The 144,179-nt window shown below is 44.1% G+C and overlaps 3 protein-coding genes, 2 long non-coding RNA genes and 1 pseudogene across 10 annotated transcripts in view; 4 read left to right on the plus strand and 2 right to left on the minus strand.

Moving 5' to 3' along the window:
* Nucleotides 1-8,787: 8,787 nt before the first annotated feature.
* LOC135970019 (uncharacterized) lies at nt 8,788-16,749 on the plus strand. Its single transcript, XR_010585396.1, has 3 exons — nt 8,788-8,859; nt 14,374-14,410; nt 16,184-16,749. It is a non-coding gene; the product is annotated as an uncharacterized lncRNA (long non-coding RNA).
* An 8,985-nt stretch (nt 16,750-25,734) lies between these two features.
* Nucleotides 25,735-79,476, plus strand: ATF3 (activating transcription factor 3). 3 transcript variants are annotated; one of them, XM_045396779.2, is made up of 4 exons: nt 25,735-25,811; nt 73,735-73,978; nt 76,831-76,938; nt 78,057-79,476. In XM_045396779.2, exons 2-4 carry the CDS (start codon nt 73,739-73,741, stop codon nt 78,252-78,254), a joined length of 546 nt encoding a protein of 181 aa, XP_045252714.1. In that variant the 5' UTR covers nt 25,735-25,811; nt 73,735-73,738; the 3' UTR covers nt 78,255-79,476. The 3 variants fall into 3 exon arrangements, with proteins under 3 accessions (XP_045252714.1, XP_005540840.1, XP_005540841.1); XM_005540783.3 differs by lacking the exon at nt 25,735-25,811 and adding an exon at nt 67,561-67,748; XM_005540784.4 differs by lacking the exon at nt 25,735-25,811 and adding an exon at nt 67,788-72,782.
* On the minus strand, nt 64,440-67,333 carry LOC141409932 (uncharacterized). Its single transcript, XR_012432878.1, has 2 exons — nt 67,244-67,333; nt 64,440-65,163 (listed from the first exon to the last, which is right to left on the minus strand). It is a non-coding gene; the product is annotated as an uncharacterized lncRNA (long non-coding RNA).
* A 1,577-nt stretch (nt 79,477-81,053) lies between the features above and the next one.
* GARIN4 (golgi associated RAB2 interactor family member 4) lies at nt 81,054-85,457 on the plus strand. Its single transcript, XM_005540786.5, has one exon. It carries the CDS (start codon nt 83,562-83,564, stop codon nt 85,344-85,346), a length of 1,785 nt encoding a protein of 594 aa, XP_005540843.2. The 5' UTR covers nt 81,054-83,561; the 3' UTR covers nt 85,347-85,457.
* Nucleotides 85,458-104,602: 19,145 nt separating this feature from the next.
* LOC123574613 (riboflavin kinase pseudogene) lies at nt 104,603-108,480 on the plus strand (annotated as a pseudogene).
* A 32,450-nt stretch (nt 108,481-140,930) lies between these two features.
* The window catches only part of BATF3 (basic leucine zipper ATF-like transcription factor 3), a 14,401-nt gene continuing 11,152 nt past the window's right edge, over nt 140,931-144,179 (minus strand). For 2 of the 4 annotated variants that reach the window (XM_005540788.5, XM_005540790.5), the window contains exons 3-4: nt 141,921-141,962; nt 140,931-141,443 (exon numbers count right to left, since the gene is read on the minus strand). In XM_005540788.5, coding sequence (XP_005540845.1) covers nt 141,255-141,443; nt 141,921-141,962 — 231 coding nt within the window. In that variant the 3' untranslated portion in view covers nt 140,931-141,254. The remainder of the gene's footprint in view (nt 141,444-141,920; nt 141,963-144,179) is intronic. The other 2 variants (XM_005540789.5, XM_005540791.5) reach the window with 1 other exon arrangement.

Genomic DNA, 144,179 nt, shown 5'->3' on the forward strand with positions numbered 1-144,179 from the left:
TCTTAGGAAAAGAAAAACCTATAGCTGGTATATTAACATCCACAAATTTCTTTTTTTTTTTTTTTTTGAGATGGAGTCATGCTGTGTTGCCTAAGCTGGAGTGCAGTGGTACAATCTCAGCTCACTGCAACCTCTGCCTCCCAGGTTCAGGAGATTCTCTTGCCTCAGCCTCCTGAGTAGCTGGGATTACAGACGCACACCACCACGCCTGGCTAATTTTTGTATTTTTAGTAGAGACAGGGCTTCACCATGTTGACCAGACCGGTCTCGAACTCCTGACCTCAAGTGATCTGCCTGCCTTGGCCTCCCAAAGTGTTGGGATTACAGGCATGAGCCACTGTGCCCAGCCTCCATAAAATTCGTTAGCTATTTTTTGGCCTTTGTAGTTTCATAAGCAACTATTGCTGCTCTACAAGCTATCACTTTTTATTGGCTTATTTTTTAACTCTATCTTGTTAAATTCCATTCTTGGTCCATTAAAAAAGTTATCTTGTGGCCAGGCATGGTGGCTCACACCTGTAATCCCAGCACTTTGGGAGGCCGAGGCGGGCGGATCACAAGGTCAGGAGATCGAGACCATCCTGGCTAACATGGTGAAACCCTGTCTCTACTAAAAATACAAAAAATCAGCCGGGCATGGTGGTGGGCACCTGTAGTCCCAGCTAGTCGGGAGGCTGAGGCAGGAGAATGGCGTGAACCTGGGAGGCAGAGCTTGCAGTGAGCCGAGATCGTGCCACTGCACTCCAGCCTAGGCGACAGAGCAAGACTCTGTCTCAAAAAAAAAAAAAAGTTATCTTGAGTTTTCCTGATAGATTATCATTATCTATAAAGATAATTTTGTCTCTACTTTAAAATAGTTGTATCATTTCTTTTTCTTATCTTATTGCATTGGTTAGAACTTCCAGATCAATATTTAAAAAATGAGAATAATAAGCCTTTTGCCTTAGTGGGTTTTTCTTTTTATTTTCCTACTAGCAATTATTATGTTAGCTGTTGGTTTGAAATAAACCCTTTTGAAAAGCATCTGTCTATTCTAAATCATGAAATCGCATCTAATTGTTTCTTTTTATATTAAAACTTTATTTGCACACTTATTAAATTGCTCTGTCAAACTGAACTACATAACTTAAGTGAAGTGGAGATTGGCAACTATTTGGTGATGGGATCAGTTATAGAGTGCCAAGCCAGATAACTTAAATCATGAGTCATTTGGTCTATCTTTACTGATAAAATTATCAAGAGAATTGGTGAACCTACATTAGCCTTTGTGCCATTTAGACACAAAATCTCTGGGAAAAGGTGACAAAATATGAAAATGCTCATGAATTCGCCTATCCTTTCATTCATCATCTATTCATTCATTTGATAAATATTTATTGAGTACTGCTATGTGCCAAACACTATTCCAGCATTGAGCTATAAGAATAAACAAGATGGCCGGGTGCAGTGACTCAGGCCTGTAATCCCAGCACTTTGGGAGGCGGAGGCGGGTGGATCATGGGGTCTGGAGATTGAGACCGCCCTGGCTAACACAGTGAGACCCTGTCTCTACTAAAAATACAAAAAAATAGCTGGGTGTGGTGGCGGATGCCTGTCATCCCAGCTACTCGGGAAGCTGAGGCAGGAGAATCGCTTGAACCCAGGAGGCAGAGGTTGCAGAGACTCTGTCTCAAAAGAAAAAAAAAAAAGGCACCAGGCACGGTGGCTCACGCCTGTAATCCCAGCACTTTGGGAGGCTGAGGTGGGCGGATCATGAGGTCAGGAGTTCAGGACCAGCTTGGCCAACATGGTGAAACCTCGTCTCTACTAAAAATACAAAAATTAGCTGGGAAAGGTGGCGTGTGCCTGTAATACCAGCTACTCTGGAGGCTGAGGCAAGAGAATTACTTGAACTGTGACCTGGGAGGTGGAGGTTACAGTGAGCCGAGATAGCGCCACTGCACTCCAGCCTGGGCTATAGAGCGAGACTCTGTCTCAAAAAAAAAAAAAAAAAAAGAATAAACAAGACAAAGTCCCTACTCTTGTGGAGCTTTCTGTCTAGAGAGGGCAAACAAATAGCAAGTTAACAAATAAGCGAACAAGATTTTTAAAAATAGATATTCATGGCCGGGCACGGTAGCTCACGCCTGTAATCCCAGCACTTTGGGAAGCCGAGGTGGGAGGATCACCTGAGGTCAGGAGTTTGAGACCAGACTGGCCAACATAGTGAAACCCTGTCTCAAAAATTAGTCTGGTGTGGTGGCAGGCCCCTGTAACCCCAACTACTTGGGAGGCTGAAGCAGGAGAATGGCTTGAACCCAGGAGGTGGAGGTTGTAGTGAACCAAGATTGTGCCACCGCACTCCAGCCTGGGCAACAAGAGTGAAATTCCATCTCAAAAAAAGAGAAAAAAGATATTCGTAAATGCTATAAAGATAACAAAATAAAATGATATGTTAGAGAGTGACTTATGGAGATGGGATATTTCAGCAAAAGCGGTCAGAGAAGGCTTCTCCAAGGAATGATATTTGAACAGAGACCTAAGTGACAAGAAGAAACCAGCTGTGTAAAGATCACAGAGACACTGCAGGCAGAGGAAATAGCAAATGCAAAGACACTAAGGCGAAAACGATCTTGGCATTTTACAAGAACAAAGAGAATGATGAGGAGCAGTGAATGGAAGGAGAACAATAAAATACAAGGTTGGAGTGGCAGGAGGACCAGATGATGGTGAATAATTTGGATTACATGTATTCATGAAAAGAATTTTTAAGGATGATAGTAATACATTTGATAAGATGAAATACATTTAGAAAATTTACAGTGCAAATTATAAACACATAAAATTAATGGAATATCTTAAATAGACAGGAAAAATGCCCAAATAAGGCAAATAAGCTCTTTATTCCATTCTATTCCACAGCCAACTCTCATATACTTGTGTTTTGTCACTTTGAATGGCAACAAAGATTTGAAATGATAACATGCATACATTCCTGGGGGTAAAATTGCTTATGCAACAGATTGTGAGCCAAGATCTTTTTGACAGTTTAGTACGTTAGGGAGACATACTGTCCTAAACAATTAGCATGGGCTTTCCAAAGCTGAGGAATCATATCATCCATACTAGTTGCAGTCTTCATGGTAAGTCAAACAGAACCACATGACTTAGTTCCTTTCTTTGTACTTTTATTGGAGAGAACCAGCAAATGAAACACTTTGTGCCCACTAAAGCTACCCCAAAATAAAATGTGTAACAATTGAACTTGGGTGACTCAGGGTGGTCATTCTCTGCGTCTTGATTTAGAAGATGGGGCTATTTTGGGTTTGTCCTAACTGGTTGGTTGTTGTGGTCTCAGACCAGGCCCAGCACAATGGTCAAAGCAGTGCTTTGTCACACGGCACAGAAGCTTGTGCCCACAAACCTGGCAACCTTCTGTCCCTTTGTGAAAGAACATCGAATCCCAGTGTGGTTAGATTCTGCTGTGGCAGCCTCCAAAACGCTGCTCATGGCTTTGTTACATTGGAGTTTTAAAATTTCACATAGTGATCATGTTTTTGGAAAGAGCAACTCACCAGTGAGTTTTTCTGGGTTGTGGTGGTGATCAGAACCAGACAAAGGCAGGAGCAGACTCCTCTACTCACATACGACGGGGAGCTCATCCCTCCTCAGGCAAGCAAGGCACTGGGCACAGGGCCTGGAATTAGAGCAACCCCTCAATGAAGGTCATCTGCTTGATTTTGGATTTCACATTTACCTAGCCCCCAAATGGATTAGTTAGCAGTCTGTAGAGCAGCTCCCAAACAGCATTCCACAGAACTAGGCCAGCCCATTTTTACTGGTCTCCAGCAAAAAGAGAAGAAACTATTTTTTGAAATAATTGAGTAAACATTCATGCATACATGTGAGATGGTTTAAAGTGATCATTGGTCACTTCTTGTGAACTGCCTTGACTCTGATATTTTTGTCCTGCCTACCAGGTTTTTCTTAAAGTTGACACACTCTGGCTTTTAATAAAGAATGTTGTCAGTGTATGGTAGCAATTGTTGGTTTAAATATCCTTATGTGGCAAAATTTAAGGGTAAAATATGGAAGAAAGTTTTTCTAATTATCTCTACGCCAATCTTCCCCCAATATTTTAAAATTTTACAGAGCCCAGCACTCTGAATCTGGAAACCCCTATCTGAATGGCTTCAGTCTCTAGTTTTCTGGTCTTACTGGTCCCTACTGTAGTATATGGGATGGGTAAATGCTTACTCTGTAGTCTCTTTACCAATTTACACCCTTTTCTGATGTGGTATCTTACAACTGAAAGCTGGAGACCGAAAGAGAGAGAAGGGGCATGCCAGGGAAGCAGGAATAAATAATGACTATTATTTATTTATTTATTTATTTTATTAATTTTTTTTTTTTTTTTTTTTGAGACGGAGTCTCACTCTGTCGCCAGACTGGAGTGTAGTGGTGCAAGCTCTGCTCACTGCAACCTCCGTCTCCTGGGTTCAAGTGATTCTCCTGCCTCAGCCTCCCAAGTAGCTGATATTACAGGCATGCACCACCACGCCTGGCTAATTTTTGTATTTTTAGTAGAGACAGGGTTTCGCCATGTTGGTCAGGCTTGTCTTAAACTCTTGACCTCAGGTGATCTGCCTGCCTCGGCCTCCGAAAGTGCTGGGATTACAGGTGTGAGCCTCCACGCCTGGCCGACTATTAATATTAATATCACTAGTATTTATGTTGGTATTACAGAGGGGCAGAAAATAAAGCCAAATAAAATATACAGTTTTTTAGAATGATAAATATAGAAGGAAGTTTTTCTAATGAGTATATCAACTTGTGAGTGATTTGTTTTGTGATAATATGAACAATTTTTAAAATTGCATGCTTCTGTCCTTTCAACTTTTGCTGCCCTTAGTTTGCAAACATAAGTGGTACTTTAGACATTCCTTTCAAAAAATATTTAATGCCATAGGGCAAATGTAGATTTTCTATAATTAAATCAGTCTAAGTCACTGCTTACATGATACAGATGATAAATAAGAATGTAAAATAACAAAGTGGCTATTTTTGTCTTAGCAGGACTTCCTGGCCACAGTACAGGACTCTGAGGTGCAGGTCTTGCATTCAGCTAAGCCACTGCTTTGCTGTATCTCACTGAGAAATGGCTTAAGCCACATCTGTTCCCTGTTTATGAATTTGAGATAGTAAAATTTGTCACTAATGGTTCATCATCAGGTTGTTGATTAAAACAGATTATTAGAAACAATGGCCTTATATACTGGGAAGGCAGTTACTTGTGTCTTTATAGGTCTTATAGCTACAATACCATGTCTATAATAAATAATAGCATGAGGAAGACTGGGTCCGGTGGCTTACCCCTGTGAAGCTGAGGTTTGAGCTCATAAGTTTGAGACCAGCATAAGAAACATAGTGAAACCCTGCCTCTACCAAAAATACAAAAATTACCCTGGCATGGTGGCATGCATCTGTAGTCCCAGCTATCTGGAAGGCTGAGGTAGGAGGATCACTTGAGCCTGGGAGTTGGAGGTTGCAGTGAGCCATGATCACGCTACTGCACTCCAGCCTGTGTGACACAGAGAGGCCCTGTCTCAAAAAAAAAAAAAGTAAAAATAAATAAATAATAACATAAGGAAAAATTAAAAATTTGGATTAATAAATTTGTAATGTTATTAATAACAGTTTTTATTTACCCTGCATTTATTATGTGCCAAGCATTTTGATAAGTGCTTTTTAAATGTTGTATGATTGGCCCTTTAGAATAACCTTGTAGGAAGGCACAATTACTACCTTCAACTTAAAGTTCAGGAAACTGGGGCTTTTTGAAATAATTCCGCAAGAGTAACAAATGGCAGGCTGAAAGTCCTCTTGGGAGACAGGCAGCCCACCTGTTCCCATAGAGCAGTGTGACTCCCTCTGAATCTCTCTGTGTTGACCAGGCTAGTGAGTATGTATGTCCTCCTCCAACACCTAATAAGGCAATATTTTCCTTTTTCTTCCTCTAGCTCCTTATGTAAAGAATGTTTAATTTCCCTTTGTCTTTTGTCATTTGACTTTCATTTCCTATTTTGGGATTTCTGCTTCTCTCACACGGAGCCTTCTGTTCTGCCCTGCTTCATTTCTCTTCTTGGTGGATTTGACCTAAGTTCCAGTTTTTGTGCCTTTTCCTTTATGTTTCAGTTCCTTATATAGTCTGCACGAAGCCAAGTGAAGTTACCTTCTATGGCTGACATCCCTTTTCTGTTCACTGGAAGTTTTCTAGTTTTCCTGTGTTCTTTTGATACGTATATACTTATCTAAAAGGGGTTTCCTTTGGAGTGCTCTAGGTTAGACTTCAAAAAGAAGTTTCTGATTTAAGTGCTGTAGTGTATTAGAATATTTTACTGAGAAGGATTATAAAGTGCTTACAGGTTTTTTGTTTTTATAAAGAAAGAATAAACAATGACAGAAGGAAGACGGATGGAGGGGTTGGAATATTATCTTGCTGAGATGCAGAGGAAGGGAGAGAGAGAAAGAGAGAGAAAAATTGGTGGCTCCCACTGATGGCATTCTAGTTGAATTCTGGACTATTTGTACTATTTCAGAACACAGAATAATAGAACTCAGAAATGATCATTGTCACAATATTGGATATTTTGTTAGGTTTTGTTTGGTTTGGAAGTAAGGATGTTCCTCTACTCAGTGTGTTTTAGGTCCTTATCAGAAATTCAGGTTCTAAATGGTTCAATAAAGTGGCCATGGCAGCAGAGCACATGGAAACAAATACTGGGTTCAGGGCCAGAGACCTAGACCAAGTACTGGTTTTCCTGGTAATCAGCTGTGTGATCTCTAGCAAGTTATCTATCTTATCTCTGAGTTATCTCTGAGTCTGTTTTCTTCCTAGTATAATGAGTGGAAAGGATTAGATAACCTACTGCTAAACTTTTCATACACTATAGTTCTCAGTGTAACACATTTTCCCTCTTTCTTGTAAAAACTTGGAAAATTCTCATTACTAAAAGAAAGTTATCTGTGGTGTGGAAGACCATCAGTAACTGCAGCCTTGCCCTAGTTAGATCTTGGCAACTAATACTTCCAAGTTCCCTACATATGTGCGTATCAGCTATTTTCTAGAGAATGGTAAAATTCTGTTGTAATGTCCCTTCACAATTGTGATTATATCTGAATCAAATACCTTGTTTAGAGGTTATCTAAACTCCTTTTCAGAAGACATACAGCAACATGTCATGCAGGTTTGTAGACTAGAAGCAATAAGCTATACCATATAGCCTAGGTGTGTAGTAAGCTATACCATCTAGGTTTGTGTAAATACACTCTAGGATACTTCATGACAAAGTTGCCTAATGATGCATTTCTCAGAACATAACCCTGTCATTAAGCGAAGTATGATTGTAATTGCATCACATCCTACACACAAGTCTTTATTTCATCCACTTTCATTTATCTCTGAGCTACATTAACCAAAAAATTGAACATTACATTCCAAAGACAGCGCAAAGACAACTTAGTATCTCCCCACTTATTCCTGTAAAAGAAAACTTTATGAGTTTATCTACAGTTAGGCAAATGTATTTTCTTATACTTTAATATCATTCTCATCACAGATGAAGAAAACAATAAAATAAGTTACACTACGAATACTGATTTTCTTAGATCTTCAAAGCCTCCTCTTCTTTCCTTTCTCCTAAAGCAGATATAAGAACAAGGTTAGTGCCTGCCCTGGGTTTTTCTAAAAAGTGCAAAAGAATATAAAATGAAAAAGTAAAAATCTTCTTTTTATTCCTAACCCCCAATAATATTTATCAGAGCTAACTACTATTAATATTTTCTTGTGTAGCTTTCCAGAATTTTCTAGGCATATGCAAGACCTAATTTTTTTTTTCATTAATGAGATTATGTCATGGATGCTTATATGTATCTTACCATTTTTAAAAACAATTCATCTTGAAGATATTTGTATGTCATCACACAGGGAACAGGCTTATCTGCTAAAGTTCTTTAAAAAAAAAAACTAATGAGGCCAGGTGCAGAGGCTCATGTCTGTAATCTCAGCACTTTGGGAGACCGAGGAGGGCAGATCACTTGAGGTCAGGAGTTCAAGACCAGCCTGACCAACACGGTGAAACCTCATCTCGACCAAACATACAAAAATTAGCTGGGCATGGTGGCATGTACCTGTAATTCCAGCTACACGGGAGGCTAAGGCAGGAGAATTGCTTGAACCCAGGAGGTAGGGGTTGCAGTGAGCCAAGATCATGCCACTGCACTCCAAGCTGGGGGACGTCTCAAAAAACAAGACAAAACAAACACCTAAATGAGATAATTCTGTATCATGATCAACACCAGATATGGGGTGCATTCTGCTCTCAAAAATATTAGTTTCCTTCCTCCCTTTCTTTAACAGAAGAGTCACCTGGATATGTATCGTGATTCTGGAGGATTCTATCATTCATGCATAGACACAGACGTAGAAAGTCACAGAATCACAGACTTTCTGAGGGGATGGCTCTTACAGATTGCTTGGTTCAAGTGGCAGAGCCTGTACCAAAACCAAATCTTTGCTTTCAATTTGGTACTCTTTTAATCCTTTTTGTTTCTAATGTAATTCTGACTTGTATTTATTGTTTATCTTAAAAATTAAAGTATGGTATGTAATGGTGTTAGATGATGGTTATAAATCAGGTAGTATATGCTGCTCAAAGGAGTCAAGTTTTAAATTTTCATTTAGAGAAGAAAGTTTTACAAGTATCTTTGTCATTTTGCAATGTTTGGTGTCCTTGTGTTTTACCTAGGGGTGTCTGTACCTCAAAGCCTTTAAAATGCTGATGGAAGGAGTGGAGATCCAGTGTTCAGGATAGAAAAGAGGTGGGTAAACATCAAGAATCCAGGAGAATGCTCTAATGTTGGAAAGGGAACAAAAGTTGGGAGCCACTTGAGGAGAATAAAAGGAATTATGGAAGGAGTTTGGAATACCAGAAAGCGTGAACAGTGATTTTTACATTGCATTTGTTCCAAAAAAACATTGGTTTGTTTGAATATAAGACAGGCAGGAGGAAAATCTGAAAAGTGAAATTACTCAATTTGATCTAAAAAAATTAGTGAATAACAGATTGAGCAGCATTGCAGTGATGTAGAATAAGCTCTTTTGTCCTGAGGAGTCTAGCTTGTTTTCCTCCTCCAAGGGAGCTAACTGCCTTAGATGAGGTTAGGCAATCTATCACATGACTCAAAGTCAGGCGGCTCAGACTCCCATCTGAAAAATGGAAATTCTGAAAAACTCACGTTTGCATCATAATGATTTACTGAAGGCACAATAGAGCAGAGAAAAAAAAAAAGACTTAAGGCCTAAATTTTGGCAATTCAAGTGGTCTGTTATTTAAAAGTCATTCAAAGCATAGAACTATAGAAGTGGAAGGAATCTTAAAGGTCATGAAGCATCTTCATTTTACAGATGAAGAAACAAACACGCACCCAGAGGCTAGTCTAGCTCTCACAGCAAGTCAGAGGAGCATGGGATTAGAATCCAGATCTCCCCAATCAGTGCCTGGGTTGTACTACTGAACTTCCCCGCACAGAGCATTTATTTCCAGTCATCTGATGTTTACTCCATCCCATGGCAACACTCTCTTTAAAACAATGACTTTATGTTCATCTTTTCTCTCTTCTAATTGTATGAAATTACACATCTAACACAAAGGAATCAGAATCACATATCTTTACGTGAGAAAAGTGTTTAACGTACATCTAAATTATGTGAAAACACTTATTTTAGAAGTGGGAAAATCATGGCTGTCCCTTAAATCTTTCTGATCCAAGACTGTAAGGGTGGCATTGAAACATTCACATCACACACACACACACACACACACACACACACACGCACACCATATAGACAGAAACAGACCATGCCTATTGGGTATAAAATAGAGAGTGTAGGAGAAAGGATAAGAGTAGAGAGTCTTATTTGATTCATTTCAAAGTACTGCTGATTATAATTCACCTTTTGTAGTGATTTGCCAGTCAAATCCACTCAACAAGAATTTACTGAGTGCTTTCTGCTTCTTAAGCACAAAGTATTCAAATATGAAAAGACATAATTTCCCATTCAGGATGCTCACAGTCTAGAGGAAGATATAAGTAAGTCAGGCAACAAGCAGATTTGGTGTCATATGCTAAAAGTACAGCTAACTGGACAGTTGATTTTTAGAAAGCAAAACCTTTTTAAACATTGTACTTAGCAATTCTTCAAATTTCCAGTTTCTAAAATGTTTTAGAATATTTTGTTTCTATTCCATCCACAAAATGAATTTAACACTGAGAAACTAAGTCAGTCAAACAAGGAGTAATATTGGTTCTCCCCATAATTAGATGACATAAATATATACAAGAGTCTTTAGCCAGTTAAATTGAAGCATTAGTATATACTTTTAAATATTGATGGAATTGTGGAAGGCAATGAGTCCGTTTTTTTGCTATTAATATCCTATGGCTATAGATTTACATACAAGTTAACTAATTGCTCTATTAGGTGGTATTTTTTACATAGCACAGAATTTGAGAGATTCTGGATGCTGAAAATATAAGGTTCAAACAAATGAAAATTATATATATATATATATATATATATATATTTTTTTTTTTTTTTTTTGAGATGGAGTCTCGCTCTGTTCCCCAGGCTGGAGTGCAGTGGCGCAATCTCGGCTCACTGCAAGCTCTGCCTCCTGGGTTCACGCCATTCTCCTGCCTCAGCCTCCCGAGTAGCTGGGACTACAGGCGCCCGCCACCTCGCCTGGCTAAATTTTTGTATTTTTTTTAGTAGAGACAGGGTTTCACCGTGGTCTCCATCTCCTGACCTCGTGATCCACCCGTCTCGGCCTCCCAAAGTGCTGGGATTACAGGCATGAGCCATCTCGCCCAGCCTCTTTTTTTTTTTTTTTGTAGAAACAGGGTCTTGCTATTTTGCCCAGGCTGGCCTTGAACTCCTAGCCTTAAGAGAGTCTCTCACCACAGCCTCCCAAAATGCTGGGATTACAGGTGTGAGCCACTACACCTGTCCCTTTTCTCTTTTTATTATGAGTGACATATGACAAAATGGCATATATTGTAGGTTGTAGGATGATGTTACTATTTTTTGGTGTTTTGCCCTCACAATTTACTCATTCATTCATCATTGGTTCAAAAAACAATTTTCTTGCTCAATTTCTCCATCTTGTTTCATTTTTCTTCATTGTCACTCTTTCTTTTCTCACTCTGAGAAAATCCAATATATGAAAACCTGTATTTACCCAAAAGAAAAATCAGAGAGTGATTATTCCCCTTGAGCCCACAGGCCAGTTTCAGTAACCTGCATCTCCATTCCAAAAGGCAATTCTTCTCTCCTCTACCAGGGGCAGCTGTGGTATTCTATTTAAAGGTAATTCCTGAAGATTTTGAGGGTAAAAAGATAAAGAACTAGCATTTCAGAGTGATGAGAGCAAGGTACAGTTAAATCATTTAATTAACACTCCAAAGCCTGGGTGCTTCTGTCTTGGGGTTATTGTTATCCCCTTTCCTCTCTCTTTACCTTTATGGAAGTGTCACTTTCCCCTTCATATTTGCTTTGTCTCTTTTCTCTCTTCCCCACTTTCATGGCCACAGTAAGGACTTGAAGTATTCTCTTTTTTCATAGTTGCTACATTTTATACTTTTTACTTTTAGTTTCCTCGAATTTGCTCATCCTTCTCTGTATTGTTCCAATTTTACTATACGTGCTGCCAAAGCGAGCACTACTTTTAGCTTTTCAACTAGTGAATTTAGACATTTATTATTAGGTAGGTGCAAAAGTAATTGCGGTTTTTGCCATTACTCTCAATGGCAAAATTACTGTTGCAATTACTTTTGTACCAACCTAATAGTTTTAAAATCAAACCAAACCAAACATAAAAGTGCTTTTTATTGCTCCATGGTCCCTAATGAAACTTTTTCTGTGGAATGATAGACATGGACGGGAAAAGAGTGCTTTAGGCCCTGCTTACAAGAGCAAACTCCTCAAGTGTGATTTAAATGATTCAATTAAGTGACTGTTTACAAACGTGAGGCTAGGGCTAAGGAAAACCGACTATATATGGTGGAACAGCCAGGGAGTCCTTAGAACAAGAAGCCTTTCCACCCCCAGGTCTGAAAAGGCCAGGAGAAAGAGCTCTTCTCAGAAGCCAGAGCGAGCTATAGTTGTGTGGGTAGCGTGACCTTAGGTAGAGGAAGACAGTCACTGCCAAACCAAGGTTGGCAGAGAGGGAGCCCCAAACTCAGTCTGCTCTGTTTGCCACAGTGTGGAGAAATTTTATTATAAAAGGCAAAGACGGAGATTGCAATGAGCAGCCTAGCTAATAATCGCGTAGGGCAATAATCAGGCAGGCCAATCAAGAAAAGGGCCAATCAAGAAGGGCCAGGCCCTGGTGGCTCATGCCTATAATCTCAGTACTTTGGGAGGTGGAGATGGGTGGATTGCTTGAGTTCAGGAGTTCAAGACCAGCCTGGCCAACAAGATGAAACCCCGTCTCTACTAAAAAATACAAAAAACTAGCCGGGCGAGGTGGCGGGCGCCTGTAGTCCCAGCTACTGGGGAGGCTGAGGCAGGAGAATGGCGTGAACCCAGGAGGTGGAGCTTGCAGTGAGCTGAGATCCGGCCACTGCACTCCAGCCCGGGCGACAGAGCGAGATTCCGTCTCAAAAAAAAAAAAAAAATACAAAAATACAAAAAATAGCCAGGCATGAGGGCAGGCGCCTGTAATCCCAGCTATGTGGGAGGCTGAGGCAGGAGAATCCCTTGAACCTGGGTGGCGGAGGTTGCAGTGAGCCCAAATCACACCATTGCACTCCAGCCTAGGTGACAAGAGCAAAACTGTTTGGAACAAACGAAAGAAAGAGAAAGAGAGAGAGAAAGAAAGAAAAAGAAAGAAAGAGAGAGAGAAAGAAAAGAAAGAAAGAAAGAAAGAAAGAAAAGAAAGAAAGAAAAGAAAAGAAAAAAGAAAAGAAAAGAAAAGAAAAGAAAAGAAAGAAAAGGGCAAGGGTCCCTTGACTCATCTCCGCTACTGGAATGGGTAAAATGACCAGCGGGTAAAGAAAAGAAAGATCTTCAGAGTCACTGGTTTTGGGGAAAGATGAATGAGTCCTTAGATGAATAGACGATGGTTTGTGACAGGGTCTGGGTGTGGTGGACTTCTGGCCTCCTCTTCTGTGATAAGAGTTAATCTTCAGAGATTTGGTGACAACTGACTTCATCTTGTAGCATGTGTCTTTAGGCAGATGGAGGGAAACTCAGAGAACCTCTCTGTTTTGCAGTTTTTCAAGTGCCTTTAGCTAAAAGTAATCAATATACCAAAAAAAAAAATATATATATATATATATATACCAATATACATATTTTGGGATGGCATTTCCTGAACTCCTTCAATGGTGCTGGGGTTCAGAAACCAACATCCTAAAGTATGGCACTTTAACATGCTGAACTTCAGATGAAGCCTCTCAGGGTCTCTCTGACATGCCCCCAACCCTCTCTGCACTCGCTCTCCCAGAGCACAGGGCGAATCTGTTCTCTGAAGTTCCCTGATTGGCCTAAAGTCTGGACCCACCAAAGAAGAAAACAATTACCTGTGGTCCCTTCCCTGAGTTTTCAGTAACCGAACTCATATCACAGGAAGAAAAACTGAAGTTTGTCAACAAATCTGGACAGACTTTTGTCACAAACCATTGTCTGCTCTGCAGGCCCAACAGACTTTGTCTCAGGCCATTGTATGTTCTTCATGCCTATTGAATTCCCCAAAATTCATAATTCATTTACTGCTACCCTAAAATCATCCACACTTCCCCTACCTCCCTTTCTCCTAAGAAGAAGGGTATATACAAGCATCTGTGCCCCATTGCGTGGTGGCATAATCACTCTGTGATAGTTCCCCTATGCATGCTAATAAGTTTGTATGCTTTTTCTCCCGTTAATCTGCCCTTTGTAAGTTGATTTTCTCCTTATGAAAAGAGAAATATTGAGCTAATTGGGCTTACTTGGTGTATTAAATTATATGGGAAGCATTACCAAATAATAAGTAATGCTAACCTTCTTTGGATTATATTTGTGTGAATGTGTTATTAATATGTTTCAGAAATTATATGAAATTCATAGAAATTTGATAGGCTGGTATAACATTATCAGTCATAATTCTGGTTGCATGCAACAGAAATAACCAAATTTTCTTCTCAATTGTGTTATCATCATAATGAACTCTCATCAGATCTTTAACCATGAACATTTGAAGTCTTGTTATTCTCAGCTGGCAATTGTTTACTGTGATCTTTTTCCTTTCTCCCCTGTTTCCTTATGTCCTAACTACTTCCTTTTCCTTACAGGAAAATCCATGGAACCGTAATCTATGGATGGCTTTAGGTAAGGCTTATGCTCTAGCAAAAAACCAGAGCAACTCTTAGGCTTATGAAGATAAGCTAGTTTCCACTGAGGAATGATTTCAGTGGGGTTCCTGAGGGCCCACTCTTGGCAGTAGTAGCGCATCAGTCATATGGAATTTGAAACTAATCCATAAATTGGGGGAAAATCCTGGACTTTGTGGTTAACCAGAACTCCCAGAGGTTCAAATGGGCAGAAGTCATCCTTTGAAAGGTGGATGATAGCACACATATATGTTTTTTGTTTTTTGTTTTTTTTCTTTTTCTGAGATGGAGTCACCCAGGCTGCAGTACAGTGGTGCCATCTTGGCTCACTGCAACCTCTGCCTCCAGGGTTTAAGCAGTTCTCTGCCTCAGCCTCCCCAGTAGCTGGGATTACAGGTGCGTGCCATCACGCCTGGCTAATTTTTGTATTTCTAGTAGAGACGGGGTTCACCATCTTGGCCAGGCTGGTCTTGAAGTCCTGACCTTGTGATCCATCCGCCTTAGCCTCCCAAAGTGCTGGGATTACAGGTGTGAGCCACTGCGCCCGGCCAGCATATATGTTTTAAGAAAAAATATTTACTGGAACATCATGTGGCTTTAGAGCTCCTTTTTGCTCAACTTGGAGGCTTGTATATAGCATTGACAAAACTGAATATTGTGCCTATCTCTCCCCTAATTTTGTTAGTAGAGGAAGCTTAACTAAAAACAAAGCTGACTGAAACTGCTGTTTCTTCAGACACTACCATCAAATACATGAAGGAAATTTCTTAAGGGAAAGGAACAAATGCTGTGTCCAGGGCAGCAGCTAACAGTTGGTTTGCAGGAATCCTGAGTGGTGGATGGCAAGCTTGGCTTAAACCCGGGAGGCAGAGGTTGCAGGTTTCTAATCTTTATGTTCTTCTAGTGGGTCTCCAGGTTACTATGGCTTGTGTTATTAAATTAATGACAAAACTGGATACTTATTTAAATCAGATCATTCTATAGCAAGCTGTGGTCCTTAATTTCCATCACACTTTGTTGTTTTTTTTTTAAATTTTTTAATTTTTTTGAGACGGAGTCTCGCTCTGTCCCCCAGGCTGGAGTGCAGTGGCGCGATCTCGGCTCACTGCAAGCTCCGCCTCCCCAGTTCACGCCATTCTCCTGCCTCAGCCTCCGGAGTAACTGGGACTACAGGTGCCCGCCACCACGCCGGGCTAATTTTTTGTATTTTTAGTAGAGACGGGGTTTCACCGTGTTCGCCAGGATGGTCTGGATCTTCTGACCTCGTGATGCGCCCACCTCGGCCTCCCAAAGTGCTGGGATTACAGGCGTGAGCCACCGCGCCCGGCCACCATCACACTTTGAATAAGGATTATGGCCAACTGGATTCAAATACTGTTGAACTGCCAATATTACTTACCTAAGCTTTGACTTGTTTGATTTGAATCAATTTGGTCCCTTGGAGCTCCTGTTAAGGAACACGCTGCAGTTTTTTGGTATTATTCTAAATACCAAATCCTATCTAATAGTCATCATGATAGTCCCCCCGGTGTGCTGTATCCTCTCAAGTCTTAAACGTTTCTATGCAGCCATCCATTGAGCATTGAATGATCTCACTTTGACTAGATCAGCAAGAATATAAAGAATTATTCAACTGATGTGATGCTATGACTTGTGAATTCCATATGGAGAACAAATAAGTCAATTTATGATGGTGACAGAGAGTGGCATGAACCAGATATGTTTTTTAGAAAGTTTTATTTATTAATTTTATTTAAAATTTTATTTTCAGGAATGGGATTGACTGCAAGGAAGCACGAGTGAACTTCCTGGGGTGATGGAAATGTTTTGTCTTGATTGTGGTAATGATTACATTACTATGTTTGTCAAAATTCCAGAACTTTAAACCTAAAAGGGTGAATTTTACTGCATGTAAATTATACCTGACTAAACATGACTTTTTAAAAAGGCCTGAAATCTTAACTACTCAGCTAAAAATAAAATAAAATAAAATATACAATTTAGGTGCAAAACAAGTTTTGTTTTCAGGACTGACAGAGGTCCAATGATTGTATTTATTTATAAAGCTAATAATCCAATCCAATATATCAATATAAATACTTTTAAATAGGATATAAAAAGTTATGAGATTTTTAAAAATAAGGATTTAGACTGCAAAATATTTATTATGACTACAATGTTGCTGAAGCAATGCTATCTTTAAAAATATCTCAAACACAAAATAACACTCTAATGCTGTTAATCATTGCAATGATTTAAACTTCCAGAATATTACCATAATGCTGCTTATATTATATACCGAAAGCCCTATATTTAATAGTTAAAAACAAAGAATTATTTAATACCAGCTAGCTTCATTACTTGATAGATTAACTTGCTTGATAGATCAACATTACTTGATAGATTACTTGATGGATCAACCAGCTTCCTAAAACATAATTGTAGCTCAGCTTCTAAAAAAGGTGAAAGAAATTATTACATTCAACTGAACTAGATTTTAAAAATAAAGACTATCAAGAACATAGGAAGAGGTAATTAAATGATGGGTCCTCTTAAGGTTTCAATAGAAGCAAATAACATCCAAGAAACCATTTACGAAAAACTCACCCTCATAATTGCCTTAGAGACCAAAGTCACAATTTTACAGCCAAGATCTTTGGAAATCAGACAGGTCAGTGTGACGGTTAATTCTGTGTCCAACTTGACTGGATTATGGGGTGCCCAGATATTTTGGTCAAACATTATTCTGGGGTATCTTCGTAAGGGTGTTTTGGGATGAGATTAACATTTCAATTGATAGAATAAAGCAGAGTGCCTTCTATAACGTAGGTGGGCTTTATCCAACCATTTAAAGGCCTGAATAGAATGAAAAGGTTGGCCCTCCCCAGAGTGAGAGAATTTTTCCTACTTTTTAACTGTGACACGGGATTTTTTTCTGCCTTTGGACTTGGACTAGAACTACACCGTCAGCTCTCCTAGGTCTCAAGCTTGCTTACCTTGCAGATCTTGGGACTTGCCCGCCTCCATCATTGCTTAAGTCAATTCCTTATAATAAATCATATAAATACACACACAGGTGTGCCTCAGAGATACTGCAGGTTTGGTTCAAGACTACTGCAGTAAAGTAAATATCACAATAAAGGGATCCACACAAATATTTTGGTTTCTCAGTACATATATGTTGTTTATACTACACTGTAGTCTTAAGTGCGCAATAGCATTATGTCTTTAAAAAGTACATACCTTCATTTAAATATATTTTCTTGCTAAAAACATGCCGACAGGGACATAAAGTGAGCACACGCTGCTGGAAAAAACGGTACCAACGGTACCCATTTGTAAATAACACATTATCTGCAAAGTGCAATAAAGTGAGACACAATAAAATAAGTCATGCCTGTATATCCTGTTGGTACTGTTTCTCTGGAAAACCCTAATACAACCTGCTTTCAAATCAATTTAAGACCCTCCTCCTATAAGCATTACATTGAGGCAAATGTGGTTGCAACTTTGTCCTAAAAATTAGGACAAAGAGACCTTTGTTGCTATATAACAATATAAAAAAACCAGTATGCCTACCTCTGGACGTATTTGTTACAAATACCAGTATTAGATTGTAACTGCCAATCCTTTAAAACCAGTTTTAAGATGGATATAAAGCCCTAAAAATCTTGCAGGTTCCACACTGACACCTGAAAAACTTCCAATTTACAAAGCCCAATGTGATATTTTTGGAAAACAAAGGAAAATGACACATACCAATTTCTGTCATTTATTCATGTCATAAATAAAGCCACCTTTATTCCACAACTCTTTCCACCATTTTTCTACGGTCAGCTTTTTTTTAAGGTTATAGCCTTCAAAAACTTGAAATAGAAAATTTTAAGGATGCAACCATTAGAAAATGTTCCCATACTAACATTTAACATTCCCCGTTTATCATTATGTTTACTATCATGTAATTTCCAACATAATCTTATGAGGAGGTCAAAGGCTCTACGAAGAACGCCGTTTTACAGTCTACCTAGGGAGGCAGTGACTGTGAAACACACCACACCAATGACAGGAATGCGGGTCACTGTGACACGGCGGATCCCTCTGCAAAGTCAAAACTGCAGTTCACTTTACGCTGACAGAGCTTCTTTCCAGGACCCCCACCCCCACTCGAGGACAGGAGAGTGTCGATTTCCCAAGGTGTCTGGCACTGCTTCTTGAATATGCAGCTCTCATCTGGTTCCTGGAAGGTCATCCTGGTTCGCGCAGGACTCGGGACGGGGCGCTTGGCTTCTGCGGCACCCACGCTGGCTCCTCACCCGGTGACCTTCAGGCCTCTGAGCTTGGCCTGACCCTTGAAGGGCCACCGCCCTTCACAGCGGGCGGGCATGGTCCCTCCCACGGCCCCACCAACTGACGCGGTGGCCCCAAGGGTCCAGGCCCGCCCTTGCCCCACTCCCGCGGCGGGGTCCCCCACAATTGGTCCCCGAGGGCCGCGCCCCGCTCCTGCTCGGATTTCAGCCCGCACCGCACCCTAGCCGCCAGGGAACCTTCCAGAACCCTGCCCCTCTGGCTTTCTTCCAAAAGCCCAGGGTCGCTGTCCAGGAAGAAACTTCGATTCATTTATTGAGCGCCGACTGTGTCCAGGGCCGAGGGAGGGGAGGGGTTTCCACGCGGGGAGACCCCTCGGTTCTCGCCTCGGTAAGCGCCCGCTTTCCAGCACCTCGAGTCGCCCGTGGGCCCCCACCCCTCGGGCTGGACCCGGTCCTCAAGGAAGACCCACGGCGGAGCAGGAATGGACGAGGAAAGCCGCGGTCCTTGCCCGCCTCGTCCCCTCTATCCGCCTTCACCTCACTGGACCCCAGGGAAGCCGCTGGAGCTAAAATTAGCAACCCGCGCGGCGCGCGCTCACGTGCCCGCGGCCGGGCGGGGGCGGGGAGCAAGGGGCGCGGTCCGGGTGACTCACCGGCCCCGCCCCAGTCGCCAAGAACGCGCTGACGTCAGGCGCTTCCCCGAAGGGTGACGTAAGCGCGCCACGGGGAGGCCGAGGCAGCTGATAGAATGTTCTGAGTTTCGATGCCTTAAAGGGACCAGGCTTGCTATCGTGAAACTTCTGGGGAGATGACTCCACTCACACACCTGCAGGCTCAGAACCCATCTTGTACCCTTTTATACTTAAAGAGAGTTGACTGTTGAGATGATGATGAACACGGTAGAACAACCGAGCCTAGTTGGAGGCTCTTTGAAGTCCCAGAACCTCTTCCTGGAAGCCCTCCTTGGTTAGCCAGATGGACATCTCAGTTGCCCTCTGAGCCTGAAGCAAGTGTCAGGAAGAGTTTTCTATGGCCCTTGACTCTCTAACCCTTCCCTTATGGCGTCTCTGCTGTCTGATGCCTCTGCTGTCAGAGAAAAGCTGTAGTTTAAACATTTATTTTTGAATCCATCAACTTCGGCCAACTAGGCCCATTTATCACTGTTTCAACTGTGTCTAAACTGTCATTAGTGGTGTGACCAGAAACCAGTTAATATCTTTGGGTGGTAAATTCGTGGACTGATCTCCAAACCCTCCTACCATGCTAATATTGCCAATGAAGGTTTCCAGAGGCCAGGATCCTTGGCCAACACATCATTGTAAACAACATGACAGCCTTACAGGGAACTCACAGTTTACTGAGGTTTGCTCTGTGCCAGGTGTTTTCATGAGCCTCCGTCCTCCTGTCGTTTAATCCTCTTCTCTGAGGTAGGTACTGTCCTCCCCATTTTACTGATGAGGATAGAAATCAAGGCACGCAATTAAGCATGTTTCGCTGGGTCACACAGCTAATGAATGGCGAGATGGAAGTCAGTCCCAGGTCATCAGGCTCCAAAGTTCATGGTTTTGGTGATGAAGGTGGGCTGTGAAATGTGTGTCTTATTCTGTGCATGTGAGTCCCCTAGACCCAGCTTTTCCACTTGTAACACAATCTCAGTGCCTTTCAGCAGGTAACCCGCGCCAGACCAGATCTCCAGAGATGGAGGTGGCGGACCTCAGGGCCCAGACACGGGAAGGTGTATGAGGAGGCATCGCATCAAGTGCCCACCCTGTGCTTGCAGAGCCTGACCATGAGCACCGCCTTCAGTTTTGCATCTTAGGCACCCCACTTGGCTCTCCATCCCAGCCCTGCCAGGCCCACCCTTGACTCTGTGTTTCCTTTTTGGAAACTCGAGAGGCCATTCTACTTAAAGAGTCCTCACCTGGCCTACCAGCGACCAGATGTGCCCAAGTGCAGAAGAAACACTTTGTTATCTCCTCTATCATCGTCCCCTCTCAAGCATAAAACAACATAAAGTTTCCCATCGGAACAGCACGATTGTGCCAAAAACAAATTAGAAACAACAACTACTTCGCAAAATTTTGAGCAAAGTGATGGTAACTGTGTCCTGGAAATGAAGCAAAGTGAGTGAGCCACTGTCACTGTTACCGTCTGACAATCACTACTGGTCCTTGGCTAACTATTGCAGCCCCTTCCTCAGGCTACACATGCCAGGTGTACCAGAAGCACCTTCCACCTCCAGCTGACTCCTGGGAGATGTTTAGAGCTGACTCCTCTCCCCACCCGCCCCCAGTCTCCAGCCACCAGCAGGCTCTCTCCTTGGTGTCCCCAGCTCCTGCCCCTCATACTGATAGAAGCATTGCCCACTGCTCTTCCAGTTCTTACAGGTTTCCTAGTGCCTGTGACCAAACACCTTGTGTGTGCTCCTCAGGAGAGAAAAACTGCTGGCAGCCTCAGGTATTGTTGGGGGTGGGGGCATGGGGGTTCTGTGGGGACAGGAACTTCTTCCTCTGTATTCGGGGTGGACACACACACACATGGAAACTTAGAGTGGTATGCTACCTCCAGGCCAACCAGGCAAGCCCCTGTTTTATAACTAAGGTCTAGGTGAGGTGGCCTCCCCGGGTCCTACGGCCTGTTAGGGGTAGAGATTTCTAGTTACTTGACTTCCAGCCTGCTTCTTTTCCATGGATCACACACACACCACTGTTATAAGATGCAGGTAGGACAAAGGGCATGAATGTGCATGGCAAATGGGAACATGTCATATATACGATGGAAGGGAAGACAAATGATATGAAGTAAATATAGACATGAAATCATAGGGAAGAATTGGAGAACACGATTTCTGATAACCACTGGCTATTCCCACTTCCTCTTTCCTTCTGCCTCCCACCTTGTTTGAAGACAGGTGAGCTGTTCCTCCTCAGACCCAGGAATCATTTCCCAGTGGAATGACACAGTGAAGTGGATTGCCATTTTTAAACCTTCAGTAATAAAGATCTTGTTTGTCATTTCAATTTTAATTTTTTATCTTCCAGTCTTTACTCTCCATCATTTCTTTATCCCAGAAGCCCCATTAAATGTCATTAAGAACCATAAATGTAACTGGCCACTAATGTGGAAGGATTGTGATCTCCGGCAAACAGCCCTGGCAAGCAAAAGAACAGGAATCCTGGGTCAGTGTCCAACTGTGCCTGTGACTCATTGTGTGACACAAAGCAAAGCTCCACTTTTGCGGAAGGAGAGCCATGGGGCAGCGAGACACACATGGTCTGCACCCTGACAGAGGTGGAAGGGTTTCCCTGCTTGCTGGAAGCTCGGGGGTCCCTGGTGGAATCCAGTTCCATAGTAACTCCTTAGCAATGGCCATGAGCTCTGCCTCCAATGGAGACACTACCATGGGTTGGGCTGAATTATGGCACTTGCCCTTCATGACATCATTCTCATAGGTTAGGAATGCACCCTGATTATTTCTAACTCCACTTTAATAACTTGTTCTGGATCTGCCCTCCAGGAATTTATTTGAAACTTTCATTCTATTTATATTTCAGCCTGTACAGCCTTTTCAGGCAACAAGTAGATTTACCATTTATGTAAAAACTCTTAAATTCTAAAACACAGGAAGTGCTGCATAATGGTTTGTTATAATAATCATCATCACAATAATTTGATATCTGTATTGTTACACATAACAAATATTATATTACAGTTTGATGATAATTATTCATGCAGATGGCCTCACAGGCTTCATATTTTCAACCACTCACTAGCTTTCTGTTTATCCCCCCACCCATCTCTCCCCAACCCCAATCAAAAAGAATCTCTTGGCTGGGAGCAGTGGCTCATGCCTTTAATCCCAGCACTTTGGGAGGCCGAGGCAGGAGGACTGCTTGAGCTCAGGAGTTTGAGACCAGCTTGGGCAACATAGTGAGACCTCATCTCAATTTTTAAAGATTTTTTTTTTTTTATATGGAGTTTTGCTCTTATTACCCAGGCTGGAGTGCAATGGCATGATCTCAACTCACCACAGCCTCCGCCTCCCGGATTCAAGCTATTCTCATGCGTCAGCCTCCCGAGTAACTGGGATTACAGGCGTGTGCCACCATGCCTGGCTAATGTATTTTTAGTGGAGATGGGATTTCTCCATGTTGGTTAGGCTGGTCTCGAACTCTGGACCTCAGGTGATCCGCCCGCCTTGGCCTCCCAAAGTGCTGGGATTTCAGGTGTGAGCCACCACGCCCAGCCAGAAATTTTTTTAAGTGTCATAGTGAAGATAAGGGGCAGGGGAAGCATTTATTAATGGAATGAGGTGCTGTAATGGGTGCAACTCTGCGCAGAGACTTACCTAAACAGATTCAATGTCCTCTAAGGACTTGTTATCTAAGATGAACATATGGTAGGTGCTTGTCTTAGTCAATTTGGGCTGCTATAACAAAATACCATAGACTGGGTGGTGTAAACAACAGATATTTATTTCTTACAGTTCTGGAGCCTGGGGAATTCAAGATCAAGGTGCTAGCAGATTAGTGTCTGGTGAGGACTGGCTCCCTGGGTTACAGACAGCTGCCTTCTTGCTGTGTCCTCACGTGGCCTTTCCTTGGTGTTGTGCCTGTGAAGAGAGAGAGCTCTCCTATCTTTTCCTCTTCTTCTAAGGGCACTAATTCCATCATGAGGGCACCATCCTCATGACCTAATCTAAACCTAATGATCTCTCAAAGGCTGCACCTCCAAATACCATTAGACTTCGAGTTAGGGCTTCAACATACAATTTTGGAGGAGACACAAACATTCATTCCATTTATTCAGTGCTCAATAAATATTGGATGTATGAATGGATGGAATAAAAAAAGGTAAACCTGTGTGGTAATTGGATAGAAAACACATGGACATACAGTCATGTGCCACATGACGTTTCAGTCAATAATGAACTGCAGATATAACAGTGGTCCCAAAAGATATAATGGGCCAGGAGTGGTGGCTCACACCTGTTATCCCAGCACTTTGGGAGGCCAAAGCGGGCAGCTCACTTGAGGTCAGGAGTTCAAGACCAGCCTGGCCAACATGGTGAAACCCTGTCTCTACTAAAAATACAAATATTAGCTGATCATAGTGGCAGGTGCCTGTAATCTCTGCTACTTTGGAGTCTGAGGCAGGAGAATAGCTTGAACCTGGGAGATGGAGGTTGCAGTGAGCTGAGATTGCACCATTGCCCTCCAGCCTAGGCAACAGAGCGAGACTCTGTATCAAAACAACAACAATAAAAATTAAAAAAAAAAAAAAAGCAAAAAGATATAATGGAGCTCAAATAATCCTGTCATCTAGTGATACAGTTGTCATAACATAGTAGTGAAACGTATTAATGTTATTTTTTTTTGACACAGAGTCTTGCCCTGTCGCCCAGGCTGGAGTGCAATGTCACAATCTCAGCTCACTGTAAACTCCACCTCCCAGATTCGTGATTCTCCTGTCTCAGTCTCCCAAGTAGCTGGGATTACAGATGCCTGCCAACATGCGAAGCTATTTTTTGTATTTTTAGGAGAGATGGGATTTCATGTTGGCCAGGCCAGTCTCGAACTCCTTACCTTGTGATCCGCCCACCTCAGCCTCCCAAAGTGCTGGGATTACAGGTGTGAGCCACTGCACCCAGCCAACCTATTAACTTTTTTATGTTTAGATATGTTTAGATACATAAATACCTAACATTGTGTTACAGTTGCCTACGGTATTCAAAATAGTAACATGCCATACAGGTTTGTAGCTTGGAGCAATAGGTTATACCATATAGCCTAGGTGTGTGGTAGGCTACACTACCTAGGTTTGTGTAAGTACACTCTATGATGTTGGCACAACAATGAAATCACCTAACGATACATTTCTGAGAACATATTCTTGTTGTTAAGTGATGAATGACTGTATATGACATTCTGGAAAAGGCAAAACTATGGAAACTAAAAAGATCAGTGGTTACCAGGGGTTGAGGAGTGGGGATGATGAACAGGTGGAGCACAGAGGGTTTTTGGGGCAGTGAAACTATTCTGTAGGATACAATAATGGTAGATTCTTGTGTTTAAAAATCTGCCCTAACCCATAGAATGTACAACACCAAGAGTGAACCCCAGCGTAAACTATGGATTTCATGTATGAATAATTTGTTAATTAGGTTAATTGATTGTGACAAACGTACCAGCTGGTGGGGGATATTGATAAAGGAAGTGGCTATACAAGTGTGGGAAGAGGAAGTCTGTGGGAAATTGAGTACTTTCCGCTTAATTTTGCTGTCAATCTAAAACTGTTCTACACAATAAAGTTGATGTTTAAGAAAGCCAAGTGAGGTGCTAACACCTTTCTGTAGAGTTCATTCCACTGTAGCGTTACACAGATTTGGGCTGGAATCTGAGCCAAGCCCTGTAACCTGGGGGAAGTTACTTACCCCTCTAATCTTAGTTTCTCTAACTTTACAGAGATTGTAATGCCTTCCTCAGAGTGTTTTGAGAGCTAAATGCAAAACTGTATGTAAAGAATCTAATCCAGCACCTGGATATATAGCATGGTAAATATATACAGGCCTCCTCATTCCTCCCTATGACTGTGATTCTTATCTATTCTGATGGCTACTATTTTCAAAGTCAGGCCAGGGCAAGAAAGCTGTTTTGGGTGAAAGTGTCTTCTACTAGAAAATAATCTGTGCATGAGGGGCCTGTGTGTCCTCATTTGCTCATGTGTGTCCCCAGAGGTGCTGGCTACAGAAGGCCAGACATGCACTGGAGCCCCGGATCAGTGTCAAGCCCCTCACTCAGCTTTCTCCCGTGAAAAGGTCAGGATGATGGAAGGCTGTCATATTTAGATGATGGCTCGCAGGGAAGCCTTGGTGGGTTAGTCACCTATGATATGACATCATATTGCCACTCAATATAGTAACAGCTGTTGGTTGCTTTGGGGGGCAGAGGTGGGGTTAGCTTTAGTTGACCAACCATGCCTTGAGGATAAATTGGATGGGATCAGATGGGAAGATGTGACAAGAAGAGAAATCCTCCTCTATATAGGATGCTCTGCCATTTCCTAAGGATTTTCAGCACCTCGCCCCAAAATGTGAGTCTTGACTTTTTCTCTGGCTTTGGGGCTAAGTGGGAAAAATGTTACAGGAGAAAGGTGTTTGGTCAGGAAGCCTCCAGCTGGGGGAGTACCCATTGTGGCCCTGCTGGGTGGGTGACACCCGGAAGAGGGGTGGGAAAGTGAGCAGTTCGGTGCATATGGCACTCAGTGAAGTGATCTGAGGGATAGGGATCAAAAAGTCCAGGAGTTAGAGTGCTGCAGAAGCTCTAGGTTGGATTAAGGTTTTTACTGACCCCTCTTCAGGTTACATAACACCTGCGGGATGACCTGTGGCATCCCAGTGAGGCAGTGATGTGGTCTCGGTCTCATCCTGGATGAAACCGTGATTTGGGGATACCATTAGTCAGTGCTGTAGTCGATGTAAGGCATTGATTATTCATAATAGGAAGCAATTGGAGTTGGTTAACACCTTCCTTCTAGTGTGTTCTCCTTCTTGACTTTCCTACCTCTTCTGGGGCCCTTGTGTTTTGGGAATAGAATGCTTTGTATCAGCAGTGTAACATGGATAGGTTAACTGGATATAGGCTGGGTATGGGGAGAGCTGGTTCTTCCTGTGCTTAAACGGAATAAGTCCAGAGTGAGGGAGTAAAGATGTTAGAGAGGAAAAGCCCTGGAATGAGGGTCAAGAGATCTTGTTTGGCAGCTAGTTCTGCCAAGTAAAAGCTGTGTGACCTTGGGCAAGTCACTGTTTCTCTTTGGATTTTGGTTATTCCTCTCATCTGTAAAAACGTGTGCACTTGGGGTTCTTCCAGCCCCACTGGTCCTCTTCCATCCTTTAAATGTGGATCTGTGGTTCTGTTGTTGGCAGCCCAGAAAGGGCACAAGTTTGAGTATCTGGCTCTGCCATTTGTTGTGCGACCGTGGACAAAGACACCCCTTCTCTGAAACTCAATTTTCCCATTTATAAAATATGGATTTTTGTGAGACATCAGTGAGGTAAGGAAGCTGAGAGCCTTTTCGGAGGCACGATGTGGATGTAAAGCAACACCCTGAGTTTGGACAGGGCAGGTGGAGTAAGGCAGGCTGAGGGGTGATGTTTGGGGTTACTGGCAGGTTGAACTGTGACCAGGGGCATAGATGGGGTGGAGGTCATGGTCAGCCAGGCCATAGAAACCCCTAGCCCTGTCCTACTCAGTTCTTGTTCCTTCCCCAGCAGCCGAGGGAGGGAAAATAGTTGAGAGGTTATAAATGACGCTGAAAACAGCTCACAGAAGTGGCTGCAAACTGTCTGAGGGGGTCATGCCGCCGGAGCAAAGCGTGTGCTGGGAAGCCATCCAGGGTTTGGGGACCCCTGAAAACTGAGCAACCTCCTGGTTCCTATTGGTGCCCAAGAGGATGCACCGTCTGCACTGCCTGGCATCACTTCCTGGGAAAGTGAAAACTCCTCGTATGGCGACTAATGGATCACGACTGAACAGTGACCAGAGTGACTTGTCTTGAACCGTCTCTGAGGGAAAGTCACAGATTCCCTAGAGAAAATTTCCAAATTCCTGTTTATTCTTCACATAAACAGATTAACCTAGGGGTAGCGATTTTACTTAACTCTTCCTTTCATGTTGCAGGGAAAGTGAAATTGGCCACTTCTTTGAAGCTGTTCTTTGAGCCATAAATATAATTTCTCTTCCCACCCACAGAAAGGGGTTTTCTTTTTCTTTCTTTCCTTCTTTTCTCTTTCTTTCTTTCTTTTTTTTTTTTTTTTGAAGCCCCAGGCTCTGATACGTTCGGAGGTTGGCAGGAGGTGCAGCTGCCGTAGGAGCAGCATGTTGTCCCCCTGCTGACTCATCTGACATTAACATAATTATGTTTCAGGAGTCAAAGTGATTTTCAAACTATGAGTAATGCAGGGTGTTAGAGAGAGTGTTTACACGGCAGTGGGCATTTCAGCACACTCAAGTAACCAGCTGCTGCTAACAGCTGCAATGAGTGAAGGAATAAGAAAATGCTCTCAGGAAAAACAACCCTTCTGTCTCGTGTCTGTTTCTGTGCAAAGGATTCAGATGTCATGAAAGGCAGGTGAACTTAGAGTTCCCTAAGAACCAATTCAGATCTAGCATTGTTATCTGAATGCCTTGATGTCTGATCTTTTTATGGGGAAAAAAATGTCTTTATAGCTTATTTTCCATTTACCCAACTCTAGGGAAAGGTGGATTTAAAGACTTTAGCAAATTATTTATTTTTTATGATGTTACCAGTATTAATAATTATAATAATATTCTAAGGCTGTGCTGCTGCTTCTAAAACAGGAACAAGGACAAAACCCATTTCCCCCAGTTTTAAAGACAGGGGCAGAAGCCCATGGAGAGGGGGACTGGGGAATGTCTTCTTAAAGCTCCTTTGTCTCATTATTATGGGAAAAGTTCTGAGAGACATGGAGTGCAGTGTGCCAAGTATTTAGACCTCAGGAGCGAAAAGCTGGGCTCCAGTCCTGTTCCAGAACTGAATATTGGAATGGGAATGCCTCAATTTCCTCATCTCATAGTGAGAATATTAATAACACTTTCTCTGCCTACATCAGAAAAAGAGCCTTGAACTTTTGTAGGGTAGGGACAGGGTCTGCCCACTACTGTAGCCCCAGTGTCTAACTTAGAGCTGTCACATAGAAGGTGCTCAGTAAGTATTTGCAGAATTAACGAATGAGATAAAAGCTATAAATGCCAGAGCTCTGCTCTTGTGGTTTGCTATTGCATCTAGCAAGGTGTCATTCTCATGGAGAGTGGTCAATAATTTTTTTAATGTGTTAAGAAAAAAATTGTGAACTAATTATACATTCACTTATACATAAGTTATTCATAAACAAATTGGTTATTATTTTGGGGCTACCAAGCTGAATTACACACAAAAGTATTTCTGTTTACTTAAGAATGTCTTTGATGACCAACACAATTTTATTAAGCCTTGTCCCTTGAGTATACATCCTTTGCATGCTCCACATTTGCGCCCTCATGGAAAAAGAAGGAGCCCCGAAGAAAGAGCACACCAAAAACATCGACCTACCCTGAACTAAGAGGCTCAGGTGTGCTTTTGTGAACTACTTGTATTGAGTGATCCCTTCATCCTGGACCCATTAATAATTATTGTTAGGCTTACTTCAAGCAGTAAATCTAAGCCAGTCCATTCACGGCAAATCAATCCAAAATGGCCGTTAAGGAGAGTCAGGATCTGTGGTCCCATCCCAAATATTTGAAGAGGATGCCAGAAAGCAAATTTAGTGTGTCCTCCTGGTGACTGTCATTTGGTATTTCTGTCCTAGGCCAGTTCTCCAATGGGGTAAATGCAGGGTCAGGCATTTCTAATGTCTAAACCTCCACCGCTCTCTTTCTCTCAAAGTTGCATGTCCAATACAGTCGTAATTTCACCTCCCCAACTCCGTCGTTACTGTAGTTCATTAATGTTTGTTGGACCGGCATCCTAATTTGGGTGTGGACGACTATTCCTTAAGGCATCTCAAGTAAAAAGGCTCCTTACTTCTGATCCTGGTTTATTTATTTTAAAAATACTTGTAAACAATTTAATACTAATTTAATAGTGTTTTTAAGTTAGTAGCAGGTTGCTGAAGGATCCAAATGTTTAACATATATTCTAAAATAAACATTGGCTGTTTAGAGCCGTTACAGAATAAACTTATTTGAATTTTTCCCCTAGTACCCTTTTCTTTATTTCTTCTACTCTTTCTTCTTTCCCTCTTTTCCCATCTCTCCCTCCATATTCTTCCTCCCTGCCTTCTTTTCTTTTTATTATCTTGTGTTTCATTTGTTTGTTTGTTGCTTTTGCTAAATGTCTTTCTAAAAAGTATGTCTGGAAGGAGATAAGAGAAACTAATTAAAGAGCCTAGGACGAGGTAGAGAGACTTTTCATCGTATACACTTTCTGACTTTGAATTTTTAATCATGGCAATACTTTTTGCCCAATAAAAAAGTTAACCAGAACAGAGTTGTACATCCTTCTTGCTTTCATTTTTCCACTTTTCTAATGCGAGCCTATTTCCTTCTTACTAGGATGAAAGACAGGAATGGCTTCCAAAGGGAAACGGGGAAAAGAGAAGGGAGACGGTAGACAGAAGCTCAATGCCTGTGTGTCCACAGTGGAGATGCAGGGGAAAGAGCTAGTGTAACAGAACCAATACTTTTTTTTGTTTTTTTTTCTTTTCATTTGAAATGTAAACATCTTCCCACTTCATTCTTTCCACCTCATAAGAATTCTTCTTCTTCTACAACATAATTTTTAATGATTGTACAAGAGTCCCAAGTTAATGTAATATTTTTGTACTGTAGTTTACCTTACTAATACTCTATGTTAAATATTTGGGTAATATCTGATTCATCAATATTGTAAATAGTACTGTAATAAACATTATTGTAGCTAAATCTACGTTCATGGCAATTCTTATTTACTTTAAATATATTTCCTCAAAAAGAATCAACATATTTCTCAAAAATAAATAAACTAAATAATATATGAATCATACAGTCTTTGATATATGTAGCTCTTGATGTAATTTTAATTTCTATAAACACAAAGAAATTTTTTCCATGTTTGTTAACTAGTTTATTTTCTGTTTATGAATCTTCTGTTCAGAGCCTTTGCCTGTACATCTGTTGGAATCTTAATATCTGCAGTGATTTAAAATGTTTTATACATATATAAGATATATCAACAAAGACCTCCCTATTATTTTTTTTGAATAATAATAATTCCCTGGCTTGACATTTACATTTGAATGGAAGTTATATTTATATATTTTTGGCACAGAGAGATTTTAAGATTTAAAGTAATCGAATCTGTCAATTTTTTTTTCTGGAGAATGACTTTTTCTCATATAGAACTTTAAAAACTATTTCATATTTTCTTCTAATAGAAAACAGCCTTTTAAAGATAAAATTTCCATATTTTATGTAATTACAGGGAAATGCATAAATCTTAAATAGATCATTCAGTGAGTTTTGACAAATGACAGATGCATATGCTTTTCAAGATATAGAACTTAAAGGGTATGACTTTTTCAGGTGATGGTTGCACATATCTATGAGGATACGAAAAAACAATGAATTGTACCCTTTAAATAAGTGTGTTATGTAAATCATATCTACAGACCTTTTTAAAAAATAAAAATTACCATCATCCTGGAAAGCTTCCTCGTGTTCTCTCCCAGCCTGTCCTCACTCCCATACTACCTATATAGGCAACCACAAATTTTAGTTTTTTCGTGATTAGTTTGGTCTGTTTTTGACCTTTATGTGGAATGGAGTCACACAGCATGAACTCTTTTGCATAAGGTTTCTTTGACAGCGTAATGTTCTTGAAATTCATCTGTGTTGGTAAGCTTCAGGAATTTGTGTCTTTTTGTTACTAAAAGTAAGCTTTCATTATAGTATGTCTATATGACAGTTTGTTTATTCATTCCTCTATTGATAGACACCAGGCTGTCCCCAGTTTGGTCCCATTATGAATAATGAAACTGTGAACATTCTTGTAAAAGTCCTTTTATAGACATATGCTTTCATTTTTCTTAAATACCTATGGATGGAATTTCTGGCCATAGGATAGATGTATACTTCATTTTATAAGAAACCACCAGCCTTTTCTCCAAAGGAGTTATACCATTTTACACTCCCACAAGCAATGCATGAGAATTCAGTTGCTCCAAAGTTTTGTCAACATTTGGTGTTGTCAGACATTTTTATTTTAGCCATTCTGTTAGGTGTGCAGTAGTAGCTTATTGTAATTTAAATTTGCATTCCCTTGATAAAGTTATTGAACACTTTTTCATGTGCTTCTGATTTTTCTTTATTTTATTTTAATGTGTATGTATTTTACATCTAACTATGTCTATCCATCAAAAGTTATTTTGATTATGATTTGAGGTAAATCTCTAGATTAATTTTTTTCTAAATAATCAGTTAACCCAGAACAATGTATTGAATAATACTTTTATTGTTATTATATATATTTTTTTGAGATGGGAATCTCACTCTGTTGCCCAGGTTGGAGTGCAGTGGTGCAATCTCGACTTACTGCAACCTCTGCCTCCCAGGTTCAAGCAATTCTCCTGCTTCAGCCTCCTGAGTAGCTGGGATTACAGGCTCCCACCACCATGCCTGGCTAGTTTTTGTATTTTTTAGTAGAGATGAGGTTTCACCATTTTGGCCATTTTCATCTGGTCTTGAACTCCTGACCTCAGTTGATTCCCCTGCCTTGACCTCCCAAAGTGCTGGGATTACAGGTGTGCGCCACCGCGCCTGGCCAATACTTTTATTCTCTGCTAATTTGTGATGCTTTATTTACCATAGAGTTCTCATATGTACTGTGATCTCAGAATATCTCTTCTATGTCTTGATATGTACATTTTTACACTTGTTCTTTTGTCAGTTCCATACTCTTATTTATATTTGCTTTTAAAAATGATTTAAGAGCTGGCAAGGCCCCTGTCTCATCATTCCTTTTCATGTTCAACATTTTCTTTGCTGCTGGGCGTGGTGGTTCATGTCTGTAATCCCAGCACTTTGGGAGGCTGAGGCAGGCTGATCACCTGAGGTTGGGAGTTGGAGACCAGCTTGACCAAGATGGAGAAACCCCCATCTCTACTAAAAATATAAAATTAGCTGGGTGTAGTTGTGCATGCTTGTAATCCCAGCTACTCAGGAGGCTGAGGCAGAAGAATGGCTTGAACCCCGGAGGCGGAGGTTGCGGTGAGCCGAGATTGCACCATTGCACTACAGCCTGGGCAACAAGAGTGAAATTCAGTCTCAAAAAACAAACAAACAAAAAAAAACCCACATTTTATTTGCTGTTCATGCTTAATTATTCTTTTGGTTGAACGTTAGAATGATTTTGTGAAATTCTGGAAAGAACACTATTGAGATTTTTATTGAAATTATATTGACCATTCAAATTAATTTGCAAAGCACTGATGTCGTTGCCATAAAGCTCAGTATTCAAAGCTTCTACACTTTCCAACAGCATTGTATAATTTTTTTATATGGGTCCTTCACATTCTCATTATAGCTTTTCCAAGGCAGTCCACAGAAGTTTCCAATGTCATCATTGTTGATTTTTGCTATTGTCATTTTATCTTTTCTAAAAGTTATATTTTCTAATTGGATAATAGTTCTATATAGAAAAGCAATGTAGCAAATTTCTATATACAAATTTTTATACAGAAAATTTGTATATACAAAAGGTACTGGCTTTTGTGTCTTTTTTATATTTAGCAGTTTTCTTGGGCTCTCATATTGATTCTAATAATTCTTAGTTGAATTGTTCTTTTGAATTTCTGGGAATGTAATTATATCATATACAAATAATTACAAATCTATTTTCTCCCTTCCAGTGTTTGTGCATCTTATTTTTATAAGTGCCCTATTTCATCGGTTAGAACTTTCAGGTCAAAATTTAGTAAAACTGGCAACAAACTATATCTTTGTTTTGATCCTGATTTTAATAATATTGCATTAGTATTTCATCCTTAAAGATGACTTTATTTGAAATAAACACTTTTTGTTATGTTAATAAAAGTTCTTAAATTTGTAATTATTTTTTAATAGGAACCAGCTGTTGAATTCTAATGTATTTCCTGCATTAATTGAGAATCTTATTTGGATTTTCTTTTTTAGCCTGTGGATGTCATATGTTACACTGTTGGATTTTAAAGATATTAAAACATAAAATTTTTTATTTTAGATTAAACGCTCCTTGGGTTATTTTCATACTGTTACCTGAATTTGGATTTTCTTTTCTACGTTCACAATTTAGATAGGTTTATTATCTTCTTTTTTTGAGCTGTCTTTTTCAGGGTTTTACATCAGGGTTATCTCTGTTAAGTAAATTAGATAAATTTTCCATATTTGTCAATGTTTAAAATTACTGAAACATAGTGATTACGTATTCCTTAGGAATTGAAAGATTTTTTTTTCCTATAAAGTTTTCTTTTTTTTTTTTTCCTATAAAGTTTTCTAGGCCTAGACACATTTTTTTCCTGGAGGGAAATCTTTCCTTTTTTTCTTTTTTAAGTTCTTCAGCCATGATTGGCATATGTGGGTTTTATACTTCTAATTTTGATAATGTATATATTTTCAGACTATTCATTTCATCTAGGTTTTCAGATTTAGAATTTATAATTTTGCAAAGTATTGTCTTGTATTTAAAATATCTCCTTATCTGGTGCAGAACCTCCCCTTTTTATTTTCTAATTTTATTATCCATAGGGTTTTTTTTCTTCTTTAGTTTCTCTAATATTTGTCTACTTTATTACTTTTTTAAAAAAGTGCTCTCAAATTAATTCTGTAAGTTTTCCTGTGTCCTAATTCAGTTAGTTTTGGTTTTGCCTTTAGTCTTTTCTTTCTACTGATTTCTTAGGGATTTTGTTGTCATTGCTGTTTTTATAAACTCTTGAGTTGAAAGCTTTTATTTTTCCTTTCCTTGAAAACAAAAACAAATAAGATTGTAACTTTAACTTTTAGTACAACTTTGACAATATTTCACACCTGTTGATATATTGTGCTCTTATTTTAATTATCTTCTAACTGCTGTGTTCTTATACTTTAATTTTTGTTTTGTTTAATTTTTGTTCTGTCCTTATGCTTTATTTTTTGTTTTAATTTCTATTATTAATAGCTAGTTATACTGCACTGTGATCAAATAATCAAGCTTATATAATTTTTGTTTCTTGAAATATTTCCCATTTTGGTATATTCATCGCAAATACTTCCTCCTGTTCTATAATATCTTTTCATTTTGTTTATATTGTCTTTTTTAACACATAGTTTTTTTGTCTTAATGTGATCCAATATATCCCTCTTATTTTATTGTTTGTATGTTTGTATCTTATATAAAAAATTTCTGTACTTGATGATAATGAGTGTATCTTCCTATATGTTGTTTTTTCTCAAGGTTGCAAAGTTTTGCTTTTCACATCTGTGTCTTTAATCTTTATGGCTGATGTGAGTGAGAATCTAATTTCACTTACTCCCATATGGATAACCATTTATCCGAGTTCCACAATTTCCTCCCATTGCTTTGTGAGGCTATTTCAGTCACGTACAGAGCTTCCTCGTGTACATAGGATATTTATGGGCTTTTGTTCGGTTCCATTAGTCTATTTCTATTCCCTATGCCAATACTACCACAATCTTTTCAGTAAGTCTAAATATCTAACAAGACAAGTCCTGTTACCCTCTCTTCTTTTTCTTCCAAATTTTATTGGCTTTTCCTGGCCCATTCACATGAAATTTAGAATTAGCTTCTTAAGAATTGTGCCCATTTTGAGGATTTTTAATATGAAAATTTCATCAAATCTATAAACAAATATGGAGATGGCTAACATTTTTATGGGAATCTTGCGTGATACCACTGCACCAGAGGTTCCACCAAGATGGCTAACATGTTTATATTACTGAGTACTCTAATCAATAAACATAGTAATTTTCTCCATTTATTTAGATCTTCTTGTATTTTATTCAATAATACTATTGTAGTTTTCTTCTTAGAGGTCTTTCATACCTTTTAACAAATTTATCTCTAGGTGCCATATAATTTCTGTTACTATTATAAATGGGATTTTTCCAATATATTTTCTAAGTAGTTATTTCTATTAAGAATGCTATTGATTTTTGCATGTTTTTTTTGTATCTAGCAACCGTTGCTGGATAGTTTTTAGTTCTAAGAGTACGTAAATGTTCTTGAGTTCTTTATGTAGACAATCACATTTTCAGCAAACAAGAACAGTTTCTAATCTTTCTCTTTTTCCATTCTTTTATATTACATCAGTTAAGAACTTCAGTATAATGCTGAATAGAGGCTTAGAACTTACATCCTTCTGTAATTTCTGACTTTAATGAAAATGTCTCTAAAATAGTACCAGTTAACATGATATTTGCTTGTAGAGTTTTGATGTATAGCCTTTGTCAGGTAAGGAAAATTGCCTTCTATACCTAGTTTACTAAGATTTTTAAAACCATGAATGAATGCTATATTCTGTCCGTACCTTTTCTGCATTTATTGAGACACTAAAAAGATAAAAATAAAGGAAAAAGGCCTTCCTTTTTAATTTAATAAGTTTTTGAATCTTGAATTATTCTTTCATTCTAGAGATGAAATTCCACTTGGTCATGATATTTTCTTTAAGGTTTTGTATCTACATGAAAAATGAGATTAAGTTATAATTTTCCTTATTTGGATTGTCCCTGTCTGGCTTTAATATCTCAAAAAATAAGTTAGGAAATTCTCTTCCTTTTTCCCATCCTCTGAAAGAATTTTTGTCTTTTAAAGCAGGGCTTATCTATTTTTTAAAAATCTGGTAAATATTTGGGCCTGGTGTCTTCGGAGATGGAAGAACTTTTGATTAATAATTTAATGTCTTTAGTAGCTAAGGCTTTGTGCTGGTTTTATCTGAATAAATTACCAAATTTTAATTTCTTTCTTGAAAATTATTTATTTCTTCTAAGTTTCCATATTTATTCAGATGGAGTTAATAGTATTCTTTTATGTATTTTAAAATCTCCACTGTATCTATTTCTATCCCTTTTTATTCCCACTTTCTGTTTGTGTTTTTCTCTTTTTTATTGATTGGTTGTGCTCAGGGTTTATCTTTTTCTGTAAGTTGTTTTAAAAAACTAACTTTGTGTTTTATTCACCTTCCCTAAATATAATTTCTTTCATTCTTCTCTTATATTATTTTCCTATTTCTAGTTTGGATTTCTCTGTTGTTCTTGCCTAGTTTTTTAAGTTGAACACTTACTTATTGTGCTGTTTTTAATTTGTTTTTTCATTTTGCTTTTACTAGTTTTTTTCTTAAGTAGAACTTTACTTGTCCTTTTGACTACAGCAAGGACCTCAGCACTTTTTAATTACATGTGGACCCTGTTCCCATCTTATTTTTATTCCAGAGTTAAAGTTTTTAAAGATAAAAGTTATTTTTAAAAAATATTGTTTTTTTGTTGTTGTTTGTTTTGTTTTGTTTTGTTTTGTTTGAGACGGAGTCTCGCTCTGTCACCCAGGCTGGCGTGCAGTGGTGTGATCTTGGCTCACTGCAACCTCCGCCTCCCGGGTTCAAGCAATTCTCCTGCCTCAGCCTCCTGAGTAGATGGGACTACAGGCACGTGGCGTCACACCCGGCTGATAGATTTTGTATTTTTAGTAGAAACAGAGTTTCACCGTGTTGGCCAGGATGGTCTTGATCTCTTGACCTCATAATCTGCCCACCTCGGCCTCCCAAAGTACTGGGATTACAGGCGTGAGCCACCGAGCCCGGCCCAAAATAAAATATTCTTTAGTAGTTCTTTAAGTGACAGTCTGTGGTTGGTAAACTGTCTTCATCTTTGGATGCCTGAAATTCTTTATTTTTCAGGGTATAGAATTCTAGACTGATAATTGTTTTCCCTCTGCACTTTCAACTTATTACCCTTATTATCTTCTAGAATCTATTGATGTCTATGAGAAGGCTGCTATCACACTAATTTTTATTCCTTTGTCGATAAAATAATTTATCTCTTTAACCTTTTTTTAACTCACAGATAAAATGATACGTATTTATAGTGTACAATGTGATGTTTTAAAGTAAAATTATAACATGGAACGACTAAATCTACCTAATTAACATGTACATTACCTCACATTGTTATCATTTTTGTGCTGGCAACACTTAGCATTCACTCTGTTAAGCATTTTTCAAGAATGCAATATATTCTTATTAACTATAGTCACTATGTGGTACAGTAGATCTCAAACTTATTCCTTCTAACTGAAACTTTATATCCTTTGACCAACATCTCTTCAACTCACCAGCCCCACCCCCATCCTACCCCGACCACAGCCCCAGCTCTCGGTAACCACCATTCTGCTCTCTACTTCTGTAAGATCAACTTTTTTCAGTTCCCACATACGAGTGAGATCACATGGTATTTGTTTTTCTGTGCCTGGCATATGTCACGTAACATAATGTCCTCCAGATTCATCCATGTTGTGGCAAATTACAGGATTTGTTTCTTTTTTCACAGCTGAATAGTATTTCATTGTGTGCGTATACCCCATTTTCTCTATTCGTTCATCTGTTAATGGCCACTTAGGTTGATTCCGTATCTTGGCTATTCTGAATAATGCTGCAATGAACATGAAGTGCAGATATCTCTTTGACATACTGTTTTCATTTCCTCTGAACCTATTACTCAGTAGTTGGATTGCTGGATCATATTGTAATTCTATTTTTAATTTTTTGAGGAACCTCCATACTGTTTTTCATAATGGCTGTTCCAATTTACATTCCCACTGACGGTGTGAAAGGGTTTACTTTTCTCCACATCCTCACCAACATTTGTTATCTTTTGTGGATAATAGTCATTCTGACGAGTGAGGTGATCCAACCTGTTAATTTACAATTATCTCTTTATCCACGGTGTTCTGCAAGTCAATTGCAATGTATCTTCACTTCTAGAAAATTCTCAGCCATTATCTCTTTAAATATTGCATCACTGTCATTTCCTCTTTTCTTTCAGAATTTTTATTACATGAGGGTTGGTATCTATGAGAAGGCTGCTTGCTGTCAGACTAATTTTTATTCCTTTGTAGATAAATTCATTTAACTCTTTAATCTTTTTTAACTCACAGATGAAATGATATGTATTTATAGTGTACAATGTGATCAATCTTCCATGTCTCTTAATACTTTCTCATCTTTGCCTGCATTCTGGGTGTGTTCCTCTGCACCCTTTTCCACTTCACTAATGCCTTCTTCAACTTTATCCAGGCCAGAAATGTTCTATCTGGTGCATTTTAAATTCCAATGTTTATACTAATCATTTCTGAGGTTTTTTTTAGTTGGATCTTTTTTCTACTTTTAACCAGGAGTAGAATCCTGTCCTGACTATTCACTTTGTTGGCTATCTTCCTTAGCATTAGATTTCTTCATGTATTTTGAAAGCTGAGTTTGCCGGCTCATTTCAGGGGAAAGTGATGTTTGTTTGGTTTGGTTTTCTGTCTTTTTCTTCCTCACTCAGTGCTCATCCCTCCTTCTTCTCCACTATTGCAGTGGTCCACTCAGCCCTCCAGCTCCCCGACCCAGAACCAGAGTCTCTGGGAGCATTTCAGGGTTACTGCTGCTCAGTGATGATAGGGACAGAGCGGACCCAGTCGTGGACTCATTCCCAACCACCAGGCTGTGTCTGTGTCCTCCCACACCCCTAGGCAAGAAACTTCTAGGAGCTAGAGCCTCAGGCAACTCTCTGGAGTTTTTTCTTTTCTTTTCTTTTTTTTTTTTTTTTGGGGACGGAGTCTTGCTGTGTCGCCCAGGCTGGAGTGCAGCAGCACAATCTTGGCTCACCACAACCTTTGCCTCCCAGATTCAAGTGATTCTCCTGCCTCAGCCTCCCAAGTAGCTGGGATTACAGGCGTGCACCACCACGCCTGGTAAATTTTTGTATTTTTAGTAGAGACAGGGTTTCAACATGTTGGCCAGACTGGTCTCGAACTCCTGACCTCAGGCAATCCACCTGCCTCAGCCTCCCAAAGTGCTGGGATTACAGGCATGAGCCACTGCTCACGGCCTTCTAGAGCCGTTTTATTTAGTCTTCCTTTCCAAGCTTGGGAAGCTCAGTTCCATGTACCTTCCCCATCATAAAACTCTAAGCACCACAAGGACCAGGGCAGTATATCTTTTTTTAATCACCATCGTATCCCCAGTGCATAAAATAGTGCCAACACATGGTAAACTGAGTCAATGAATGATGGCTAACATATCAAAAACTGAAGGACTGAACTTTTGGAGTTTAACCTGGAGCTTTGTTTACTCCCAGTCCCTCTGGGAAACAGTCAGCCTAGTACACAGCACAATTTATCTGTAGAAGAGAAGAAGTATTGGTGTAGGGATTAAAAGACCTTGGTTTCAGGGCTGGTTCTGCTCTTGCCTAGTTAAGCCACCTAATCATCCTAAATCCAGGATTCCTCTTCTATAAAATGAGCATCTCATGGAAGAATGACAATGCTGTATCCAGATGTGATGGCTGCTTCATTAGCCTGGGCTCGGAGAAAAGCAGAGCAGATCCCAGCCGATATGGAGTAGGGTGAATGAGAAATAAACTACCTTGGTTAAGAAACAGATTTGTAGGCCGGGCTCATGCCTATAATCCCAGCACTTTGGGAGGCCGAGGCAGGTGGATCACAAGGTCAGGAAAAAAAAAAAGAAAGAAACAATTGTAGAGTTCTTTGTTACTGCAGCATAATTTAAGCTATCCTGATGGACACAATTACTTACTTGTATCCTTCTCAACAGAGTGTGAACTCTATTGGGAGGAGAATGCTTTCATTTTCACTACTGTTTTCTTTCAAATTTCTACTTTTTTTTTTTTTTTTTTTTTGAGATGGGGTCTTGCTCTGTTGCCCATGCAGTGGCACGATCTCTGCTCACTGCAACCTCTGCCTCCCAGGCTCAAGTGACCCTCCCACCTCAGCCTCCCGAGTAGCTGGCACTGCAGGTGCATACCACCACACCAGGCTAATTTTTGTATTTTTAGTGGAGACTGTTGGCCAGGCTGGTCTCAAACTCCTGAGTTCAAGTGATCCACTTGCTTTCACCACCCAAAGCACTGGGACTACAGGCGTGAGCCACCATACCTAGCCTTCACTTGCTTATGTAATATGTGATAGTCATTCTTCACTCTATCTTCACTACTAAGGACAAGCATATTAAAATCCAGTTTTAATTACCCTACATTTGCAGCACTCTAATTTTCTGAGAAAAGTGTGACATTGTCTAGGATTCCCAAAACTATAGTAATACATTTTGTTTGTTTATTTATTTTGAGACAGAGTCTCGCTCTGTCACCCAGGCTGGAGTGCAGTGGCACAATCTCAGCTCACTGCAACCTCCACCTCCCGGGTTCAAGTGATTCTGTCACCCCAGTCTCCTGAATAGCTGGGATTACAGGTGCCCCCCACCATGCCCAGCTAATTTTTGTATTTTTAGTAGAGACAGGGTTTCACCATGTTGGACAGGCTGGTCTTGGACTCCTGGCCTCAAGTGATCTGCCCAGCTTGGCCTCCCAAAGTGCTGGGATGACAGGTGTGAACCACTGCGCCTGGCCATAGAATAGTATATTTTAAAGTGCTATGGTACCTTTTCCAGAGAGGGATGGGAAGACAAAATTTTTGACTTGCATGTAATTTAAAGTTTTCATGAGGACATGCAACATGATTATGTGTCTCAGTAACACAGTGCTGCCTAAGGGCTGGCACGTGCGCAGATCTGCCGGCCCCTGCAGGACTCTTGGAGTTTCTGGTCCTGTGTCTCAGTGGGGCTTCTGCTCTTATGCTCTCGGTGTACCTGACTTTAGTGGAAGTCCTAGCCACATTCCTAGTTTGCTCCCCTCTACCTGCTTGAGATGGAAAGTCCAAAAACCAAGAACTTTTTGAGTAGATATGTAAGAAGAGCTCAGCAGTACCCTGAGTGAACTGCATGAACCCCATGGCATTTCTTATGGGTGTTGTAGGAGTTTTATTTTGTTGTTGTTGATGTTGTTTTTGTCAATGGAAGAATGTTTTATGGAATTTAAAATACAAAAACTGTCTGTGGTTCCTTAGACACTTGCACTGCAATAAAATTATACTTTATCATATAGTTATTAATGGTTTGAAGAGAAATAAACAGCATAAGCAAAATATGGTCCATACTATGAAAATGCAAACCACACAATGGTGACTTTGATTTTCATAAAATGAAAATCATAAAATAATTACTGAGTACCCAAAGACATACTTAATATATACATGTGAAATATCTTACACACAGATATAATAAAAGTTTGTCAGCATTTTGATACTTGAGGTTTTCAGATACATGGCTTCTAGATAAAGGATATAATTGCATATTCTTAAGGAAATACAGTTTTATTATTTCAAGGAATAGACATCAGAACTCAGTTGATAGGATGCTATTTAGAGTCCTCTTTTAGTGAGTATAAAAAAGCAATTCATAACAAGCACATTGGTTTCTGAGTAAAATGAAGCTTCTGAAATGTGTGAAGAATGCTTGAAAACAATGTTTTGTAAGCCAGTGAAACATCTCCCTTCCCCTCACTTACAGGATTGCAAAATTTAGCAAATGAAAATATACCAGGCCCAGGTAAGCAGGAATTTCAAATAGAAACAAAGAATTTTTAGTGTACTATATCCCAAACATTGAGTGGGGCAGACTTATATTTGCGGTTTATCTGGAATTCACACTTACCTGAGCACCCTATCCTTTATCTGGCAACCCTTCCCACCTCAGAAGTTAACCTTCATTGTGCACCACCTTTTGGAAAGGAACCAGGCCAGCCTCTGTAAATTCTGTATTGGTGAGCCCGTATTAATGCATTTTCTCTTGCACATTTTGAGGCTTATAGAGAGACTGAAGTTGCCAACCAATGGCTCTCAAACCCAATGCACCCTGGCAAAGCAAAGTAGGGCAGCCTTCAGAACTTCTCCAAGGGGAGGGCTGTGTGGGTTCTCCCCCACAAAGCTCTATTTTAGTCACAGTCATTAGTGCTGGAGAAAACACACACTGGTCATGAGATTCACCTTTTGCCATGTCGCAAGAAAGTCAGTAAAACAATGCCTGAAAGAAGGCTTGGGCTTCGGTCCCCTGCACTGAGCGCTCTGCAGTCCACCTTCTGAAACATGCCTGGGCGTTTTTTCCAACTGTCAAAGCTCCTGACATCTGTCCCGGCAGAGGGATTGAGCAGCACTTTAAACCAGACACTGAGTGATTTCAGGCAAGTATTCCGGCCTTTCCATGAGACCTGTGCTTAGGAGAAAGGAGAAGAAAGGCCAACTTGACTGAGCTCTTGATAGAAATACATTTGCTTACTCAATCCTCATTAGCTCCCGCTGAAGTATGACTCTCAGTTTACACACCGAGAAACAGGCTCAGAGAAGTCAAGCCCTTGCCGAGTCACAAAATCAGTAGCAGAGCTTGGATTCCAATCCAGGTCTCTTGGGTTACAAAAGGCTGAGCCCTATTTCCATGCTGCCACCCTTCGTCTCTCTAGGGAAAGGGAGAGTGCTAAAGAATGCCAGGGTTATGGAATAGTCTAGAGGAAAACATAGACTGTCATGGGGCAGGCTCATTCCTAACCAGTTTCTGAGAGAAGAATATGAGGTATAACAAAATGAAAATGGGCTTCATAGCTAGACACTTCAGTGTCTGACGCCTGCCTCCACTGCTTTTTAGCTGTGTGACTTTGTTATCTAATTTCTCTCTCTGTTTTTGTTTTTGTTTTTGTTTTTGTTTTTTAAGCAATGGCATCTCGCTATGTTGCCCAGGCTGGTGCAGTGGCTGTTCACAGGCATGCTTATAGTGCACTACTCTCTGGAACCCCTGGGCTCAAGTGATCCTCCTGTTTCAGCCTCCTGGGTTTCGTTTCTCTTTATCAGTCAAGATGCCAGCAGGAAATTGATGGCACACACAGCACGTTTAACTGAGGAGAGTTTAGCAAAGGGACTATTAACTGAGGCTTGGGCAGGATTACAGGAACCCACAGGGGATGGTGAAGCACTGAGGAACTAGTAATCGCAGAAAGCCATCACCACCCGGGCTTACGGGGCAAGAGGAGGGAATATTTTATTGGATCCTATTGAAAGCTGGCATCATGGACAAGAGCCATCTGACAGGGGCTGTGGCCCTGGAGAAACACAGCCACTGTCAGAACAATGCCCTGGAACAGAGGTCCTAACCTTGACCTCTCTCTTTCCCTAGCCAGGAGCACAGGTTATAAGTCTGTAGAGTTTAGCCCCTCAGGCCACAGAGGAGGGCAGGAAGTGGATGGAAGGGGTGGGGCATAGTAATTGGAGAATAACAACACTCCCGCTGGGCATCAGTTTCCTTTTTTTTAAAATGGGGATCATAGTATCTACCATGTGGCATTGTTGTAAAGATTAGAAATACATGGACTGACGCATTCAACAGGTATTTTCCAAGTACCTACCATATCCTGGGCTCTCTCCCACAGATACAGTGATGACCAAAACAGACCGTATCTCTGCCCTCATGGTAGGTGAAACGCAAGAAAGCCAGACGTTACATAAGTATTTACAAGGGGGAGGAGATAAAATATCACCTCTCACACACAGGGTACTCATAGTACTTGTAAAGAGCAGCTATAATTATTTCTTAAAGTCCCCCAAAGAGACCTATGCTGCATACCACTTCTTGATTTCTTACACCAGTATGTATTTATGAACAACTTTTACCATCCGGACAGATTTTCTCCCACCGGAATACAAAGTTCTGAGCGTCCTGAAAGCAGAAAACAGCTGTTACTCCCTGTGTTACTCAGGGTTCTCCAGGGAAACAGAACTAGTAAGACGCATGTGTATAAGATATTTATTGTAAGGGACTTGGCTCATGCAATTACAGAGATTGATGGGCCACTAGATCTGTAGTCAGCAAGCTTGGGGAGAGCCAGTGGTGCAGTTCCAGTCTGAGGCTGGCAGGCTCAAGACCCAGGAGGAGCTGATGTTTCAGTTCAAGTCCAAAGGCAGGAAAAAACTGATGTCCCAGCTCAAAGGCAGTCAGGCAGGAGGAATTATCTTTTACTTAGTCTTTTTGCTGTCTTCAGGACTTCAGACAACCGGATGAGGCCTACGTACACAGGGAGGACAATCGGCTTCACTTGGTTCATCAGTGTAAATGCTAAGGTCATCCAAAACACCCTCACAGAAACACCCGGAATCTTGCTTGACCAAATATCTGGGCACCCCATGGCCCAGTCAAGCTGACACATAAAATTCATCATCATGCTATGCTGGAGTTAAAATTCTTTATAAAGTTGTCCCTCACTTCCCCCTCCTGCCTAACATGGCCTCTCTTTTTCACCTGGAGTCTCTCCAACTGCGGCTCCCAGGCCACCTGTATGGAACTCTTGTGGGAAATTTCTGGTCACTCAGATCGCAGGACTCCAGGCAGGCTTTGTGTATGAGGATACCTGGGACAGAGACTCAGGAATCTGCATGGTAAACACAGCCCTGTGGCTGCCCATTCTCCAGTCCTGTGATCACCTTATGGTGTCCCCTCTCCAACCTGTCAGGTACCAAAAGGAGAAGAGAAACCCTACAAGATAAGATGTATTCTGAGGGCCGAGGGGGTGAGGGAGCCTCTAAGGGGACAGGGAGAAGTGCCTGAATAGTGAGGCCGATCCACAGGATGGTGAGAGGAAGGATTACTAACAGCCGGGGAGTGAAAGGCAAGTGGGGCTCCTGTGCGTGGCAGCTCTGGGGCTGCTGAGCCCTGGGGATGCAAAGGCGCTGCTGGGGCCTCCTGCCTGTCGACCTCTCCAGACTCAGCCTGGCTCTCTCTGCCTTGCCCCCATGGCCAGTCCTGGCGAACTTCCTTCAGTTCCTCAAACAGCTGAATCCCTTCCTGCCTCAGGACCTTGGCTGGTGCTGTTGCCTCTGCCCAGAGCCCTCTCCTTAGGATTCTCTGCTTGGCTGGCACCTTCTCCTTCAGGCTTCACCATCAGGGGAACTCTCCGTGGAGGGGCCACCTCAAACCACCCCATCCAATGTAGGGGCTTCCCTCTGTTTCAGCACCTGTTTGCTTTCCCTGAGAATTTATGAAGATATGTGGCTTTAAACATTTATTTGTGTGTGAAGCAGGAGCAAGTTTCATAGGCCACATATTCATGTGTGCAAAACTGTAATAGATTATATTTTGTAATTCTTAAATTCTGAACCCTCCCTCTGTCACAGAAAACAGAGTCTTCTTCAGATAACCTCAGCCAAATGAAGGGTTACAGGGTCATTTCCGGTTATCGACCTAGGCAGATTTTCTCACATTCTTCCTAGAGGGGCTCTCAGTTCTAGGGGTGTGTGTGTGTGTGCGCGTGTGTGTGTGTGTAAAATGAGGGTTATTTTTGCCCTGGTGCCAAGAGAGAGAAGCACCTGCTCTATGGTTGTTGCTCTTTGTCCACAGTGGCTTTGTTGGAGTGTGGAGTCCCCTGGGCCTTTGGTCATTGGCACCCATCCTCCTGACTTCCTTCCAAATGACCTAGGATCTGTTGTGGTCTCCAGTGGCCTTGGCATTCTCCTTTTCCCAAAATTGTTGGGTCCTGTAGCCTCTCTCGACCCTCCGGGGTCCTGCCTGTGGGCAGGGGAGGTCTTGGCTCCTCTTTTTGCACTAGACTGTGAGTCTGTCCTCAGCCCATCTGCCTGGATGCCTCACTCAGCCATGCCTCTTCTACCTTCACACACAGGCTTCTGGGGGAGGTCACCTGTGGAAGGGGGCTCAGGGAACCTCCATCCTGGGGTTCCCTAATTAGTTGTGAAGTTTCTATTATCTCTTGACCCAGAGCATGACTGGGGAAGGAGGACCCACACAGGCAGCTCCCTTATTTCTCCCTCTCCCCTTTCTCCCTTTTCTCCTAAGCTGGTGAATTTTTATTTGGGGCAAGTCAGTGGGAGGGAATACTCCTCTTAGGATATGGCACTTCCTTCCTCTTTGCTGCTCAAAGTGCAGAGTTAATGATGTAGCAGTGACTCCACAGGGCATCTTCAGGACCAAGCACAGTGCCTGGCATGCAGTAAGCACTAAAGGAGTATTTGGTGAATGAATGAATGACTACATCAGTATGAGTTTGCCATCTTGAATAATATTCCTGCCCTGAATAACTTTGGAGAACATGCCAAAGAACTTCATTTGGTGAGAGTTTCCAATCTCCACCACAAAGTAGCTGTCGCCCGTGCCTCATGAGTGGACAGCATGAGCCCTCTGGAAGCCAGACATGAATTGACGTAGGAGAAAATAAACATGTGAAGCACTGAACTGGCAACAGGCTCCAGTTACCTTTGAATTTTATGGGAAGGCAAAAAATAGCCAACAGTTATCACGTTAAGCCTTAAAAAGTGACTTTGTGTTCAGGTCAGTGCTGCAACCTTAGGAATCCCAAAGATAATTGACGGGGAGCCAATTCTCAATTTTACCTAAGTCCCTGGAGGGCCCTGGGGAAAGTACAATGAGCAGCTTCTTACTGTGAAAGTGACACTGGGCTGGGCCCTCCACAGGGCAGAGGAGCCCTCTAGGTGCAGAGAAGTTCTGGGAACTTTCTGCACTGACCAAATGAACGTTTTTACTGACTCTGACACAAGTTTTGCCTTTTTCTCTTAAAGTGGAATGGGTGAGTTAGAGGGAAGGCGGGAGAAGAAGATTACATTTTGGAGAAGAGCTTCCAAGTTAAAAACAATGGAAGCTAAAAAATAGAGGAAAGTGATGTATTTAAAAGATTGTGTTTGATAGAATCCTGCAATAATAATGTCATGCTTAAATTACACATAGTTGGTGTTCAATAAATGGTGGGGATGAATACATTAATAAATTAAGAATATTTATACCTATGAGTTTTTATCTGCATCAGACAGACTTTTTGGAAAGCTGACCTGAGAACTAAAATATTCCTTTATGATGTTGTTTCTATGGGAAAATATGTTTTGCATTCCAAACAACTGACTTGTGAGTGGGATTTTGCAGAAGTCAGGATTGCTGCCATGGGGTTGGGTTATGTGACGCAAACCACAATCTCTAGTCTGCACCTCTTGTGACCAACCCACATGCTTAGAAGCCCACAGGCTGGACTCAGGGACGCTGCCATTGGTCAAAGGACAAAGTTTTGCTAACATGGAAATACCCCAGAATATGAACTTAAAACAGAGGGCAGAAAACAGCAGATAAAATCCAGCCTTTCCATTTGAAAGTCAGTTGTAACTTCAGTTAAAGTGAAGCATTAACCATTCATTCACACATATGTGTGTATCTCCTCTCTTTCTTCCCAAGTCCACTACAGGGATTTAAAAAATGAATTATCTTAAATGACAGAACAGGAAGACAGATAACAGCAGACAAGAGATGTCAACAGAACTGTGGAAAATGGGGAGTGTGGGATGGGGTGCCGGTACTTAGTTTAGCAATGCAGCAGTCTAAGCAAGGCACCTGCTGGGGCGGCAGGGGCAGGCGGGGCGGGGGGGTGGTGCAGTCCCTCTGTAGACCCCTGTGAGACTCAGCATGTGGGGTGACAGTGATTGTGGGAGGTGAGTGAGAGGGGGGATGTTGAGATCAGGGAAAATTAGCCATTAAGCCTGACTCAAGAGGGCTGTCCTCTGTAGCTTCTTCTACCCCTGCAGCCGGGAGTCTACCCCTCTCGCCTTGAGAAGCTTGTTTTAAGGAGACGTTGAAACCCAACAGAAGAGGCTTAGGACTAGGAGACTCCAGGCAGGGCGTGGATTAGTCAAGGGGACTAATTGAAACAACACTTTCTCCACTCCCCACCCCGCTCAGAAATAGCCCTAACCCGGCATGTTTCCACCAGCTCCCACCAGGGAAAAGGTAGACCCAGTTGGCTCAAGAGTAAAGACAGGTTTACTGACATTGTGTCTACCAATAAAGAATCACATCTCATCACCCTAGGGTGTCACCACCGGGAGACATGATTCATTTCGCACAAAGAGCTTTGGATTATCTTTTTAGAGCTTTGGATTATCTTTTTAGCGCCCCAAGGCCTATCATGTTGGGGCAGCAGTAATTACCTTGTGGGTAGGATGAGAAGGACAATTACTCTCTTTTTAAATTTAATTTACTTTTAATCAAAGTAATACATGTACAAAGCTTAAAAACTCTAACAATACTATAAGGCTTATAATGGAAAACAAAAAACAAAAACCAGTCTCCCAGCCCATACAAGCCCACACCTGATTCCCACTCCCTGAAGGCAGTTGCTTTCTATTCTTTTCACTGTTTCTTCTCCATATTTATCAATCATGTATGTATACTGCTCATTTCCTGCTTTTTCCATTTGGACATTATTTATTTCTCATCTTGGACATTTTGAATTTTGATTTTTTCCTCCACCATCCACATAATCACTCCTTCAAATGCTCAAAATGATGCCATATTTTAGTCACCTTCATACTTGGCAATAACTTCCTTTTCAAAAATATAAGTAATACATGTATATACATTTTTTCTGTGAATATGAAGGCGTATTTACATTTTTAAAACAAAATTATTCTCCCAATCCAAAGTCATCTAAAATATAGCATCACTTTGAACATTTGAACCCAGATCATAAGAGAGAGTCTATTTTTCTGCTTTCACCAGGCACATTCTCCTTGAAGTGGCCATGAATGGTGACTGTGGCCGGGTGGAGAAATGTGATCCTAGCATACTCCTCGGCATCACAGCAATCCTGGGTTGACATAGTCATAATAATGCAAACCTTGTCTATTAGCTCTCCACTCTTAAAATCAACCTACCCACAAAGCAAGGAAGACATGAGAATGGAAACAGAGCTCATTGTAAATGTTTTCATTCTTGATGCAAAATTAAAGGTACAAATAGCAGATAATGGGAGCAAGGGAGAGACAGAAAGAAGGGAACTGTGATGATATCCTCAGCTAATGTACTAGGGAGTCAAAAGTTACTTTCTAGATGGAGAAAGAAATAGAAGATTAAGTATATCATATAAGTGTACAGCGGAAACCCATAGTAGAAGTAAATTATAAATAAAAAAGTTGGGGGAAGGGAATAGGAAGTTATATTCTATTTTATAGAGGTGAGTCAAAAGAGTGCCTGTAATTCCAGCTATTCAGGAGGCTGAGGCAGGAGAATTGCTTCAACCCAGGAAGGCAGAGGTGGCGGTGAGCCAAGATCACACCACTGCACTCCAGCCTGCACAGCAAGAGTGAGACTCTGTCTCACAAAAAAAAAAGAAAAAAAAAAAAAAAGAAGAAGAACAAAAGAACGTCTTAAACTGACCAAGAAACTGTTTTTAAAAAGTCACATAAGCATATTTTTTGGAGTTAGGAAGTTCACCACCCAAATAATTTTAAAAAGAGGCCGTTAAAGGTAGTAGTCTCTGGCAGGTGGCATGTGTGTGGGGTGAGCCCTGCTAGTTTTCAATATAAACACTTCCTTATTATCTGATTTCTTTTCTCTTGTGCATATATTACTTTAATTTTTAAAATGTAACAGGTGGAAATACTCAAAAATTGAATTCAGTGTGAACACAGGAGCCATAAATGCAGATACTCATTTTTCAGTGGCCATCTGTATTATTGTGCCATCAGAAATTGCACATTTCCCGGGCACCACTTTGAGTGGTAATATAAGCTTAATGAGTCTCCTGTTGAAAGACTTACCAAGTTAGCATTGGATATGGGCAGCATTAGGGGAGCAGGATAATGTACTTTCATGGCTCTTACTATAAGGTAAGTGCACCAACCACATAGATGAGGAAGAAAGACTGCACAGAAGTGAAAAATATTCCTCTCTCATGGGTCTGGTTTCTTGTACATCTTTGCAAAGAACACGGCCCTTGGTAGCCTCTCCGTTTGTTGAAAGAATACAATTCATAGCAATACATACAAGACCATCCACCATCTGATCCCAACTTTCCCAGCTGCCTCTTCCCCTGTATCCTGTACCAGGGACATGTGGCTGCTCTCCCTTTCTGGAGAGAGACATACTCCTTTTTATGCTTCCTTATCTTTGCATATTCTGAGTCCTCTACTTGGAATACTTTTCCCCACCTTCTTAAGGGCATGTGTTAAGACCCCTCTTCCTAACGGAGCCTCCTGCACCACAGTCTCTCCAGTCTCCTTAGACAGAGAGGACCTTTCCTGAGTGTTCTCACCAGCCTGTGCCCTTCTGTTCCTCAACTATATTCAACAACTGCCACCAGGCTCCTCTTGCAAGAAAATCTAAAGTGATATCTTGGCTTTTTTTTGAAAAAATATAATCCAGAAGCTCAGGAAACCAGCTGAGAAGGTCACTGGGATGTTCTGGCAAGAGCAGAGGTCGGGATGTAGTTTTGAAAACATAGGTGTTCTTTAGACACCCGATGGCCAAGGATTGGCCATGGGGAATGCTCTCCATCGCTCGGCCCCAGTCCATTGTGTGCGCTCCTCCAATCAGCTGGGCTCAGCTACGTTTGTGGGCAGATTTGCACTGTATTCATTTATCCTTGATAGTGAGGCATTCTGCAGTCATTTTTAAACTTTTTAATCATGGGAATTTGCAAACATACACACATAAATCCTCATATACATGAAATCCAGCTTTAACGATTATCAATACTTTGCCTATCTTATTTCATCTCCCCTTCCGCACACTTTTCTTTTATGGGGTGGTAGGGTAGGGTGGGAATTTTTATTTATTTTTATTTATTTATTTATTTACTTTTGAGAAAGGGTTTCATTCTATTGTCCAGGGTGGAGTGCAGTGGAGTGATCTTGGCTCACTGCAACCTCTGTCGGGTGGGAGTGTTTTAAAGCAAATCATAGGCATCTCAGAGTATGTTTCTAACAGATAAGGACTTCTTTTAAAATTGCAGTACAATGTACATAACAGAAAATGTTCTGTTTTACCCATTTGTAAGTGTACAATTCAGTGGCATTAAGAACCTTCACATTGTGTGCAACCATCACCACCATCTGTCTCCAAAACATTTGCATCATAAACTGAAACTCTGTACCCATTAAACAATAACTCCTCATTTCTCCCTCAGCCTAGCCCCTAGTAACCACTATTCTACTTTCTGTCTCTGGATTTGACCATTCTGGACACTTCATCTAAGTGAAATCATACAGCATTTTAAAAAATCTGGTTTATTTCACTTACAATGTTTTCAACTTTCATCTAAGTATTTTATTCCTTTTAAAGACTGATAAGGGCTTTTAAGATAATAATCACAACATATCTAACAAATTTAATTACAGTTTTCTAGTACCATTGAATTAGCTAATCTAGATTCACATTTCCAAAAGTATGTCTTTAAATGTCCTTTTACAGTTAGTTTGACAGAATCAGGATCCTAACAAGGTCCACACACTATATTTGGTTGATACGTCTCTTAAGTCTATTTTAACCTACTATATTCTTTCTCCTTATTTTTCATGCCATTTATTTGTTGAAGAAATGAGGTAATTTGTTCTGTAGAATTTTCCTCATTCTGGATTTGGCTGATTACATCCTCAGCATTGTTTAACCATTTCCTCTATCCTCTGAATTTCACAAAAACAAATAGTCAGATCTAGGGGCCGGATTTCATTCAGGTTCAACCCCTTTGGTGGGCTGTGCGCTTTCTATTACATCACAACAAGAAGCCCTTGTATCTGATGGTCTCAATTCTTGAGATATTAAAACAGATCTATGGGTTTAGGTGCTGCCAGCCCAATACACCCATTGATAATATGGCATTTAAAAATAAGTGTTCTTGCTTGTGGTGGCTCACATCTGTAACCACAGTGCTTTGAGAGGCTGAAGTGGGAGGGTGGCTTGAGACTAGGCATTCAAGACCAGCCTGGGCAACAAAGTGAGATCCCATCTGTACCAAAAAAAAAAAAAAAAAAGAAATTTAAAAATTAGCTGGGCATGGTGGCATGTGCTTATAGTCCCAGCTATTTAGGAGGCTGAGGCTAGAGGATCACTTGAGCCCAGGAGATCAAGGCTGCAGTGAGCTACTATGATTGCCCTAATGCACTCCAGCCTGGATTATAGAGAGAGACCCTGTCTCTTTAAAAACAAAAAAAGTGTTCTTAAGACTTTGTAAATGATTGTAAGCATACCTATGTGTCTGCGTCTCTATTTATATCAGTCACCATTCTTAGCCCTAGGGTTGTTTTTATTTTTCTGTAGATCTTTAGAACCTCCCCAAAGTCCCTGTTCAATCTGTGATGTTCAGTAGCCACTCCCAGAATTCTTGAGCTCTCAGATTTCACGTAAGATAGCTCCCTATTTCCAATTAGTCCTTGAGTTGCCTGCATATGGGTGCCCACTCAGGCACACACATCCACCTAGAAGGAATCGTCACCCACCCATCTTGGTAGCCTGCTCCAATGTCTGAGCACTCACAGAGCATCAGTCTTCCCTCTGTCTGGTCTAGCCCTCCCTGTGAAGTTGAATTCCATTTCCTCCCATTTGGGGCTCGGTGGAGCTGAAGAGCAGCTGGCCAGCAGCCCCTGTAGATGAGGCCTGGAGAAATGATGCATGAGGCTAAGACACATCCTAGGTAGTCTACATGCTTCATGAATGTAATGGAAGATTGGCAAGGACTATAACATGTTTTATTGTAAGTTTCTAGCTGGAATTCATTATTTTTCTTTTAAAATTAAATACAAATAACTTATTTATAAAAAGTAAATATTCAGAGACTATGAACTAAACAAACAGACAAACTAACAATTTTCCAGAGTTGGCATTGTGCTTATTTTGTGCCGTTATAAATAAACAGAGTCCTACTGGTGTCAGATTTAAAAAGTCACTCTACCTCTTACACATTTTGCCTTACTAGGGTAGAAGGGTCAAAGAGCAAGGAGGGAGAAGACAGAGCAAAGGCAGAGGGCAGAAGAGTCTCAGATGAGGGTGTCAGGGGGTACAGGAGAGCCTGGGTCTATAGACACAAACAGAACATGTTTTTGAAACTGCCCAGACTCTATTTCAATCTCCAGTCTGTAAAATGGAGATGAAGCGCCCTGCCTGACCCCTTTTTAGGGTTGTGGGAGATGCAGACGAGCTAATGGGTGTGAATGTGCTTTGTGGGCTGAAGCTACTGGGCCCCTTACACGCCTACAGGTCAGGGGAAAGAAGAGAGTGTTGCCAGCACCTGTGAGCAGAATTAACCCATTGGTTGATTGCCTGGCCACCTGGACTTAGCATGTATTGAACTGAATACATGTGCAGGGGCTCACAGCCATTCCGATTCTACAGACTGGTTAAGTTTCACAACAGAAATCGAGGATAATTGCAGGGTTGTCAATTATTGTTTTGCCATCTACTATTACAATTCTATTTATTTAAAAAGTAAAAGGATATTTTAATAATATCTCAACCACTAAGGATGGTAAGATGAGCAAAATAGGATACTTACTCCCAAGGAGTTAATAAAACTGTAGGGAAACACATGTATAAAAATATGTACATAAAGACCGAATAGATGTGTAGCCCCTAGGACTCTTTTGCTTGTTAGAAAAAAACAGTACAAAATGGCTTAACAAAAAGTGGGGACTTGCTGGTTCGTACAACTGAAAACTCTGCAGAAAATGTGGCTGCCACCCAGTTTGATGTAGAACCTCTTGACTCTGTCCTTTTTCTCCAGTTGCACATGGCAACCTCAGCAGCCCCAGGCTACAGCCCCTTGCCTTCAAGGCCAGCTAGTAAGCTGCCTCCAGCAGCCCCAGCCCTGTACTCCCGCAGCACAGTGGCTCTACATAGATCCTGAACCCCTTCCTGGACCAACCACAGTGGTCCCTGGCCTGGTTTGCTCTGACTGGTCACCCAATGCACAGGGACCAGAAATGTGAGGGGAGTGGCTTTCCCAGAGGAAAACTGGGAAACCATTACCTGATTGGGATGGATAGATGCTGAATGGCCAAGAAGCCAAAATATCCTCTAAGAACTATGGGAACACAGAAAAGGTGTGTCCATGGCTAGCTTCACAAGCCGGATGACCTGTTCAGTCCCACCCTTAACAGGTTTCACTTTGGCTTAATGCTTTGCTGTCACTGACTTGACATTCTCAATAATTTCTGAACAAGGGGCTCCCCATTTGCATTTAGTTAATAGGCCCCGCTAATTACATGGTTAGTCCTGGATGTGACTTAACATTATTTTACCTACACAAGGAAGTGACTTTGAAACTGGATTTTGAAAGATAAAATGAAACAGCAGTTTTGCAAATGGAAAGGTTTGGATGGCAGGAGGAGGAGGAAATTCTGTCATCGACAAGAATGTTGGATGTGAGAGGCTTGATGAGAAAGTGAAACCACTAGCGCCTCAAGCGGTTGGGGCTTAAAGTGCCTGTGGGGTGTGGCCCCAGTGGAGTGGGAACAAAATATTCCTTCAATGAATTAATATTCAACACAAGTGAAGTGAAATTTAACATAAGAAAAAATAGTTTATATTTTTTAAACCTCCGTGATTCCAAATGGCCATTACAAGATAACTCCTCTTTTCCATCTCACTTTTCTACTGCACACTAAGGCTAACTTTCCCGTGTAACACAAGTGCCTACTGATCTTATCACTAGCGTGTTAGCAAGGTTAGCATTCCACTTCTGTGATTTCACCACCCAAATATTTATGAATCAGAGAGATGTTTCTAAGAACATGTTTTCCAATTGTTTACTTTATAACAATAATAGTGTGCTTTAATTACAAAGGTGACGTTTTACAACCTAAATAGAACAAGCCTCAGTTGTGTGGGAGTTCATTGCTTTGGTGATAAAAGAGAAACACAGACAGTGACTCAGGTGGAACATTTGTTTCATTTTCACTTTGTCTTTCCTTTGGTTCTACATGTCAGGACATGTAACAGAGCCAAGGCAGTGGAGTGCTGTGGGGAACGTGAAAGTTAAAGCTAACGCTCTGTATGTCAGAAAGAAAGGACAAGGTCCCCTCTCACCCACGGGTTCCCTTTCAAGGCCAATGCGAAGGGGGAAAAAGAAGGTGGCTTCCCTCTAGCACATAAATGGTGAACTAGTTAACAGTCAGTGTTTCGTTCCCAAATTCTTTAAAGGAATGCTGAAGAGATAACACTTGTTCTTCTGAATTGAGAATCTCTTTGAATTCTCACTGCTGTCTTATTTCCATTTAAATTAAGCCTAAGAGGAGAAATTAATGTTGGGGTATCTGCTAAGTGCCCAGTGTGGAGCCTCTTTCTGTCTTGTTCATTCTTGGATTTCCAGCTCTTTGAACAATGCCAGGCATGCAGTAGGCACTCAATACATACGTGATTAATAAGTGTATGAATTTATTCCTCACAGCACTTTTATGTAAGGAATAAAGTTGGCGGGGGCAAATTTTCAGATAAGAAAACAGAGACTAAGTGTTGGAATTTGAGGGAAAGAGGTGATTTGTCCAGCAAGGCACATCCAATACAGAGAAAATATGGGGCCTCCTCAGTGACTCACTTTTATGTGACCAGGTATGTGTCTCGTCTGTAGAACTTTGGTCAATAGGGAATGACTACAAGAAAAAAGGGGCCCTTAGAAAGTAATATCACCATCATGATCATCATCCTCATTATCATCGACTGTAGACACAGCGCTTACAATCACAAAATTGAAGAACTGTAAGGAATTTCAGAATTTATAATAATAGAAACTCCCATTTACTAATGTGTTGTTATATTCTGGGTACTGAGTTATCTCTATTTCTCTCTATATATATATTTAGCCAGCTAGCTATCCATCCATTTATCTATCTAGCAATCATCTATCTATCTTTTCACCCCCTGCCCCATATGAGCCTTGCAAGGTGGGTCATACTGGCTTTACGTTCAATGTCCCAGGCCAGCAAGTGGCAGAGGTTGAGACTCTTGCTGCCTTCTGGAGCCCTTCCCTTAGCACAACCTCCTTGACTAACACAGGAGGAATCTGACCCTCAGAGAGGGACCTCAGGTTTCTCAGTTAGTGCAGAACCAGAAATTGAACCTTGGCCCAGTGTTGTTTCCACTTACCACAGTGTTCTCAGTGTAGATTAGAACACTTTGGATTTCTTTCTGTTTCGCTTATGTAAGTCACTGTGAGGTTTAGCAGGACAAAAACTGAGCTTATTGAATATTAATTCATCATTCCCTCTCCTACCTTAGAAACGATTTTGTTTTTTCCTGGATTCCATCTTAGCCCCTGGCACATTGTAGGCGTTCAAGGAGTGCTTGATACATTTAATTAAGCTAGGATTTGATTTGGATGGAATCTCAGTCTTAAGTACCCCTTAATGGCAGGACTGGAAAAAAGTAGGCAAATACACTCTTTGAAAGACACACAGCAATATTAGTTTTTGCCTTCATGAAAGTTTATGCTTTCATCTTTTAGCAATTAGCACAACCACACTATAAAACAATTGGAAAATTCAGAAATATATAAGTAGAAGAAAGAAAAGGTTACCCACTCATACTTCCAACAACTACTTTTAATATTTTATGGAAATTTCTTTATTTCCCTTATTCTATGTATTTTGTTGTTTATTTATAGCTTTTATTGAGTTATGATTGTTCTGTGTTGATATGTATCTCGTTTTTTAAAATTTATTTATTTTTAATTTTTATGGGTACATAGTAGGTGTGTATGTTTATGGGGTACATGAGATATTTTGATACAGGCATGCAAGATGGAATAATCACATCTTGGGAAATGGAGTATCCATCCCCTTAAGCATTTATCTTTTGTATCACAATCCAATTATACTCTTCTAGTTATTTCTAAATGTACAAGCAAATTATTTTGACTACAGTCACCTTGCGATGCTATCAATAGTAGGTCTTATTCATTCTATTTTTTTGTAACCTATTAACCATCCTCACTTTCCCCCACCCCCACTACCCTTCCGAGCCTCTGGTAACCATCCCTTCTACTCTCTATGTCCATGGGTTCAATTGTTTCATTTGTAGATCCCACAAATAAGTGAGAACATATGATGTTTGTCTTTCTGTGCCTGGCTTATTTTACCACATTTTCTCTATCCATTCTGTGCCTGGCTTATTTTACCACATTTTCTCTATCCATTCATCTGTTGATGGACACTTAGGTTGCCTCCAAATCTTGGCTATTGTGAACAGAGCTGCAACAAACATGAGAGTGCAGATATCTCTTTGATATACTCATTTCCTTTCTTTTGGGTACATACCCAGCAGTAGGATTGCTGGATCATATGGTAGCTCTACTTTTGGTTTTTTGAGGAGCCTCCAAACTGTTTTCCATAATGACTGTACAATTTACATTCTCACCAACAGTGTATGAGGGTTAACTTTTCTCCACATCCTCACCAGCATTTGTTATTGCCTGTCTTTTGGATAAAACCATTTTAACTGAGGTGAAACGATATGTATCTTGCCTTTAAAACTCACATTATCTCTACAGCATTCCTTAAGTTGTAACCTCTTTGTGAATATCTTTTAAAATAGTGGCATAGCACTGAAAAAAGACTTATTTAAATAAGTGTCTAGTTTGTCAATTCTCAATTATGCCAGGCTGAGGATCACTGGCTTTTCCTGGTTCTTGAAGGACAGTTCCTGGTCCTCATTAATCACTTTATAAGAAAGCTAGCTGGGGCAAATATTGTTATCCAAAGCCTGAGGGAAAGCACAGATTACAGCTGTGAACCAGTGACGTAGATTTTCATGGTACTTGGTAATTATCTGTAAATTTCCAATAATCCACACTGACATTGACTCCTACATTACGCCTTAGGCCCCACCCTGGCTCTCCTTCCTCCCTCTCTCTCCTCTCCCCCCTGAGTCTTTGCATTACTTTGATATCCCCAACATGCTGATGGCTAGGGACCATTCCCTTCTTTGACATCCCATTGCTAAGCATTTTGTCCCAAAATGCACTTATTAGTCTCTTCTCACTTCTACTCCCTATAATACCCAATCAGTTTCTTCCCACCCCAATGCTATGCTATATAACATCTGAGATAGGGGGATTCCTCCCCTCTCCATCTACCCTAACAACGAAGCTGCTGCCAAAATCCAAAGATGTCTGCCTGGAAGTTTCCCCAAATCATCCCCTCCTGTTTTCCTCACCAGCCCTGCCTCAGGTGAGGCAACACTGCTGTACTCCCAAGACTGACCAGGTACCTGCTTAGGGTACCTGTAATGGGGAGGGCCCCCAAAAGTGAGGGAAGCTCAGCTTTAATGAAGCAATCCTGAATTTTTCAATGACAAGATCCAGGGGGAAAAGGCTCTTTTAATTTCAGTACGCATAAGAGCATTATGTTTTGTGAATAATTTTTATTTTGAGTGAACAACGTATGAGAGTAGGCATACCACCATCTTCTCAGTTCATCCAGCCTCCGATGGCCTCACCTGACCAGTGTTGCAGCCTCCTGATGGCCCTCCATGGGCATCTTCTCTCCCATCCAGCCCACCCTCAGCCCTCTACCAGCAGTTTTCTCAAAAAACATCTGCTTGTGTCCATCTGCCACTGACAGACCCTGTGACCCCCTCCCTTTGTCTCTGGGGATAGAGTTCAAACTGATTATTACATCTTCAAAGCCTATCACACTCTGTTCTTCCCCGACTTGCTTCCCTAACGTCCCCTCTCTTTCATGAATACTCCTGCTCAGCAATTGCCTCACTGTTCTCCAAACACACTGCATGTTCTCTCCATTCTGTATTTTCATCCACTGAATGAACGCATATTCACTGTGGGTCTGGCATGTGCCTGGAACTGTGCAAAGAGCTGGAAATAAGGACAGAGATGAGTAGGGCACAGCCCCTTCCTGGCACTGACAGCCTCTTCATATGACTTTCTCTATGCCTGGAATGCCTGTCCACTTCCCTTGCCTAGAAAATGGTCAACTCAACATCCAGCTCCACAGTTACCTCAGCCATCAGCTCTTGCCAGCTCTCCTGGGCAGAGCCATCCTGCCCCACTTTAGCCCTTGCTGCATCAAGCTGTAACTATTTGTTGTCAAGTCTGTCTCCCCATGAGCTGTGAGCACCTGGAAGGCAGATATGCATCACTGTGTACCTGCAGCTTCTGACACCGTATCCAGCATATAGTTGGTGCTCGTTAAAATGTTGGAGGACTAAACATACATACATACATATATAATATATATATAATACCTACTATATTGCTGCACATCTGCTTCATGTATATTAATTTGCCACCTAAACAAGATTTTTAACTCCTCAGGTCAAGAAATGCTCTTGTATTGCCCTTCTATCCCCAAGGTGCCTAAGTAGACTGCTGAGAGCAGTGTCTGGTAATAGGACACAATTTTGATGCATTGATTGATAGGCATAAACTCACTGGAGTGACTCACTTTGCCCTCTGCCACTCTAGTTTCAAGTACAAGTTCATCATCTGATGATTCAAGTTCATCGTATTTTGGGAAAATAATAAAAGTCCAAAAAGCTCTATTCAGTTTACTCAGTCGATAACAGGGCTTATGTTTGTGGTTAAAGCAAATTATGAAATAATTGCAAATTTGGCAGAGGAGAAGGCATCCCTGAGGGCACAGGGATCTGGAATTTATTAAGCATGAATCCTCTGGGACATCAGGAGTAAGAATTTTCTGGTAAGGTCAACTCTAGAAGCATCTGTGCATTCAGCAAGACTTCGGTAAAGCGAGGGTGCTCATTTTCAACAAGGGAGGCAACGCTAAAGAAAAGTAAACACACGTCATGCTCTCTAAGATTCTGAGGACAGTATCGCTTAATATAAGTTTTGAAATAAGTCAGATCTGTGTTTAAATCAAGTGCCCACAAGCAATTTTCTTAACCTTTCTGTGCTTTGGTTTCCTCATCTGTAGAACCGAGATTAAAAAAAACCTACCTCACATGTTATTATAAGGATGAAATAAGATACTGGGTATTTTTAAAAGTGCTTACTATTGTGCCTGGCATGTAGTATGTGCTCAGTAAATAGTAATTACTAAATATGACCTGGCCACACATCAAGATTTTTAAATTTGTTTTCAAATCAGTCAGTAAGTCAGCCTGAGGGACAGAACTTTCCATGAGGGTCTAGACACTTTGGTGTCTCAGGTTTCCACATGACCTGGTAGCTTCAAGGGTAAGGCATGAAGAGGGAAAAATGTAATATTTATTTAATGGCACTTTTGAGGGTGAATTGTTTTTTAATTTTGGGGGTTATGCAGTAGGTGTATATATTTATTGGGTACGTGAGATATTTTGATACAGGTATACAATGTATAATGAAGGTGCATTGTTCGTTAATCCCATGATTAAGGAAACAGATATAAATGAGGAAATAGATATTATCCTCATTTTACAGGAGAAACTGAGGTTATAGGACCTTCTCAAAACAAAATAAGTGGTGGCAGCAGGAGGATTTGAACTCAGTTCTATCTGACCACAGGTTCTTTCTGCCATCCCTGGCTTCTACCCTGCACCACCCCCTTTTCAGCCCCAGGGATAGTATACCTTGTCAGCCACTAGCTAAGGATGCCCCTGAAATGTTTTAGGGTGCTCTTCTCACAATCAGCTTTTTTCACCTTGACCCTAATCTTAGCAAGAGCAGCATCTCCCCGGGCAGAGGGAAAAAAAGGGGTTCACGAGTCTCAATGGCTGCTAAGGTTCCTTTTGGTATGAGAATTTATGATTCTGACACCATGGAGAGCCACATTTCCTCTGTAAGCTCAGTTTTCTCATCCATCAAATGAGGGCCCTGAACTGCATCAGAGCATCCCAAGTTTCCCGTGAGCACTTGCCAGGAAGTAGTATGTATCGTGGCTGTGCACTCAGACTTGTGAGTCAGACCACCTGGGTTGAATCCTGCTCTACTGCTCACTAGCTAGGTGACTTCTGGCAAGTTATTTACCCTGTCTGTGCCTCAGTTTCCTCATCTATAAAATGGAGATGTTCACAGGTCCATCAAAGGGTGGCTACAATAATTAAAAGCATTAACTGTATGTGAAGGGCTTAGTACATAGCCTGGAACACCCAGAATGCTACATAGCAGCATTTTACACTTAGAAAGAAGGGAGGGGGCCGGACGCGGTGGCTCAAGCCTGTAATCCCCGCACTTTGGGAGGCCGAGACGGGTGGATCACGAGGTCAGGAGATCGAGACCATCTTGGCTAACACGGTGAAACCCCGTCTCCACTAAAAAATACAAAAAACTAGCCGGGCGATGTGGCGGGCGCCTGTAGTCCCAGCTACTCGGGAGGCTGAGGCAGGAGAATGGCGTGAACCCGGGAGGCGGAGCTTGCAGTGAGCTGAGATCCGGCCACTGCACTCCAGCCTGGGCAACAGAGCGAGACTCCGTCTCAAAAAAAAAAAAAAAAAAAAAAAAAAGAAGGGAGGGAACTAATCCTCTCAAGATCCCAGGAATAAAACTTTTGGCAGCCGATGCTAAACCCAGAATGTATTTGATATCTTCTCTCTTTCCTTAGATCTATATATGTTTAATATAACACAACATTTTAAGGATTTTTTACTTAAGGCAGACACTCAAGTAAGAACTCCTTTGTTTATCTCATGGCCCTGGTACACCTGTGTGTGTGCTCATGTCCAGTTTGAGAAAGATGGAAGTGAATGACTTCTAGGGTCCTTTTTGCTATGGTGTCTTTTAGTTCTGAGAATCACCACCAAACATCTGCACCTGTTCAGGTGCAGACTGAGGTGACCAGCTACCTGGTAGCCACTCATGTCACCAAACTGGCATAGAGATGGTAGAGCTGCCCGAGCTACAGTGAGAATTTTGCCTGAAGGCACAGGGAGAAGCAGAGCCTGGCTGCACTAATTCTGTACCACTAGCCCATGCTGCAGACTACATTTTCTGTTTCAAGCTAGATGAAGAGAAAATAAAGGAGGTTGGGAAGTAGAGAGGGGCAGGGATTAAAAAAGAAGGAAAAAGCGCCTGCAGGATTTTTTGTTTGGATATTAGAAAACAAGGAAAATGCACAAGTAGTCACAATCTTTGGGGGTCCTTCCATCTTCCACCATATATATGCCCTGTGTAGCATTTGAAGGTAGGCATCAAGACTCATTCTTTAACCCCGTTTAAGCATCCTGAGCAATGATGGTATTTGATGCCCCTTCCCTTATAAAAAGATTTAAATGTGTATAGCATTCAAGCAAAATATTAGCAACACTCTAAATTCTAAAAGTAGAGAAATGATTAAATAAATCATACAACATCCATTGGCAAGTTATGGTAATAAGAATCAGCATAGTGGTTACCTCTGGGAGGCAAAGGGGTCTAGTTGTTGAGTGGTGGGTTCCCAATGTGTTTTATTATCAAAATGTATACGTATATATGTGTGTGTTCTATGTAATCTTTTGCATATATGGTATACTTTATAATGACATATTTTTAAGAAGAAAGACCATATACCATTCGAGGTAACAAGAAAAAGAGCAAATTTCAAAGGTGCATGCAATATAAAATCGTAACTATATTTTACAATCATGTACATGAGAAAAAAGATTAGAGGGAAACACACTACAGTGCTGACAGTGTTGAGATTGTGGGTAATATTTTTTTCTTGTCTGTTTCCCAAATTTTCATAATGACAAAAAAATTATAGTAAAACTTTCCCCAAAGAAATCTTTTATTTTCAAATCACTTTCACATCTACTATCTCATTTGATTCTTACAACAACCTAGGGGGAGTCAATGCTAAGTAGTTCCGTTTTATAGACTGGGAAACTGAGACATCATGTTTATGACTTGTATACTCACTGTATACTTACTCAGTTGACTGGAGGTAAACCTGTGAATGAATCCCAGGTCTCCTGAGTCCTGCTAATCCCCTGACTTCCAGGACTTCATTTTGGATTCTGGGGTCTCCAGGATTTAATCTCTCAAATGGGAGTATCTGCTACCTGGGTTTTGGCCCTGTAGACCAAGGTAGATGTCTATTGTTGTTGATGATGGGCTACATGTAAGAAGTCCCCAGAGATGTAATCCATGCCTGGGGTGTTCTGCCACGCCCCTCTCTCACAAGGCACCTAGTCCATGGGGATGAAAACTCTTGGAAGTATTGGAGGTGGGAGAAAGGCTGTGTTTAAGTTGGACAGCATTTCTTAACTCTAGTTTTTGGAGGGGAAGAAAGATTGCATAAATGGGTCTGCCCCTGTGGTATTCAGTGCCTTACCTATGATGTCTTCTCTCTCCCCATCTCTCTTAGGGAAAGTTGCCAGAGGCCCATAGGGTGGCTTTGGCAGAGGGTCCCCATTCAGGACCATCAGAGCTCAGTCCAAGGCTCCTCACTTCAGAAAAGTTGGGAGCCTTAGAAAGGGGGAGTGCCTTGCTCAAGCATATCAAAGACAGAACCAGACCCTGAACCCAAATCCCCTCCTCCTAGCCCAGGATACTTGGCAGGGCCACCCAGCATTGAGGAGAGCCCCAGGTGTGTGGTGGAGTTGCTGTGATGGGGAATGAGGACCGTTCTCATCGGTGTCTGCCTGGGCTCTCATTCCCACCCCCTTATGATTGTCATTCCTGGAGATCGCTCGACTTCATCCACTATTTGCCACTGACAAGGGGTACTGAATGAGTTCCTGGAGAGATTCAGGGGCACCTCAGAAAGCTTTTCTTGATTCATAATTAACTAATGATACCACTATTGAGGGCTGACCGGGTGCCACATCCTCAGAGAAATGTCATAACAATTTTATGCATTAGGCACTATTGTTAGTGCCATTTTTCATTTGAAGAAATAACTTACTTAAGGTGACACAGCATCTAAGTGCTGAATCCAGAATCCAAGTGCCTTCCACACTTTGGTGCCTACTGTGTGATGCTGCACCTGTTTCCTGACAATGCCCATTTTGGACGCTATTAAACTAGCAGTCACCACATTCAAACTGACTTTGTAGAAAGAGTGGGCTTCAGAAACAGAATAAAGTATAAGAAAATCGACTCCACTCCCGTTTCAAAGCGAAGAAGTAGGTTGAGCTAGGCAGACAGGGCTGGTAGTACTCTGCCGCTCCTCTGGTGGATCTTACCTTGTGTTTCTAGCATTCTGGGTGCGAATACAGTCTTAGGGTTTACAGAACAGAGTAATGGGGCAGAGGAATGTGGGAAGGGATTGTGCACTGAACTAAGAAACTGCTAGAACCATTAAATATCTCGAACTTTTTTTTTTTTTTTTTTTTTTCCGCGTTGGCTCCCTGCAATGTTTTTCTGTTTAGATTTGGTTGCCACGAGTGGGCTGTTTTCAATTACCTAGTTCCTTCCCCTCCCCTTTTTTATTTTTTCCCTTCCTTTTGCACATGTCCCAGCATGAAGTCTCCAACTCTTATCTCACTCAGCAAAACATACCAAGGCTGATCCGAATGTGGATTCCCCAGGCCGTTCACCAGCATAAAACCTCAGCAATCTTCAAGTCTCTGCTTAACCGTCTTTCATTGAGGATTAACCCCTGAAATCACCCTAGCCAGGGCTTCCTTCTAAGGCAAGACAGCCATTCTTTGGTTTGGGTCGAGAGGAGTTTTGGTGTGGAAAGTTTTTCTGTGCGCTCCTCTGCATGGCACTGGCTGTGTGTGTGCTGAGAGTGTGCACACTGGACATTGGTGGCATTAACTTAAGTCAGGGTAAAATGAGGATGCAAAGGACTCAGATGTTGATCACTCTCCTGTGGCAAAGACCTCAGGGGCTCTGCCTTGCTCTGTTCTTTTCCAGTCTCTCAATTCAGCAGGCATTTCACGGTTCTCCTGGGGGCTGAGGGGAGGGAGGCAGGCAGGAGTAGCTTTTGTTTTCCTTGGATAAGAGTTTCATTCAAGTGGGAGTGGACTTAGTTCTCTGTCAAGATTCTTATCACTTTCAGGGTTGAGAATGTCAGGATCAGACTTCTGTGAACAGCGGACAGCATTTCTATCCAGGTGTAACTTGGAGATTCCAAACTAAGAGTAATTAGAATGAAGCAAGATTAATAAAAGGAACTGGAGGCACAATGGTAATAAAAATAACCCGATCAGGGTGTTAGGGGCTTCTCCCCCCACCCCAGTTACCCTTTCCTTCCCAAGGCAGAGCCCCTAACGTTTTGTGGAGGCCGGTCTGGCTGTTTATTTACTTGACGACCTAACTGGAATTTCCCCTTAAGGACGGGACCAGATCTCCACAGATTTGGCTTGCGTGTATTAATGGAATCATAGTTCAAGCTGTAAACTGGTGAAAGATTTCTGTTTCACAGCAGAAAAAGAGTAAAAAGCTTCACGTGTTCTCCCTCCTCTCCTTGCTTCATTTTATAATGGTGCTATTTATTCCAGGACAATCTATAAGTAGATAAAATAGCTAAGTAGAGATACCAAATAACTTCATTCAAATGCACAAACACTCCTCCATCTAATCCCGCCCGGTGTTCTCGGGGTTGCTCCGACACGCCCGGGGTTTACCTGCGCGCACTCCAGCGGGAGGGCGGGTTGTGGAGGTGTGCTGCGCGGCGCGCGGGGGTGAGGGCGTGGGAGCGGAGGGTGGGGCCGGGAGAGCCGTTACCAGGGCGAAAAGTAAAGCGAAAACACCCGCCCTGCACTTCCCGCGCGACGCCGCTGGAAATCGGGTCAGGTGCAGAGCCAGATCTCTGAGGATCCCGCGTGGAACCCCAGGGCTTCAGGGCCCGCCCGGGCGCAAAGACTTCCGAGGCCGCCCTCCGCGTGGTCCCAGGTCCATGGGGAGAGGGGTGCTCTGAGTGAGGTCGGGCTAGGCGGCGAGGAACCCCGGTGGGGGGAACTGGGGACTTCAAGTGAGACCCGGGCTCCAGACACCTCTAATTTCTACCCCAAATTACCAAACTATGACCTTCGGCCGCCTCTCTCCCAGAGGCAGGTAGAAAGGAGGTGTTTCTGCCCTTTGCCGTGCTCCCACAGCCTGTGGCCGCGCAAGTCTCCCTCCCAGGCAGGTGCGAAAGTCCCGGGCCACACTTATGTCCACAAATAGTCATCCACAGGCAGTCAAGAAGGTTACTGGTTCTGCCACTCTCTGAGGAGAAACTGTTGTGGTCGGGGAATAAGAATCAGGAAATCGTTTTTAAGGTTTAAACCCAGTTCTGCTGAGGTCTCAGCTCGAATCTCGGCTACGGGGCCCCGCCTTTCCCGCCACCCTGGCTTGAGGGCAGAGGGGATTTCTGCTGCGGGTTCCGCCTGTGGTCAGTGCGTCCCCATTCCGGGCCGTCTGGTCCCAGTCCAGTAGGCTCTGGGAGCAGAAGAACCCGTGAAAGCTGAAGATGGGTTTTCCCTAAATATTGCCTGAGAGCGGGGCGACCCCCAGGCCTGGGCAGGTTCGCGGACCCCAAAGCACCTTCTCTTTCCCCCTAGTCCTGGCCACTGGCTTCCGCCCCCTCCTACGCTCCCACCGGGCTGCCTCTGATTCCTCCGGGACTCCGATCTTTTCACGCTCTTGTTGGTTTCACTGAGACGTTCTTGTCAATTTCAAACGCTTTGTGATTGAAAAAAAAGAAGAAAAATCGAACCGATACGGTCCTACCACTCGCCCTAGTCTCGGAGCCCGGAGCTGTCCTGCGTGTGCGTCTATGTGGAGGGTCCGGGGCCGTGGGCTCCGGCGCACGGTGCCAGCAGAGGGCTGCCCTCCGCTTTTGTGTTAACGGGCGGGCTTCTCGCGGTCCCCGCCGCGGAGGTCACACCCGGCGGGTAATGGCGTGGATACACCGAAGAGTGACTTTGGACACCTTCCCCACATCACAGACTAACGCTTCTGCCCCTATTCTGTCCCTGCTAGAGAAGTAGGAGGCCAGTGGGGGAGGGGGTATTTTCCTGAAGCTCCAGAAAATGACCACGCATTTTAGAGAAAGGTCGTGCCCGCTTCCCAGCCTCACCTAGTCTGGGCTGGGGCCGGGACCCGCCTCCCCACCTTCCCCGCCCCCCCGCTCCTCAACCTAGCGGAGGGAGAGATGCCAGCGCGGTGGAGTCATGCCGCTGGCTTGGGCACCATTGGTCATGCCTGGAACACGCAGCAGCGAGTACGCACATCTGGCGGCTATCCCAGGCGACTCCGGTCCTGATATGGAGAGAGAGGGCGGGCTGGTGTGTGTCTCAGTAAGCGAGGCTGGGGGAACGCGCCTCGGCTGGCTCCTCCCCGAACTTGCATCACCAGTGCCCCCCCATCTCCACCCGCCTTCCGCCCCGCCTTGGCCCCTCCCCCACCCCCTTCCTCCGCTCCGTTCGGCCGGTTCTCCCGGGAAGCTATTAATAGCATTACGTCAGCCCGGGACTGGCAACACGGAGTAAACGACCGCGCCGCCCGCCTGAGGGCTATAAAAGGGGTGATGCAACGCTCTCCAAGCCACAGTCGCACGCAGCCAGGCGCGCACTGCACAGCTCTCTTCTCTCGCCGCCGCCCGAGCGCACCCTTCAGCCCGCGCGCCGGCCGTGAGTCCTTGGTGCTCGCCCGCCGGCCAGACAAACAGCCCGCCCGACCCCGTCCCGACCCTGCCCGTCCTCCGGACCCTGGCCGCCCCGAGCGGAGCCTGGAGGTGAGCGCTGGAAGCCAAGGGAGTGAGCGCGACGAGGGCGGCTTGCCTTCATTCCCTTCGCGCCCCTCTAAGTAACCAGTCCGCCGACCCCTGACCCACCCCAGATCCGCGCCCCCAGTCTCCGGCTTGGAAATAACTCTGGCTTTAACTTCTTCTAAGCCACCGCTGCTCCTCGGCGCTTTGAAAAGTTTCCCGCAAAGCGAAAGAACTAACTTTCTCTTTTGACTTGGGGCGCGAAAGGTTCCTGGTGACGGAGGTCTGGCGTCCACTCTGCCGCCAGCCTGGAGCGCCGCTTCTCTCCGCAGACGGCGCTGGCTTGCGGGGCTGGGAGAGGGCGTGAGGTGGGTGGGCGGGTGCGCTGGGGTGTCCGAGGCTGCCCAGCTCGCCGTCCCGCTGCATCCCTCGCTTCGAGACACGGCACTGAGGGAGCCGATCCTTCCCGGGGTTGGCAGAGAGGCACGAAGGCGGGAGGCTTGCGGGAGGGCTGCCCCACGCGCCGAGAGGAATGAATGGGGAAGGGGCAGGAGGGCGGGCGGCGTCGCATGCGCGGCCGCTGGGGGTCGCCCTGGGCACCCCGGAGCGCTGGCGGCAGGACCGTGAAGGCAACCCCGAGAAAAAGTTAGCTGGGATAAGTTTGGAAGTGGAGAGCGCTGGTGTCGCGCTGTCCCGGGGCGGACGACGGGAAGGGCTCCCGGCACCGGTTGGTGTCTGGAACCCGAGCCCGGGACTCCCACACACCTGGGACTCTCACTCTGGCTTTTCCTTCGGCCGGTCCGCGGGAGACCCACCGTGGCGGGGAAGCGAGGGTGTGGAGCCAGTTGTGCAGATATTTGAGAGAATGGCTTTGTGGTCTAGTGCCAGGACTCTGAGCGCTTACACTGCAATCGATGTCGTTGAGCCTCAGTATGCCGAGCCGGGAAATAGGGGCACATGGGCAGTACCGGCCCCCTCTGCGTGTTGGAGGGCACAATGCAGTGGTTGGACCAGATAACTGCTAAGGTCCTTTCTGTCTGGAGATTTTCAGATTCTAGGGTGGTGTAGTGGGAAGAAAAGGAGCCAGTGAGGGGACTTGAATGCTGTGGGTCTCTATCTAATGTCATTGACCGGTGTCCAGACAGTGGGGGAAAGGGGACTTTTCTGCAGGGCATCTTTTCCCTCACCAGTTTTCTTTCCACTGGATTCCTTCTCCTTCTGTGCTCCTCCTATCCCCATTTTTGTCTCTCATCTACTTCCTTTCCTCCTAAACATTTTCTTTTCCCTAATTTCATTGCAGAGGTCACATATGCTTTCTTACAAATAAAATAGTTACTAAATCCTTGATGAAGCCAGAAAAAAAAAAAAAAGGAGAGCCAGAAAATCTGGATGTTCTCTCAATGTACCCCTTTCGTTGTAGGTGACAGTCATATCTTCTGTTCGAAGTTTCTGTCTCCACAATTTAAAGTGAAGGCAAAAAATTGGTATTACTGTCCCCGTTGTTTTGCAGTTAGCATTGGTTGTAGAATAATGCTACAACATACAGGCTCCTGCTTTGAGGATATCCTGGTCAAAGATGGGATGTGGTGAGGATTGCAGTTACTGTCAGAATTGTTTCAGAGACAGCAAAGAAGGCAGCACCCCACGCCCGCAGTGGGGCTAAGATACAGCACCCAGCATCTGTGGCAGTGCTGGGAGCCTTCTTTCTCTCTCTCTTCCTCCTTGCCCTTTAGCCATTATAGAATTCCTTTCTCTCCATGGCTCTTTTCTTCGATAGCCCCTCCCTATCTCAGTCCTGTCAAAGTCTCCTCTGTGGTTGGTACCAAGTGCCAGGACTCTTGACCCCTTATCTACCTGGCTAATGGCTCTGTTCTCTGGTTGCCTTGTTGGTTGATCCCTTGAGGTGGTGATACCTATTGGTGATGGAGCAAAATGAGCAGTTGGTGGGTGGTCAGCAGCTTGGCATGGGATGGGCCACTCACCAGCTTTATGACCTCAGGCAAGTCATTTTTACCTCCCTGGACCAGTGTACTCATTACAAAATGAAAATCTGACCTAGATGATTCTAATATTGAGAGGGTGTGATTTCCATTAGATAGAGTCCATGATTCCTTTCTTTTTAAAATTGGCTGGGCATGGGACAAGGCCAGTGGCTTCAAGTGTTACCCAGCCAGGGGAGGAGGAAGGACATAGTCAAGATGCCACAGAAGCTTTCCAAGGGAGAAATGGTTTATAAGTGAGAATTGGTTTTCTTTCAAATATGTAATGGAGAAATGCTGGTGTCAGCAAATAGTGGGGTGACATCTACCTGGTCTGCGAAGAACTTGGGGTCAATCAGAGTACAAAAGAGGCTCTGAATGACCTGAATTTCTTGAAGGTTTTAGTTAATTCCTCACTAACAGGGCTTTGTTGAATTGATAACAACAGAATGAGTTTTTCCTGAAATGGAGAAGATGGAGTCACAGTAATAATGACTACCCAGTGTATATGTAAATCTCATATATCCTTCTTAACAGCCCTTTGGGGCAGGCAGTTTTGATCTCAAATTACAGAGGAAGAGAATGAGAGGCCCAGAAAGCCTAAGTGATTTGTTGGTGAGTGCTTAGTTTGTGATTGGCGCTGATAGGTTCAGAAACATTGTCTCTGGCCCTTGATGCCCAGCTTTGCACCTACAATCTTCAAGAGGTCTGGGAGGAAGACCAAGATATGAAGAGTTAGTGAAAGGCCAGTATTTGCTTCCTAGTAACATAAGATGGTTAGCGAGCAATGCTTAGTGGAAAGAGGATGAAAATTAAAAGTGAAAATTCAATGTAGCTGTAGCTACTAGGAAATAAAAATCTGGGAGCTGAATTTCCAGTTAAAGGAATACATGAGTAGTTTCACTTTCTTGAAAATGATGTAACTACCAATGATACAACATGATTTCTGATTGGAAATAATCAAGCAGAAACAAAATGCAAGTTCTTGGTAGCAAGTCTGAACAATTTTATGATCAGCATAGAAACTCTGATCTGAGGTCCCCAAACAATTTTTTTCAATGATCAGGATGTTTGAGGATCTCAACTTTCTGAAAAATTGTCTGATGATTTAACTTCATTTCCTTGTGGGGACACAGCCTGAGTCTAGGCTGAATCATAACTCAAGAGACTGAGTAAAAGAATAACTAGAAAGTATCCCAAGAAGTTAAGCTTTAGCCTAGTGCCAAGAAAACCCAGATATCTACAGATACATCTGTTTTACTTTCTGAAAGACTTCTAACATTTTTACAACCATTTCTGTTCCCAAGTAAGCCCACCCAATGCTTTCCATAAAAGCATTCCATACCACTGACATTCTTCAGCTTCTTTCATTGGGACTGCTGACTTTACATAAGAAGAAGGGTCGAGATGGGAGTCACAAACAGCAGACCCCAAGCCCTGAGATCTCATTAATAAACCTAGTTGGGTGGCAAAATGGAACTACGCTCTACTGCAGTGAAATTCAAAGTACCATGTAGAAGGGAGCCATCCAGGCCTCCGAACAAAGACTAGCCCAGTGGTAGCTCTGAATGTCATCCCTGAATCACTGGGTTTTTAATAAAGTTGGAAAGGGCAGGGAAACATGAATGCATGGGAGAATCTTAAGCCTCTGGCTTTAGAAGTCTAGTTTCTCAGAGTTTATTGCCTGACAGTGACAAGTATCCTCCCAGCATCCTAAGATTATAGGATTAAACTGAGAGAAGAACTTCAGTTCTGACTCATTCTTTGGGAAAAGAATTACATACATAGCCTGGGTTTCTTTGACTAGTCAAGGGCAGCTTTCATTGGCCTGGAAGTCTTGCCTCCATTGGTGTATGTTAGATCTCTAGGGGGAGTTGAAGTCAGGGTATTCTATTCAGAAGCCTTTGAGATCAAAGAGGGTGACCAGCCGCCCTCCCTCCTGGACCCCACAGAGCCTCTGTCAGAGAGCCAGCCCTGGGCTGGAGAGATCTCTGGGAGGCCTAGTAATCATGGAGCTCCTGGCCAAAGGAATGTTTTCCAGGGCATATTCATGTATTAGTTCCTCAATTCCTCATAGGATATTATGGGAAAATAGGGTGATTGTTACAAGCCCTCTTTAACAGAGGAGAAAAAGCCACTGGGAGGTACAATGATAACACATGATGGAGTAAGTGGGCTTCAGATTTTCATCTTCTGACCCCAGTATGAGAATTTTGTGGATAAGAGACCTACTTGCTCACACTCCCAGAGGGCAGGTAGCAAGCAGCCTGGGTGTGCACCCTGACATAAAGATTAGCAGTTCATTAAACAGAGTTCAAGTTATCCCCAGGAATCTCTACTTAGCCTCGCCTCCATCACTTCATTTCCAGGCCTCCCACCTACCTTAAGGCCTGTCCCCCAAAAATTTGCTCTGGTTTTTTGTTTTGTTTGTGCAATATAACATAATACTGGTTTGTTTTTGTAATGTGTAATAATATTTGTTCATTTTTTGCAATGTACAAATTAAGGGCATGAATCCTGGAGCCAAACTAACTTAATTCCAAATCCTGATGCTGCCCCATATTAATTCTGTGACTTTGGACAAATGACTTAGTTTGTCTAAACCTCAGTTATCTCATCTATAAAAGGGGGCTAAATCCTAACTCACTGGGTTCTCATGAGGATTAAACGAGATAGTGCCCCTAAGGTTTCTGGTATGAAGGAGGCACTCCTTAAATGTTTGAGACTTGCCAGAGGGCTTCTTCGCTGTCTGGACTGTGCTAATGACCACAGATCCCTGGTGAGAGGAATGCCCAGACCACACTCATCCTACACTCATCCCTATACTCATTGCCCCTTGGAAACCAACTGCAGGGAGGAGGGGGAATGGCCACTGCTGGAGGGAGTACACAGCAGGCCAAGACTTATGGGGGACTCTTCCAAATTGGGTCCGTGTAACTGTCACTATTTCTACTCTTTTTTTTCCTTTTGTCATCCTTTTGGGTTCACTGAGCTATAGAATAATAGAGGGAGATGAATTTAGCAACTACATCGCTGAAGCTTCTCCCCCGGAAGTTGGGCCCAAGCAATGGGAATGAGAAAGGTAATCTTGGACTATGGGGGGCATTTGATTTGATGGCCCCATCCCCACTTCATTTATTCAGTTGGCCAGTGAGGCATGGCGAGTCAGGTGCTGGGCCAGGCTCTGGGTAAAGCAATGGTGTAGACTCAGTGCTGGCATTGGAGGAGCTCTCAGTCATTTACCAGACACAGACTGGGTCCTAGAGAGCTGAAGTGACTGACTCAAGTCACTGCTCTTTAGTGCCAGAGCCAGCCCCCGGGTTCTCTGTCCCCACACCCAGCCTAAGTCTCTCCCTATACCACAGGTCTGAACAACTCCCACACAATATGGCACCTCACTTTTCTTTAAGGCCTTTTGCTTTGCCAACCTTAACCTTAAGAATCCAACTCCCCATCCCCTGCCAAAGTCTGGGGTGAAGAAACGCACCTGGCTACAGTTACCTTTCTCATTCCCACTGCTTGGGCCCAACTTCCGGGAGAGAAGCTTCAGAGATGTATTTGCTAAATTCAAGGATTCCCCACTTTTTGCTTTTACTTCCACTCACTGATAGTTTCAACTTGATGTCAAGCCTCTCTGCAAAAGAGGCTGAAAATGAGGTTACTCATGATTTTTAAAATGGCCTCACTGATTTTTAAAAAATGTTCTTCCTCTTTCAGGACTGTTTGAGGCCACATTTGCACATAGGCACACCAGCCAAAACTCATAGCTCTTGTGAATTCAGAGTAGCCTGAAACATCATCCCTAATAAACTTCAAATAAGCATTTTGTTCATGTCACTGAGCTGTGTGTATTTTAAGAACCTGTTTTACTTAAGATGAGGATGGCATGAAACGAAAACAAAACAGAAACCCAATGGCTTATGGGACTTTTCTCTGAGGGTGGAGTTCTGGTGTTGGAGGTCTGGTGGAGGAAAGGGACTTGATCCCATGCCCCAGAGCCCCTGAAACAGTTTGGGTTTCAATGTGTCTTTCAGCAAAATGATGCTTCAACACCCAGGCCAGGTCTCTGCCTCGGAAGTGAGTGCTTCTGCCATCGTCCCCTGCCTGTCCCCTCCTGGGTCACTGGTGTTTGAGGATTTTGCCAACCTGACGCCCTTTGTCAAGGAAGAGCTGAGGTTTGCCATCCAGAACAAGCACCTCTGCCACCGGATGTCCTCTGCGCTGGAGTCAGTCACGGTCAGCGACAGACCCCTTGGGGTGTCTGTCACAAAAGCCGAGGTGGGTTCTACCACAGGTGTTCATTCTTTTAGCACATGTTTTGCTCACAGCCACTGTGTGTTGGGCATGTTCTAGGCAGGGGGCTGTTGTTGAGAGTGAAACAAACGAAACCCCTGCCCTCAGGGAGCTTACCTTCTCCTGGGAGGAGACAGACAATACATAACATGTAAATACATTAAGAGATGAGTGCAAAGGAGAAAAAAGCAGGGAGTGAGGCAGAGAGAACAGGTAGGGGTGGGGTTGGTGGGTTTAAAAACTTTTCAGGCCAGGCATGGTGGCCCACGCCTGTAATCCCAGCACTTTGGGAGGCCATAGTGGGATTATCGCTTGAGTCCAGGAGTTTGAGACCAGCCTGGGCAACACAATGAGACCCAATCTCTATAAAAATATTAGCTGGGCAAGGTGGTACATGCCTGTAGTCTCATCCACTTGAGAGGCTGAGGTGGGAGGACCGCTTGAGCCCAGGAGGTTGAGGCTGCAATGAGCCATGATCACCTCACTGTAGTCCAGCCTGGGTGATGGAACAAGACTCATTTTGCTTTTAGAGACGGTGTTGCTCCATCACCCAGGCTGGGGTACAGTGGGGTGATCACAGCTCATTGTAGCCTCAATCTCCTGGGCTCAAGCCATCCTCCTGCTTCAGCCTCCCAAAACACTGGGATCACAAGCATGAGCCATTGCACCCAGCCGGGGTTGCTGTTTTAAATTAGGAAGTCAGGGAAGGATTCACTGAGAGTGGCTTTTGAGCAGAGGTCAAAAGGAAAGGAAGAAGGAAAGAGGAGAGGGAAGAAGTCATGTGGGTATCTGGTAAAAGAAATTCAGGGCACTGAGGTGGGAGTATTGGTGCCTGGTGGGCTGTGCAGTGGGACAGAGTATGGGGGTGGGAGATAAATAGGGGCTGGTCATATTGAGTCTTACAGACTATTGTATAGATGTGGCCCTGTGCTCAGAGTGAGGTGGGAAACCACAGAAGGGTTTTGAGCAGAGAAGCAACAAGATTCAACACACACACACACACACACACACACACACACACACGTACATTTTTTTTGAGATAGAGTCTTGCTCTGGCACCCAGGCTGGAGTGCAGTGGCATGATCTTGGCTCACTGCAACCTCTGCCTCCCAGGTTTAAGCAATTCTCATGCCTCAGCCTCCCAAATAGCTGGGATTACAGGTGCCCGCCACATGTCTGGCTATTTTTTGTATTTTTTTAGTAGAGACGGGGTTTCTCCATGTTGGCCAGGTTGGTCTTGAACTCCTGACCTCAGGTGATCCACCCGCCTCAGCCTCCCAAAGTGCTGGGATTACAGGCGTGAGCCACCATGCCCAGCCTTGATTTGTATTTTTAAATGATCACCCTGGCTGTCATGTTGAGAATGGGCAGCAGGGGCAAGACAGAAGCTGAGTGCGCAGAAAGGAGACCATGGCAGGAATCCACGTGAGTGGGTGTGGCGGGGGGCTGCATCAGGAGGGAGCAGTGCAGGTGCGGAGAAGTTGTTGGCTTTGGATCTGACTTGAAGGTAAAGCTGATTTGCTGATAGATTGGATGTGGGGTATGAGAGAAAGGGAAGACTCAAGGGTGACTGAGTTTTCTGGCCAGCACAGCTGTAAGAATGGAGCGTCCATTTGCTGCTGAGATTTGGGATTATAGGGGTTAGGGTGGTGGCAAGAGCAGGAGATCTGTCCTATTCTGCACCCCTGTGGAGATGTCAAGCAGGCAGTTGAATATGTGAGTCTGGAGTTCAGAGGAGAGTCTGGTCTAGAGATAATAGAGTTGGAAATTATCAGCATATAGATGGCACTTAAAAGCCATGAGTCAGGATGAGGCCACCTTCTGTGTCCAGTTGTTCTGAAGAAGCATGGAGTGTGGTGGTCCCTATTTGTATCACTACTAGGACCCAAGCACCCAGACAGTAGAGCAAGGCAGGCAGCCTGCCCCACCCTTCCCTGTAGCAGTGTTCACAGCCTTGGGACCAGGTGTTGCTCCAAGTTCACTTCTGTCTTACACACTTGCACTGTTCCACACTTGGCAACCTTGCATAAGACCCCTGGAATAATAAACATGGTGAGAAGTCTGGGAGGTGGCTTCTGGTGATGTCATAGTGGCTTAAGGATGTCAGAACTGAGGTTCCACCATTTTATTGGCCTTTTCCTCGTGGTGGCAAGTGGAAGTGTTTCACGCTTACTAAACTGGCATGACTGCAGCCTTTGGGCAAGGAGTAGTGAGACTGGCCTAAAAGATGGTCCTAGTTCACCACTTGCAGGTGGCACCCCAACATGGGCCAATTAATGCCACTTTGGTTGGGAATGGGCTTAGGTGCCTTCTCTGCAGGAGCATCATGGGCTTCTCCCAAATTTGGGAAGCTGGTGCTCTGATGCTCCAGGTGAAGTCAGAGGTGAATGGGGTTTGCCCTTGGGTCTTAAATCGAAGAAGAGGCCGGGAGAGGGTGGCTACGTGATGATCCTGAGGTCGTTCCTGGTTCCCAAAGAAAGGAGATGTTTACCAAACAGAATCTGTTTCAGCTTTAAATGATTACAGTTAGTACCAATAGTTATCAATTTGCATATTATCCTCATCTCAAAATCCAAATGCATTTTCAAAATTGGCTAACTTTTACTAATATATTGCTGGTATAATTTTAACTTTGATTTTTATTCTTCACTCACGTGTGTGTGTGTGTGTGTGTGTAGGGGTTTTCACACAAAAGTCTAGAGCTTTATTTTTTTGGGGTCCTTTAGCGCTAGCACTGGACCTTGTCTGCCAGCTTTTGCTGGCAGTAAAAGGCAGTGTATTTGAGATAGGTGGCATTTCTTACTACCCTTTAAATGTGTCCCTTTTGGATTTTATAGGTAGCCCCTGAAGAAGATGAAAGGAAAAAGAGGCGGCGAGAAAGAAATAAGATTGCAGCCGCCAAGTGCCGAAACAAGAAGAAGGAGAAGACGGAGTGCCTGCAGAAAGTAAGTGCCTTCTAGCCTTCCCCTTCCTCTCGCTCATGCCTATCCTCACCAGCTTCATGTGGCTGTCAGAAGAAGAGTTAGAAAACCCCTTACCTGGTTATAATTTCCCAAGAAGGGCCTTGTAGCTGGTAGCAGAAATGCCAGTTGCAGAATAAGGAGGTGGCAAAGCAGTAAACACAATGGATGTGACTGTGGATATATAAAAGCAGGTGTGTGAATTCATCTGATGCCTGACTCCCAGCAGCCTCGGCCAGTTCATACATGTCCATCAGCTTCCAGGCTGCAGGACATGCCAACCCAGTTAAAGAGGCTTCACTTGACTGTTTTCCTGAGAAAAGGAAGCTGCCAGCTCTCATTTGGCTCACTATGAATAGCCTTTAATTAATCTCTTCAAACAAGTAATTTCCTTAATCCACAAGCAGTGGTTACATTTGCTTTGCATTCTTGTCTGGTTCCTAACTCTACAGTCCTTCTCCCTGGCTTAGCCAGCAAGCTGAGCCCCTGGCTGTGTTCAGCCGGCCCGCCTTAAGAGAGATAGAGCTTTTGTGGGTAGGCAGGGTGGCCGGTGGTGCCCAGCAGTCTTTCCAGTGGTTGTGTCCCTCCTCCAAATGTGGTTAGGCCAGGGCAGAGTCTTAACCCAGGTCCCACAGATCCCCAAAGGGTTATGTTGATTGCTTCAGGGGATCAGTGAAAATTAGGGAATTTCGTGTGTTGCCATATACATTTTTTCTGAGGAGATGAGCTTCTCATTGAGATCTGTGACTCAGAATCGACTAAGCCTCCCTGAGTCTGGATTTCTCCCCAGCTCCCAAGGCCCTTTTGGGTTCCAGAAGACCTGCATATGGGCTGTTGACTCATGCAAATGAGGTATCTGAACTATTGGTTCCTCTGCAGCTTCAGTATTAGTAGAGTCACAGGCCGCCTCTGTGGCATCACCAGGGCTTCTCTGAAGAAGAGGGTCTGCATTTTCCTAAACCTAGTGCTGCTCTCCCATCTCCCATCTTCCTCTCCCAGCTTGATGGGCCCCAGGGTGTCCCAGGTGCACCCCTGCATCCAGGCAGCAGTCCAGGCCACTCCCTCCTCACTGGCCCTTGATGCCTCTGTTGCTTGTCCCCCAGGAGTCAGAGAAGCTGGAAAGTGTGAATGCTGAACTGAAGGCTCAGATTGAGGAACTCAAGAATGAGAAGCAGCATTTGATATACATGCTCAACCTTCATCGGCCCACGTGTATTGTCCGGGCTCAGAATGGGAGGACTCCAGAAGATGAGAGAAACCTCTTTATCCAACAGATAAAAGAAGGAACATTGCAGAGCTAAGCAGCCGTGGTATGGGGGCAGTTGGGGAGTCCTCACTGAATCCTCATTTTATACCCAAAACCCTGAAGCCATTGAAGAGCTGTCTTCCTGTGTACCTCTAGGATCCCAGCAGCAGAGAACCAACAAGGCGGGAGGTCCTGAAATGACTCAGTGGGCCCTTCCCATTCTGCCCCAGAGTGGGTCTCGGACCAGGGCAAGTGCATCCTTGCCTCAACTCCAGGATTTAGGCCTTACCACACTGGCCATTCTTATGTTCCAGATGGCCCCCAGCTAGCGTCCTGCCTGCCTTTCATCTGGATTCTACAAAAACCAGGATGCCCACCCTTAGGATTCATGCAGAAGTGTCTGTACCTTGGGTGGGAGGGATGGGGCCATCTCCTTCACCGTGGCTACCATTGTCACTCGTAGGGGATGTGGAGTGAGAACAGCATTTAGTGAAGTTGTGCAATGGCCAGGGTTGTGCTTTCTAGCAAATATGCTGTTATGTCCAGAAATTCTGTGTGCGAGAAAACTAGGCAATGTGCTCTTTTGATGTCTGTGTCACACAACACTGATGTGACTTTTATATGCTTTTTCTCAGATCTGGTTTCTAAGAGTTTTGGGGGGGTGCGGGGCTGTCACCACGTGCAGTATCTCAAGATATTCAGGTGGCCAGAAGAGCTTGTCAGCCCCTGGAGAACAGAATTCTCCCAGTGTTAACACAAAATCCATGGACAGCATGATGGCAGGTCCTCTGTTGCAAACTCAGTTCCAAAGTCACAGGAAGAAAGCAGAAAGTTCAACTTCCAAAGGGTTAGGACTCTCCACTCAATGACTTAGGTCAGGAGTTGTGTCTAGGCTGGAAAAGCCAAAGAATATTCCATTTTCCTTTCCTTGTGGTTAAAAACCACAGTCAGTGGAGACATATTTGGAAACCCCAGTCAGTGGAGCCTAGGTTGTGCCCAGGCTTCAGCATTATTGGATGTCGATAGTATTGTTTTTGTCATGTAGCTGTTTTAAGAAATCTGGCCCAGGGCGTTTGCAGCTGTGAGAAGTCACTCACACTGGCCACAAGGATGCTGGCTACTGTCTGTTAAAATTCTGATGTTTCTGTGAAATTCTCAGAGTGTTTAATTGTACTCAATAGTATCATTACAATTTTCTGTAAGAGAAAATATTACTTATTTATCCTAGTATTCCTAACCTGACAGAATAATAAATATTGGAACCAAGACATGGTAAACACGTGTTGTGTTGGTTTCTGTTCATTTAAATCTGTTGGTTGTTGAGATCTAGCCATTCCCTGCCTTTCCCTCCCCATTATGGGGGTTGCCTAGCTTTAAACTTCTCCAGATGTCATCCTTTGCTCTTTGGGGCATCACTAGATGGGATAGTTGACTTTCAGTCCTGTTCCTCAGTCTCGGGCACCTTATGCTCAATTTCTCATTGACAAACCCTGAAACACGGCACCAAACATATCCTTTAGATCAACAGTTTGGTGTTTAGAATTTTGATATAAAATCTGAATTGCTAGATACCTTAATTATTTTCTCAGAATGTACAAACACCTGAAACATACACCTACTGTTCAGCTTGAACCTTTGACCCCTAACATTCTGCCACAGAACTCCTCTCAGAGAGTTACTCACTTGAGTTACATCTGTTATGTCTAAATGTGTGTCTCATTGTTGGCAAATACATATCAGAAAAGAATGGGAAGGGGTACTGGAGGAAGAAAGAGAGAACCGTTTTAGACAGCATGGGTGTGATAATTCAAAGAAAGGTATTCCACTGAATTTCTTGGAATTTCCAGGGCATATGATTCCTTAGGCCTGCAAGAGAGCCAGGCCCCCCTTGCTTTTTGTGCTTCTCTATAACGTTCACAGGCTAGACATAAAAACTGGCCACTTGCCACTGGTGCCATTCTTCAGAGAGTCACTGTCTTCTTAAATGTCAGATTCATTCGTGCGAATTCTGTGCCTACTTCTTTGACCTCATGTATGGTTCCTTTAAATGATCACTTATGACACAGGTGTCTTCATTTTACTCTCTTAATCGCACATCAGGGGTCTTTCCTAGTCTGTCAAGAGCCATCTGATGTTAATACCATTCACCACTTCTTTCAGGAGATAATCTATGTTCCTTTTCTTGGTGGAGGGGAAAACGTCCCTTGCATTTACCTTCTAGTTATGGGTAGAGGCACCAGCCACCAGCCATTATAAAACACAAGACAATTTGTAAGCTGCCATGGACAACAATGGATTAGAGAGGAAGGAAGTTGGGGGTGGATGGTGGCTGTGGCAAGAAAACTTGATGTGTATGGTAAGTGTAAATGAAGTTCTGTCACAAATGCATTAAAAATTGTTTTATGTAGCCAAGGTTATGTTTTGATACTTTAATTTTAAAAAGGATGATGACTATGCATTTACCATCAAGTTATTTCGTTTCTTTTGTTTCACATTTAGAGGAAAGGGAAGGTGGGGGGATCTGAGAGAATAAGCTTAGATGGGGCCACCACCATTGTCAAGCACCCGGTTTGACAGTGTCTTTGCACCGAGCTGTCTCCTGTTGGTAGTGGTGATGTCACACTGCCAGGGTGTGGAAAGCCACCCTCCCTTCCCTCTCTTGCCTTCCACCTGCCCCCCTGGCTTTCCCTGAGAGCTGGCCTGATACCTCTTTCAGAGTCAAGAGCTTTTAAAGGGTTCTGGCCCAGGGCAGGAGTTCTGGAATGGAATCTTTCCACTTTCTGTTAACTGAAATACTATTTTCCATCCGTATCCTAATTTCTCCCCAGGGGCTTTGAATAAACCTTCAACACGCCAACCCATGTCAAGCTTTCTCCTCTCTTCCCTGTCCCATAACCTCTGGTTGGGTTCATGTACTGTTTCTTTGTGGAGTGAACAGTGTTTCCAATTAGAATCTGCCTGAAATGAGGCCACATTTGCCCACTGAGCATCCTGTGTTCTTATGGTGGCTCTCACTCCAGAAGATTTTAACATGGTCTCATCAAACACTGCTTTCAGGAAGGAATTTACACTTAAAAGGACTGTTGAGGACTAATGCTAACAGAAGCTAACATTTATTGAGTAGGACAATACACTAAACACTTCACATGTATTATCTCATTTAATCCTCACAACAACTGCTATCCCCATTTTACAGATAAGGGAGTGGAGAGATCAGTAACTTGCTCGAGGTCTCACAGTGGATCTTTCCAAAGCTGAAGCCTATGCTTTTTTTCAACCGCAATGGTTTCAAACAAGAGTATATACATTTGTGAGTGTGTGTGTAGGGGGTAAAATATACAAAAAAATTGCCATTGTAACTATTTTGAAGTGTACAATTCAGTGACATTAAGTACATTCACAATGCTGTGTAACCACTACTATCTAGTTTCAGAACTTTTTCATTGTCCCCAAAGGAAATCCTGTACCCATTAAGGAGTCACTCTTCATTCCCCTTCCTTCCAGCCTCTGGCAACCACTAATCTATCTTCTGTTTCTATGGACTTGCCTGTGCTGGATATTTTATGTAAATAGAATCATACAATATGTGGCCTTTCAAACAATATGGCTGGCTTCTTTCACTTAGCATAATGTTTTCAAGTGTCAGCCTAGTGTATTATGTAATAGTGCCTTATTTCTCTTTATGGCTGAATGGTATTCTGTTATATGGATACTCTACATTTCGTTTATCCATCAGTTGATAGACAGGTGTGTGTATGTTAAGAAAGAGCTAGCCTTTATCTTCAAGGACTAAATCTCTAAGGTAGGATTTCGGGCCTATCAAGCTGGGAGAAAAGACAGTTGGAAGCAGGGGCTCCTTCTCAGAACTTCCAGGGAACAGCTTGGAAATAACTTATTCCTGGGCTAGCTCTGTGGGCACGGCAAGGCAGGAGGTATAGTGGCACCTGTTCCCCATGGGTGTAAATGGCTTCCAAACTACTTCTGCATGGTAGAGAGGTGAGTAGAGGAGGGCCTTTGGTAAGCTCCCGGAATGTAAGCTCACAATTTCCATCCTACCCTCTTCTCCTGGCATTTCACAGGGTAGGGGGTAAGAGAGGCATGGGGCAAACACTGGGGGCCTTGAGAAAATATCTGGGCTCCCTGACACAGGATGTTGGTATAAACATGATGGAGGGGAGGAATAGAGGTGGCCCCCCGGATAATTTAATCCCCAACTCAGCGCAGCCCCTTCCTGAAGTGGTTGTCCTGGATTCTCCATAACATGCACACACACACACACACAGAGAATTAATTATGCAACTTATTTGGCTTGCCCAAGCTTTTTTTGTAAGTTCTGTAGTGGTTCAGAAGGAAGACATTAAAAGCAGCAACACTTGTATTCAAATAATGCCTCCACTGCCTACAAGTTCTACGAATGTAGGTAAGTTACACAACTTCAGTGTTTTTACCTGTAAGATGAGAAGAGTTGCACTAGTATCAAACTGGAATGGAGTTTGATACATAGTATGGCACCTAGGAGAAGCAATCTCTCATGTTATTATTAAAGGTTGAGGTTATTACTAAAGTTTTCCGTTGTCAGCATGAACTGAGATCTTTATGGAAGAGTGGGCTAAGAACCAAGACTGCCAATTCTAGGTTAGAAAAAATTTTAAACCATGTACTCAGATGGTTCAAATTTATCCCATTATCTTGCATTCCTATAGACCCTGTCTAGTTACTGAATCTTTTGAATTGGGAGTGAGGAAAGGGAAGCAACCACACAACATTTTCTCATTTGAAAAAATTTTATTTTGGCACCCACTTGAGTACCTGGTAGGGTGGGGCTGTCCTCTATGGGGGCAAAGGAGTATTAGTGAGGGGATCATGGCCCTGGCCTGGGGGATGACAACAAAGGGCTATGTGACAGCAACAGGTCACAAAGGGAAGCAGAAGATAAATATGGCTGCAAAGGGGGTTTAGGCAGAGAGGGTGATCACTTACTGTCACTAGGACTACAGTTTGTAGACTCTCAGGGAGAGAGACTACAAACTGTAGTTAAAAAAATCAGAGGTGGAGGTCAGGGGGTTAGACCCAGAAGAAAACCTCTCTGGAGCCCACCCTGCATCTCTACATCTTGGAAGAGTCTGCAGTTCAGGCACCCCACAGAACCCCCATAGCAATCATCTGTACTCCCACCCCCACCCCGGCCTCTGGGAGGCTCTCAGGCAACAGCAGGGGCCTGTGGGGTGGGGTGGGATTGAGAAACAAGCTGCAGAGCCATCTTTGTGACCCAGGAGCACCACTGGTCCCTCATCTGCCACCGAGGCCAAGGAAGACCCAGAGACCTGCCTCACCAGCCCTGCCATCGTGCTGAAAGACAGCCATGAATGGTGATTCTCTGCTGCCGTATTATACGGCCCAGAGTGGCTCCAGCATGAGCATGTTCAACACCACCATGGGGAGACTGCAGCGACAACTGTACAAGGGGGAGTATGATATATTCAAATATGCACCGATATTTGAGAGCGACTTTATCCAGATCACCAAAAGGGGAGAAGTGATTGATGTGCACAACCGTGTCCGTATGGTGACCATGGGCATTGCACGAACCAGCCCCATCCTCCCACTCCCAGATGTCATGCTGCTGGCACGACCAGCCACCGGCTGCGAAGAGTATGCTGGACACGGCCAGGCCACCAAGAGAAAAAAACGCAAGGCAGCCAAGAACTTAGAGCTCACCAGGCTCCTCCCCCTGAAGTTTGTACGGATCTCTGTTCACGACCATGAGAAACAACAGCTGCGCCTGAAGTTTGCCACTGGCAGATCTTGCTATCTGCAGTTGTGTCCTGCTCTCAATACACGGGATGACCTCTTTGCTTATTGGGAAAAACTAATTTACCTCTTGCGGCCACCTATGGAGAGTAACAGCAGTACCTGTGGCATTCCAGCTGAAGACATGATGTGGATGCCTGTGTTTCAGGAAGACAGGAGGAGCCTAGAAGCTGTGGATCTTCAAGGAAAGGGGGATCAGGACCAGGTCAGCATCCGGAGCCTCCACATGGTCTCTGAGGTATGTGGGGCCACCTCTGCTGCTTATGCTGGAGGGGAGGGACTCCAACATGACTTTCACAAACCCACTAATGTGCTCAATGTATCCATCCCCAAAACATCTACGGAGCTTGCTGAGGAGCCAGCAACAGGGGTGATTAAAGAGGCAGTAGCAGCAGGGGCAGCTGCAGGGGCAGCAACAGGCACCGTAGCAGGTGCCTTGAGTGTGGCAGCAGCCAATTCTGCCCCTGGACAAGTGAGCGTAGCCATAGCTGGGGTGGCCACCATAGGTGCAGGAGGAAGCAAAAGCAACATGGCCATTGCAGGCACTGCCAGCATGGCTCCAAACAGCACAAAGGTGGCCGTGGCAGGGGCTGCAGGCAAGTCCTCAGAGCATGTTTCCAGCACGTCCATGAGCCTTTCCCGAGAGGGCAGCATGAGCCTGGCCATTGCAGGAGTAGAACTGACCAGCAAGACTGCTGCAGAAACAGACATGGATGCAGCAGCGGGACTTCCTGTCTCCACCCGGCAGAGCAAGAGCAGCCTGAGTGGACAGCATGGAAGGGAGCGAACCCAGGCCAGTGCTGAAGCTTGCAAGGAGGGGAGGGAAAGAAGGGAAAAGGACAAGGCTCTTGGAAGGAGTTCCCGTCGCCGCAGGACAGGTGAAAGCCGCCACAAAACAAGGGGGGACAAGATTGCCCGAAAGTCCTCCAGCAGGTCCTCATTCAGCCACAGAGCCAGTAGAGATGACAAAAAGGAGAAAGGCTGTAGCAGCCCAGGGAGCAGCAGGCACGGGGACTCGCATAAAGGTGTCAGCCACACGCCCATCTCAAAGGAGTCCAGGACCTCTCACAAATCTGGGAGGAGTTTATCGACCACCAGCTCCGGATCCAGCAAGAGACTTGGCAGGATCAGCTCTTTCCTGAGGAACGTCAGAGCCAACCTTACTACAAAAGCAGTGGGCACACCACATGGCAGAGATGTGGACATCATGGCTAAGACGGTGGAGAGGAGCACCAACGTGGCCATCGCCAAGACAGCAGAAGGTGGCCAGGGGCTGGAGATGGTTGGTTCTATGACACCGGACATCATGGAGACAATGACTTTTGAAACCCATTAAATGAGACCCAGAGATGGAAGCTGTAAAGGAGCCCAGAGCTCATAGGAGTGTCCCTGGAGAGCCTATTCCAGCATTCTTTACTGCCATTTAAATAAAGAACCATACATCTGAGAGTGGCTTGCTGGCTGAATTTTTGTGTCCCACAGCCCAGCAGTGACCTCACAGTGGATTCTGTGATGTCAACTGTGCTGCAGCCTGAGACCCCAGGATCCAGTCAAGGGGAGCCCCACCTCACACCCATGCTCAGCAGAGCCTAGATGAGTGCTCCAGCCTTCCTCAACCTCTTCCTCGCTTTGGTTCGCCAGGACTATGGCTGAAAGTCTGGTTGGGAGCTTGGAAGCTCTACCTCCACCATCTCCCCATCCTTTTTATAAACTTGTCCCCCGAGCCCTGGAAGATACAAAGACAAAGCAAGAACAGAACTCTCACCCCCTTGCACTATTCAGCGGAGGGAGTAAGGGAGCAGCAGCATGTGTTGGCAACCAGAGCAGGGAGGAACATTGTCTAGACTTAGCAATTCCACTCCTAATTATACTCCCAAGAAACACATATGTTCCAGGAGACAGTCACGAGAATGTTTATAGCAAAATAATACTGGAAAGTGCCTAAATTTCTGACAACAGAATTGAGAGGGGTATATGCAGTGACAAAAAATGACAGCTACATATATTATATGCATAGATAAGTTTTGCTCTTTCAAAAACTTTAAAAAGCAAATTGCAGAATAAGATAAAATTCTACCTATAGGACAGTTCAAAAACAAGATCAAATACAAATAATATGTTACATATGTGATACGTGTTTGGTAAAACAAAACCAAGGGAGTGGGAAAAAATTCAGGACAGTGGCTTTCTCTGGGGTGGGAAGGCAAGAGATTGGATCAGGGAGGTGAACACAGTCTTTCAGTGGCATTGGGAATTGTTTTAGATCTTAAGCAAGGAGGTAGGTACAAGGATGTTTATTATTTTGTTGGGTTTTGCATTTCAATATTGAGTTTTGCATGTTAATACCTCTGGAATCAGAATGGTCCTACAATCACCGTGGCAGTTCTGATGAAGTTATTGCTCCAGACATATATTCGCCAATTCCTTCTCCTTAATGCTTTCATTTTTACGCAGGCACAAACGTGATCTAAGTCTGAAAGGCCCATTTGGTTAAGATTCAGATGTGAATGACATTATTACAAAAAGCCTTGGGAAAGAAAGAATGATATCCCTATTTTACAGAAGAGGACACTGAGGCTCAAGAGGGTGACTTGCTCCTGTCACACAGGGACCTTTGCAGATCTACCAGCCCACTTCTTTATGCAAAGACCTGCCTGAGACATGGGAAGGAAGCAAAAACAGCAAATCCAAGGAGAATCGGGCAACACAAGAACCTGAGACTTACCAAGTTCCTACCACCATGGTCTAAACTTTATAGAGATGAGCACCAAAATTCCTGGATTGAGAGGAGGGAATGTGGGGGCAGGGGAGATGCCTGGTGGTGAGCTGCTGTGAGTTGGCTTTGGAACTTCAGTGAGCTCAGAGTCCTTAGTTGGCCTTATCTCAAGAGTGTCCAGACCACCCTTAAGCCATGTCTGGCTCCCAGGCTTCGCTCCCCAGCCTCTGCCTCAGCTAGAAACAGACCTCCCTCCTGGAATTCCAGGCTTTGCTCCCCACAAGGGACCGCTTCTGATGGGGGCTGTATCTCTTTGCAGCCCAGTCCTCACCCAGCTGCTAATAAAACACTTAAAAGCCAGGCCCAGAATGGTTTCTCCATACCAGATCTTCAGAAAATTTCTTCTGCTGGGATTCCAAAAGCAATTAAACCACACATGAGGTGGTTACCAGTTAGGTCACAGCATCCTTGCTACTTGGACCTCCATAGTTAATTCCTAAAGCTACTTTTGAGAAAAGTCACACACTTCATTATGAAGGTAAGGAGAGGTCTCTTCTGTCCATAGAGGGAATTGTAGGCATGAATCTATGAAAGAAAGGGGGTTGAAAAAGAAAGAAGGCCCAAGACTTACACGCAGCCACCATTTCCTTCTGCAAAACAAGGCTCCTGACCCCAAGATGAGGAATTAGGGGAGTGAGTCAAGTTATTCTTAACAAAGGGGAGAACATGCCAAAGATTAGACATGAATTGGCTCTGTGAGGAAAACAACCTCAGAATCATTAACCCAGAACTCTAGAGAAGATTGGGGGGCCTGCAGGGAGATGAATTAATGGTTTACTCTCGACCAGCTTTTCCCTTGACCCAAGTGGGGAAATTACAAAAAGATCACATCGCATTCCTTTAATCTTCTGATTTCCACACAGGCAACTGTAGGTAAACACTGGTCTGGAAGACAAAAATGCAATACAAACATTTGTACAGCCCTTAGCAGTTTATAACACCCTTGAATTACGTGTTCTCTTCTGATTCTCACATCTCTCCATTTTGCAGATCAGGTTGTCTAAAGGACTTGCTCAAGGTGGGAGGTGATGGGGCAGAGGGAACAACTCCAGTGCAACAGCTTTTGGGCACCACCGACGTGTGCTGGCCACGGGTCCCACATGGAGGTACAGAGCCGGTGGAGGACACAGGACAGGCATATGTGTGAGTAATTATTGCAACTCTGAGTGACGGATACAATGACAGATGCATGTTTAGGGAACAGGATTTGTTCAGAGGAGGGATTTTGGGACACGAGTCAGGAAAGGCTTCACAGAGGAAGTGGCAGTTTTGAAGGATAAGTAGGGCTGTGTGCCAGGTGAAGAAAGAATGGGGAGCAAGGGTAAAGGTAGAGGAGGTGTGGAGTGAGGGGTGGAGAGAGGGAATTAGGCCACGGAGGAAAATGTGTGCAAAGTACAAAGACTTGAAACATCACAGTGTATTGGGGTGATTGCTGGGTAGAGGACCAGGGGAGAGGAGGGACACAGGGCAGGAAAATCAAGTAGCCAGATCTTGGGGCCGTGGGGTGCTGTGTGGATGTCCAGCCTTTAGGAGCCACTGGAGGCTGATGTCTGATGGCAGTGAGGGCTGTCTGGCTCCAGGGTGGAGACTTGATGGGCAAGGGGCTTCCTGGAGCCTGGGACCCTTCAGAAAGCCATTGCACTAATCCTGGCCAGAGATGGGAGGCCCTGAACCTAGCTGGCTGTTAGGAGACCGGGGGAGAGGGTCAAGAGGTGTTGAAAAGATGAAACAGAACAATTGGCCTTTCCATGCCCTGAAAGACAGAGCACACATGGGTTAGGCCTGACACTCTCCTAAAGGAGGCAGAACTGACAAAAGTGGAGACATCTTCCCTCTACCATGACTGTTGTTCTGTAAAGGGGGCGGCAAGCAGAGGAGCTCATGGCAAGCAAGGAGGAAGATGTTAAGGTGTGAGAAAACAGCTTCTAGACCCATGAGGGGCAAAACACAAGGATAAGGCAGCCGGGTGGGGCTGCGGGGCTTCAGCTCTAGAGACCTCTGAGAGTAGAGGAGGTCTCTACTCTCTACTCCTTCCTTTCTCATCTGCTGGGAGCTGGGTCAGATGCTCTCCCATTGAGCTCTTCTCCGCGGAGCATGAGTCGCCCAGTAGAGCCTCTGGTGGCCATGTGCTGTTACTGCAGGTCAGGGCTAGAAGGAGGGGAGCCAGGACTGAGGCTAAGACACAGTCACCCTTCCCCTTTTTCACACCACTATCAGCCTGGTGCTGATTCACTTGTAATCAGCTCAATCCCTCAGCTGGCGGCCACCCCTGAGCAGGCAGCGGGAGAGCTGCGAGCTGGTAAAGATGAGTCTCATCCAGGCAGTGTGGCTCTAGTCTCCTGGCAGTGAGGTGACAGAGCGTGGAATGGCCGCAAGACAGGTCCCCCGAGAGGCTGGGCTCCCATCAAGGGGACAATGAGTGACTGCCAAGAGTCGGGGTGGGGTGGAGTTAGTGTCGGGGTCCCTCTGCAGGCTGGTGGTCATTTGAGAAACACTTGTTGAGCACCTATGATGGGCCAAGATGGGAAATCAGGCACTGTGAAGATGCTGCCATACACAGCAGTAACACAAACCCAAGTAGGGATGGCTCTCGGGCAGCACGCAGAAGGAGGCTTTGCTGAGAGGGGAGGTCTGAGCGGAAACAGCAGGCTGAGCACTCCTGGAAGAGGCTATGGCATGACAGGGAAAGAGAAGGGCTTGGGCGACATGGGTCTGTTCACAGATGGCAGACAAGCTCAGCGTGCCTGGGCGCAATGTGTGATGTGCTGGAGGAGAGCCGGCGGTGGGGGGTGAGCAGTGGGAAGAAGCATGAGAGTGTGAGGAAAATTAGGCTGGAAGGAGGATGAGCTCTGGAAGGGAGGTGGAACTGACTAAAGCAGAGCGCCTTCCCCCTGCAGGGACTGTTGGTTGTAAAGGGGACAGCAAGAAGAGAGGAGGCTCACGGGAAAGCAAGGAGGAGCGTATGGCTTTCCAGGTCTCTATTCCCTAATGCTGCATAACTCCCCTGAGTCCTGGGATTTTTCACTACCCAAATGGGAGCTATAGTGCAGGGGTGAGGGGTGTGCACAGCTGGGCTCTTCAAGAACAAAAGGTCAAAGGAAGCCCAGACTCTTCCCCTTTGCCAGTTTAGAGAACCTGAAATGTGTCATGAAGGCCCATGTCTTCCCCACACTCTCTAATGGGAGCTTTCCCACAGATGTGCCAATGTATTGATCTCTCTTCCCAGGGGCGGCTGAAGGATGAGGCCAGTCAGCATTGACCGCAAGGAGCCCCAACTGGTACGCTAGTGTGCCATTCCAATGTTGTCATTTTCTGCGTATGCCATGGTCTGCAAAGGGTTGGGAAGCATCTTCCTAGACATGCACACAACACAGTGCGTGTGAACTATGAGCGCAGAAGCCAGGAGCAGCTGAGAGGCACCTTCCTTAAAGAGCTGGCCTGTTCCTCACAGCATCAGTTGATGCCAATCTTGTCACCCCTGTTTTCTCTTCCCACTGACATCGGCATAGCCCCAGAACCCTGTCTTAAAGCAATTTATACTGGTTCAAGGAGAGATGAGAAAAATGTGGACAAATATAGTATATTTTTCATAAAACTTTTCATAAAGTTAAATATATTTTTTAAAGACCTGTTCTGGCCGGGCATGGTAGCTCATGTTTGTAATCCCAGCACTTTGGGAGGCTAAGGCAAGTGGATCACCTGAGGTCAGGAGTTCAAGACCAGCCTGGCCAACATGGTGAAATCCTGTCTCTACTGAAAATACAAAAATTAACTGGTCTGGTGGTGCACACCTGTAATCCCAGCTACTCAGGAGGCTGAGGCAGGAGAATCGCCTGAATTTGGGAGGCAGAGGTTGCAGTGAGCCGAAATCCCGCCACTGCACTCCAGCCTGGGCAACAGAACAAGACTCTGTCTCAAAACAAAACAAAACAAAACAACCTGTCCTTTCCTTTGAGACTATGTCCTTCCTCCTGTATCTTACTGTTTTATTTTGAAGTATGACACACATGCAGAGCAGTGCACAGGTCAGAAGCATACCACTCAATGGTATTTCACAAAGTAAGCAACCCCAGGCAGTTAGCACCCGGATAAAGAAACAAAACATCATGGCACACCCTCAGGAACCATCTCATGATCTCTTTCAGTCACTACTCCTAGGGGTAACCACTATCCTAACTTCTAACACCATAAATTAATGTTGCTTCCTTTTCCCACTACATATAAATGGAATCACATAATAATGTACTTTTTTGACTGTGGTTTCTCTCACCGTCATGTTTATGAGATTTGTCCATGTCTTTTCTGGTAATAGTTCATTCATTCTGTTTGCTATACAACATTCCATGGTGTGAATATGGTACAATTTATTTATTCATTCTGCTGTTGATGGGCATTTGGATACTAAAACATCACTGCTTCTCACTTGACTGGAGCAAAAAAAAAAAAAAGAAAAAGAAAAGAAAAGATTACTGCTATGGACATTTGTACACAGATCTTTTGGTTAAAATGCTCATAAATTTTTGTAGGGTATATACTTAAGAATGGAATTGAATATATGCATATTTTCGGCTTTAGTGGATACTACCGAGCTATTTCCCAAAGTGTCTATGCCATTTTACGCTGCCCCTTGGCATATATGAGAGCTCTGGTTGTTTCATATCTTTGTCAAAATTTGATAGTGTTTATCTCTTTCATTTTAGCCATTCTGGTAGGATGTAGTCCCTTTTCTCCCTTTTTCATGATAAAATGTACTTTAAAAAAATACAATATGGCCCGGCACAGTGGCTCATGCCTGTAATCCTAGCACTTTGGGAGGCTGAGGTTGGAGGATCACTTGAGCCCAGGAATTTGAGACCAGCCTGGGCAATATAGTAATGATATAGGAGTTAAGAAGAAATTGCTTAATTTCTTCTTACTGCGAGTCCTTGGTAAGGTTTTTCTTTTCATGAAAAGCAGTCCCAAAATAGTTTCTTTTTTTTTTTTCTACAAAGAGCAGCCTGTAAAATCGAGCTGCAGACATAGACAAGCAAGCCAGAAGCTTGTACAGGTGAATGCCAGCAGTTGTGCCAACAGGAAAAAGCTACCTGGGACGAGGCATGTTCAAAATGGCAGCTCCATCTTCCCTTCCCTTTGTCAAACCACATGTGCAGTAAGGAGAAGACAATACAGCACCAGCCAGGCAAAGACCCCATTTACATAATAAGATTCCCCCAATACTATGTAAACATCATACTGGTCAAACCAATCTGTGAGCCCTACATAAATCAGACACTGCCTTCTCAAGCCTGCCTATAAAATCGGGTGTAGTCCACTGCAGGCTGGGTTTTCCCCTTTGGGAGGCCCTCTCTTTCACAAGGGAGAGAGCTGTTCTCCTTTCTCTTTCTTTCTGTTTTTTTTTTGAGACAGTGTCTTGCTCTGTCACCCAGGCTGAAATGCAGTGGCGCGATCTGGGCTTACTGCAAGCTCCGCCTCCCGGGTTCACGCCATTCTCCTACCTCAGCCTCCTGAGTAGCTGGGACTACAGGCAGCCGCCACCACACCTGGCTAATTTTCTATTTTTAGTAGAGACGGGGTTTCACTGTGTTAGCCAGGATGGTCTTGATCTCCTGACCTCATGATCTTCCTACCTCGGCCTCCCAAGGTGTTGGGATTAGGGGTGTGAACCACTGTGCCCGGCCCTCCTTTCTCTTTCTTTTGCCTATTAAACCTCTGCTACTAAACTTACTCCTCGTGTGTGTTCATGTCCTTAATCTTCTTGGCTCCAGATTATGAACCCAGGTATTTACCCCAGACAACAACACTGCTTCAGTGAGACCTCATCTCTACTAAAAAAAAATTTAAAAATTAGTTGGGCATGGTAGTGCATACCTGCATTCCTGGCTACTTGGGAGGCTGAGGTGGGAGGATGGTTTGAGCCTGGGAGGGGGAGGTTGCAGTGAACCAAGATTGCGCCACTGCACTGCAATCTGGGTGGCAGAGTGAGGCTCTGTCTCAAACAAAAACAAAAATGATATGATGACCTACAGAAGATGGTAGTTTTGTACTAAAGTCCTTAGTGGGCAAATGAAAAGTTGGCTTCCAGATTTCTTTTTTTTTGAGACGGAGTCTTACTCTGTCGCCCAGGCTGGAGTGCAGTGGTGCGATCTTGGCTCACTGCAAGCTCCACCTCCTCCCAGGTTCATGCCATTCTCCAGCCCCAGCCTCATGAGTAGCTGGGACTACAGGTGCCTGCCACCATGCCCAGCTAATTTTTTGTATTTTTGGTAGAGACGGGGTTTCACTGTGTTAGCCAGCGTGGTCTCAATCTCCTAACCTCATGATCTGCCCGCCTCCCAAAGTGCTGGGATTACAGGTGTGAGCCACTGCACCCGGCCTCCAGATTTCTTTTGAAATTTCACACCTCTAAAACCTCAAAGTCTTATTTATACATTTTAAAGGATTTTTCATTGCTGTTTGAAACAAGTGTTAAAAAACGAACAAAAAAAATCTCCTACCATCCTGTTCCAGTACTTTTAGTTTTATAAAAAAATCTAGGCACAAACACAGCAGGAATTTGGGTAGGGCTCAGCTAGGTGATTCTTCTGCTCCCTGTGGTATAAAGTGAAATTGATCAGTAATACTTAGCTGGAGCATGGGCTGGCCTGGAGGGTCCAAGATAGCTTCATTCACTTATTTGATAAGACTTGAGGGAAATTATTAGAAGGCAGGGTTCAGCTAGGATTGTCAACAGGAATGCCTATGTGTGGTTTCTCCAGCACAATGGCCTCAGGTGGTCAGATTGGCTTCCCTCAGAACAAACGTCTTAAAGTAACTAAGGGAGAGCTGCTTCTGACCAAGCCTCAGAAGTCACTTGGAATAACAACCCATTTTGTTGTTCATGCAAGTCTTAAGGCCAGCTCAGATTTAAAGGGAGAGAAACTAGACTGCATTTATCTTGGTAGAGAAATGGCAAGGTCACATCATATAAGAGCATGTGGGATGGCAATACTATTGTGACTCTCGTAGAAAAAATACCATTTTCCACGCCCTCACAATCTATCCTGCCCCCTAAGAAAGTAAACCTGGCCAGGATGTATCTGAAGGGTACTGAGAAATTGCAGCAGACATCTCTATCTTTTGTACTTTCCTTAGCTCCCTCTTTTACACTCTGCCTTCTTCCCCCTTTTCACTTTATTTTCTTATTTCCCTTTCTTTCCCCAAACCTTTTAGTTAACTAAACTCATAAGGACATGTCTTAGTCCTTTCCTCCCCATCTCTCCTACACATCTGTAAATCTTTGATCCCTGGGTGACAGAGAGATTACTGAGATACTTAGACCCATAGTATGTCAGGCTTGGAAGGGGCTTGACTAATCCCAGATGCACTTTTACATATGAGGAAGTTGAGGCCTAGAGAAGGGACTTTCCCAAGGTCCTACTTCAAGTAAGTAGCAGAGTTCTGGCTAGCACAGCATAAAGCATAGCCTAGAGTGGGTCTCAAAGAATGTCAACAGCTTCCTTTCGGTTTCGAATGCCTGGAACTAAAGCCGCTTGTTTCTGTTTCACATTAATTGCCTCATCATTCCAATGTCTTTAGGCCTCTTGGTGAAGGAATGAAACTAATGCTAACAAGCCCCTGTGCCCAGAGAGGCCTGCCCCAGCCCTGGCTTTGGTCCAGTCTTCAGAGATGGATGAGGGGCTTGTGAATGGAGCAAGTTGGGATCAGTGCAACAGCCCCTGCATCCAGCCCCTGCATCCAGCCCCTGACACCCCCGACACAGCAGCTGCTCCTTTCTAATGCTGAAGTCCAGGGATTCTCTGAACTCTAACACCAACTGGCAGCCTACAGGCCACTTTTGAAATCATCTGGGCATCTAGAGATGGTGAATTTAGCTGATAATGACTGTGGTCAGGCTGAGGATAAATCTGAGGTGATATAGGCCAAGAAAACACAACTCTCTGGTCAGGCCCAAGAGGCAGCAACTCCGTCATGTTCAAGTCTGTTTCCTCTGATAACAGCTCCAAACAGGCGGAAGCTAAGGCTCAAGGTGGGGGTTGGGGGAGCCCTAGTGGGGCCACCAGACATCCCATAGCATTAGCGACTGGATCTTGAGAGGAAGATCAAGGCTGTGGTAAACAGAGGGGTTTGGCACTGTGCTCCAGAATCTGAATAGTTAATGATGTGGAGAATGACCTTCTAAGAAGCCTCTCAGAACTTTTTTTTTTAATCCACCAGCACATTGCTTTTAGCTGCAAGACAGCAGCTCTGCAAATCAGTGATAAGCTGAGAGTCCCACATGGGTGTGCTGTCACCGTGGGGCCACAGTGAGAACCTCAAGGCTTCTGTGTGCCTGGGGCAGGGGGAGAAATAGTCTCCATGGAGGACTCTGTTGATAAGAAGGTACTGAAATAATTATTGTAATTAGTATAGCCTGCAACCTCCTTTAGGGGAGTGGCCGTGTTTCTGGGTATCCAGGTCTACCACAGTTTGCCACATATTAGGAGCTCCACAAATATTTTTTATATTTGTTATAAAGACCTTCTGGTCCTCCATCCAGGCATGATGGCATCCATACATCCCCTCCTCCTGGCCTCCTTCCAGCAGATCTCCGCTAGCTCTGACAGGAGGCCTAGGACAGGGAGAAACCCCACGAAGGATTTTTGGCTTCTCCTGGCCACAGATTCAAGACTAACAAACCCTCCCCAAGGGCCCTCCAAGGGGAGTGGTAGAAACAAGTTATGGAGGGGCCTGTGCCTTTCTTCGTGCCAGGGTCCCTCCTTCCAGCTCATGGATTCCTTCTCTCCAAAGAAAGGAAGGGGCAATTTCTTTCCCTTATACTCCCCTAAAAAAGGAAAGGAAAACTTAAAACAGGAAGAAACATCATTAAACCAGATGAAACATCATGAGCTAACAGTGCCATTTCCCAACCTGTGGTTGGCCAGAGCCTGAACCTGGCCATCATCCACACAGCCTGCTGCCGTGGCTGCAGCAACTGAAGTTGAAATTGTAAGAGCAGCTGCCACGTCGGGCACGGAGCCAAGCAATTGGGAGCCCATCCGGTGTTTCTCTCCAACCTCTGCAATCTTTCTATTGCATCTTATCAGGGCTGCCGTGTGTCATCATAGCCTGTACTGAGTGTTTCCTCTCTGCCAGCCACTCTTCTAAGAACTCTACAGGGATTATTGTGCTTGGTTCTTTCCCCACAACTCTATGAAGTAGGCATTATTGTTCCTATTTTACAGATGAGGAAACTGAGGCATAGAGGAGTTACAAGAACTTATCCAAGGCCCTCAGAGGTGGAGCCAGGATTAAATCCCAAAGGGGTGACACTGGAACCCACACTCCTGGCCCCACCATGGGCTGACTCTGCAAAATGCATGGCCTTAGGAGGCTTCCAACCTACACTGTGGTGAGTGGCTGGTCTACAGTCAGCAGTCAATAAGCTCCATGCCTTAGAGCACTGGGCACCATACCAGGTGCCACTCTCTCCCCTGGCTGGGGGACAGCTCCGTTTCTGCCGCAGACATTGCCTTTCCCTCAGGCACAGGAGTGTCTTGGCCACAGGGAAAATGAGTTACATGTGTAGGTAGTGCAGCAGCTTGTTACTTCTAGAAAAACAACTTGGAGCCCCATCTTGCTGTCATCTGCTGCGCCTGGAGTCACTTTCAAATCTGTCATCTTTACCTGTGGGCTCTTCGTGACACCTCAGACAGTCCCAGGACAGACCCCAGCAAGAAACCCCAGTCTAACATAACCTGTCTGGCAAAAGAAAATAGAAACAGGCCAGGCGCGGTGGCTCATGCCTGTAATCCCAGCACTTTGGAAGGCCGAGGCGGGCGGATCACGAGGTCAGGAGATCGAGACCATCTTGCTAACATAGTGAAACCCTGTCTCTACTAAAAATACAAAAAATTAGCTGGGCCTGGTGGCGGGCGCCTCTAGTCCCAGCTACTCGGGAGACTGAGGCAGGAGAATGGTGTGAACCCAGGAGGCAGAGCTCGCAGTGAGCCAAGATCACGCCACTGCACTCCAGCCTGGGCGACAGAGCAAGACTCCATCTCAAAAAAAAAAAAAAAAAAACAAAATTAACTGGGAGTGGTGGCACATGCTTGTGATCCCAGCTACCCGAGAGAATGAGGCAGGAGAATTGCTTGAACCCGGGAGGCAGAAGTTGCGGTGAGTGGAGACTGCACCACTGCACTCTAGCCTAGGAAACAAGAGCAAAACTCTGTCTCAAACAAACAAACAAAAACAAACAAACAAACAAAAAACAAACAAGAAAATAGATACAGCCCCTGGAGAAACTGCCTGACCATACACTCTCTGCCTTTAAACAGAAACTTCCTAGATCACTACGTCCCCTTTCCATTCTCAACTAGCCATGCAGTGCTTGCCTGCTGGTTTGCCTCTACTTAACTCCCCCGACTCTTGCCCCCTCTTACCTCTCGTTTCTAGTTCTCCTGTTTCTACACTAGGGGTCCACTTCCCACGGGTTGTCTCAATCCTGAGTCAGACTCTCTGTCCTCCTCCTTCTACATCTGCTCCCACCCCTGTACCCAGCTCACTCCCTTTCTCCCACACTCTGTCTTTATTCCAATTCCTTGCTTTTTCCTGGCTTCCTTGCCTTTTTGCCTTTACCCAAAACCGAGGATCCCTCCTCACCCAACTCCTATCCCATCACACACAGCTCCCACACCTACCGCATAACTCTAATCCTCTCTCCTAGGCTCCAACACATTGAGGAGGAAGCCTCAGGGTCCAGACAACAGAGGACCCCCTGGCAGGCTTCTCAGTGCGCCCAGGGTGAAAATCTGCTGGCCAAAGGGATGATGAGACCTGTTTCTTACAACTCAGTGCTGTGTGCTCTGAGGCTGAAGCTGTCTTCCTCTGCCATTTCCCAGGGGCACAGAAGCTTGAGTCTTTTTGCATTAATTCCCTGGCTTGCTTTGACTCAGAGTCCAGCGTTTGGTAGCATGCTAATTTATGCAAACCAAATGCAAACGAATATAGAAAACTATGTGACCCTGGATTTACTGGAAATCAAAGTCTCCTCTTACAGGAAGACTTAGGGAAATTTTGGAATCTACTTCCCAAGAGAAATATTAAAATAGAATGGCTTTCAGTTTGGGGTCGGGGAGGGATGTGGCCAGAAGTCATTCAGAGGAAAGAGCATAGTCTGGGTTCCGTGTGCATCCTCTAAGCCACCCAACAGAAAGCAGAGGAAGAAAAAGCATCTGGCTGCCAAGCCTGTGCCTTCTTTCTCCTGTCTTGACTCTGAGCTCTGGTTTAGCTCCACGGCACGCCCGAGAACAGAGCCTGTGGGCTGTACTGCTTCTTTGGAAACAGGGGCATTTTATTTATATCTTACTTCCCATGACAGCACTTCACTATTCTCCTCTCACCTTGCATCTCCCTACACTGTCCCTTTTGAACTCGGCTCTCATTGGGTATGGCTGATCGAGTGCACAGTATGTTCTAGGACATTGTTCTGGAACCCGATCAGGGGTTGGGCATTCTGGAGGTTCCTATAAAGCAGGCCTCAGAGGCTAAGGGGCAGATCAACTCAGCCACAAAGGCTTAGGTGCCTCATTTCTTGAAGAAGGGAGAAAAGGACCACTCCGTGAAAGGACAGGAGGGATGAAGGTGGCCCCAGAAGCCTCAGCCCATTCTTCTGATCCAAAAAGAAATGTGCTGAACAGCCCCAAAATATAGAAACTGACCTCTTCTGGCCAGGAGCAGTGGCTCATGCCTATAATCCTAGCACTTGGCAGATCGCTTGAGCACAGGAGTTCGAGACCAGCTGGGGCAACATGGCAAAACCCGGTCTACAAAAACACAAACAAATTAGCCAGGCATGGTGGCACCTGTCATCCCAGCTACTCAGGATGCTGAGGCAAGAAGATCACTTCAACCTGGGAGGCAGAGGTTGCAGTGAACTGAGGTTACACCACTGCACTCCAGCCTGGGCAACACAGCCAAACCCTGTCAAAAAAGAGAAAGAAAGAAAGAGAAAGAAAGAAAGAAAGAAAGAAAGAAAGAAAGAAAGAAAGAAAGAAAGAAAGAAAGAAAGAAAGAAAGAAAGAAAGAAAGAAAGAAAGAGGGAGGGAGGGAGGGAGGAAAGAAAGAAAGAAGAAAGAGAAAGAAAGAAACAGAAGAAGGAAGGAAGGAAGGAAGGAGAAAAGAAAAAAGAAAAAGAAAGAAAAAAGAAACTGACCTTTTCTTAAAGATCTCAAGAGAAGGAAAGATTCTTCCAAAGTCTTTGTAATAGTCCAGTAGTTCCATCAGATTTTTTTACTCTGTTAACATAAATGCTTGATGCTGCATGGAAATCATTTTGTTCTGGTACTTTCCTCGAGGTAACTAGAGAACCACTGTTCCTGGTTATTCAGATAATAGCTCAGCAAAACCTTCACATATGTTGCGAAAAGACCTTAAGACAAACTCCCCCAAGATTCAGGGACCACCTTGCTGCCTCCCTGAGAGATCACCCAAACTCAACCCTCTACTCCCAGGGCATAGGAGCTGTGGGTGCTGATCCATATTCCCCTAATGACACAAAAGTTTGCTGAAGGCCAACTTTCAGCTAGTCAATATTTGGAGTTGCCCAGAGGAAGGAAAAACTGCTTATCTGTATATTTAAAATGGGAAGGACGCACTGGGTATCAAGCACGTCATGTATACTATTTCCTCTAAGTCTCACAACAGTCCCATGAGATCTGTATTACTCCCATTTTACAGATGAGTGAACTGAGGCTAAGAAAGTTGAAGTCATTTGCTCAAGGTCACAAAGCTGATGAATAGCTGTGGCAGAACCTTTTAATGCTCATTAGTATCCATTTTCTTCATTTTTAGACACATGCTCAACTACATTTCCTAGCTCTCTTGCAGTTAGGCAGGCCACATGACTGAGTTCTGGCCACTGAAATGGGGACAGAAGTGATTTTTTCCACTTTCAGGCCTGGCCCATAAAGACTTTGCAGATGAGCTTCCACTTCCTTTTTTCACATCACTATCTGGATGACCCCGGGTACCATGGAGCCATGTGATGAAGACGGGAGGAGTTTGGATCCCTGAATGACTACATGGAGCAGAGCACCCTTCATCCTGCCCTCTGCTCCCTGCACTAGACTATGACTTAGATGAGATAAAGTTTCACTGGGTTATGCCACTGAGAGTTTATCCTCAATAATAGCATGGTGGGGGCAAGATCTGAAACCAAGCATGTCAAACTCCAAAGACCATCTTTTCTCATTAAGCCATATAGCCACACAATATAGCAGAAATGTAAAAGTTAAACTATAAAATGTTATCTAATCTCACACTTCATCTCTCCCCCTCCATGCCTCTCCCATAACCAAGAACTAGATTCCTAGAACCAAGAACTTTAGATTCCTAAAGATTTTAGAGAAATTGCATATATAAAAACATAAAATCAAACAAGCAACTGATAAATATTTGTTGACTGCATACAACAACATGGGAGACAAAACTGCTTTTGTTGTTATTGGAGAGCTGGAGAAAGCCTTTCAGCATTCATGCCAAAAAGAGTCCTCTCCACCACCTTCCTCCAAGAACCACTTCCACCTGTGGCTCCATCCCATGGATGTGGAGCTATGAATTTACAGGACATGGAACATGGTTGTGGCCATCATGAAAGCCTACCAAAGCCATTATCAGTGATTGATAGCTCACCATTGCATCCTGTCATCCCTGCCCCAAGGCAAAGAGAGCTGAGTAAATATCATATAGGGACTATACTATGATCATGACAAAGAAACAGACTTAATCAACTTTCCCCCCACAGGCTGTCATTCTATCAAATATAAGCTAAAATTAGCCAGTAGTTTTGGCATGATAGAATCAGACCAATCTGATTTTGAAATGAGGGACAGGAAAAGGATTATTGGCAAGAAGGGAAAAATAAAGGGGAAAGGTTTTAAAATTTTTCCATTAAGATAGGAAATCGGCTGGGCGAGATGGCTCATGCCTATAATCCCAGCACTTTGGGAGTCCGAGACGGGCAGATCACCTGACATCAGGAGTTAGAGACCAGCCTGGCCAACATGGTGAAACCCCGTCTCTACTAAAAATACAAAAAAAATTAGCCAGGCGTGGTGGCAGGCACCTGTAATCCCAGCTACTTGGGAGGCTGAGGCAGGAGAGTTGCTTGAACCTAGAAGGTGGAGGTTGTAGTGAGCCAAGGTCGTGCCATTGCACTCCAGCCTGGGCAACAAGAGCAAAACTCTGTCTTCAATATATATATATATATATGAAATATATATATATATATGAAATATATATATATATGAAATATATATATATATATGAAATCCTTTATAATTTACAGGGGCTAGGAAGATCTCTCCTATTCCCCTCAAACATTTCCACCAAAGTCTAGGGAATAATTAATTTTTTTTCTTCTTTTTTTTTTTTTTGAGACAGCCTGTTGCCCAGGCTGGAGTGCAGTGGTGTAAACACAGCTCACTGCAACCCCACATGCTTGGATTATGGGTGCTGAGCCACTGTACCCAGCGAGAGAACTGATTCTTGGTCTTAACACTTTGTCCCTCCCCCTTTAAATGCTGGGCTGGTCTCTCTGGAAGAGTAACCCACAACTGTCTTATTAATCAATTATGCTTTATTGTGATTCAGAACTTGGGGGGAATTAATATTTATTGAGTCCTTTTAATCTGCCAATTATGCTTTCAGGATCTTTAAATACATTGTTTTGGCTGAGTGTGGTGCCTCAGACCTATAATCCCAACACTTTGGGAGGCTGAGGCAGGAGGATTGCTTGAGGCCAGAAGTTTGAGACTAGCCTCGACAACATAGTGAGAATCTCTCTCTACGACAATTTAAAAAATTATCTAGGCACGGTGGCAGGTGCCTGTAGTCCTAGCTACTCACGGGAGGCTAAAGTGGGAAGATCACTTAAGCCCAGGAGTTTAAGGTTGCAGTGAGCTGATCACACCATTGCACTCCAGCCCAGGCAACAGAGCAAAATGCTACCCTTCAAAACAACAATAACAACAACTATATATAGTTGTTGTTGTTGTTTTTCTCAATTTTCACCTTTTACAAATGGGCAAACTGAGACTCAGAGAAGCTTAGTAATGGCCCATGACCACAGTGGCAGAAGCTGGATTTGAACTCCAGTCTGATTCCAAAGCCCTTGCTCATTGCACTATGCCAGTGTTTCTTTTTTTTCTTTTTTCTTTTGTTTTTGGAGATGGAGTCTCATTCTGTCAACCAGGCTGGAGTGCAGTGACGTGGTCTCGGCTCACTGCAACCTGCACCTCCCAGGCTCAAGTGATTCTCGTGCCTCAGCCTCCCAAGTAGCTGGGATTACAGGTGTGCACCACCATGCCTGGCTAATTTTTGTATTTTTAGTAGAGACGGGGTTTCACCATGTTGGCCAGACTGGTCTCGAACTGCTGACCTCAAGTGATCCTCCCACCTCGGCCTCCCAAAGTGCTGGGATAACAGGCATGAGCCGCCATGCCCAGCCCGGTGTTTCTTGATCTAGGGTGCTCTTCAGAATCACCAAGGGGACAGTTAAAAATACAGATTCGTGGCCTTGGCCCCAGCCTCCTCGATCACTCTCCTGGGGGCAGGGCTCAGCAATCTGTGTTTTCCAACACCCCCAGATGCAAGTGGGGATGAGTCAAGTTTGGGAAATATCACACTGTGCTTTGCTGTGGGAAATTGGAAGAGGGTAAGTCGAGCGGGATGGTGAGGGAATGCAGGGAGGAGGGAATAGAAAGGGACCATCTACAGCGCTGCTCAGGCCTGGCCCTGCTTAGACAGACACTGGCGCCTGTCCCAGGAGTTGAGCTCCTGACTGTGGAACCTGGGGGAAGAACCTCAAATCAAGAAACGGACTTTCCAGTCGGATGTTCTCCACATCTCTCCTGTGGAAAGGGGATACCATGAATGCAGAATTCAGCTGCGAAAAGTCATCTCCAGGCCTATTTTTAAATTCACCATAAATAAAGAAAGAAAAGCCTGTCAACATTCAAAATGTGCTAGTCCCTTTTCTGCTTCAACAAAACAGCCTTGATTTAGTGCTCACTACTTCCAAGCCTGTGACCACTAAGAGACAACTGGGATGAAGTTGGCTGCCACGCAGTCTTGGAAGCCAATTCATAAAGAATGGTGCCAAAATCGGGATGAGGGTACTGTTTGGGTGTGAGGAACTGAATGGCTACCTTAAAAAATTTTAGTATATTCTTGTATATACACAGGGGCCATAAGAGCTCGACTTGGGAATTGTAATAACTGCTGCCGTTTATTGAGAGCTTAACTTTTTACAGATACACAATCCCTTATCCACAGGTTGACCATATAATTTATCATGCAAACCAGGCAATTTTGAAAGTGTAAAGGAGGGGTGGGGGAGCTATCAATAATTTCACCAGGACTACAATTGTAAAACTGGGATGTATGATCACCTGATTTATCCAAAACCCTGCAAACGTGCTTCAAGTTCAGGCTTTTTTTAGATTTTATAAAGGTAATACTGTGTACATGCATATATGCGTATGTGTATACATACTGTATGTATGTAGGGGGATCCAGGATAGTACCTCATAATCAAACACATTATATTTCTGCAGCAAATGTATGAATATTCGCCCCAAATTGAATAGACACATCAGGTCAGATTCTGCTGACTAATGATTTATGAAAAATACTTTTTCATGAAAGTTTTCAGAGAAACTTGGAAAATTCTTTTTAAAATTGTGGAAAGGGCTTATGGACCTGTACCAAGAGATCTGCTAAGTATGTTGAATTGCGTGGCAGAGACACTAGCTGTCCCACTGTAAATACCTTCTCCTTCTCCCTCGATACTAGAACCTCCAACTTGTGTTTGGATCCAAGGCTGTCTGGAGTAAAGACTGTGCTTCCCAGGCTTCCTTGAAGCTATGTGTGGTCATGTGACTAAGATCTGCCAATGAGATCTGTAAGTGGAAAGATGTGATCAGGGCTGGTAGTTACCCCACATGCCCAGGTAGAGATGTACCTGTTGTTTATAGCTGGCGTTCATTATAATTAACTGAAACCCACGCCTTACTGGTCGTTAAATATTTTCAAAATTACTCCCTGTGTAAAACTTTTAGGAAGTCTCCTTAAAGGGACAGGCATGTCCTTCTGCCATCCCTCAACCTTACTTCCTGCTGGCTAGAATGTGGACTCTGATCACTCACTCCACTTTGGATCATGAAGATGAAGGCCACAACCTGGAGAGGATGAAACTGAAAGCTGGAAGGGTCCTGGGTCTTGGTGACTCCTTGGATGGCCTACCTTTGGATTTTTACATGAGAGAAGAAAACCTTTTTGTGTTAAGTCACTGGTCATTTGTGTTTTCAGTCTTTCTCAAAATAACTATGCTAGGGTTTGCTCTGACCATGCTGCTTAACAAACAACCCTGAAATCTCAGATGGCAATTGTATTTATTTCTCATTCAATAGCCTGCACGTCGGATGTTGTGGCTCTGCTTCAGACTGTGGGTCTTCGTCCTGGAACTAGCAGACACTCAGGACAAGCTCTCCCCATAACCCGGAAAGCTCAGGAGATGAAGCCAAAACACAAACCCATTTAAAGCTCCTGCTAGTGTTGCTCTCATATTCCATTGGCCAAAACAAGTCACGGGACAGCCTGACATCAAGGGGAGAGAAAATAGGGGAAGAGAGGATAAACACCTGCTGTTGATACACAGAATTGACACATGTGCAACCCAGGCCTACAGCTGCACAGGCACCAGGGGCTTCTGAGCATTCTAGGCTCCTTCCAGCCCTCCCAGCATCATGAGGGCGGAGTGGGGGGACCACTGCTCCCTCCCTGATCATGGCCTGAAATTCCAAGTGTTTGCCCCCGACCCCAACCCCGATGACACTACCAAGTAGGTGGCAACAGGAAAGTCTCTCTTCCTTTGACTGCCCCTCTCTACAGTCACCCCAGACCACACACCAGGCTGCACAGGTGTCTCTGGCAGTCTTTCCCAAAGGGGTGAGGGGAAATGTTAAAGATGGGAGCTCTGCTGCCTTACATTTGTGTGTCTCCCAAGGCTCCCCTTCTTCCAAACTTCCTTTGAGAATTTCTACCCAGTGGCTGTGTGCAGGTCCTTCCCACACATCCAGGAGCACCTGGCACTTCTGGAAGTTTGCTCAGGAAGGAAATGCATTTCCTACAGTTCCCCAATAAACCTCTCCAGGGGCCTCATTGTCCAACTGCCAGGACCCACCCCCAATTCATTAATTGTAAGGTTTAGGGAGGGGATTTGGCAAATCAGCCTCAGCCACATCCAAACGCCTGAAAGAAAACACCAAGAGAAGTTGCGGGGGGCAGGGTGTATGTTGGGGATATTGCCAGTAGGTAAGTGGGTCTGGGGGAAGAACAGACCTGGAAGATTTTACCACTGACTATGTGACCTCTGGCAAACCAATCCCTTTTCTGGGCCTTTATTTGCTTTAGTGTTATTTTATTTGTTGAAAGAAGGGATTGCCTTTGATGGCATTTAAAGTTTCTTCTAGTTCTAACAGCCTGTGATCTAAGGAGTAAGGGGTGAGAAGGAAAAGACCAGCATATGGGTGCCCAGAGGGACACAGCATGGTGGGGGCTCAGTCACCCGGGGATAGCATGAGGCTGAAGTTCAAGTTCTTCAGTCCTTATCAGATTGTAGTCCTTAACACCAAGCTTAGCTTTACCTCTCAGCCACATTCAGGGCCATGGACTAAAGCCACAAAATTTGTGCACAACAGGGGCTACCTATGATGACGACTGCAGTATATATGGCACCCCCCAGAGTTAGAGCAGTTCTGGCCTCATCGCTCACAAACCTCAGTTCCAGCAACTCCAAACTACCCTCAGTTCTCAGCACACGTCATGGTGCCTTCCACAGTTTCCTTTCCCTGCTACACCGCTATCCCTCGATCTCCCTTCCCCTGCCCCCACCTTCCCCTGGCTATTGCCTACTCATCCTTCAACGTTCAGCTGAGCCTCCTCCCCACCCAGGTTCGGACCCCCTCTGCATCACTCCCTTATCACTGTACTCACTACACTGTATTGTAGCTATCTGCTGTGAACCTCTAACTACTGTCCTACTAGACTCTGAGCTCCCTTGGGGGCTGAGGGGAGAAATTGTGTCTTATCTATCTTATTTTATGCCCAATGTCTTTCACAATACCAGACAAATGATAAATGGGCAATGTTTGATGCAAGAACAAAGAAACAAACGAACTGGGAAGGAAAACTGAAAGGAATGTCACATGTAGATGGTATAGGCCACCTTTGTTTCTCCCCCACACCCCAGCTGCCACACATACTACATCTGTAGTTCAGTGAAATCATGTCAATAAACACCAAGGGTGAACAGTAACCTTTGAGCTAGGGAAAATAAATTGCCCGGGGAAGAAGCTTGTTGTCTGGTAGGCAAGAAAAGCCTTCCTTAGTGATGGTGGAGAAGAGAGCAAGGTTGGGGTGCAGGGTCGACTGGGGGCAGGATAGTCAGGAAAGAAGTCTTGAGGAGAGCAGGACTTGAGGGGCCAGTGGTGAGGAGGCTGGGTTTGGTGGGCAAATGGAGACCAAGCTGTCACACACCTGTGGCTTCACCAAGACAAGAAAGAGCCTGTGGCCTGGCCAGAGAGGGGGAAGAGGATTTCAGTTGGAAATCTGAGTATGAGGTGTATGCGAGCAGTGGGAGGGCTCCAGCTGAAGGGGACTGAGACGCAGAGGGACCCAGATGGCAGGAGCAGGTGGCGTCCCTCTGCTCCCTTCTCCCACTCTCCCTGACTGTGCTCAGGGTGTCCAGAGCTGCCTCAAGCCCGGTGGTCTAAGTAGGAGACTTGGTGATGCTCCCTCGGGGACTGGCTTCAGGAAGTTAAGTGGGCCTGATAATCTGGCGGAAATTTCTGTTTGCTTTAGAGAAGATGATTAAAATTGCCTAGTCACTGGATTTGAATACTCAAGAATGAGTTTAATTGAGAAGAGAATGTTTCTTTTTAGATGATGCAATAACTGCCATTGCTGGGTTTGTTTGCACCAAGGGGAAGAACTTAAATATCTGAAGTGTCTGAATTGTAGTGGTTGTTGGAGAGGATGTTTGACTTGTCCTAAGATGATGGCCGAGGTGGGAGCCAGGGCTGTCATGAAGTGTAAGGATTGAACCTTACCCTGAAATCTCCATCAAAGAGGTCACTTAGCACACATTAAAACCCATGCATTCACCTCAACATACCCTATGAATCTGCACTCTCTAGAGCCAGGAGCAGCCAGTTCAGGATTTTCACTGGCCTGGCACCCAGCTCGGGTCCCACTTCACTTCCCTTCGAAGTCTGTCGGCCGAGAGACGGCACTGTGCGCCTGCACATGTTTGGGCTGTGTTCGCCTGTGTGGGTGCAGGTGTGCACTTGCACATCGCTGGCTGTGCGTGGTCTTGCAGCATGCTTAGGCAAACCTCTCCCCAACCTGGGTCTGGGGCCTCAGACATAGTGAAACTGATGCTGTGCGAACACGTGTTTGATTCAGTTTAAATGGAGGTGGTGCAGATGAATTGAAGTTTTGCATCAATACAGTAGAACTTGCATAATCCAAGACCGCCTGTTTCTTCTCTCTGCCTTCCCCACCCAAATCATCCCCAAATCATCCCTGAGAAGCCTCTGCTCCCATCAGTGTCGTCCCTGGGGGCCTCCATCAGAGAAGTGTGTGGGAGAAGCAGGTGCAGATGACAGTACTCCCTAGTCCAGCTGCCTCAGAAACTATTCCTGGGGTCGGCGGCGTGAGAGACCCACCCACCACCACGTGTCGTGGGTGTCTGCCCCAGCACAGAGTTCACACCCAGTCCCCCGATGGACCCCCTTGTGCGGGGGTCTGGGCAATGCGTGGACTGGGCCACAGCCCGTGCCCCGAGCGAGCGGACTGCATTCTGAGGCACCTGCTCTACTTCTGCCCAGGCCAGGTGCTGTGGATCCAAGCACTGGGCATGGCCACAGCGAACTTTCCTGAACAAGTAGTACTCTTCCAGCTGATGCATGCACTGGCATTTATTATGGTTGGGCCAGTGCTGGAAGTGGAGATGTCTATAAGATGGTCATGAGGATAGGATGGAACCCATACTCTAAGAACACAAATAAGGCCATGGAAAGGCATATCGTGGGTATCTTCAAAGAGGACTTCTGCGGCGAGATCTTCAATGTGGCCATCCTTGGCTACCTCAGACCTGAAAGAACTTTGATTCTTTAGGGTCACTTTTTTCAGCAATTCAAGGTGATATTGAGGAAGCTAAGAAACGCCTACATTTACCAGAACATTTGAAACTTAAAGAAGACCATTTCTTCCAGGTTCCTAAAAGCAAACTAATGAATGGCCACTGATTAAAAAAAATCTTATTTATTCATTCACTGTATTCTAGTATTTCACTGCTTAAAACTGTCCAGTCTCACCTCGGTCATAGTTGTAAAATCAAACACTTTCCTGCAGCTGTGAACTAGTTTAAACAAAACAACTTAATTACTATCTTGTGCTTCAACTGTTAAATTATTAACAGGTTTCATTTATTTAAATACATAACAAGCTTTGTTTAAAAATCAAGATTTTCAAAATATGTTGATTAGAATGTACCACTAGAAGGGTATTAAGTGTCTTATAATGGAAATGAAATGTATGTAAGTATGGGCTAAAAGGCAAGTCACTAATTTGAGATGAGAACTATAGTTCTCATGGCAAAAACCCAGCATGTATGTACTTGTATAGCATATACTCCTAAACAGAGAAGACTTATAAAAGTAAATACATTAAATAGGAATTTTATAGTTTATTATAAGCCTAAGGGGAAAACTCCAGACTTTGTATTTGTGATATATGATGCATTAATATATTATTATAAGCATGAAGACATTTGTGAAATTTTATTTTTTGTCATTTTCTTTTTTTTTTCTTTCTGTCATTTATTTATTTATTGACACAGGGTCTTGCCCTGTCACCCAGGTTGGAGTACAATGGTGATCCAGGTTTATGGCAGCCTTGACCTCCTGGGCTCAAGCAATTCTCTCACCTCAGCCTCCTGAGTAGTTGGGACTACAGGGGAAGCCACTGTGCTCAGCTAAATTTTAAAATCTTTCTGTAGAGACAGGGTCTCCCTACGTTGCCCAGGCTGGTCTCAAACTCTTGGCTCAAGCAATCCTCCCACCTCAGCCTCTTAAAATGCTGGGATTACAGGCCTGAGCCACTGCACCTGGCTTTAGTCATTATCTGGGCAGTCACATCGTTGCACCATTTTCATTTCTGTATAGAGCTGCCTCAGTTCTAAGTGGTCTGGACTCCCTCTGCAGATCTTTATTGTTGTTAAGACAGTAAGATAAACTTTTTTAAATCTATAGATCTCCTTTTTGTTGGATAACACTTCTTTCTTCTTCAGAGTAGATATTCTTGTAGATATCTGTAAGACTTTAACATTTTTCTTGACTTTGATTTTTTTTTCCTTTTTTAGGAAAAACAAAGATACAACAGACTTCATCTTTAGGTTTCCTCAAGATTTAAGTGAACACATAAAAAAAAAATTTAAAGGAACACATAGCCGTTCGTTTATATGTACCAGTTTCTTAACACACACACACACACACACACACACACACACACACACACACACTGCTTGTTTTCCCTCTAGCCTAAGAGCCAATTAAACTATAAAATACTTATAAAATTATTTATTGTTAATGTAACTATATGTTCCAGGACAAATCTAAACTGGTGTAGTTGTATACACACAATGTAATTTAATGCTAGTCTAAGAATGCTTGTAGCCTGAGAGAAAGGCATAGGTTTTGTTAAACAATCTTCATACTGTAGATTTTTTTCGTCCTACTGACTGTGATTTTTGGCCACTTGAGTCTTTTTGTTGATATTGGCAGAAAGTTGAAATCTTTGGATATTTAGAAAATTAAGATTACAGATTGCGTTGGGCCCCTTCAAAGAGTATATTGCATTATTGTTCACTTTAGTAATAGATTTGGTGGTTGGTTTGGTGGAGGGATAGAAGTATATAGAAGGTAATTTTTAAAATAATTCACTATGGATCATTTTTTTCCTAATCTGCATAAATGAATTTGAACTGACTTTAATAAAAATATTTTGAAAGTACATAGAAAAACATCTGAAACAGTTGTTGGACAAAAGGAAAACATGTATAAATTTAATTGGATTGTGTTTTACTTTTTGGTGTATGAATTTATGGTAAACAATGCAGCTTGTGGCTTTTTTCATTTCTTTATAGAGCTATGTAGAAAATATTATTTTTAATATTAGAAATCCTATACTTGAAAGAAGCCTCAATTATATGTGGCTTTATGAAGCAAAGTTAAAAATAAACATGAAAAATGTGAAAACATTTGTGTTTGTTTTGTCTGACTAGCTTGCTGTTAATTATGTTCTCTAAGTGTGTGAATGTTTTTTGATACTTTGTTGTCACCTTCCATTTTGTTAAACAGCCATTGCTTTTAAGATGGAATGGTGTGGTGCATAGAGGTTAGTAGAGGTTAGTTAACTGTATCTACATTTTTCAAAGTTTTATATTAATTATCTATTATAAGAAGTTACAAGGCTGGGCACGATGGCTCACGCCTGTAATCCCAGCACTTGGGGAGGTCGATGCAGGCGGATCACGAGGTCAGGAGATTGAGACCATCCTGGCTAACATAGTGAAACCCTGTCTCTACTAAAGCTACAAAAAATTAGCCGGGTGTGGTTGCGTGGACCTATAATCCCAGCTACTCAGGAGGCTGAGGCAGGAGAATCACTTGAACCCAGGAGGTGGAGGTTGCAGTGAGCCGAGATCGCGCCACTGCCCTCCAGCCTGGGCAACAGAGCAAGACTCTGTCTCAAAAAAATAAAAAATAAAAATAAAAGAAAAAGAAAAAAAAGAAGTTACAGTAGTGCCATTTTGATTAGTCTGAATGTTCTCAGGCCTTGAAATAAATTTTGACTAAGCAATTTTTTTTTCAGAGCAGGAGTGGAAGTTTATTTTAAAAGCTTTAGGCCAGTAAGGAAAAACAGGAAAGGAAAGAAGGAAAGTACAACTTGGAAGAGGGCCAAGCAGGTGACTCAAGAAACCAAGTGCACATCTTGACTTGGGGGTTTGATTTGTTGGCATACTTCCAGGATCTTATTGGGAAGCTGCTGATCAGTTTCAGGTGTTTTCTATCTAGCAGGAGTCTACCGTTCCCTGGCGCCAGCTGTGACCAATTATTACTTTAAACAAACTGTTAACAACCACCTGGCCATCACCTGATGGTTGCCCAACACTTTGGTGTGTGTGTGGTGGGGAGCCTTCTCCTGCCCTGCTCATACCTGACTAGCTACCTACTGTAACATTTACCCCTGCCTTAAGAGTCCAAGACCCCAAATCTTTGGTGGAAAGTGGGTGAAGTCCAGTCTTCTGTAACTGTTTCCTGCTGATGAGGGGCGGTGGTGGTTCTGTGAGTCTCAGCCTCTCGCTGTCTAGGCTGAGTTGGCTCCATGAGTTGCTGAAAGTGGTATCGAGCCAAGTCCAAAGAATACAGAAGCAGGATTTCGCCTAGGTCATATCCCACAATGGGCAGTCTAGAGGCCCCTGTAGAAGGTGATTCTTGAATATTGAGAGGACGGTGTCCCTTATTGAGGATCATCTGGAGCTTAATGGCCTTACTTTGAGGTGAAAAGGCATTACTTATCTTTCTGCTTAAAAAGGAACCTCAGATCTTCCAGGGACTCGCAAGCGTGTTCAGGAGCTGAGGGCATTGTTTCCAGCTCTGGTGTCTCGGAGCCTTTCCACAGCTTCACTCAGGTGTGATGTATCCAGCTGGCAAGCTCTGAGACTAAGTAACTTTTTAAATGTTCCTTCTAAGTCTTTTTTTGTTTAACAACTCTATTCTTATAATTCTTAAAATTGTGAACAACTAGCCACACTACAAAGTTAGTGGACATAGATAGTCATGTTACAATCAAAGTAAACTTACCCAGCTGTTAATAAAACTTGCAAAATCATATGAAGCATATAGTCATGAATTGCTTCCTGGTAATTAATCATGGTGGCCATAAGTCAGTCCAGCCATTGCTTTCCCATTTCCCAGGCCACAGGCTCAATAAGGGCTTTTCAAATTCCTGGATATTAGCTGGGCCATCTGGCTTTGTTTTGGCCGAGTAGTATCCAACTCCTCTTTCCTATTGGAGGGAAATCTTTTATATAAGGTCTTGGTGGGTGGCCACTTTGGAGACTAAAAAGGCCAAGCCCTCCTTCTCTCTGCACTCAGCTATCCAGGTCATACGCCTGAACCCCAGCCAGAGCCAATACTGTATTGCTGCCAAGACTTCAATCTTGAATGAGTGACGCATAGCCCAGAAGCACTAGAATTCTTCCACTGTGATGAGGAATCCACACCAAGCCACTCCGGCTAAAAGGCATTTATTGTGCTTCCTGGTTTTTTTCCAGACTGTTTCCTCCAGACTCACACCACACGTTTCTTCCAATAAATGTCCTTCCTGGTTACAACAACCAGATATTCTTGGTTTCTTGCTCCTGAACACGTTCCCCCTGATTATGGCAGGCACTGTTGGTCACCCAATGGCTGCTCCCCTTTCCTTTCTTTCTAATAGAACCCCAAGTTTTTATTTCTTCATATCTCTACCTGGCCCAAGTATAGGGACCATGACTGGTCAGTCCTATCGCCTTGTCCAGCGACAGGTCTAAGGTTAGGCCTGTGACCCAGCTCTAGCCGAAGAGACCTGAGGGGAAGCACTGGAAGCTTCTGGGAAAGGCTTTCCTCACTGATTGTCTTCCTGCTTGAGAAGCTGCCACATGAGAAGAAAAGCTTGGAGCCACTGCAGCCATCTTGCCACCACGAAGGAAGGCAGCAGCAGCCCTAAAGAAGGCAGAGGGAGCCTGGGTCCTTGATCTCTCAGAGCCACCACAATGACCCTGGAATCACCTCCCTCTGAACTGTGGATTTTCTGTGATGAATAGGCCCTTGTCATTTAGTTATCTTATACTAAGTGTTTTGTTATTTGCAGCCAAAACATTCTGAAAAACTGATTCTCTGAATTTCACTATTTTCCCAAATAATCATCTGCTGTTGGAGCTGGAAGAGATCTGGGAGATCTTTGAGTTTCTTTGTAATAGAAGAATCTGAGTCGGATATGGAGGCAGAAGCAGAGGGAGAACCCAGGCCTCCTGAATCTTATCTTGTGATGAGCCTTGCCCTATGGTGGTCTCCCCAACACCCTGAGGAGGTGCCCAGGACATTCCACAGGGAGCCATGGGGATAGAGCCTGGATTCTGACATCTGAGAATCATGGACAAAGGGGCAAATAAGAAGGGGCAGAGTGAGCCTCTGCTGGGCTTGGGCAAGGCTGTGGGCTGAGACACCTAAGATGCCAGAGTTGTGTTTCCAACTGTTTCTATCAGGGCTCCTGTTATATGCCTGAGTGTGTGCATGTGTGTGTGTGCACGTGGGCACACACCAACCTCTGCCCTGGGTTCCACTTTTCAGCCTCCCTGAGTCTCTAGGATCTCCTGCTTCCCCACCAGCCTGGCAGCAACGTCCTCTTCCTCTCATGGATGAGTCCTTTTTGCAGTTTCTGGTTGGTTTCATGCCCTTTCTTTTTTTCTTTTTTCTTTTTTTCCACTTTTTAGGGCTTTATGTAGAAAGTGTATATGTAAGGAAGTAAAGCCGTTTCCATTTACAGTTTGCAAACTAGAACCAGTGGAGTTTGCCTTGGAAGCCCAGTCTGGGTAACCAGTCATGCCCAGGCTGGCACAGAGGAAATCAGCATTCTTCCTGTACACCTGTAGTCATCAGGTGAGATGAACAGGGCTGAAACAGCTCTTCAGTGTCGATTTTCATCACTGTGAAATCACAACTGTATAAATTTCACCACTGTATGAATCTACATTTATAGAGTGAAATGGGAACTGCTTTGACAACAGTTGTGGGTATATTCAAAACCAACCATAATGGGAAAAAAATACAAGTGCATCAAATAAAGCCACAGTATTGTTTCAGAATACCATTTGGATAGAATGCATAAGAATGTATTACCACACACACGTGCACGCGCATGCGCACGTGCAACTGAAAACCATGTTGCCCAGCCCAGAGTATTTGCACTTTATATGCAGGTGTATAAAAAATATATTGGGTACCTACCAGATGCTCACATCCTATAGATTAGTAGTTGTTCCCCCAAATCCAATGTAATTCAAGAATTCTCATTTTCAGAAGAAACATTAATTTGGGTAAACCAAGGATTTTTATGGTAAAGATGTATAACGACTCTCAACTGAATTATCCCTTAAGTATATTTGTGTATATGTGTATGTAGAAATACATTTACCTTCAATAGGACATAGTATTTTTATTTTTTAAAATGCAGTGGTTTTTTTTTAAAAGAAAAATTGCAGAATTTACTACACTAAACCCTTCACTTTTTTCACGCCACTTCACAATTTTTCCTACAGCTATGCCTGGACAGCTCAAAGAAAGGCTAGGAATTCACTTCTGGGCCTTACAAAGCTTCAAAAGAGTGAACCAGATCTAGGGGGAACATTGATCCTGGATGCAGCTGGCTGACTGAGGTGCTGGTGTGCTGTTTCTTCAGAGGTTTCAGGAAGGCGGCCCCAGCCCAAAAGCACCCTTCCTTCACCTGGGAAGTCAGTGCCTGAGACTCCACCATTAGAGATACAATGCAAACCTTCCTGGGAGACAAAACTCCTCATATATGCCTTAAAGTGAGTTTTTATGATCCTTTCAAGAGGGTCAATGTTGAGAAGAATCCAAGTGGAGAAAGGACCAGGTTGGTTGAGGGTAGCACCAAAAGATTCTCTTTTTCACCCAGAATAGGTGCTGCAAGTCTGTCCTGCTGGTGATGCACATACTGGAGAACAAGAGGGTCATGGAGACAATTATGTAAACTTCCAGGGAGAAAAGCTGGGCAAGGGGAAGGGCATGGAGGTGGGTGGTCAGGTGTATCGGGGCATATTGTGGAGAGAAGTGTAAGAAGCATGTGGTTACTTTGGTAGTGGACACTAGAGAGCCATTGAAGGTTCTTAAAGAGGAGAGCGACATAATCCAAAAGCCAAATCTGATGGCTATGTGGACAGGATTGAATGGAGAGACTGGCATCAGGGACTCCAGGGAAGACATAATGAAGGACTGAACATGGCCATAAAGGAATGGTAGAAAAGTCACAAGAAAGGCACAAAGTAGAATCCAGGTGACCTTGTCCCCAAAGACTTGTAGGAAGAATGCTGGTTCCCTCACAGGGAACTAGAAACGGAGGCCAGGAAGCTGGTTTATAGGGAAGAAATACCGAGTTCAAGGTACCTGTAGGTCATCCAAGTGGAGATGTTATTACATCATTAGTATTGGCTGACAAACATTAAGAGATTACTCTCTACCAGGCACCATGCTAAGCCCTTCACATGCATTATCCCATTTAATTCTCATAGCATCCCAAAGGGTAGATATTTTTATCCCCATCTTACAGATGAGGACATTACAGCTCCAAGAGATTAAGTATTTGCCCAAGTTCCCACAGCTAATAAGAACCCAGGCCCCTGGCTCCAAAGCTCCTAACCACCATGAGGCCCTGGTGCTTGGGGAAGAGGTCAGAAGCTGGTCTGTGGCCACAGAGATGACAAGGGAGCTCTTAAGAATGGCTGGGACCTCACTAAGGAAATTCGAGAAGGAAGAGGAGAGAACGAATCTTTATGGCGTATCATTAGACAAGTCACTCAACTGTCACCATCTGTCAGCTAACCTTGAACGAGACCTCTAAGAGCAATTTCCCTATTCCCCAGGATGTAAATGGGGTTTGGAGTTGGCATTGACAACCCACTAACAACAGCTCACAAGCTCACTAGCAGAGTAACCCGTAACTCAGTGTGAAGGAGGCTGTTTGCTCCTTCCACCCTCTGATCAAGACAGCTTGTTTTTCTAAGTAGGACTTCTTTTCTGGATATAAGTCTTGGGACAGAACTTTGAAGCAAAATCTGGATGCAGAGGTGGAGTGGGATGGGAGGGAGCAGGTTTAGGGGTCACTGCACTTTTCAGTTATTCCTTGGGAGCTTCAGACATAGTCTGGAGGGTAGGGGGGACATTGACGAGACGAGAGAGTAGAGGATGGCCTGTGGAGGAAGAGAGGTGGAAGAGACAGAGGGACAGGGCATGAGGGCTCGAGGGAGCAGGGCCTTGGAAGCATTCGCCCTCTCTCTGTGCTCACTTTTATCCACCAGTTCCCCACTCTGTGCCTCTTCACTCTTTTTTCATCTTCTAAAATAAAAGACATTCAAGGGAACACTTACACTGAACCCAAATTGGTTTCCTTTCCCTCCAAGCCAGGTGTCAGTGGCACCTTCCTCTCTTGGTCCCCCAGCACGATGCCTCCTCCTTCCTCATCCCATATCCCTTCTGGAGCCACATCCAGCCCAATTAACCTCAGAAACTTCTCCTTCATCAGGCTTCCCTGAACCCCATGAGGTGAGCCTCGAGAACTTGGAGAAAAGCTCCTACTCCCTTACCCCCAACCCCTCTTAGGGCCTGGTGAGGAGAGGTAAGATGGGTGGGGGGTATAATCCCCGCTCAGCCTCCCCATCAAGTCTGTCTTCCACACTCCAGACCCCAGGGTCCAGCACACTTTGGGTTCCTGACACATGTTTGTGGAATGAATGAATGAATGAATGAATGAATGAATGAATGGGAAAATGGACATGTAACGAAGGATGCCAGAGCAGAGCCTGCTGAGTGGAGGAGGCTTCAGTGAGTCATGGGGCTCTCCATGCCTCCAAGGCAAAGCTGTGAAAACCATTAGCTGTGAATCAAGTCCAGCAGGCCCAGAGCAAGCTTCAGTCGCCCTGGCTGCAGAGTTCACACCCTGAGCGCCCATCCCCAGACCAGCAGCCTTGCCTCCTACACCCAACTCCCCCAGTGAGATCTGGTCTCAGGCCTGCCTCATTGTCCACACAGGCCAAGGGTATGGGGTAGAAGCTCCCAGCAGGCAAGGACTTTGGCTTACTCACCTGTGTACCCCCACGGATAGGCTCACAGTAAGTGCTTAGTAAATACCAAATGAAGGAAAATAGAGTTATTTGGTGTTTGTTCTGGTCTGAATGTTTGTGCCCCCCCATCCCCCAAAAAACTCATATGTTGAGATCTTAACCCCAACATGATGGTATTAGGTGATGGGGCCTTATCAAGGTGATTAACTCCCAATCATAGGCCATTGGGAGGTGATTATGGTGGCGCACTCTTGAATGGAATTAGTGCCCTTATAAAAGAGGCCGAAGAGGGACCTCTCACCCTTTCTACCATGTGAGGACACAACCAGAAGGCAGGCTTCACCCAACACTGAATCTGTCAGCACCTTGACTGTGGGCTTCCCAGCCTCTAGGATAGTGAGCAACAAATTCCGGTTGTGTGTAAGCCACCCACTCTATGGTACTTCGTTACAGCAGCCTGCACGGACTAAGACACCGCTCGTTAGGTGCCAGCAACTTTAACACATAGATGTCACTCAAACCAAACAGCAGTTTTGAAAGGCGAGTCCTCCTGTGCCTATTTTTGCTGATGAAACTAACACAAAGAAATTAAGAGACTTCCTAATGGCTACCAAGTATTTTGGTAGCAGAGACCTGGCATTGGTTCAAATCAGGTCATTTTGCTCTTAAGGCCATGTTCGTTCCACCAACCATAAATACCCAAACCATCTGGGTTCTGTAGGAGGAAACTGAAAGAGAAAATCCTGGCGTCCCAGAGTCCACCCAGGTGTAGTGCGCTTCCCTTCCTTCACCCCACTTAGGAGAGGCAAAGGAGGCACGGAGTAGGGAAGGATGGCAGCTCCTCCCACATCTCCAGGTGGCTTGCTACTGAGGCCTCTCAGATGCCCGGCATGGGGGAGAAGGGGACTCTTCCTGAGACCTAGAGGTCCTGGATAAGGACTGATTGTCAAGGGTGAGCCTTCAGTCTACCCCAGGCCCTGATGGCCGCATCCTTCTGCCGGGAGCCATGCTCTGAAAGTACCAAGTGTTCAGTGGATGAGAAGAGAGATCGAGTGAGCCTGGCAAGGATAAACCAATCCCCACTTGACCCCAAAGCAATGTGAGCTGGTTAAGAGAGTGAGCTTGGCCAGGAAAGTCAGTCAAGACAGAAGCCCTCAGAAGACAGCACCTGAGACAGATTGACATCAGCCCAGCCGGCCTCCACCAGCATGCAGAGGTGTCTGAGACGCACTCCAAAGGGCCCAGCTGGGTCAGCAGATTCCAACTGAGACTGTGCTCTGCCTTCCAGAGCTGTGTGCCTGTAAGCAAGTCACTCACCTCCTAATGGAGATCATGATGTACTTCACAAGATTGTTATGAGCATCGAAAGAGATGGGGCATGTGAGTGAATCCCTGCCCAACAAAATACATGGAATAAATAGAAAAAGGCATTCAACTAACATTTGTTAAATTGAACTGTTCTTATGTCTAGCTAGATGTGGGTTTCATAGTTTTACTTGACTGGATTTGGGTTGCATTTCCTCGTATGTCCTCATTTTCTCTTTTGATTTTTAAGTGGGGAATGACAATAAAAATTCATTGAAGGTCTAGTATGTGCTAGATTAGTCCTTCTCAAAGTCCGGTTCCTGGACAGATTGCACCAACATCCCCCGAGATGCAAATTAGAAGTGCAAATAAATTATGGAGCCACACTACGGTCCTACTGCTTCAGAAACTTGAGGTGGGGCCCAGCAACTCTTGTTTTAATAAATCCTCAGGTGATGCTGATGCACACTAAAACTACTATGCTAAGTGTTTTACATGAATAATCTCTTTTAATTCCATAAAAGCCTAAAGAGGTGGGAAGTAGAATCATACCCCTGATTTACAGAGGACAAACATGGGGTTTGGTGAGGTTAGTGGCCTGCCCCAGGTCCTCACCTGGTAAGGGAGCCCCAGGTCTATGTAACCCACACCACTGCCCTCTCCCCTCACTGCCTTGATGCCTCCTAGAAGTGAGATACTTTTGTTCCAAGAGGGCTTCCTGCAGGCAGATGTGGGAGCAGGAGTCACTAGTGACACTGGAGCATTCTCCCGGGCTGATGGGTAGAATAGACAGCTATTTTTATTAGGTTTGCAAGACCAGCTGGACTGTTATCATCTATGGGACTAGGCAAACATCTAGCACTAGGACTGTCCCATTCCTGGGCTGGAGCTAAGAAGGCGTGGCTATTCGTTTGCAATATTCCCAGAGCACCTACCATCTGCTAAGCATGAGCGTCCACAACACCGAGACCTGTTGTAACCACTGATGATGATGTCGCCTTCAAGGATGGATTAAGTTCCTACTACTTGAAGGCACTGTGCCAGAGGCTTTACAATATATTCTCCTCCTGGTGTTATTATGTCCTTTAACAGATGACACCGTTGAGACCCAGAGAGAGGCGGGGACAACAACTTATAAGCAACGGGGCAAGGTTCTGGCCTGCGTACTCGAAAGATGATTTCTTCCATTATGCTATCCTTTGAGAAGACAGGAGGGAGTAGGGGAGAACGGTGGGGGCTTCCAGCAAAAGGACAAGGCCCTCAGGGCCTGGGGTAGAACTGGAGGCCCACTCTTGACAATCAGTCCTTACCCAGGAGCACAGAGCCAGGCAAATCTGGTCCCAGCACCCATGCCCGCTTCCCCTCCTGGCTCCCTGACGCAGGAGAAAGCCCCCTGGGGCTCACTGCTGGCCGGAGAGCACCTGCCGCTGATGGGACGAGCTCCGGTTTTCCGTGTGCGCCAAGAGGGCTCAAGGCAGACCTGCCAGCAGCCACGAGATGGCGCTGAGATCCAGGAGACTCCGAGCGCTGCCGCCACCCTCTCCGAGGCTGCCCCTCGGAGGACCCAAGCGGTCGCGGAGGACGCTCTCCCACTCCCCACGGGGATTCTTCTTCCCTCCCTCCTCCTTCCTCGCCCCCTGGCCCTGCGAAGAGTGGAGGCACCATCGGGGAGCCCTAGGCCCAAGGGCGGGCTGGGACTCCCCAGTGACTCCCAGGCAGCCCGGGGACAGCTGCTTCTCCCCTCCCCTGCCCTCCCTTCCTCTTTCCGTGGGCTCCTCCCCAGCCCTGCCGGTCAGTCCTGGGCCACTGCTCTCCCACAGCACAACTGAAGCAGCATCGCAACTCGCAAACGACTGCACAACTAAACATCAAAAATGAACTCTTCGTTAGAAGACATCCCTCTGCTTGAAAACTCAGCCATCGAAGTTCCCCCTATGTGTCAAAAATAAATTATGCGTAGGAGCCAGAGTCCTGTGCCTGGTGTCACCTCTCTTTCCCAAAGTCCTCTCGCACCAGGAAAACCATGCATGTGCATAGGTCCGCGCGCGCGCACTTGGAGAGGTAGAATTTTGAGTTGAAAATCTGGATCTACCATGAAAAATTGTGTGACACCAAGCAAGTTCTTTAGGACTCTTTGAGCCTCAATTTTCTCATCCATAAAGTGGAAATAATACTAGCAATCGCTTCATGGGCTGTTGGAAAAATTAAATACATCTAAACCATTTAGAGATGCTTTAACACATAGTAAGTATTCAGTATATATTATTTCTTTTCCTCTGACAGTTATGGTGTGTGTCCATCATTTGGCATTCAATGCAGGCAGCCTTGTGTTTTTGGCTAATTTCTCCTATAGGACATCCCACCCCCAAGGGCCGTGTCTTGCATATCTGTATGCTCAGGAGCACCCAGCACAGGCTCTCGCCTGGTGCATAGTAATCAGAGTGGGCCATAGTGACCACCACAAACCACAGCCTCTGGCTTCAATTCTGCCTCCCTCCTGTCTTCTCTCAGGTGCTGGCTTCATGCACAGCCCTGCTGGCGCAGTTATCGAGTGTCCTCACCTCCACTTCTCTGCTTTGGGGCGGGTCGTGCCCAGCTTTGAGGTGGGTCGTGCCCAGCTTTGAATGGTGAGAGCTGTAGCCTTTTGCTCTCTGCTAGGCCAGGGATCCCCTTCTGAGAGGATGACGGGGGCCAGGGTGGGGGGGATATGGTGCTTGTTTTGTGTCCTGGAGAGAGTGTGCGCCACATAAAGCCTGCTTGAGCAGAGGAGAAGAACCTGCCCCGACACCTTAGCCTTGACCCAGGTTCGTATGGTGTGAAGCCCTTGCTTCCGCTGTGATCGGGTCCGAAAGGTTAACAAGTCAATTTGTAGAGGTCTGTGTCTGGGAGTTCTTTGGGGTTTTTATTTGTGTCTTTCCTGACTCTTCTGTCTCTGAGAGTCAGGTCTTTCCTCCACACCTCTGTCTTGCACTGCAGTTCCCCAGTGCGCAATCATTCCACGTGTGTTGACTGACTGCCAGACACATTGGCTCTGAAGGCTTTACCAAGCTGGCTCTTAGTCATATATATATTTTTTAAATTTTTGAGACAGGGTCTCACTCTGTTGCCCAGGCTGGAGTGCAGTGGCACAATCATAGCTCACTGTAGCCTCGAACTCTGGGGCTCAAGCGATCCTCTCACTTCAGTCTTCTGAGTAGTTGGGACTACAGGTGCCTGCCACCACACCTGGCTAATTTTTATTTTGTATTTTAGAGATGAGGATCTCGCCATGTTGCCTGGAGCTGGTCTCAAACTCCTGGGCTCAATCAATCCTCCCTCCTAGGCCTCCCAAAGCACTGGGATTACAGGAGTGAGCCAACACACCTGGCCTCAATCAGATCTTTAACATCCAATTTATTCAATTATGTCAGAGGGCCCCCTGCTGAAGCTGTTCACAGATTGCTCTGATATCATTAAAAAGCTAACCACATATGCAAATGAAGTGTTGGAGGTGTGAGGGTGGCTTGGGGTAGAAAGTGCTTCTGGTTCATCTAGGAAGGCTTCCTGGTGGGGGAAGGGCAGGGGCTGAAGTTGTCACTGAAAAGGATGCAGTTTGATACAGTGAGGGGGGTGGTGTGGTTTTAGGCCATAACCCTCCCTTTCCTGGTGCAGGTCCTCACATGAGTCATTCCAGAGTTCCCTTGCTGGTCACTGGGAACATTCTAGTGTGTGACCTCTCTCTGGCAACAAGCTGAGTTCCTGGAAAACAACAATCACCTCTACCCTCTTAACTCTTCCTTAGAAATCCTACTGTCTGCAGCTGGGAATGAATGGAATGAAGGTCAAGGATGAAGTAATAATCAAATACTGGGTTTTGGGTGCCCTGGTAACTATCCGGTTTCCAGTTAGAGTTCCTGGATGACATCTTCTTTCCGGAGGAAGACAGAGTCAAATGAGAAACGTGAGTTGAGCCCAGGGGAAAGGACCATCCGGGAGATGCCTGAGGGGCTCCAGGGCATGGTAATCTCTTGCTCAGCTGGCAGAGTGGGGATGACACGGCCAGCTGCTCTCTGGAGTCCTTGGCCTTCCTGTTTCCCTCTGAGGACTTTGAGTGGGGAATCTAAACCATATGTCTCTGATTCATTTACTGTGAACTCATCAAGTTGCAGTTTGGCGAGAGTCCTTGGATGTCTCGGAAGAGCTTTTGGTTTGGTTTCATTTGTTCTTTCTAGTGCTTTTCCTTTGAAATAGGAAGTTTATGTTTGCCAAAAATAAGTTGAAAAGCTAATTTGATATTGGATCAGAGCATAAAAAGAAATCAAGAAGATATTATCCTTTGTGTGTCCCTATTTTTAACTTTGCAATGCAGGCAAGTCATAGCTGACATTTAATTCTGTGGATTGGGCACTATCATTATCCCCATTTTACAAATGAGAAAACTAAAGCCCAGAGTGGTTAAGTAAATTGCCCAAGTCCACATAGCTAGTAAAGTGGCAGCTTTATCTACGTGCACAGTAGCATCGCCAAGGGCCCGTCATGCTTTTAGGGGCTTATGTAAATATTTTAATTTCTTTTAAAATCAGAAAAAAATGAACTTGATGTTGAAAGAGAATTTAACGTACTTGTCTTTCTACCAACACAGTCATATAAAGTTTAACTCTTTCAGAAGCAGGCACCGTCTTGAGTACCAGGGAGAATGAGAGAGAGAATGGAAGGAGCAGTGGTTGGGTGTCCACTGCGCTCGGCAGGGCTGATCACTGTGTGAAAGTGGCCCAGATGCCACGTCAGCCCCCTCAGTGAGGGGACTCAGCCCACACCCTAAGAGCAGACTGTATTTAATAAAGTGCCACTGGGCTTGGACTAGGTAGATCACACGAGGCTTCATGAAGGAGCTGGGATTTGAGGAGAGGGTTAAACACAAAAGGATGGGAGAGTAGAGACAATTTGAGGAACAGAGAATTCCCTGTACTGGTGGAGACTGGGGGTAGCTGATGTAGAAGTTGTACTGATTATTAATTAAAACTCAGTTTCTAAACTACTTTTGAATTGTATTTTGTTTGTATTTCACATTGAAGATCTGCATCTAGCTGTTACTTGTTTTCATTCTGTCAGTGATAATTAAAGCTCAATTGTTACTTAAACTCACAAATGATTATCTTCTGTAATAGAAAGGTAAACAGGACTTTTGCTTTTGTTCATTTTGTTATTTCCTGTTAGAGGTTAACTAATATTCATTCTTTAGCAGTTAATGTCTATATAGCAGACATAGATATAGCAGGTATAGATATTGCTGTTTAGCAGCAATAATTAGGAAATTGTCCAAAAGGTCATAGGAAACCATCTCACTTCCTTATTTTTGCACCAAAATGAAATACCAAACATTGCAGTGTGGTTTCCATGGAAGGGACTCATGGTTTAAAAACAGTGCCCCTCAGAGATAGGACTTGATAAAGACGCCTTGGGGGACAAGGGGGTAGGCAAGGCGGGCAGGGAGTGGCCAGGGGGTGAGCAGCGGGTGGGTGCTGAGGTCTTTTTCCCTGCTTTAACCTGATCAGGCTGTTTACATATGTTAGGGTTTCTAGAAAATATTTCATTTTTTAAAAGGGAGATCCTTTGAAAAAAATAAATTTGAAAACCACTGCTATAAAAACTTTAAGAAAGTTAAAAACACTAGGAACTAGGTGGTTTATTTCTTTATTTCTCTGCCTATTCCGGGAATAACTTAAGATGGCTTATACAAATATTAATACAAATCATTCAGCAAGTTTTTTTAAGCAAAGCAGAAATGAAAAGAAGGAAAAATAGTGGTAGAGAAGTCAGACATCCCCAGGGCAAGGTTCATGCACCAATGTACCCGAGGAGGAGCAGGCCAGCGGGGCTGGGCGGCACAGGCTGCAGCTGGCAGGTGTGGTTCACAGAAGGGTCACGCAGACAGAGGCCATCCTCCCTCTGCAGGATGAGGAGACGGTGGCCTGGGCAGAGCCCTGATATCCTGTGGAAGCTCCTAGGATATTAGTGGGAGTCCCTTGGAGTTTTGTTTGACTTTGCAGAAGCGCGTCCTTCTCCATCCCAGCCACTATCTTTGTCCTTTCCTTCCCTAAAGACGCATAAACCATGGCAAGTGGAGGTCTCCGTCTGCCCACCCAGCTGTCCTCAGTCCTCTGGCCACACACCCTTCACACCCTAGTCACCCACCCCCCCAATCAAAAATTATCAAAAGCCAAATTTGATCATTTGTCTTGCGTTTACTCTGGACCAGGTACCATTCCAAGTACTTCATACATTCAGCCTTCCATGTCTGTGGGTTCAACCAACTGTGGATAAAAAATATTTTTAAAAAACAAAACATCTGTACTGAATATCTACAGACATTTTTTCTTGTCATTATTCCCTAAACAATAAAGTATAACAATTGGCCGGGCGCGGTGGCTCAAGCCTGTAATCCCAGCACTTTGGGAGGCCGAGACGGGTGGATCACGAGGTCAGGAGATCGAGACCATCCTGGCTAATATGGTGAAACCCCGTCTCTACTAAAAATACAAAAAAAAACTAGCCGGGCGAGGTGGTGGGCGCCTGTAGTCCCAGCTACTCAGGAGGCTGAGGCAGGAGAATGGCGTGAACCCGGGAGGCGGAGCTTGCAGTGAGCTGAGATCCGACCACTGCACTCCAGCCTGGGCGACAAAGCGAGACTCCGTCTCAAAAAAAAAAAAAAATAAAATAAATAAATAAATAAATAAAGTATAACAATTATTCACATAGCATTTACATTGTATTAGGAATTATAAGTAATCTGGTATTGATTTAAAGTAAACAGGAGGATGTGCATAAGTTAATGCAAATACTAAGCCATTTGATATCAGGGACTTGAGCATCTTTGGATTTTGATGTCCATGGAGACTGCTAGGTAAGTTACTGTGTGGTTTCTCCCTGAGTCATCAGGGCAGGGATGAGGTTGGAGGAGCGAGGTTTTCCTGCCAGTATTTGGGTTCTCTTTACCCAAAGAAACCAATCCCCCGAAGGTACTGAGAGACAACTGTATGTGTTAACACTTTTGATTCACACAACATCCCTATGCGTGTGATAATAGGTACTGTTATCATCCCCATTTAACAGATCAAGAAACCGAGGTACAAAGAGGTTAAACAACTTGCTCAAAGTTATACGCCTGGTGACAGAGCCGAGATTTGAATGTAGTTTGGTTCTGCATTCTTTTTACTCTACCCATGGAGCCCCAATTTCCCAACTCATTACAGCCTGCTGGTTGCAGAGTGGGAAGTTACGCTGTCCCTGAGGCTGAAGTCCCAGGTTTTACCCTCAAGTGAGCTACTCGGTCACACCTTGGCCTGTCCTGTTTGGGGGCCACAGATGGCACCTTGCAGTCTGTCCAGTCATTTGTTGATATTTACAGATCCCAAAGAAAACCCAAGGTTTGAAGGAGTGAGGGCGCTCAAGGCAGGCTTTTCTCACAATAGAAAAGGCAGCAAAGAAGTAGGATATGCAAGACAGGATCTTGGTTGCTCTATGGTTTCGTCTTATTAATAATAATTAATATCATGACAGATATCACTTAGAGCCAGACACTGTTCTAGGCATTTTACATTCATGATCTTATTTAATCCTCAAAGCAACAGAGCAAGGTAGGTATTATTAGTCTCACTGTAGCAGGAGGAAATTGAGACCTAGAGGCCACAGTGAATTCACCTCTGCTTTTCCCCAGGCTATAGCACCCAAGTTTTCTATGTGGTCACCACCCTTGTGCCCTCTACACCCATTTGCACAGAAGCTCCTTCATGAGGGTTCTCAGGATCTGTATTTGCTTCTGCTCCTGCCTGTCAGTTCCTCAAAAGCCAAGGCTGTGCTCACTAGTTCTCTTCACGTCCTTCCTCTCTAACCCCAAGAGCCCCACATAAAGCTCTTGGTAAGGTAGGCTCTGGTTCGATGCTGGGCTTCACAGCTAGGATGACATCAGCAGCTGGCACTGCTGGTGGAAATGCAGAAATGGGGAAACAGTCAAAAACAGAGTGCCCTGATCCTTCTTCACCCCCAACAACTCCTAACTTGCATACATATGCATAAAGGATGAATCTGCCTAAACACCCTAGAAAAATGCCTACCCTTGGGCGTCCAAGCCTCAGCCATGTAAATCATCATGCAAATGAGGCAGCAGCTGTGGGCCTGGCTGCCTGAACCATTTGTGTCCTCTCACACCTAAAGAAAACTCAAATACTGGTAGGAAAACCCCACTCCTCCAGCCTCATCCCTGCCCTGATGACTCAGGGAGAAGCCACACAGTAATCTACCTAGCAAGTTCCAGAAGCAGCCTCTTCACTTCCCTGCCAACCCTCCTCACCCACTTGCACCCCCACACAGGCAGGGGGAGGTGATAATAAGCAGGCTCTTACCAGCTGTCTTTGCAGGGGCAGCAAAAATGATTGCTCAGCCTTGTTCAGGAGAACACACTCTCCCAACCCTGGCTTATTCTTGGGGGTGTGGGGCGTGGGAAGGAAACTGGTGTCAGGCTGGCCCAGGTCTTAGAAAAGTGTCATTCATCTGGACAGTGCACAGACTTTGTAACAACTTAGTGATGGAACCAAAGATTACTTTTGTGCCATTTATGAGGGAACTAATCTATAAGCAAAGGAACTCAACTATTTGCTCATTTATTCGATGTGTACATGAGAACACAATAAAGGAGAGCTTTTTTTAAAAAAAAAAAAAAAAAACCCTAAAAATGGCTATTAGCATGAAGTATCAGCTGTAGCACTTTAGCCTGTGGGAGAGAATTTGGCATTTTCAAGTTGTTTCGAGGGTCTTGAGTTTAGTAAAAAAACAGACCTAGAAATTTCAAATAATTCTTTTCTCTTTACTGAGGTAGATTCACAGAACCCCCTTCTTGTCAACCTCTGTCACTCTATGCAATGAAAATATATAGCCTTCAAAAAAAATAAAATAAAGGCACTTGTGTTTTACAATTTTTAAATAATTTACTTCTTCAAATTTTCAGAATATCTTCCCTACCTCAATTATTCTGAATGAATGAGATAACCCAAAAGAATGCTTTTATAAAGTGACTTTGGCTTTGGAATGTATTATTTGGGATATATTTGTAAGTCCTCTACGTTCCAAGTTTGGTCTGCAGACCAGCAGCATTGGCATCACCTGGAAGCTTGATTGAAATGCAGACTCTTCAGTTCCTGATTCTCCTGGGCCAGGAGCTGCAGTTTAGCAAGATCTCCAGGTGCTTTCAATGCACATTGAAGTTCAAGAAGCACCTGTTGGATATTGTCCTCATGGGCAATGACTTGACTTGCAGAGTTTTTGCTTTGCTCCCAATGATGCTAGAAGGGCTGGTTCTCTCTGAGCAAGTGGCAGTGTTCTGAGGACAGCTGGTACTAGACCTTGTTGGGGTTTGGCCTCAAAAACAGATCAAGTGGGTGGGTTCACACACCATAACCCTGGCAGCTGGCCTCCAGATCAGGAGGAGCAACAAGGACATTTCTTGAGCTACCTGTTGGATACCCCTTTCTTGACTTCAGGGGAAGGAGGAAGCCCTCATGAATCTCTTTGCAATCTTCTCCTGTCTCCACTCTTTTATATCTTCAGTATAACTGAGAGGTTTCAACAGTCAGGTAACCGGTCTTAAACTTCTTTTGTAGTAAATTTTGTATACAGCCTAGCACTTCCTTTAGAAAGCAGCATCTATTATAACTTGGTAGCTGATTCAAAACTTCAATATTACATCTTGTGGCATGTATAACAGAAAAAGAACTGGGAAAACCCTAAATGTTTACCAATTATTGGTTCAATAGATTATAGAATGTCCATGCCATAGAGTATTAGGCAGTAGTTAAAAAGAATAGGGTCTGTCTCGATGTGTGAACATGAGATAGTGTCCAGGATGTATTACATGAGAAAGCAAATACTGTTGTCCCTCCCTATCCACATGGGATTGGTTCAGGAACAATGCAAGAATACCAAAATCTGAAAGTGCTCAAGTCCCTTATATAAAATGATATATACTATTTGTATATAACCTATGCACATCCTCCATACACTTTAAATCATCTCTAGATTACTTATAATACCCAAAACAATGTAAATGCTATGTAGTGGTTGTTATACTATGTTGTTTTTTATTTGTATTATTTATTATTATATTGGATTTTTAAAATATTATCAATTCACAGTTAGTTGAATCCACAGATGTGGAATTCTCAGATACAGAGGGCCAACTGTATCTAGTATCACCTCATTTGTGCCTAAAAGAAGAGGAAACGGTCTTCATGTATAGTCTTTATGTGCACAGAATATTGCTGGTTGTATATCTTAGAACCTGGAATAGCCACTGCTTCTAAGTTAAGGGTATTTTTTTTTTTTTTTTTGAGATGGGATCTCACTCTGTTACCCAGGGTGGAGTGCAGGAGCATGAACATGGATCACTGCAGCTTCGACTTCCTGGATCAAGCAATCCTCCCACCTCAGCCTCCCAGGTAGCTGGGACTACATGCCATCACACCCGGCTAGTTTTTGTATTTTTGGTAGAGACGAGGTTCCACCATGTTGACAAGGCTTGTCTTGAACTCCCAGGCTCAAGCGATCCACCCACCTCAGCCTCCCAAAGTTCTGGGATTACAGTCATGAGCCATGAAGTAAAGGGTCTTAAAGGCCGGACCTGGGAGAAGAATTACTTTCACAGTGTATTATTTGGTACTTTTGATTTTTTTAAATATAAATGTAATGTATATATTACATTTTAAATTCCCAAAGGATTATACAGTCATTTAAAAATTATGGTTATGAAGATTAATATGGCAGCATGAAAAATTTTTATGATGTAAAGTGAGAAAAGCAAACATCCGTAGTCAGTACATGCATTCCAATTTCAACTAGGTAAAAATAAGCAAATTTTAAAAAGACTTAAAAATGAACAAAATTTAAGAGTAGTTATGTTACAGCATTGGGATTTTCCATAGTTATAAAAATCAACTTTATTGAGGTATAGTTTATATGCAAAAATGCATCTATTTTAAGTATACATTTGGAAGAATTTTCACAAATTTATATAGTCATATAACCATCACCACAATCAAAACACAGAACATTTCCATTATCCCAAAAAGTTTCCTTGTACTTTGTCTCATTCAATCCTGGTCTGCAATCAACGATGAGTTTTCTGTCACTATAAGTTAGATTTTATTTTCTGTCACTATGAATTAGAATCATATACTATGTACTCTTTTTGTGTCCTGGCTCCTTTTGCTCAGCATTATATCACATCCATCCTCTCCTTCTTCCTTAGAAACTGCATCCTGGGCAATATCCCCAGCTGAAAGATTACACTTCCCAGCCTTCCTTGCAACTAGATGTAGCCATATGACAAAATGATGTCCAATGAAGCATAAATAGAAAAGTCATGTGAGACTTCTGGAAAAGCCTCTGTAAAAGTGAGGAGCAGACATCCTTTTCTTTTTCTTCTCCTTTCTCTTGCTGTTGCCCTGGAATGTGGACCTGATGGATGGAGCTCTGGCAATCATCTTGGAATATGTAGTGACCTTAAGGATGAACAGAAAAGAAAATGAGCCTGGGCCTTTAATGACACAGTGGAGCTGCCCTCCCAGCTTGGCTCTCTTCCTCTTAGTCTGCTTTTATATGAAAATATATACATATCTTGTTTAAGCACAAATATTTTGGATTTTTCTGTTATTTGTTGCTAAAAGTAATTCTAATTGTTCCATAAGCCTTAATACATTTTTAAATTATGCATTTTTTTTAATCAAAAATTAAATTGTAACATAAAAAATAAAACTTTATATTAAGATCTGACAAAAACCATTTAAGAAAAACATTACAGGTTGGGGGCGGTGGCTCACGCCTGTAATCCCAGCACTTTTGGAAGCCGAGGTGGGTGGATCACCTGAGGTCCATTCGAGACCAGCCTGGCCAACATGGCGAAACCCTGTCTCTACTAAAAATACAAAAATTAGCCAGGCATGGTGGCATGCACCTGTAATCCCAGCTACCCAGGAGGCTAAGACAGGAGAATAGCTGGAACCCAGGAGGCAGAGGCTGCTGTGAGCTGAGATCACACCACTGCACTCCAGCCTGGGCTTCAGAGCAAGATTCTGTCTCAAAAAAAAAAAAAAAAGAAAAGAAAAAGAAAAACATTGCAGACCAATATCCCTCATGAACATAGATGCAAAAATTCTCAGCAAAATATTAGCAAAATGAATATAAAATGAATATGCATGACCAAATGAAAAGTTGACTCAGCATTAACAAATCAATCAATGTCTATAGTCCCAGCTACTTGAGAGGCTGAGGCAGGAAGATCACTTGAGCCCAGGAGTGTGAAGCTGTGGTGCACTATGATCACGCCTGTGAACTGCCACTGCACTCCAGCCCAGGTAACATAGCGAGACTTCATCTCAACAAAAAAAAAAAAAAAAAAACAATGTATTAATAATTCTCCACAGAATAAAAGAGAAAATCAAATAATCATCTCAATTGATGCAGAAGATGCATTTGACAAAATTAATATTCCTGTATGATAAAAATTCTCAGCAAACTAAGAATAGACAGGAACTTCTTCAACTTGACAAAGGGCGAATCTGAAAAAAATTACAGCTAACAACATAATTGTGAAAGACTGAATGCTTTCCCCTAAGATAGGGAACAATGAAAGGATAACTGCTCTGAACATATCTATGAAATATTGTGCTGGAGCCCCTAGAAATGTTTGAGGCAACAAAAAGAAATAAAAGGCATAAAAGATAGGAAAGAAAAAGTAAAACTTTCTCTAATTACAGGTTAAAATGATTATCTACATGGATAATCCTATGGAATCTAAAAAAAAAAAAAATCACAATCCTATAATTAATAAGAGAATTCAGCAAGGTTAAAGGATACCAGGGTAATATACAAAAATGAATATACTAGCAACAAACAACTGAAAATTAAAATTTTATAAATCCCATTTACAATAGCCTTGGAAAGCATGAAATATTTAGGGATACGTTTAATGAGTGATTTGTAAGACTTCTACACTGAAGATTATAAAACATAACTGAGGCTGGGCATGGTGACTTATGCCTGTAATCACAGCACTTTGGGAGGCCAGGGTGGGTGGATGGATTGAGCGCAGAAGTTCAAGACCAGCCTGGGTCTCGAACAAGGTGAAACCCCATCTCTATAAAAAATACAAAAATTAGCCAGGCATGGTGGTGCACACCTGAAGTCCTAGCTACTCCAGTGGCTGAGGCGACAGAATCGCTTGAGCCTAGGAGATCATGCCACTGCACTCCATCCCACCTGGGTGGCAGAACAAGAACTTGTCTCAAAAAAAAAAAAAAAAAATCACTGAGAAAAATTAAAGAATATTTAAATACATGAAAAACTGTATCACCGTCTATGAATAGTGAAGACTCACTATTAGCAGGATGTCAGTTTCCCCCACATTGATCTATAGATTCAATATAGAATCTATATTCACACAATCCTGGGTGAAAACAGCTGGAGTTTTTAGACGTTGACAAGCTGATTCTGACATATAAATTTAGATAGAATTTTAAAAATAATACAATGAATCTAAAATAGAAAAAAATAAGACCAAGATTGTGACAGAGACACACATGAGGTTCTGCAATAGCGCAGAGGAAGAAAGAATACTTGATGAGGTGACTCAAGGGAGGCGCCTCAAAGGGGATGACTGAACAGCGCCGGTATCTGGGTGCTCAGGTAAGCATCTGAATTTTGGAAAAAAAAAAACAAACTCCCTGCTTGATCCTGATTGAGAACTACAGGTTCAAACAAGGTGGTGCCTGTGGGGACAGAGAAGAGAGAGCAGATGGAAGAGAGGACGGATATGAACACCAACTGGACTTGGTGGAAGAAAAAAATCCAATTAACTCTGGTTTCCATCTTGGGCAGCTGGGTGGATAATGATTTCATATTCCAGGATTTGGGAAATGGAAAGCAGATTAGTTTTATGCATGGCAGTGGGGATGAGAGAGAGGTTGAGAGAAAAATGATCTCTACACACCCTCCAGAGAGCTCAGAAACTCAGTCCCCCCAAGTGGGTCCAGCAGGGCAGAGAGCTGGAGACAGGCTGACCCCGGCTGCCCTTTAGATTTTGCCTCCATGGGGCAGACCCTGCTGCTGAGAAAGGTGTGCTCTGAGCATTTGTTGGACAGCTGCTGAATCTTAGGGCTCTGAGCTACTATAAAGCAATTTTCTCCATGGTGTTGTTGTTTAGCATAGACTTTGTTAGCCCCTAGACAGTTGTCCCTCGGTTTAGAATGCCGGAACAAATTTGACCCGTGGAGTCTAGTTCCAGGATTCTACTCACATTGTTCCACTGAAGAGATTTTAATAAAGGGATATTTCCAGGGATGACAGCCGGGTTAGGGAGCTGACCAGGGATGTGGAGGCACCCAGGAGCTCTCCACAGTGGAAGCTATTACCACATGGAGGCCAGAAGGGGCAGAGGCACAGGATGGTATTACTGAGGCCCAGTGGAGACTGGAGCCATAGAGGAGGAGCTGGGCTCGTGGAAGAATGCAGCGACTGCCAGGCCAAGCCTCTGAATCAAGGGAGCGCAGACAAAAAATACACCCCATCACCACCCTCCTTACCTCTCAGTCTCCAACTGGTGCCTCCCACTGGCTAATGGTGATTGGAAGCCAGCGATCAGGAGAGCATGAGCAAAGAAGAGTGGCGAATGGACCAGGTGTGTGGGGTCAGGGGCAAGCAAGATACCAACACAGCCACACTGGAACACAGCCTGTGTAAAAGCAGGGGCATGGGTAACTCAGAGGAATAACAGAAAAACCATAGCACAGAAGTCAGGACTCTTGGATCCCCACCCCTACGCACACTGAGTGTCCTGGGAGGCATGCTGCTGGCATCTTAGGCCTCGACTGCTTTGGCTGCCAAATGAGTAGGCTGGACCATTCAGTTGAGTGAACACTGTGGCCTTCCACAGAGAGTCCCCCAACTCTGCTGTAAGTCAGCTGGCCCTCCCACCAAGCACAGACTGTGGCTCAACCCCAGGCAGACAGGAGTAGTGCTGGGCAAGGGGAGTGCCAGGGAGGCCTGGGACTGGCCAACATCTGGGACTAGAGTTGATGTTCCTTTTTCCAGCAAACCCATGGGACATGCAGAGTCAACCAGGGACTTTTCTTAAACGTACTTTTCACGGTGGTGAGGTACATTAAAAAAGAAACAAGAGTATTCATCTCCAGAGAGCAGCAGCTTCACAGACCTGTGTTGCTGTAGCTCCAAGTCCTGGTGCCCCCTGCTCAGTTCCTGATAACTGAAGATGAAACTTGAACAGCAAAAGGGAAGTCTCCTGTCTCCTATAGGGTATCAAATCCTGTTTCTAGATGGTTTCAGTTCTTAAAGATGCAGGATTCCATATTTTCTCACCCAATAAGCTGGAGGCAAAGAAGCTTCAGTGACCACCAACCACATTTGCACAGCTCTGGGGTGAAATGGGGCTGCACCGCAGAGCCTTTCTGGAATCCGGTTTGAAAGGGGGTCCCGATATTTCTAAAATGTGTCATCTTTCTCCATATCAATGTAAAGAATTGGTCCAGGTAAGTGCACAGATTTGCTAAGTCAGCTCTGGGTCCCAGAGGGCCTCTTAGTTTTCTACAATTTTCTACCTTCCTAGTTTCTACAGGGTCAGATGCCTCACAGGAGCACATGCTAGTGTTTTCTTTTGCAGGTGGGAAGGGCCTGTTCACACTGGCTTCAAGGTCACTCACAGGCCGAGCTCAGGGAGTTGCTGGCTCCTTTACTGTGCCCCTGAAGTGTCCCTGGCCTCTGGGAGGACAGACAGAGACTGGGATCTTGCTGCCTTGAAAGTGTTTGGTTACAAATACATGTTCGAATATGTGTTCTGCAGTTTATTTAAAGAGGATAAAGGAGGGAAACAAGAATGACAAAGAGAAAAATAAGAAAAAGAAAAGGTGGAACAGGTGGTTAGTAAGGGTTCCCAAGCATGTGGAAATACATAATAAACAAAGAAGGTGATGCGTCCCCTGAGGAAGAGGAAAGGGAAATGCTACCACAAAGATTTCACTGAGGCCCAAGGCGTTTTTCTCCTTGAAGTCAGACACCAGACACTGGAAGAGGTGGATACAAGATGCTGTGGCATCTTTCACATCAGGACACAGTCATTTGTTTACTTATTTACTTAAATAAACAACAACAATATGGCCGGGTGCGGTGGCTCACACCTGTAATCCCAGCATTTTGGGAGGCTGAGGCAAGTGGATCATCTGAGGTCAGAAGTTCAAGACCAGCCTGACCAACATGGTGAAACCCCGTCTCTACTAAAAATACAAAAATTAGCCAGGCATGGTGGCGCGCACCTGTAGTCCTACCTACTTGGGAGGCTGAGGCAGGAGAATCGCTTGAACCCAGGAGGTGGAGGTTGCAGTGAGCTGAGATCGTGCAACTGCACTCCAGCCTGGTGACAGAGTAAGACTCTGTCTCAAACAAAACAAAACAAAACAAAACAAACAAAAAAAACCCAACCAATATAATGGGATGCATGCCGTGATTCAGAGTCAAGGGAAGCATATGGGAAAAGCCTCTAAGAAAATTTGTCAGAGATCACAGAAGTCTTCTGAGGAAGCAGCGTCTAGCCTGTGCCCTAAAGGTGCTTAGGAGTTGGACAGAAATGAGGGGGAGGAATAGCAGATAGGAGGGCCTACTTCGGGATAAGGCAGCCCAGGACAGCGGAACAGGTGAGGTGGCCCAGGGACTCTCTGCTCCTTGGAAATTACACAGTCAATACACGATGCCCTGACTTTCTCGGTGTCTCTGTGCATTTGGGGATAAATAAACATCTTCCAAAAACACTAGCTTCATTTGACACTGTTTAAAAATATGTTTTTAAAAAGGCAAAATCATGCTCTTATTTATATATGAAATATACAAGTGTTAAGACTTTTATTTATTGGAAATCATTAATCAATGAGGGAGCCAAGCGGTTGTAACCAGTTCAAAAGATAATCTGAAAAACAGGCATGTTTCCAGATTTGGAATATCAACATGAATGTGCAAATGGAGGCAATCTGGTCTTTCCAAGGGAGAGGAAGGAAAATAAATTGATCATCTACCGGAGGACATAATTTGCATGTCTATAGATAATGACTTTGCATTGTTATGAATCAGCTACAATTGACAGAGTTGTCAAAGCTCAAAGACACTGCAAGACTCTTATCAGATAACTTGAGGGGTGTCCTCTAGACAATGCATAGTTACCTCTTGCACATTTTCCCTACATGGCCAGCCTGTCAAATTCTCTTGCTGTTTGTCTCCTCTGGCCAGGACCACGGGTGATTTGTATACCCAACTCCTCTGTGCACACATGATAAATGAAGTAATCCTAAGCAAATATTAAGGACTTACACGGTAATGATGTAGAACAGATAGAAATGTGATGACTGTATTTACAGCATTTAAATGAAATTAAAGTTAACAACTGAAGAGATTCGTGTCCTGTGTCTATTTCTGTCTCACATCTCCATTGTCATCATCAGCCTATTGTCACTTTCATCACTGTTATTACAAGGCCTTTCTTAAGCAACGTCTTCGCTAATTTGTGGGAACTCCACATTTACAACAGGCAAACTGACCTCGATGATGAATTCCAGGAGCAAAGAAAGTAGGTTATGTCCATGCTCTTAAATGGGGAAACAACAATGAGAAATTCATATCACAAATATGAAAGTGATTTTGTAGGGGTTGGAGTAGGGGTAAAGGCTTAACTGGGATGAAGATAACTAGGGAGGGAGTACCCATTCAGTCAGTCAGTCACCCAGATTTTTTTTTTTTAGTGCTTACCATGTGCTAGGCATGGTGCTAAGCAACCAGGCATATAGGAATGAAGAAAACACTCTCTGACCTGTCGCTTACAATCTCAGTAGGCATGTTCCCTGTTCAGAACAGATGGGGAAAGCATTAGATTTCCTCTAATCAAAATGAGACAGGTCTGGAGGTGACATTTCAGAAGCAGTATGATAAGGGGGCCCTTTAAGGTGTATGTGAGCGAGGGATGTGTCTTTCTCTTGTGTGTCTTGTTTCCCCACGATGTACACAATGGGGACTTAACCTTTCATTGTTTGAACAATAATTTGTAAATGAATAACTAATCAGTATTTTAATTATTTTATATTATTAGCCTTTATTTTTATAAAAATTAGTTTATTGAAAGTAATATGGTTATTATTTATAATTTGCATAAATGATTAATATTTAGATATTTATAATTAATATGATTTATGATTAGCATAAATAATTTATTACTAATAAAGATTCCATATTCCAAATGGGAATTTGGAATTATTAGTAATTTGCAAATTAGTTGTAACAATTAAATAACTTCTGGGAGGTACTTTCATTTATTCTTTCCACTCTCAGCCTCAGGTTGCTGGCCGCCATTGGTGTTTCTCAAACTTTCTTGCTTTCTCAATTTCAGAAAGTACTGCCTGGTGAATTGAGCCTTCTCTGGGTTTGTGACATTCTGGAAGGTACTTTTTGGTCTTGCCATTAGCATGAAGGAAAGCCTAAGGAAGCTCTGTGAAAGCTGAGGATGCTTGGAAAATGGTCCTTCCTCTCAGGCTTCTGGGCAACAGTAATGATTACACATTGTCCAACAACCTGCCACCCTCAAGTTCAGACAACACAGGGGCCAATTCAGAGCACAGCAGAAGCTTATATCCTACACAAGGCAACTGAAAACTTAACCCAGTTCCAGATGAGTCTTGACGAAGAAATGAATAGATAAGCAGCAGGTTATTAAGGGAAATCAGGGAAGTTCCAGAGCCCATCTCTGGCCTTTCAGGATGGTGTGGTAGAATGCAAACAATGGACTCTCCCTCGCACTTTCCCTCAGAGCTGTGGTTAGAATTCTGGTCTAGTAGCCTTTGTTCAGATCTGTGATGATATTTCTGGTCTTCTTAAGAATATCATACCAGAAAAAAGTGATGCTAGAACAGCCAAGAGAGCAGGTGAGCTATTTCAAGGGGCAGTTTGTAATGAACATAGCCTTGGACTTAGGGTTCAAGCCCTTCAAGCGTACCATTCCAAGCGCACCACCACTGCTAAATACAAACTTTTGGTGTGGGTCACGCTAATGGCCATGATGTCCATGGTGGTGGTGTTGACCACACCTATCTCCTTTGTCTCACACAGATAAGGTGGGACACTTTCATCAAGGTGGTCCATTTCCAAATGGGCACTCCAGAAAAGTTCCCATGACTCCAAGCACACAGCAGTTTTCGGGCCTTGGTTGGCCACACCCTCAAACCTGAAATTATGCAGCATTACAGGAGTGTGGGGGAACTTCCCCCAGCACACCCTCTTGTGGATTCAGCAAAACCTCCCCAGGAGAAGGGATGAGTTAGATTCAGAGAACAATGATCCCCATTCCCTCCTTCCTTTTTCCATCCCTCTTTCTTTCCCTTCCTCCTCTGCATTCTTGCTTCTTTCTTTTTGCTCCCTGACTCTCTTCTACAAGCCTCCCTCATGCAGCACGGATGACCCTGCCAGGACTTCTTGGACCTCAAAAGTGGGAAGGTGTTTCACTGAGAGCTGGGGCCTCCCTTTTTTTTTTTTTTTTTTTCTAGTTCTTGCTGGGGCAAAGCCCACAGCCCTGTGTCAGTAAATATCCCCCGGGTGGCGGAGACCCTAGCATTGGTGGGAAAGAAGAGAGGGGCTTTTGGGACTCTCGCTTTCCTGTCTGTTAGAGTCATCATTCTTTACCAAGATCTGGGGTCAAAATTGGGTCCTGACTACTGAATGGAAACCCCAAGGTTCAAGGCTGGCTGGTGCAATATAGGGCGGGATTGCGGACAGGAAGTGGTGTGACTGTGTGGGTGTGAAGGAAGGACTTCCTCCCTCTCTGACACTTTCTATGTCGAAGGGGCCTTTCTCAGGCTGCCTTCCTTCCAAACCCAGCAGGCAGCCACTCTGAGACTTGAGATACAGATGCCCAGCACAAGGCCTGGTGCCCAGCAGCAGTACAAATAGAACCATGCAAATCCAGTCCTCAGCAGCTTGTCTACTCCCCTAGTCCCTCCTGGAAGAATACAGCACCTTCTCATGCTTATACTCTGCAGAAGTTTTACTTTTTCAGGTAGGAGTAGCCCAGGGGACATTTGTTTTTCAGGACTCTGGTCCTGTCTCCAGTTATCTCAGAGGGGACGTGACCCTCAGCACCATGGACTGCCTTAGTTTTGGTTCTCTTCTTCCAAATGTATTGCTTTCATATTGAAAGTAGAGGCAGTCTTGATCCTCCCAAAATTCAAGCTCAACCTCAAGCTCAACACAGCAGCTAGGGAGGAGGACGCCTGATTCAGTGGCTAATTTGAATAAAGTTCTCGATCACAGATAAAGCAATTAACATATTGCAGCAAAGCAGCTGGATCTGGGAGATATTTAGGAGACACAATGGACAGGACTTGGTAGATTAGCTTGGGAACATAGAGAAATCAATAGGTTTCTAGCCAGGTGGGTGATGGACCCTTGATTAAATAGGTAAAAGCAGATTAAGAAGCATGTTTGAGGGGAAGACGATGAGATCATGAGTGTATCTTGGGCCACATTGAGTCATTGAGTGGGATATGCCATGAAACATCCTCTGAGAGACACCTAACAGGCAGCTGGATGGATCCACAGGGCTGCCCCCTAGAGAGATAACTGGGCTCAGGATACAAATGGGAAAGTTATCAGCGTAGAGATAGATGGTGGCTAAGAAGAAGCAGGTAGAACAAAGAACAAAGGTAAAAGCCATTGTCATAGGCTGTTGGGAAGTAAAGGAAAATAAGACGTGAGATGTGACCGTTAGATTTACTAACCAGAGCTTACTGGTAAACTCCAAGGAGGCAATTTCAGTGAGGGGGTGGGAGAAAAGGCTGGATCCTATGATAGAGCCTGACAGATATTCACCAAACCCAGTTCTTCCTCCTACTGAGCGCTTTGCTAAATTTCATTTCCTGACCTCCCTTGTAGCTGGATGGGGCCAGGTGACCGAGTTCTGGCCATTGAACTGTGGGGAAGTGATGCACCATCACCTCCAGGACATAGTCCTTAGCCTCATCCTGCATGGACCCTCTCCTCCCCAGCCTCCCAGCCAGAGTAGAGGGGCTGGGGGATGGCAAGGCCTTGAGGGTGCATAGCAAATGGAAGCTAGGGGACTAATGATTATGACGTGGAGCCAGGGGATTACCTGAGGTCAGGCTGGATAGGGCTTACGGATAAGCAGGCCAATGGGGCCAGCAGGCCTGGACACCCTGGAGTTAGCAGTGGAGTAGGAGAGCATACAGTAGAACAGCAATGACCACAAGGGTCAGAGCAGGTCAGTGGACAGTCAGGACAGCTGGATTTTGGAAGTCGGGTCAGTCAGAGGGGTCCACAAGCCTGAAGAACTTGGAAGTTCTGCAGGATCAGGCTGAGACTCCTGCAGGGCCACAAATTCCTGGAGTTGAAAGTCAGCAGCAGCAAAACTCCTGCATGTGCCAGGCACACACTTCGTATGTTCCTACTCACCACTGCAGAGACCCCTGGGGCCCCGGCTCTAAGTCCACCACCACAGACAGGGTGCTCATCTGAACCGTGCAGAAGGAAAAACAGGCCACATTTCGACACTACCTGAGCCACACTCAGTTTACCTCCTTGTTGCATCAACCTGACTCAATTCACAGAGGATCAGGTGGGAGACCACCTGAGGTCTCAGCCTTGTTCTGCTGCTCACCCATGGGGGACCTTGAGCAATCTCTTCCCCTTGCTGCACCTGAGCCCCTTCTCTGCAAAGTGGAGGGGTCAGAATGAATTATTTTAATGTCTCTTGTTCTAAAATCTTGCATCATGCTTTCTGCCCCTGAACTCCCAGCAGGCATGAGTTCTCTTTGCTAATAGCAGCCTTCCAACACGCCTGACAAGGGCAAGTTTGCAGCCTTCGGCCTGTGAGTGTTAGAGACCAGGCAGGCCTCCAGTAGGAAGGGGAACTCTCCCTAGGAAAGGGGGCGTTGAGAGGAGTAGCCCAGAGTCAGCAAGTCCTTCACCCCTGGGAGGGGGCTGCCTTCTATTTCTTTCTTGTTTCTTTTCTTCTTTAACCTACATTTTCTTCTTTAATCTACATTTACAACCAAGCACTTTCCTTTCTGTTCCCATTTCTTGTTCCCTTTATGATGGAATGGCTCCACCCTCCAGAACCACCTCTCTTCCAGGGAAAAAGAGAATTGGAGGATGGGAAGTGTCTTCCCGGTTGGCTTTCCTTGCTGGGGCCAACTTCAACCTGGCTTGGTTCTGCTCTTCCCAAAAGACGAGTCGGGCAGACAGGGCTTTTTGAAAAGAAATTGCTCTTCTCATCTACCCAAATATTTGTTTAAATAAAGAGACAAATTTCTCCACTCAGCTGTGACTCAGACTAATACTAAGTTTCTCCCCTATCCTACACCTACTATAGAACAAGAAGGTGGCCTGGGAGTGGACTGTGCAGTTGAGAAAACCAACCAACGCAAGTCCAGCATGGGTGTGAGAGTTGGCCAAGGTGGAAGGCTGTGCAGAGCATGACAAAGACACGGGTCACACCCAGCATGTACCTTTGTGACCCAGCTGGGTCAAAGACTTCTGAAGGCCTAGAAGTGGCAAGGAAGTCCCACTGGTTTATGCTCCAACACAGCCCCCTAAAGCCACCTCCCCTGTCTGCCGTGGAGGTGGCTGTGGGAGAGTAGCCAGGCAGGGAAGCAAGACCCATGAGCCACAGAACACCCGGAGAAGACAGAAGATGACCTCTCCAGGAAAAGGAAGTGTATTGTGCCTCTAAATTCCAAGAACTGGAGAAGGGAGAGACAATAAGCATCTTTATTATCCAAATTCTAGAGGAAATGGCTCTGCATAACAGCAGAACCTAATAGCTGCCAGGGTGGATGAGAAGTCATTCCTGAGGGTGGCCTCCATGCTGGATCTGCACAAGGGCTCTGTGAGTCTTGCGCCTGTTGGATGCCGTGCTGAGCCCAGTCTGCAGGGGACACAGCTGGCTGGTCCTGGAGCTCCCAGGAGGAGGCCTGGCCACAGGTGCCCCCTGTATACAATTGTGAAGGGAAACCCTTCCTCCCTGGTATGAAAATGACCAAGCCTCCTTGTTGGGCAGAGGAGTGTCCTCAGCTTCATCGGGGCAAGCAGCCGGCCACGGGGTCTGGCCGGGGAGGCACTGGCACAAAGTTCAGGGGGCAGAGCAGCAGCGGACACATCTTCTCGTGCTCCTTCAGTGCCTCTGTCAGGTGCTTCAGCTCCTCTGTCAGCTTTCCGATCTCTCTCCGCAGCATGGTGTTTTCTTGCTCCAGGCACTCATATTCCTGGAGGAGACAAAGAATGGGCAACATCATTTCTGATGCGGTGTTCCCTTCCTCCGTCCTCCTGTGCTGCGCTGCTTGCCTCTTGCCCATGAAAGCTGTCTCATTACGCATGTCCCCTCCACCACTCAGATATTCAGGTATTTGTCTATTTGATGAGTGTCTCTCCCCTCCCACTGGGAGAAACTATTTATTGAGGTATAACTTACATAAAATAAAATGTATCTATTTTAAGTATGATCCAGTGAGTTTTGACAAATGTATACACCTGTGTTGATCAATACACAGAACATTGCACAGGACCTCATGCCCCTGTGCAGTTAGTTCCCCCAAATGCTGATGTGCTTCCGAAGATCTCTGTTGGGTTCACAGCTATACTCCCAGCACCTAGAACAGTACCTGGAACACAACAAATGTTTGTTGATTGCACTAACAAACAAACGAAAACATCCCTTGCCTTGGCTTTGCTCCAGCACTCACCTGTTCAGTTTCCTCTCCATCAGAGTTTACAGAGGCGTAGAACTGCAGGGGATCAGAGAGAACCCTTAGCCCAATCCGCACAATGTAGAAACCATCCATATCCAACTTGTTCTGGGCACTCCTGCCCTCAATGGACAGACTGTCATTTCTGGGCTGCTCTACTAGAAAAATCCTCTTTAGGGGCTGAGCATGGTGGCTCAAGCCTGTAATCCCAGCACTTTGGGAGGCCGAGATGGGCAGATCATGAGGTCAGGAGATTGAGATCATCCTGGCTAACATGGTGAAACCCCATCTCTACTAAAAAATACAAAAAATTAGCCGGGCGAGGTGGCGGGCGCCTGTAGTCCCAGCTACTCGGGAGGCTGAGGCAGGAGAATGGCGTAAACCTGGGAGGCGGAGCTTGCAGTGAGCTGAGATTGCACCACTGCACTTTAGTCTGGGTGACAGAGCGAGACTCTGTCTCAAAAAAAAAAAAGAAAAAAGAAAAAAGAAAAAAGAAAAATCCTCTTTGCTGGGCATGGTGACTCATGCTTGTAATCTCAGCACTTCAGGAGGTCAAGGTGGGAGGATCACTTAAGGCCAGGAGTTTGAGACCAGCCTGGACAACACAGTGGGACCCCATCTCTAAAAAATTTTTTTTTAAATTAGCCAGGCATGGTGATGCACACCTATAGTCCCAGGTACTTGAGAGGCTCCGCCAGGAGGATTGCTTGAACCTGGGATTTCGAGGCTGCAATAAGCCATGATTACAGCACTGTACTCCAGCCTGGGTAACAGAGAAAGATCCCACGAAAGAAAGAAAGAAAAAGAAAGAAAGAAAGAAAGAAAGAAAGAAAGAGAGAGAGAGAGAGAGAGAAAGAAAGAAAGAAAGAAAGAAAGAAAGAAAGAAAGAAAGAAAGAAAGAAAAGAAAGAGAAAGAAAGAAAGAAAGAAAAAGAAAGAAAGAAAGAAGGAAGGAAGGAAGGAAGGAGGAAGGAAGGAAGGAAAGAAAGAAGGAAAAAAGAAAGAAAGAAAGAAAGAAAGGAAGGAAAGAAAGAAAGAAGAGAGAGAGAGGAAGGAAGGAAGGAAGGAGGGAAGGAAGGAAGGAAGGGAGGGAGGGAGGGAGGGAGGGAAAAGAAAAGAAAAAGCTCTTATTTGTACTGATCCAAACTCTCCCCCTTTCAAATGTACCTATTGGGCTTGGTTCTATTTAATAGAACCAAACCTAGTAGATCCAATGCTTTTTTCAACATCGCACTTCTTGAAATGTTAGGATACAGCCCTGTACCACTTCCCTTTATGTATTCTCTGAGCCCAGTTGTCTCAGGTCCTCTGAGTTCCTTGCATCAGGCTTTTCTTTGCCCTTCTGGGGACCCTCACCAACACACACTCCAATTTGCCAGAATATCTCAGAAAATGTTGCTCCCAGGATGCAATGCATGGTTCTGGAGACCATGCCAAGGGTAAATGTGTGGCAGTGACCTCTCCTGTGCTGGGCCCAAGCTGCTGAGGATTCTCCCTGAGCCTGCAGAGAAATGCAAGATTTGTCTGCCTGTGCTGCTTCTTTGTCTGTCCTTGGATGATGATGGATGATACGGGGCTTAAGGTAGGGTTTTACATCCGTCTCCACTGAATTTCATTCCTTATTTGGACATCTTCCAGCCCAGCAAAATTGCAAAATCTTTTTGAATCTCAATTGCATTGTCTCATGAATGATGATAGCACACAGCTTGAAGCCATCCACTAACTTAACACGCAGGTCTTCCTTTTCTTCATCCAAGTCATTAATAAGTTCTACAATAAATAGCCAATAGCAGAGCTCTACGGCATGCCAGTAGAGACCCTCTCTAGGCTGGCAATCTCATTTAAATCTTGCTGAAATGTTTTCATTCATTTCTAGTTTATAGTAAGGCTTTGTTGTATCATGCACACCATGCATTTCCCAAGCTCAGGGCCCAATTGTGTTACTCTTCACACTTTCTCTCTGAGTAGTAATTTTAAGGGAGTATCACTAAAGAAATCTGATCTTATAGCCCCCAAAGACACATGCAAATTATCAATCCTGCCCCTTTGCTCATGCAGTTATCCTTAACTGGACTGCCTTCCTCCTTTTCTGCGTGGGTTCAGCTCAAGCCCACCACCTCCAGGAAGGCTTCCCTGACCACAGTACCTACAGGAACCACATCTTTTATTATGTGTTCTATTCTATTTTGTATCATATTCAATCTCACTCATATTAAGTAACGTCTCTCCCCAAAGATCAGAAATGTAAAGGACCTAG

The sequence above is a fragment of the Macaca fascicularis genome, chromosome 1 (assembly GCF_037993035.2).
Source record: "Macaca fascicularis isolate 582-1 chromosome 1, T2T-MFA8v1.1".
Lineage (NCBI taxonomy): Eukaryota > Metazoa > Chordata > Mammalia > Primates > Cercopithecidae > Macaca > Macaca fascicularis.

What these genes read in the sequence shown, in the direction of transcription:
- ATF3 (XM_045396779.2), top strand. Translation starts at nt 73,739, where the DNA reads ATGATGCTTCAACACCCAGGCCAGGTCTCTGCCTCGGAAGTGAGTGCT. An exon ending in TGTCTGTCACAAAAGCCGAG is followed by an intron (nt 73,979 to 76,830) that starts GTGGGTTCTACC and finishes TGGATTTTATAG; the next exon opens with GTAGCCCCTGAAGAAGATGA. An exon ending in AGACGGAGTGCCTGCAGAAA is followed by an intron (nt 76,939 to 78,056) that starts GTAAGTGCCTTC and finishes CTTGTCCCCCAG; the next exon opens with GAGTCAGAGAAGCTGGAAAG.
- GARIN4 (XM_005540786.5), top strand. Translation starts at nt 83,562, where the DNA reads ATGAATGGTGATTCTCTGCTGCCGTATTATACGGCCCAGAGTGGCTCC.